A 124166-nucleotide genomic window follows, 5' to 3' on the forward strand; every position below is an offset into this window, starting at 1 on the left:
GGGCCATTAATAGTGGTTTGGAATCTTAATGGCTCCCATTAACTAGGACAATTGACTGTAGATGGCTCTGTTTTACTTGTAAGTCTTCCTGTATACGTGTGGGCTGGCAAGTGGGTAATGAAGTCTTACAGAGACGTGATCATGTCACCTGAACTGGAATCCATCTTTAACCTGGTGCTTTTCCATTGAGAAGGAGGGGTGGGAACCCAGAGGGACAAAGGATTCCCACCTTATGCAAAAGATATATAAGTGGGTGGAACAGAACAAATGGGGCAGCCTTCATGAGAAATCCCCTAGCTACCATCTGAGCTGGAACTAGGGCTGTACTAGGGAAAGGACTGTGCCCAGAGTAGGAAGGTGTCCAGTCTGTGAAAGAAACTTATTGAAACATCTCTGAGGGTGAGATTTTATCTGAATTCAGTTTTATTACTGTACTAGGCTTAGACTTGCGTGCTTTATTTTATTTTGCTCGGTAATTCACTTTGTTCTGTCTGTTACTACTTGGAACCACTTAAATCCTACTTTCTGTATTTAATAAAATCACTTTCTACTTATTAATTAACCCAGAGTATGTATTAATACCTGGGTGGGGTGGGGGTGGGGGGAGAACAGCTGTGCATATCTCTCTATTTGGTGTTATAGAGGGCAAACAATTTATGAGTTCATCCTGTATAAGCTCTATACAGGGTAAAATGGATTTATTTGGGGTTTGGACCCCACTGGGAATTGGGCATCTGAGTGTTAAAGACAGGAACACTACTTAAGCTGCTTTCAGTTAAGTCTGAAGCTTTGGGGCATGTGGTTCAGACCCTGGCTCTGTGTTGGAGCAAACTAGCATATCTGGCTCAACAAGACAGGGGGCTGGAGTCCCAAGCTGTCAGGGAAAGCAGGGGCAGAAGTAGTCGTGGCACATCAGTTGGCAGCCCCAAGGGGGTTTCTGTGATCCAACCCATCACAGTGGATTCTGAGACCATGGAGTTAAAATTGTCACTTGGGGTCTGAAATCACAGTTGCCAACTTTCACATAGTAAATAAGCACCCCAACTTTCACAATAAGCCAAAAATCAAGCTAATCCCATTTCAAAACAAGGTCAAAACAAGCCAATCCCTAAGAACCCCAACACTCTATGTGATTATATCCCCCCGACGTGCAGTCTGGGACTGTGGTGGGCCTGCTGTGCACCCCTGACTCTCTCCCCCCTTGCCCCTGCTTACTGGGAGCCAATCAAAAAAAAGAAGCAACAAGCTGCAAGCCAAACAACCTACAAGCCAAAAAGTAGCCAATAAGCAACTCACAAGCCAATTAAGCCAAAAACAAGCCCAATTTCTGTGTTGTTTTTTCCATGGGTTTGGCATGTCTGCCTGAAATGTCTCTCTTCGAAGTCAACTGCAAAACTCCAATCGTTTTCAGTGGGCACAGGGTTGAGTCTCAGAGGTGTGCTTAGTGCCAGTTTGTACACATCAGCAGATGACATTGGCATCTTACTCAAAACTGGGCGTAGGCAATGCCTTCCCTATGGGGATCTTCCCAATCCCTAGGCCACACTGAGGACATTTTTCATTAAAATTTAGCAGAAATGTTCCTTTATATGGCTTAATCCCAGGCTCCAGCCATAGGGTTTTAACTGCCATCTTTATGCTGATGATTCTCAGATCTACATCACCACTTCTTTTTTTCCTCTTTCCATTTCTCCTGTCTTCCTTAATCACGCTGCTTGTATGAAAAAGTTGGCGTGAAAGTGTAAACTAGTATACTATCATTTGAATAAAGAAAAGGAGTACTTGTGGCACCTTAGAGACTAACCAATTTATTTGAGCATAAACTTTCGTGAGCTAAAGCTCACTTCATCAGATGCATTCAGTGGAAAATACAGTGGGGAGATTTATATACATAGAGAACATGAAACAATGGGTGTTACCATACCCACTGTAACCAGAGCAATCACTTAAGGTGAGCTATTACCAGCAGGAGAGCAGTGGGGGGCGAGGAGGGGAACCTTTTGTAGTGATAATCAAGGTGGGCCATTTCCAGCAGTTGACAAGAACATCTGAGGAACAGTGGGTGCGGGGGGGGGGGGGAGGATAAACATGGGGAATTAGTTTTACTTTGTGTAATGACCCATCCACTCACAGATTGACAGAGCCAGAAGAGTACCCAGAAGTCACCTACGACAGGACAGGCCCAACAAAGAAAATAACAGAACGTCAATAGCCATCACCTTCAGCCCCCAACTAAAACCTCTCCAACGCATCATCATGGATCTACAACCTATCCTGAAGGACGACCCATCACTCTCACAGATCTTGGGAGACAGGCCAGTCCTTGCTTACAGACAGACCCCCAACCTGAAGCAAATACTTACCAGCAACCACACAATAGAACCACTAACCCAGGAACTTATCCTTGCAACAAAGCCCGTTGCCAACTGTGTCCACACATCTATTCAGGAGACACCATTATAGGCCTAATTACATTAGCCACACTATCAGAGGCTCGTTCACCTGCACATCTACCAATGTGATATATGCCATCATGTGCCAGCAATGCCCTTCTGCCATGTACATTGGTCAAACTGGACAGTCTCTACGTAAAAGAATAAATGGACACAAATCAGACGTCAAGAATTATAACATTCAAAAACCAGTTAGAGAACACTTCAATCTCCCTGGTCACTCGATTACAGACCTAAAAGTGGCAATACTTCAACAAAAAGACTTCAAAAATAGACTCCAACGAGAGACTGCTGAATTGGAATTAATTTGCAAACTGGATACAATTAACTTAGGCTTGAATAGAGACTGGGAGTGCATGGGTCATTACACAAAGTAAAACTATTTCCCCATGTTTATCCCCCCCCCACACACACACACACACTGTTCCTCAGACATTCTTGTCAACTGCTGGAAATGGCCCACCTTGATTATCACTACAAAAGGTTCCCCCCCTCCCGCCTCCCCCCGCCCCGCTCTCCTGCTGGTAATAGCTCACCTTAAGTGATCACTCTTGTCACAGTGTGTATGGTAACACCCATTGTTTCATGTTCTCTATGTATATAAATCTCCCCACTGTATTTTCCTCTGAATGCATCCGATGAAGTGAGCTGTAGCTCACAAAAGCTTATGCTCAAATAAATTGGTTAGTCTCTAAGGTGCCACAAGTCCGCCTTTTCTTTTTGCTAATACAGACTAACACCTCTGCTACTCTGAAACCTATCATTTGAATAGTTTTGCTGTTGAGTTATTTAAATCAGACATACTCTGGGAATTTGAGTCACATTACTCAATGTAATGTGTTTTTATTCAGACATTTTGAACTCTTTTCACATTTCTAAGAACTACCCTGTTTTGTAATCTTTCACTAGCAGTCAGCCTTCAGTTCAAAGGTTGGAAGAGATTAAAAGAAAAAAAACCCACCCCCATAAAACTCCAATCAGGTTGCACACGAGCTGTAAAAAAAAGTATTCTCCTGTTTCTAGGAGTGAGTATCAGTCTTGTTTATTCAAGTGGAAGGCAGGAGTGTGGGCTTGTATCTTGGAGCAGCAGAAATAGAGCAGAGAAGGTAAACATTATTTTATTATATATTACTAAAACATCTCCATCAGTAAATCTGTGAATGAATTAAATATCTTATGAGCTTCAGCAGTGAACTGTATGCAGTGGAAATATTTTCCAACGCTGTTCTTTGGCAATAAGCTGAGTGGCATGGGAATCTGATCTTTAAATGCTTTTTTGGGTGTGGTTATCCAACAACGAAGTCACAACACCAGTGTGTGTTAAAGAGTTGACTGGTGAAAGTAAATGTAATCTAAGCCATCGTTTGTTTTACAGTATGTGCATGAAGATGGAACTTTCAACTGGCAATAGATAGTTCCTGCTGTGTCAGCAGAGATGGATGGAAAAGTTAAGGGAGAAACAGGTTTGTGTAGGCGTACAACTGTTGCACCTGGCTGGCCTGATGCCATTCTACACATCAGTGCTGGAATTTGAGATTTGTAGAAAGGTTATAACTCCTGTACTCCTGCATATGAGTGACCACCCTAGACCAGCCCTTTTGCAGTGTCCATCAAGCTGAAAACTTCTGTAGAGCTTGTAGTGCAGCCTGAAGGGTAAAAGGAAGCGTTATTAAACCTTAACGTTATTATTGGGCTGTATAATTATGAACTTTTCTTTGTTATAACTGGTTCACATGGAATAAATAAGGTCCCTAAAAGAGGAAGGGGATTACTTTCAAACAACTGGTTTATAACATCAAAAAAGGTCATTTTGTTTCCATGTAAAGGCTGTAACTAACTGTTTTAATAGATAAGTGAGTGTATGTTACTAATCATTGAACCTTTAAGCAGTGAAAGTACATGTTGGGATGGCTGCCATGTGTTTTAAATCGGCAACCATGTCGTATATGTGTCAGCCATCCTTAACGCTATAATGCTTGCAGTCAGGAGCACAGTACATAACAATATTCAAATGCTCCATGGCAGAAAGAGGAAAAAGAAAACCCTCAGGAGCTGAGTATCTTAAACAAAAGGCTGAGAAGGAAAAGGACCAAGCAAAACAGCAGGGATCCTTCCTGAAATATCTTCTCTTTAATCCAAATACAAATGGAAGCAATTCACAGCATCCAGATGAAGGAATTTTACTTGGAGAGGAGGTTAGCTCACATCCACGTGGAAGCAGTTTGGAACAACAAGATGAAGGTACATTACTTCGAGATGAGGGAAGCTCACATCCACAAAAAAGCAGTTTGGAAACTCAAGCTGATGGAAACTTACTTCTAGATGAAGACAGCTCACAGCATCAGACTGATATGGAAGTTGAGAATATTTATTCACCTTCAGAGACACATGCAGAAATTGAAGTAAATGAAGTAGAAGGAAGAAAGGATGAGGAAGTTACAAACAAGTTACAGTATGGGGACCCAGTTTCATGGCCCAGATGTGATGAGAGTGTGTGACAAATTTTCATGGAACATGGACCCGAACAAGTTCACAAATTTCCCTCCCCTAAGGATGGAAATAAAAGAAAATTCTCTGCTCAGCATTACAAGAGGAAACTCATTAATGGGGAAGAAATTCATCGATACTGGTTACAATGTTCAGTGTTGAAGGACTCTGTGTTTTGCTTTTGCTGCAGGCTGTTTAGAAATCAAGCAATTGGTACATCACCTACTGAATATGGTTCGAAAAACTGGAAAAACATATCTTCAATTCTCTCTTCACATGAAAGAAGTACAGAACATCTGGAATGTTTTCAAAATTGGAAAGAACTTGAATTACGATTGAAAAAAAGAAAAACTATCGATGAAGAAAATGTATATGTGATCAAGGAAAAAGAAGAATATTGGCAACAAATATTAGAGCGTCTGATTGCTTTAGTGAGAGTTCTCAGTGTGCAAAATTTAGCATTCCGCGGCCACAGTAGAAATGAAAAATTTTACACTCCAGGTAACGGAAACTTTTTAAAATTTGTTGAATACCTAGCTTTCTTTGATCCGGTCATGAAGGAGCATCTACGTAAAATAACTGATCATGAAACACAGGTTCATTACTTAGGAAAAAATATGCAGAATGAACTGATTCAAATCCTAGCAAATGCCATTAAAAAGAAAATTGTAGAAGCTGCTCACTCGGCAAAATACTTTTCAATAATACTGGACTGTACACCAGACGTGAGTCATGTTGAACAAATGACGATGATCATTCGTTTTGTGGATATGGAAAAGTCTGCAGATGCAGATAATGTTGAAGTGCTCATAAAGGAACAGTTTTTGGGTTTTGTACCACTGAAGGAGATGACTGGATGACTGAAACTATTCTACAAGAGCTTGAAACCATGTCATTATCTATTGAAAACTTACGTGGCCAACACTATGATAATGGGAGTAATATGAAGGGTAAAGACAACGGTGTGCAAAGGAGAATGATGGAAATCAATCCTAGGGCCTTTTTCGTGCCTTGCAGTGTGCACTCTCTGAATTTGGTTGTCATTGATGCTGCTAGATGATGTTTGGAGGCAGGCAGTTTCTTTGACCTGGTGCAACGTGGTTATGTGTTTTTCTCAGGCTCAACACGCCATTGGGAGATTCTGACTTGCCATGTAGATTCTCTGACTCTGAAACCACTTAGTCAGACAAGATGGGAGAGTCGCACTGATGCTGTGAAGGCCCTTTGCTATGAACTTGGAAACATTTATGATACCCTAATTGAAATTTCTGATTATATTACCTTTACTGGATCATCTGGCAATATGGCACATTCAGACGCAGAAGCTCTTCCAAATGGCCTTTCCGAGTTCAAATTTATGACTGCACTCATTTTGTGGTGTAACATCATTTTGAGATTAATCTCACTAGTAAGCAGCTTCAGAAAAAGAACTTGAACATACATTTTGCTATTCAAAAACTGCAGCAAACTAAAAATATTCTGGAGGAATTCAGAAGTGATGAAGGATTTGAAAGAACACTGGTAGATTCTCTCGAGCTTGCTGAAGAAATAGACTTTCTGACAGAATTTGAACCAGAGCCAGTTCACATTCGGCAAAAGAAACAGCAGCTTTTGTATGAAGGAGGAGACACACTCATTCAGAACCCAAAACAGAGGTTCAAAGTGAATTTCTACTTTGCAGTCCTTGATGCTGCTATTCACTTGGTCAATGGAAGATTTCAACGGATACAGCAGCTAGAGTCAGCATTTGGCTTTCTATATAATATCCACAGCTTGCAAAAGAAAACAGCAAAACAGATAAGAGAATTTTGTATAAAACTGGAGTCGGCATTGACTCATGAAAATTCAAAAGACATCGATGCCACAGATTTGTGTAGTGAGCGTCAGGCTTTTTCAAGACGACTTAAGAAACATTCCACTCCTGAAGAAGTACTGAAGTTTGTTTGTGCAAATAAACTCTCAGACAGTTTTCCAAACATTTTTATAGCTTATGCATTCTTTTAACTTTGCCAGTTTCCGGAGCTAGTGGGGAATGTAGCTTTTCAAAGTTAAAATTGATAAAAACATATTTGTGTTCAACAATGGTGCAAGAGAGACTTGTTGGACTTGCCACAATGTCAATAGAGCATGAAATAGCTGGAAAACTGGATCTAAAAGAACTAGTGACTGAATTTTCAAAACTTAAAGCAAGAAAAGTCATGTTTTAAGAGCACAGAGTGTTTTTTATTTGGAGTGTTTTGTAAATACAGGTTAATGTTCATTGCAGAGTTTTCTTATTTCTTTCTATATTGGATGTGGTGGTAATGGTAGTTAAAACAGGATAGTGTAATGGATGATTTTGGATTTGTAATAATAAAAATTATAATTAACATTTTAATACATTTTTATTTGAAATCGGACTGAAATATCATCTAGCTGTCATGTAAAAATCTATTCTGAAAATTTCATGTCTCTGTTTTATCCGATCTCAGAAACATTGGATGGACAGATGGATGGACTCAGAAACTGAATAAGTAAGCCTCTGTTTACAACAAAAAAACAGAGTAAAAAAGGGGCAAAATGTTTCCCAGTATACCAAAAATGTCAGCCTAGATCTGTCCTTGGCGTTTGAGGGTAGGGGCGCTGATTGCATGGTTCACCTCGGGCGCCAGTTTCTGGTAGCTAGTCTAGGGCCACCCCTGGATACAATAAAAGCTTTGTTATTGACATGTTAGGGGAATGGGGGGTCCCGGTAAGCCAAATTCTGCTAAACTAAGAGGGAGGGAGCTTGGGTGTAGGAGGGGGCTCAGGGCTGGAGGTTGAGGTGCAGGAGGAAGTGTTCTCCTTCCCTGAAACTTTCATCCTCCTCAACAGCACAGAGGCTGTCAGACAAGGGTTGGGACCATTCTACTATGTCACGGAAAGTCTCATCTGTGTATCGCTCTGTCTCCCTTAGTTTCTCCAGCTCAGCCACCCGGTCTCCAGAGTCCATACATGGTCTCTGAGGTCCAGGAGTTCCTTGCACTGAATGCACACATACGCCACCTGCCCATAGGGGATGTAATCATATGTGCTGCATTGGGTGCAATAAATTGGGCAGCCCCCACTCTGTTGCTGGGTTTCTGCCTGCATTCTCTTTTTATTCCTGCAGCTTGTTCCTTTGTTGTTGTTTTGTTTTTATTGGGGGTATGTGTGTGTGTGTTTTGGCTTAAGCTTAAGGAAGTTTAAGGAATGTTACATGTATGTAGCCCCCCCCAACGCTCCCCTTCACAACAACTCCCTTGCAAAACTCCCCTGTTTGCTAGCTCCTCTGGTCGCTTAGGAGCAGGCTTTTTAAAGCGCTGCTCTTCCTGAGTAGCCCCGCCCACAGTGCTGTCCAAGCCTTTCCCCCAGTTGGGCTTTACTCTTAATTAACCCTGGCCCTCCCTCTCACAGATGACACCAGGTAACTTAATGGACTTCTCAGACCCTCGTCAACTCTATCAGGGCTGGTGTGGGGTGCCACCCCATCACAGTCAAACAGGAGATGCCTTGTTTTCTCATTGGATGATGAGAAGAGACACAACTCATCTCATGGTTGGACATTTCAACTCATTGCCAGAAGTACAGGCAGAGGTGAAAGTAAGCCTGTATGGTCCAGTACGGCATACCAGCAAGAGCCCGTACACAGCGGACTGTACCAGCAGGGGGAAGCTTCCCCAGGCCAGCAATTTAAAAGGGCCCTGGGCTTCTGGCAGCGGCCGGTGCCCCTGACTCTTTAAATCACTGCCAGAGACCCACTGTCTGAGCCCTAGGGTAGCAGCGACAATTTAAAGGGTACAGGGATTTAAAGGCCCCGCCCCTTCTGTCTGAGACCCTGCCCATTCTGGTTGAGCACCCCTCTGCCCCCTTCCCCCTCCCCAGCCATGCATACCAGTAAGTCCCTTAAGTTACTTTCACCCCTGAGTACAGGTCACTTTTGGATTGGGCTGCATCACCTTTGCCAAGAAGAAGAACCGGGTCACTCCATCCAACAGCAAATGTATAAAACACCCAGCGTTGTTCAGCTTGTTGCTCCTTCAAGTTGAAACAGCTGGATGAGAGAGACTGTGAGCAGGACTGTCATCTCCTGGCCAATGACTGCACCTCCTGCTTGGTCACAACTAAAGGCATGTCAACACTACAAACTGATGTCGATATGCAGCCACCATAGTAACTATTGTGGTTTTTTGTCCCCACTATACTCCTTCTCTCTGTGGGGCACGTCCTTACCAGGAGTGTTCGTAGTCATTTAAGAGGGGCAGTGTGGAGGTCTGAGAGCACAAGGCTCTTAGCTCCAGAGGGAGCTCCCTGCTGGGAACCCATCTGCCACCACAGTTCAGATCCCCACTCCCAGGCCAGCTGCTTCTCGGGCTCCCAGCTCCCTGCTCTGAGCCCAGCGGCTGCCTAGACTCCTTGCTCCTCGCTGGCTGCCATCTGGGGAACAGGGAGCCAGGAGCACAGGGAGCAGGGAACTGAGAGCCCAGACAGTAGCTGGGCTCCCAGTGTGGAGTCAGGAGCCTGGGTGGCAGCCTGCTTGGAAGCTGAGAGCCGGGAGCCCAGGTGGCAGCCTGGCTCAGTGTGGGGAGCAGGGAACCCGGGCAGCGGCCTGGTTCAGAGCGGGGAGCCCAGGCGACAGCTGGGCTCCTGCTGAAGCCCCACACCTGCCGTGGAGTGATAGCCTAAGTTGTGAGCTGGGCTTTGGATTTACAGCAAGGAGCCTACCAGCCTTTCTTGTCAAAGCTGTCAAATTGACAAGAATGACAGCCAACAGCGGATGTAAGGAACACAGTGCTACACAGACTCTGCATCACCCTAACGACACCAACATAAGGCCTACGCCTCTCCTGGAGGTGAAGTTATGAGGTCAGTGTAGTAGAGCACTTACGCTGGTGGGAGCAAGGCTGTCGTCTGTACACTGACAGAATTAGTTTGCCATACGCTCATAGGCGCCAATTCCGTGGGTGCTCCAGGCCTGGAGTATCCATGGAAAAAAATATAGCAGGTGCTCAGCACCCACCAGCAGCCCCCGATCAGCTCCTCCCCATCTCCCCAACCCTCCCGCCTGCTGTGGATCAGCTGTTCAGTGGTGTGCAGCAGGTACTGGGGGAGGAGTAGAGGTGGTACGGGGGTGGAGGAAGAGGCCGGGTGAGGGTTTGGAAGAAAGGGTGGAGTGGGGGTCGAGCACCCCCTGGGAACTCAGGATGTCAGGCCTCTGCATAAGCAGCCTTACATGGAGCCTAACTCTGTCGTGTAGGCCAGGCCTAAGTCATGTCACTGACCTTGCATGTGCAATTACTCTTATTGAGCCTTGTATGCTGTCTAATGACACTAACAAGGGCTTTTTCCCCACACCACACACACCTCTTTGTTAGTTGTATACCACAAAAAAGGCATCTTTTATTGGAAAGCCTGAAAGAGAGAGACCTGGGTATCAATTCACTTATTCTGATAAACTACATGGAGATTTCTGTTCCAACTCAAATACTGTAAGAGACATATGAGGTGAAATCCTCTAGAAGGTCATTTTACTCCAATTTCTTTGTCTCTCTGCTCTCTGTTGGAAGGACGTAGCCAATGTGCTCCACTGGCACGTATGTGGCATGATGTCACTGACTGATAGGTTTGGGATCTTATAAAATATAGTGGCCAAAAATAAAATTATCAAAGAAAACTCTTGAGAGGAAAGAAATTTCCTCTCCCTCCCTCCTATTTTGCTGAACTTATGTTACTAGAAAAGAAGGGACGGGGAGAAACATATTAAACAGGGAAATATGAGAGAGAGAATCAGAAATAATAAGATGGTATGAACAAAATTCCAGACACAAACTTAACTGAAATGCAGCCTCGTTCCTCTGGTTGTGCACAAGGACTAAGTCGTCGCTCATAGAAAGCACTGGACGACGTGGTGAGCTCCTTGAGTAGCTCTGACTTTAAGTGCCCATTGACATGGATTCTGTGACGTCAGATAATTCGTGAAGCAATATTGGTGCCTAACAATACCAGACACTTTGTACAAGTAAAGAACCCAACAACAACATATAACACAGCATTTTTACCTGCCAAAGATATTCTGTTCTCATGCCAGTCCCTAAAAGTGCCATTTCTATGCTGTCATTCACTTTGCTGTTTTTCTTAATGTACATTTTGTTATCAAAAAGGGATCTGTTTTGTTTATGTTGTCCTGAAAGTTTTGTCCTGAAGGATAGATAACATCAAATAAAAAGGATATAAAATTAAATTTTCTAACCTGCAGATTCTTGACATATGGGTGAAACGGAGTTAACAATGGAGCCATCAGAAGAATTTTTGTTCCAACATAAAGGAATTTATTTCCAACCACACCTTGTTAGACCTGAATACATAGATTCACTGGAGGATTTTGAAATCAGAGACAGTGATGTATTTGTAGTTACTTATCCAAAATCAGGTAAGACTGATTGCTTGATTCCCTTTAGGAAAATCATATCTGATTTTTGTCTGAAACCTTTATTGACCCTCCTCGCCCCCTTCCAACAAGTTTATTGACCACCATTATGACCTATTTTTGGTGGTAGCAGTTTAAAATCTATTAACTGCCAATAGTTTATTGGAGACATTATCTCAGTTTCATCCCTATGTTTAAGCAATGGCAGAAGGTTAAAGCTTTAGAGGTAATCTGCAAAGTATATTTGAACTGGGCAAATATTGCCCAAAGCTATGCCCAAATACGTATTATAATAAACTGCATCTATTTCTTTCTGTAGTCGACCACTATTTTTATTCTCCTTTGTGTAAACCTTTATGTCAGCAATATTTTGGAAACAGTAAGTTCATGGAAAGGGAAGGTGGTGTGAGTGCTCAGACTAATGAATTTAGACACAAATACAAAACCTCAGACTCCCCTGAGACAGCCATCTTCTAAACACCCTCCCTCCCCAGATTGATCCCAGGCCTGTCACAGAGTATTCAAGCTGAACTACCAACTACCTGTACTCAGGTGATCAGCATTTTTGTTCTCAGACTTCGCAGTGATATATTTTCTTCAAACAAGAATAGCACCTCTTGCTGCCTATGAGGTTTGAGAATTACTTGCAGCTGAAGAGTTATAATATAGCAGAACCAACTCCTCTGTGAGGAGCTTAGAGAGAAGGACTCTATACCCCATTGGATACTAAACATTGTAACACAGCTTTTGGCATGTCCAGTTCTGGTCACTAAAGTACCCTGGGCCCTTCTTACTAGAGAATTCCCTGTATTGCTGAGAGGTCATGTAACATGCACAGACAGGACAGACCGTGTGAGCCTTCTGCATGAGCCCTGAAGTAGCACCGGTGCTCTTCCACTGCGGGAGTGGAATAGGGGTACGTAAAAACTCTCAGAACAACAGTATACAGGGTGCTTTGGATAGGGCCAGTGAATCCACTGGTTATTACTGGAATGGACAGTCATGCCGCAGCACTGAGGCTACATCAGAGGGAGAAAAACTGTGTGTCGTAATCACCGTTTCCATGGGGAACCTGAATAGCCTAGGTAAAAATATTTGAAGATTTAGTTATTGACCAGCACATAGATACATACAGGATTTTTTATACTAAAATGTACAAAAATATAATGCTGTTTGGATTCCCACCCCTGCTGCATTAATGGATTCCCTTGAAGACACATTTTTGTACTTCATTTATAAAGTAGAATGAGACACAGTTTTGACGAGATTGTGATTATGGCAGATTATTACGTGACATTACAAATCAAATTAGCATCAAAGCTGTTTCAAAGAAGGCTATTTTCTTTCCCAGGGACTGTGTGGACTCAGAATATTTTGAGCTTGATTTATCATGAAGGCCATCGAGATGGAACAGAAAATATGGAAATAGTAGACAGAGTCCCATGGCTGGAGTATAACATACATAATATTGATTATGTCCATCGTCCATCACCTCGTCTCTTTGTTACTCACCTGCCTTACTATTTAGTTCCAAGAGATCTGAGGAACAGGAGAGGAAAAGTAGGTGATGCTGTTTTTATAATTTAATTAACATTATCGAGGAAAACTTGTAGCTTTCACCAGTAAATCAGTCTAAATCCTCTGGGCCAGACTGTCTGCCCTCCCCAAAATCACCCTTCCAAAAGCAAATTTCCCCTGCATGGAGATGGGGCTCACTTCCTCCAAAGCCCCATTCCATGTCCTTAGACCCAGCCAAAGGGGGAAAAACAAGTTCAATCAAGACCTCAGGACTTCAGTGTCCAGTTTCAGTGGAGATCCCATTTTTCATGGAACTGCTGTGCTTGACCTCTGGGCCAAGAAACGGAGCTACTTCTTCCTCATCATGACAGCTCACCCTAAAAGGGGCATTATTGATGGGTTAGGATCATTACAGTCTGCATGTTATATTGTAAATTACAGTGGTTTTGTTGTGATGTATGTAGCTATATAACTGTAAGCTCTTATGTTATCAATGTAATTGTAGAGGAAGTGTGAGAACTGCCTTGTGGGAGTGATGCCAATCTCTTACATTGCTACCTGGATCTCCCATGAAAGATGGCATGTGCCGTGCACCCACTTCCCCATGACACTCCCTTCACAGTCACCCTTGCAGCTTCCTTCTCTCTGTTGCAGTAACACCTATATTAAGATGAGCAGATGCATGGTGCAGAGCTTGCACCGCATGAGCTCCATCAGTGCAACCTCTCAATCCATAGGAACCTTCCTCCTGATTGGCTTTTTAGCTCAGCCCCATCTCCCATGCAGAAAGACTCCTTAAAGTTACAGGGACGGTAAAAGTAAATGGAACAACAGCATCTCCTAAGCTTCACAGAGCACAATTTAAACTACAGACATCTGGAAATCTTGTATTGCTTATGTGTATTTTACAGGGCTCATGTAGGTTTTCACAATTTTAAGACCATGTTGATGGTACAGGGAGTATTTCTCTTCATGGCTTCTGGCTGGCTGTTCTTACTGTGCACCACCATATGGCTCAGCTGTCTGTGTGGTTTTCCAGAAATTCTCAGCTCCAAGTTGTTGAAGAAATTGGTTGTGCTGTTCAGCAGTGCATTTTAGCATTACTTATTAAACATTGTATCCATTACAATTCTCTAAAAATATCTCCAGCTGCAATTTTTTTTGAAAGAGCAGTAAATTCATGCTTACTAGGATTCTAGTCAGAGGATATGTTTTTCAGTGAAATACTTTACCAATATACCAACACAATACACACAAATAGATATCGGTTGCTGACTTAATAGTGTTTGTATTAAAAAGGAACTCAAAATCAAATGAATTTATTCAAGTTTACATTCTTTTCAGATAGTACACTGCAACTGCACTACCTGTTAATTTTTGTGCTGCTTATTGTCACATTTCCCATGATTTTTAAATGGTTTTGCTCCTCTCTTGCTGTGTGAAAGACCCATATAAATAACTGGACATAACTTGAAGACCTGATTCTAAGTACACTTACTCATGTGCTTAACCTTACAACAGTGAGTAATCCCCTTGAGGTCAATGGTATTATCATATGTAGACAGTTATGCATGTGTATGACGGTCTTTGCAATTAAGGAAGCGCAATAACGCCACTGAATGTACAGGAAATGCTGGCAAAGACACAAAAAGAATCCCATTCATTTAAATCAGGATAAAATACTTACTGAAGTACTTATTCTAGCCCTTTTCAGATATAATGATTTTAATGTTACTTGCAGCAATAGCAATTTTATAAAACCACCAATTTGTAGGTTAATGGTGTCCCTTTAATCTACCTGAGACTGTCACTCTTTTTACCTTGCAGGTTATTTATGTAGCCAGAAACCCTAAGGACGTTGTGGTTTCCTATTTTCATTTTTCCAGCCTTTCAGTCCTACTTCAGACAATACCAGATTTTAATAATTTTCTGGAGAGGTTTTTAGCTGGGAAAGGTAAGGTTTCATTTACTGCTAAAAGGCCAAACCGTGCTCACTGACCACAGCCTGAGTAACCTATGTGAGTGGTTTCAGAGTAACAGCCGTGTTAGTCTGTATCCACAAAAAGAAAAGGAGTACTTGTGGCACCTTAGAGACTAACAAATTTATTTGAGCATAAGCTTTCGTGAGCTACAGCTCACTTATGCTCAGATAAATTTGTTAGTCTCTAAGGTGCCACAAGTCCTCCTTTTCTTCTATCTGAGTGCGTAAATTACTTAGACGGTGGAGCTGGTCAAAATCCTGGCCCCCACCTCACAACCTGGGGTCTAAGGTTGCTATAAATGCAGTATCATTCACAGCTCACAATAGAGATTTTGAGCAAAGGTAGTCCAGGGGGGCTGCATAGGCACATGCACTGCACCAGTAAAGTACAAGTAGCCTCATGTATCTCAACTGGATGGTCACTCTGAAACCTATGAAGATTTCAACACATTTCAACTCCACTTAGGCGCTCAGATAACACACGGGAGGAGATGAGGATGAGCGCTATACAGAGAACACACAGAAGTAGTTTTCCACAATTAATTTTCTGGTTTAGTAGTTTTCCACAATTATTATGCCTATTCCGCAATCCCAAACCACTATTTCTACCTTCCAAAGAGCCAAAAGACTCAGCTGTAACCTATCTAGCTCCTGGCATCTCTCTTAATATCTCTGACAATGCAACATTCTCACTAAGGCAGCTTATGGTACACTGAAAATTTCAGTACATAGTAAAATATATTCTACACATTCTTCTATTATGGGAATTAGTGTGACTATCTGATCTGCATAGGAGCTTTTGGGCCTGAATCCAGCCTCTTCTGCCCTAAGCTTTGAATCCACTGCCTCTTTTGTCCTGTTTAGAATCACACTACAGAGGATTTTCCCTACAACAGAGAGTAGTGTGACTCCTCTCCAGTTATTGCCATCAGTGAGATCACCCTTTTAGGTACTCTGCCAACGATTCCATGTTTTCACTTGCCAGGAGGGGTCTCTTCTCCCCAGAACTTGCAACAGTTCTGTCAGTTTTATTAGGGTAGTGGGGTCCAGTTCTTTTAGATTTTCAGCTGTGATTTGATCATCTCCTGCCATTTTGTTGTTTTCAGCTCCTTAATTGCAGCCTGTATTCCTGACATCTCTGTTGCATCAGTGTTAATGCCAAGTAGTTTAGGTTCACATGTTTCATCAGTATCTGGGGCTGAGGCTGTTGACGACTTGTCTGACATGCTCTACCCATGTGTCTTTCTGTTACACCTCAGTTGTAAGCCTTTTTTCATCTTGGCTTTTTATTGGCCCATTTCCTGTTTTGAAATGTCCACACTTCTCACTGCTTTGTCTGCTGTCTTGTACTTTCCCTTTGCTTCTTCTAATATTTCATTTGTCTTAGCATTCAGGAGATTTCCTTTCAGTGCTTTTCTTTCCTTGTTGAGATGCGAGGTCTCTTGGCTTATTCAGTCCTTGCTCTGTGTGTGTGCTGACTGCTGGAGCTTGAATCACGTTGTCTCAGAGCACTGTGCATTTTTCTTCAGGTCCAATCTCTATCTCACCTTCCTCTGCCTCTCTTAGCACCCCAAATCTGTTCCATAGTTCACGCTGGAATTTCTCAGAGCACATTTTTGTTTTCAGTTTTAGATTATTGATTTCTTTGCCGCTTTCTTTTAACATTGGTCTTTCTCAGTTTTAATTTCAGTTTGGCAATGCAAAGGTTTTGGTTGCTGTTGTCATCTGTGGCTTGATGTGCCCTTGCATCTTGGACAGATGACCTGAATCTCCAACTCATGCAGATGCAATTGTTTTCTTTTTTTGTTTTGCCATCTGTCAAATTCCATGGTTCCTTGTGTATGTCTCTAGAAGGGAACAGGGTCCTTGCAGGAACTAAGTCAGACACCAAGCACAATTCAGTGAATTCCAGGTATCCTTCATCATTGATATCATTGACTTTCAAAAGGTATTTGACAGCCAGCATGGCGTGCATTGCGGAATATTCTTCAGTCCTGCGAAATTCCCTCTAAATCCATCAACACCATACCGGCCATGTACAGAGATGCAAGGTTGCTCTATCAGAGTGAACAACCTGACAAGAGAGTGGTTCATTGTGGACCACATGTTATTTTTGCTCTTGTTTGGCATTGCCATAGAAAGGATAATGAAGAAGTGTGTTAGTAACAGAAAAACTGATACCCAGATGGCAAAAGCTTAGAAGACCTAGACTGAGACACTACTGAGGAATACCCTGGAAAAGCTACAAACAAAGAAAGACAACCTGGCAAAACCTGCAGGTCAATCAGGGCTCAGAATCAGTTGAATCCTTGAAACTCAGATGTCAAGCGGCAATTTCATATTAGAAGGCAAAAACATCAAGAAAGTGGAACAATCCATCAGCCTGGGCAGTACCATTCTAGTCAACAGGAACATCAAGAATAATGTGACAATAAGGTTAAGAAAATATCCACCTCATTCACTAATCTCCACAACACACGGACATCAAAGATATACGGTAACAACGCAAAACTGAGAATTTTCAACTCACTAACCTCTTTGTGGAAACGTATGGCATTGATAGCTAAAGATCTACTAAAATGTTCAACAGAAAATCAGATGTCTTTGAAAATAGGTGCCTACAAAGATTCTGGACGTTGGATGGAGAGACGTCATCACCAAGAAATATAACCAAGAAATCACCGGCCAGCAGCTTATTTCCACTAGAATTAGAAGGAAGGACTGGACTATATGGGGCATGCACTTCAGATGCCAACACACAGAGTCGCACATGAAGTCGTCAAGAGGAAACAAGGGTGGGAAATGAGGGTGCCCAGGAGACCTTAAAAAGAACCCTTCACAGGAAGATGAGAATGGTTGATCATAACACCATCGAGTGGATGGAAGTAGTATCAAATGACAGAGAGGAATGGAAGAGATTAGTTTCACCCTGGGCATCAACACTGACATGATTATTTTGCCTCTGTATTTGGTACTGGTGTGACCACTGCTGGAATACCATGTCCAGTTCTGATGCCCACAACTGAAGAAGGAAGCAGATAAATTGGAGAGGGCTCAGAGAAGAGCCATGAGAATGATTAAGGGATTAGAAAATGTGCCTTCTAGCAAAAGATTCAAAGAGCTCAATCTGTTCATTTTAACAAAGAGAAGTTTAAGGGATGACTTGATTAGAGTCTGCAAGTACTTACATGGGGAACAATCTAGCAGAGAAAGGTATAATAAAATTCAATGGCTGGCTGTTGAAGCTAGACAAATTTCAACTGGAAATAAGGCATAAATGTTTAACAGTGAGAGTAATTAACCACTGTAACAATTACCAAGGTTCATGGTAGATTCTTGATCAATGACAATTTTTAAATCAAGATTGGATGTTATTCTAAAAGATATGTTTAGGAGTTATTTGGGGGAAGTTTAATGGCCCGCGTTATACAGAAAGTCAGACTAGATGCCACAATGATCCCTTCTGGCCAGAGAATATATTAATCTAAGAATCTATCAATTTAATTCTAGGTTTGTGATCACTAAACCATTAAAAGTAATGGAAAATACCATCTATGGGTAAATAATCCAGGACAAAAAAGGGCAAATATGTTGTGCTGGGTGCAAGTACCATGCTATGGTGCCAGTGGATTCTAGAGGTAACAGTGCAATGTGTATTCGTTATCATGTAATGGTCTGTCTGTTTGTGGAAAAGACAAAACTTGGCCTCAGATCCCTAGATGAGAAGCTGGACTTGGCCTGTCCTTTATCTCATGTTTAAGATGAAAGATAATCCAGAATAAGGCTGTGAATAAAAACAGGAACTGGAATAACATCTCTGTGAGCCCAAATATCCCCCCAACAGCAGAGGGAAGAGAAGCTGAAAAACGGAAGTCTGCTCCATCGATTCTGCAGCCATGCTTGGGGGATTATTAGGATTCAAAAATGTCAATAATTGAACGGTTTTTCTGTTTGAGATCATTAACGTTTATTTCTATAATTTTTCTTCTTCATAAGTATTGGCTGGCTCCTGGTTCAATCACATCAGAGGCTGGTACACCCACAAGGATGACTTCAATATTCTCTTCCTCACCTATGAGGAGATGAAGAAGGTGAGACCAGTCAATCACTTTGTATCTGAAAGGTTTCAGAGTGGTAGCCATGTTAGTCTGTATCAGCAAAAAGAACGAGGAGTAGTTGTGGCACCTTAGAGACTAACAAATCGATTTGGGCATAAGCTTTCATGGGCTAAAACCCACTTCATGAGATGCATGCAATGGAAAATACAGAAGGAAGATATATATAGAGAGAGAACATGAAAAAATGGGGTAGGGTATCTTCCTACTGTATTTTCCATTCTATGCATCTGATGAAGTGGGTTTTAGCCCACAAAAGCTTATGCCCAAATACATTTGTTAGTCTCTAAGGTGCCACAACTACTCCTCGTTCTTTTTATATCTGAAAGAAACAGAAAATAAAATGCCTCCATTTTTCAGTGATATTTTGCCACCTTTACCCTTTTTGAGCTGTACTTTACCCTGTGAAGAGTCTCGTTGATTTCACAGAGTAAGGTACATTGGTCTCATTGATTTCAATGTGAGTACTTGAAAAAGTACTTCTCAGTGTGAGTAAGGGTGGAAGAATCAGAACCATAGGGTGAGATGTTCAGAAGACCCAAAGTAAGTTAGCCACTTAACTCCCATTGACATTCAATAGCAGATAGGAGCCTAATTCACTTCGTCACAAGAGGTATCATTTGCTTCCCAGTGAAGAATATCTGCTGGATCTGAGTACACTTAGAAAAGATAATAATCTTGCTTTACTTCATTTCTTTTCCTGCATAGCAGGATGGCAGCTACACAACCCATCCCATGAGGCATCCTAAAGGGAAAGGAGAGGGTTTGTTACATTTTAGAACATCTCAAACTGCTTTTAGAACAAAAGATGTTTTGTTAAAATGGCCCTTTTTTTTTTTTGCAAAACTGAAAATCTTCTTGTAATTTTTTGTGAAAATGATATTTTTTGCAAGATCTATTCAAAACTAGGTTTTTAGTAAATACAATATTTTAAGAATTGGTTTGATATTTTCAATTAAGATATCGATGTGAAATCTTTGAAAAAGTACAGAAGTCCTCAAAGTTTCAATTTTTTTTAGAAACTAGTATTTTTGACTTTTCTACCAGCTCAGCTAGCTTTTGGCTCCTTAACAACTTCACCTAGATTAGCAGAAGTCAGGTTTGAGTGTCCATACATGGGTTTTTTCTGGTTGAACTAAATCCATTTTAAACTGATTTTAATCACACTTTCTAAACAAGGTCTGGAGTATCTGAGTGCACCTCTTAGCTAAATAGGTAGAGATGCAGCGGCATCCCCTCTGCTGACTTCAGCAGGAAGCATGTTAATAGGACCAGCAAGGCTGATTAACAAAGCGAGGAAAAACCCTTCCCATTAAGAGGTCCAACTCCTAATATATATATTCATAGATTCCAAAGCCAGAAGGGACCATTGTGATCATCTTATCTGACCTCCTGTATAACATAGACCACAGAACTTCCTCAAAATAATTTGTAGAGCAGATCTTTTAGAAAAATATCTAATCTTGATTTAAAAGTTGTCAGTGATGGAGAATCCACCATGACCCCCTGATATATAGTTTCAATGGTTAATTACCCTCACTATTAAAAATGTACACCTTATTTCCAGTCTGAATTTGTTTAGCTTCAACTTCCAGCCTTTGGATTGTGTTATATTTTTCTTTGCTAGACTGAAGAGCCCATTAATAAAGATTTGTTCCCCATGTAGGTAATTGTAGACTGTAATCAAGTCACCTCTTAACCTTCTCTTTGTTAAATTAAAGAAGTACATAAGAACGACCATACTGGGTCAGACCACAGGTCCATCTAGCCCAGCGCCCTGTTTTCTGACAGTGCCCCATGCCAGGTGCCGCAGAGGGAATGTGCAGAACAGGTAATCATCAAGTGATCCATTCCCTGTCACTCATTCCCAGCTTCTGGCAAACAGAGGCTAGGGACACCGTCCCTGCCCATCCTGGCTAATAGCCATTGATACACTGAGCTCTTTGAGTCTGTCACTGGAAGGCATGTTTTCTAAAGCTTTAATCATTCTTGTGACTACTCACTGAACCCTCTCCAGTTTATCAACAGCCTTCTTGAATTGTGGACTCCAGAACTGGACACAACAGGGGTCCTTCTGCTTCCAAAATAGGTTGCCATAGACAGACCAAAATACAGATAGCCAGAAAATTCTGACAACCTTTGTCTTACATGGTGCTAGCAGTTGTAATCACAGTCACAGAAATGAGTCTTTTCTCTCTTCATTAGGCCACGAGGATGTCTTGGCTAATGAAGAAGGAATTTGCAGTGGCTTAACTTGCTACTCACCTGCCAGTTTTTAATGCTGCTGTAGCCTCTTAGAGGGAATTAAAATCTTGCTTATGAAGTAGTGTAGTAAGACTGATGGTCCCAAATAAGAAGCCAACTTTATTCTTTAGTGCTATATCCCTATGCTCAGTTTCCCTTTCATTAAGTATCCCATTACCCTTTACTCTATCGTTTTATTGAGTTAGTTCTTTTATTTTCCTTATTTGGGAAACTGTTACTTTGAAATAATGTTCATTTCAGGATCTCAGAGGCACTGTGCTGAAAATCTGCAGATTCTTAGGAAAGCAGCTAAATGAAAAAGAGCTGGACACTGTTGTGGAAAATGCTACATTTGATAAAATGAAAACTGATCCCAGGGCAAACTATAATTCCATGGAAGGCAATCTCCTGGAACGAGGCAAAGGACACTTTCTTCGCAAAGGTAAGGCAGAAGCAGCCAAATCTAATAAATATTTAATTCTGCAGATCCTGGCATAGGATGTGTTGAAGCTCGCTGCCTCGGACTTCCAATCACAACTTTCTGTCCCCAGGAAACAATTGGCTTTGGGGCACTAGGACTGCTGAGTGAGGGTGCATCGCTGTGCGACAATGCATCAGGCACCATTTCTCACAGATCAAAAAAGAGAGCTGCACTCCTTTGCTCAATGCAGTGTCTTAAATGTTTGCTGAGCAAAGTAGTGCAAATGTCTTTTGATCTGTGAGAAAAAAGTATCCATATATTTTAAAAATGAAAATGTTCAATAAGCTCTTGTGGAGGGTAACATTCATTTTGTGCCACTTATAAAAGGGAAGGGTCATCTTCGAGAAATTAAAACATGAACATTAGAGAAAACTGAAAGCATTTCTGTCTAGTGCTTCTGGGAAACTTCACACATGGTGAGTATCGGAACTGATTTTGTCTCTACAGCTTCCAGGGGTTATTTAGAGTATGAAATTAGCCAAAGAAATAAAATCTATGGGACAATTCTTGTGGCTGAGAGGAGAGGGGTATTTTTCATGTTGTAGCCCTTATATAGGAGTGTCATGAATAGATGTCTGGGGTTTGTGGTCTTCTTATACTTCTGAATAGGAGGGGGACCCAACTAGATGGTAGTGGGCAGTGTGGTATGGAAAAAGGAGAGAACCACTGCAAACTCCTAAGTACAAGCATTGCCTGAAAAGGATGTTCAGAGAAGCTCATATTTCTCTTAATAGTAACTACTTCCTTTTCTTCTAAAATTTGCAGTGAAATAAATCAGTACAGGAAGATGATAACTGAGATGTATAAAACCACTGGTTCCTAAAACAAAATTAGTGACATTGTCTAGAAATACTGGGTCAAATTAGTTGCACTGCAGTCAAAGTTATTTGACCCACACCTTCAGGACTGGAAATGTTCCGCCAAAGCCCTAGAGAGCTACGTTCTGGGGAGATGAGAGAGGAAGGAACTGAGGAGAAAGGGAACTGCACCCAACTAGCAGCATTCACAGCCTCTTACGCGCACAAGCGATATTCAAATTATAATCAAATGTCCAAGTGGCAGCAGAGTATCTAACTACCAATGCCTCTTCTGTGTCTCCTGCTCTAGGGATCATTGGAGATTGGAAGAACACAATGACTGTGGCACAGAGCGAAAGGTTTGACAATGTTTTTAAGGAGAAAATGAAAGACCTGTCTTCCACGTTCACCTGGGATATTAATGACGACATATAAGCTGGTTTCCAGTTGGAAAGAGGTGAAAGTGCGCTAAAGAGAATGAAAATACGTTTTTGTCTCCAGTATTCATAAAAATCCATCATTCTGTGCGCATTAAAGATTTTAAACCCACAATTTTTTTTCCTTCTTACACGTATTTGCACATCACCCCATAGCACCCCAGTTCTAAGATATGAAAAGGTGTTACAGACTGTCATGTTCTGGGGTGCAATCCAGGTCAGTCATGGTTTATGTCCTCACATTACCTATAAACTTATAGGTGCCTTAACTGCTCTGAGGCTGTGGCTGACAGCCTGGACACCAACAGTCAGCAGACAAACATATAGTATCCTGAGTGTCTGCTCTGCAGCCTTCGTTAAGAGCTCTGACCCGAGCTGCCTGCCTACAACAGAACAGCGCCTCTCTAGTCTCAGTCACCCAATTACCTCATGCAGCGGTAACACAAACACACTCCCCGTCCTGAATTTTCCCCAAACTGCATGCTTTCCAATATCTTCCCCTTTCCTGGACCATTCAGAGAGATATTAAGATTCATTTGTTCCTTTCTAGATACACTACGTAGCAGCCTACCACATTAACTGGAGTTGATATTCACTTTAAATCAAACACAGCCAGGGGTGGGTTTGGATTAAAAGTAAAACAAGTTTATTAACCAAAGGAGTTTGGATTTTAAGTGAGTTCAAGTGCAAAGGATAGAGTTAGAAATGGTTAAAAGCAAAACGCTTTCTAGAGACTACGACTTAACAAAACAAGCTACAGCCTCTCTTCAGGATCAGATTCTTACAACACTACTTCCAGCAAGATGGCTGACCACCCTTCAGGTCAGGATCTCCCACAAAGTCCGGTGTATGTGGTTCCTTTGCTTTCTTACATGAAACATAACTTGGGGTTCTTTGCTCCTTTCCTTTATAGTCCAGTGTACCTTTAATATGAATTCTTTTGAAGGTTACCCTGCAACATTATTCGTAAAGTTTATTCAAACTATGAAGAAGGTAACATGGAGTCTCCTGGCAAAGGAAATTCCATGCTGATTTCTTCCCCTGCTGGTGTTTGCAAAATGCAAATTGATCTATTTCCTGCAATCTCCTGCTGCTGTAATGCTGTGTGGTTCTCTTCTCCCTTCTCCCCTTCTTGGCTTGATGGTCCTGTTTACCTTCTACGTAAATTGCATTCCCATTGTTTCTTAATGGACCTTCTGGGGGGCAGAACCACATTCCTTTCTCTAGGGTGGGGTAGCTTCAGCCCTGCACTGCCTGCACTGCCTGGCAGACACATATTGATAACATAATTTCCAATATGTTTGTTATTTTGAATTTATCCCCCCGTATCCACCTCACACAATAAATTCATTGATCAGTATATGTGATGGGGTGCACTCACTTTGGGCCCGGGGGGTCACACCCTCTCATCCTTGCTGGGCATGCTCCAGGTGGAAGCAATATGTAAAGGGGAGCAGCTCAGTTCAGTCACGGCTGGCTGACGAAGGAGAGTGGATACATGTTACAGGCTCCTGTCAGGAATCCAATTGAGCCCCAGACTATGGAGGCTGGGCATCCACAGAGGATGAGGGAGGTGGAAAGCCACTTGCTCTGGAGGAGCTGCAGGATCCAGAATCAATGGTAGATAGGAAGTGGCCCAGAGAACACATCTATTGAGAGAGGAACCTGAGCCCAAAACCAGCGCTACCAGTTCCCCAGGACCTGGTGGAGTAGGGCAGTCTGAGGTCCTCCTACCACTCCCTGTACCTACCACTAGGCCTCTCTGCCCTGAATACAAGGCCAGCTGCATAGACTCTGGCCACTAGGCATCACTGCCCTGAACACAAGAGCAGCTGCATAGACTCTGGCTGCTACGCTTCACGACCCTGAAGGCTAGGAGCCACATTGACTGAAAGGGGGTGTTTTCCCCCTTCTTTCTCCCCTCATGGCCTGAGACCCCATGACAGTGTATGTTATTAGCTTTTCATTGCTCTTACATGACACCTTCTAGCCACAGGTTATGACATTAGTGAGTTGGGGTCAGCTGGTCAGGCCAGTTGAAACTCACTACCACATACCAATGTGCCCTTTGCTGTCTTGCACTGGGATGCTGTTAGGGTCACACATGCAAAACACTTAACTACACACAATGCCCTCACCTGCACCCCCGCCACCTCTACCCCTGATATGTAGAATAAGTGTTAACAAAACCCTACTGGGATCATACTATCTCAGTGAAGTAGTATGTATTTTGGTAGGATTTATTTTAAGAGCTAAACAAAATTATGAGACTTCTATAGACACATATTTCTTTTTTTTAATTGCAGTTGTATGTCTAATCCACCATGCATGGAACTTGAAACATACCCATTACTGTCATCTGAGTAGCTGGTGAAAGCCTTTGTTGGTATGACTTGCATATTGCAGATTTCAGCAGCCTTATCAGAGAATGCTGCACTTGTTTTTAAACACATGCCATTGGTCTAAACTGTGAATTCTCAAAGTACCATCATGGAAAATCATAATGGCCCAAATTCATCCTTGATCTAACTTTGACTGCAATGAGTATTTCTAAATAATTTCACCAATTCTGTTTTAGGCACCCGTAGTACCAGCTCACTTCCTATCATCATGTAGTGATTTTTTTCCATCACAAATGTTCGCGGGAAAACTGGGAGTAGGAAGTAGTTACTGTTAAAGGTAGTGTGAACTTCTCTGAACATCTTTTTCAGGCAATGCTCTATTTGATACGAGAAAGTGGTTTTCCACCTTTCCCATTTCTACAGTTTGTCCAGGTCATTTTGAATTTTAATCCTATCCTCTAAAGCACTCGCAAAGCCTCCCAGCTTGGTAACATCTGCAAACTTCGTAAGTGTACTCTCTATGCCGTAATCTAAATCATTGATGAAAATATTGAACAGAACCAGACCCAGAACCGATCCCTGCGAGACCCCACTTGTTATGCCCTTCCTGCCTCACTGTGAACCACTGATAACTACTCTCTGGAAACGATTTTCCAACCAGTTATGCACCCACCTCATAGTAGCTCCATTTTCCATTTCTCCAAAATGATAATCAGACTTGAGAAATCACCAGACCTGCCCAACATTTGGGCAGTTCCATTGAGTTCAGTGGGACTAAGCTGATGTTGTAAAATACCCAAGGGCCAGCTCTCCTAGCTTCATTCAACAGCTGAGCCATTCCTAGAAAATGTAATTCTGAAAAAAGATCAAAATTCCATGTAGTTGTTGGAGGTTTAAAGTCTGGTGAATTTTATAAAATTTGGAAAAGAAGTAGTGCCAGTAGCATTGTCGAAAGGAGTGCTGTGGGCCAATATAAGAACATAAGCAGAAGGGAGATCAAACTTTCAACACTCTTTCTTATCTAGATTATACCCCACTGACCCCTCCAAGTACAGACCCTAATTCAGCAAAGCACAGGAAACGACTACATGGCTAACAGGACTGGCCTTCCTGCTATGCTAATTCAGAACAGGGAAAATAAAACAGCTCAGTGCCAAGGTATAGAGGGAGAAGAGGAGCGGACTCAGGACAGAGCCCTGTGGAATCCCCACAGACAGTCGGCAGGTTGATGAGGAGAATCTTCTGAATGACGCACCGAAGGAGGGACTGGAGAGGGAAGAGGACTGAGTCGCAAAAGCTAAGAGAGGACAAGATTTCGAGAAGAGCCTGGACAACAAACGGGTTGAGGAGGTTGTGCAGTTTGTACTATTTACTCTCAAAATGGAGCAAAATCTGCAATCTATTTTTTTTGTCCTTATGTGAGTGTAATTCAGCCCAGTGGGCAGGGCCAATACAAGGCCTGCTAAACTATTTAAGCCCTGAAGCAGGGGAGGTGCTCGCAGAGTGGCTAGGGAGGTGCCCTGTGGAGTGAATCTCTGACTCAGCCTTGCGTGGATGGCATGGAAGGCAGTTGTGGAGACAGGCCTGGGAAGGGATTAGGGTCTGTGATAAAGTGGGTTCAGTGGTCCTGTGCAAGTATTTCAGAGGGGCTGCTATATCAGTCCGTAGTCTAATACGGGGTTGCCTGATCTCATCTATACACTTACTCATTGTAAAGCCTGGTCACTTGGGCTTTCGGATGGTGACGAAAACATGTGGGGCTCTCTGTATGTGGGCTAGAAGGTAGGAGATAGTCCAGGGGAGTGGCAGGAAGGTTTGTGGTTGCCCAGGCCTTCACTGATGGAACTAGGCCCCTGGACTAGAACCCAGAGTGGAGGGCAGGCCTGGGGTCCCCTGCCAGCCACTGAGTGAGTGGCACGCTCTGGGCAGTGAACGTGCAGGCTGTCCGGTATTTTACTTATTAGAAGCACCCAGGATCTTTACAGGGGAGAAGGCAGCATGCCGCATTTATTGAGAATACAACAGTTAGCATATTCTTTTCAATCACACACACACACACACACCATGCACAGTCCCGCCAATTAATGTTTGTATAGTTACCAGTCCAGAGTCTGGATCAATCTAGTGGCCAGCCAGCTTGGTCGCAGAGGGGAGCAGGGCTCTGCCGGTCGCGATCTGATGCTCCTGGAGTGTGGCAAGATGAACCCAAAGTCCCATGGCCAAGCATCCTGTTTGTATAGTCTTTTTTCTCTGTTGAAGTCTATGGATTTTGCTGTGTTAGTTTGTGACTGGTTACTTCTTAATTGGTGTTATCTTCTGCTGTTAACATTCCAAAAGACATCTGAGATTGTCATCCTGTCCTAGTTGCTATTTAATCAATTGTCTTGTCTTTAAGGGTGCCAGCCCCCCCGCACCCTCCAAGGTTCTCCATCTGCCCTTTCTTCATTTTGGATGCACCTTGATGGTTCTCTGATGTCGTTAAGTCTCTTCACTCCTTCTTCCTTGACCATCTGGCTATAACAATGGCCTTCACACCGTATCTTTCCCTGATGCATACATTGCTCATTCACACACACAATCTTTTACAGAGACCTTCAAAGGTATACAGCAGTTTTCATGTTCAGCAAGAAAGGCTTTGTAAATTCAACCTTACCAAATCTTGTAATCAAAACAGTTCACCTTGTGGCTTGGGTAGGGACAGCTCAGTGGTTTGAGCATTAGCCTGTTAAACCCTAGCTTGTGAGTTCTATCCTTGAGGGAGCTATTTAGTGTTCTGGGGCAAAAATTGGGGATTGGTCCTGATTTGAGCAGGGAGTTGGACCCAATGAACTCCTGAGGTTCGTTCCAACCCTGAGATTCTATGAATATAGAGACTATAACATGAGCCTTTGGGGTGGGATGCAATACACCCTTTCCCAACTCCTTTAAAAAAATAAGTGGGAGGTGATTTAGGCCTGTGCCTCTAGCTTTGCATGCATTCGTTTTATCCAACAGCACATTCCAAACATCCCAATGAAACAAATACAATTCAAAACCAAAACAATTCGGGGGTATAACATTACAGATAGTATGTCAGTAGTTGTGGGAGACCATCCAGAAACTATGTCCTACCAATGGTAAGGTGTTATTTTTCTTTCTGCATTGGCAATTCTTAACATGTCTCCGTTTGCATGTATAATATGAGTGGTTCAGTTTCCCACATTGCCTTTTGTTTGTTCTAGGAACTGTTACTTCTTTACCTTTTAACAGGAGTTTGGTAACTTTCTGCCATTCAATGCCAAGTTTGATGGAGAACTCAGCTAAATCAGTGCTCACAGAAAGCTGAGACTTCTTTGGTTGTGGCAAATAGTAAATGTGATTATTGGTAAACACAGTACTTATATTACATTTACATTCCTTTACTGGTGGGTTGCTAACACTTTCATCCTCCCAAAACACTTCTTCCCAAGAATTAACACGTACACATTGCCCATTATACAGTACTTTGGTCTCATTATCCAATTTATCCCACATACACGATCCTAGTGAAATGTCTTTACTACAGGGCTCTACCCACCTTTGAGGAGTCCACTCCGGTACAACCTCTGGAGTTCAATAGCTTCCCTCCCTCCCCAGCCCACTGGCTCAATGTCCGGGGTTGTCAGGAGGATCCCATGTGCAATAGGGGGAGTGGGCTAACTTTTCATATCTTTGCTTCCAGAGCCTGTTGGTGTGCCATTTTAACAACAATTTCCCCAATTAAAAGGTCTGGCCTTACTGTGCTAGAAACATACTGTATCCATTCGTACTGGTAAGTATCAAACAGTGATCTTTTTCTGTGCTTTAGCAAGTGTATCAGAAATGTTTCCTGATATTACCCAAAACTTTTTGTGTTCCAAAGTGGACAAAGCAAGTATCTGCTTTTCAGTACATCCCATAGCTATAGCAGTATGGTTTTTCACTTCCCTTTTTTTCTGTATTAGGCTGTCCTGTAACTGGGACAGAGAGCTTAATTTATTCTTAATTACCTCCAGGTCTACAGTATTTATAATTTCTGCTCCAAAACCTCGTATGGTGTCTGCTACCTGAGGATGTTTCCCTGCAGTATTTAATACACAACAGTACTAACAACAAGACAAACAACACAAGACAAAACATAGAACACAAAACACAATTTCAATTGTGACAGTAGATTCATGGTATTCTGGGTTGCTCTTCAGCTGGTATCAGCTTTTCCTGTTTTTCTGAAAGACAAAAAGAACATGTTTCTACCCCTTTTCGGGTGGCAGATTATTGCTTAAAATATCCCTTTCTTTTACAAATACCCTTGCTGATTGCAGGCAAAACAGAGGAATTACCTGCATACTTTCCTGTGCTTATTCTATAGGCAGGCCAGGTTTCAATGGCTTCTACCTTTTAAGGGTTATGGGGAAATTATCCCACTGTTTAGTCATTAAATCCATGAGGTGGGGTCCTTCAGTTTTCCTTCTTATACAAAAAGAAAAGGAGTACTTGTGGCACCTTAGAGACTAACCAATTTATTTGAGCATAAGATTATGCTCAAATAAATTGGTTAGTCTCTAAGGTGCCACAAGTACTCCGTTTCTTTTTGCGAATACAGACTAACACAGCTGTTACTCTGAAACCTTCTTATACAGCAGACCAAGCTTATAATGTTTTTCCTGCTGTGTTAAGCTTTAAGTTTCTTTACAGGTAATAGCTGAGAAGCATCATTACCATATAACCTTAAAGGATTTTTATGTTTTGTTTTTCAAAAATCATACACACTATACATTGTTACAGGGGTACTTATTAACATCACATTTACTTCAATGTTTAATATTAACAATAACATAAGCATGAGATCTATTAAAGGTATCTTGTTATACCATGCCTTTTATTTAGACAATTTGTTTGCTGACCAGGTATGTCCTTTATCGGCAGCTCCTTTGTGCTGGCAGTTTTCTCCATTTTTTTTTAGTTCGGTAATTTGCAGCAACACAGACCCTTTCTGGCTTGCTTTTGGATCCAAAGCCATCAGCAGCTCAGAGACTTTGTCTTAAAAGGGACACAATCAACTTTTACCAGAGTTTTGATTACTTTTCACTATTAACTCCTGCTTTCAAAACATACAGAAATCTGAAAAAGAAAACACAACCTATGCTGGCTCCCTTTGGAGCCCTAATAGGATTTTAATTAAGTAGCGTGGTATGTTTGCATTTCTTTTACCCCTTCTACAATATACACTGCACATGTCCTGGGGAAAATGCACATACCTTCTGGCATGGGATGGCAGCACCTGAGACGCAAGAGGGGGGCTGCAGAGTGAGAGAGCGAGACGACAGCCTGGGGAAGTGCAAGGAAAGGGTGTTAGGCTGAAAGAGCTAATCCCCAGAGCAGCCAGGAGGAGGCACCACCTGCACTGAGGAGAGTCCCTGGGACACTGTGCCCCACCTCTTTAGAGTGTAAACACTTAAGAGTAGGGACTGATTCCTCGTATGTGTGTGTACAGTGCCTAGCACAATGGGGCTCTGAATCTTAACTGGGACTTCAAGGTGTCATGGGTTTAAAAATACTAATCTATGCACTTGAATTCAGTGTCAGTTCTTTCTGAAGCTCTGCCCGCAATGAATAATTTTCACTGGTACATCCTCCAGTTCCACTTCCAGAGCGACAAAGAAGAAATAATGAGCTCTAAAATATAAGCAGCAGTTCCTGGAGGAAATATAGGATGGGACAAATGGAGATGAAATGTGTGACCCTGTGGTTTGAATTGCTTCCCTAGGCTGAGCGCATTGCACACACCAGTGGGTCCTTGCATTCCTCCATTCCTTTCCATAAGCCACCCTCCTATCCCCCTCTATTTCTGGACCACTGCAAACCCTCATTCTTCTCTCCTCTCCAGACCAGGGGGCTGGGGCTCCCTGTCCCCCATTCTCCCCTCCCCTGCTACCAGGGTCCACCATTCTCCTTCCCTCTACCTAGGATTAGCACCTTTGAAATGCAAAAAAAATGGCACCTCCGTCCCCAAGACAAGCTCACTGCAACCCCAAATACAAGGCAATTCTGCAAAGCCCCTTCCCCCTTCAACAGCCAGTATAGGATCTAGAGAGATAACACATGTAGATAAGATTGATAATGTTGCATGGTCGGCCTCACTCTTGTATGACTCAAACCGTCTCAGATACACATGTGATGCACTTGCGTGTTGGTGGGCAGACAGCTGCTGTATTTTCAACAGTTTTGATCTGTTATCACTTAAACTATAGAAGTGAGAACACTGCAGCATCTTTAGCTGGACACAGAAACAGTTAACATTAGATATCCCAGTGTACTGTTATTTTGTCCATTGGAAATGGGTGTCCCTCTTTATCTTAGCTGCTACAGACATTCTGTTTCCAGCCTGCTGATTCATTTTCCTCCCTATTCCTGTCATCCAAGAAATAAGGCCTCATCCATCTCCAATGACTCATGTCAAGCCTGGCCTACAATGCTACACAGACATTACAAGACAGGAAGATAATTTAAAACACTGTAAATTCTTAATCCCCCAGTTGATGCTACTGCAGTAGTTGATTTATCTTGCCCTGAACACTTTCAAGTGTTACAAAAGAGAATTTGAGCCAAAGGTCATGCTCCAGTTGAGCCCTGAGATTATTTGGCAGTGCCATTTCCTCATTATATCCAAGGTAGCCTCTGGTTCTCTTCCACTGCCAAACCAGCTCTGGGGTTGCCAGCCTTTCGAAAAATAACTTGGCTTTTCCCATGGCCTTTTTGAAAAGTATGTGTGCACCTTTTGTGCACGCACACGACTCTAATGTTGTCCAAAGCAAACTCAGCCTGCGGAAGCAAACATCAGTTATTAGCCTGGCTTTGCTCCTCACTCCCCTTTGCTATGCACCCCCTTTTCTGACCTGCAAGCTGTGGAAATGAAGTGAATAACTAGGCTGACTCTGCTGCACCCACATCCTTGTAGACGCCTTTAATCCACCAGCAGCCCGCTAGCGCTGCACCTTTGATTTATTCTCTCCTTTCCATTATGTGGTAAGATCAGCTCCCTGCCAGCACCCACACGCCCACAAGTCATATGCCGTGTAGGAATCATTTGAAAGCATCTCACCATGTCAAGCTCAATCCAAGACTGGGAAAGAGTCCGTGGGAATGGAATTCCAGAACTGAGGAAAAAACATGTTAGCACTGTTGACACGGATACAACAATTTGAACAATAACTGCTTGTCCTTGTCATTACCCAGAGTGTGAAAATCAGGCCCCTGGTGACTGCTGAAAATTAAGTCCCTATGGTTTCTTGGCAATAAAATATATATATATAGAAAGAAAGAAAGAAAGAAAGAAAGAAAGAAAGAAAGAAAGAAAGAAAGAAAGAAAGAAAGAAAGAAAGAAAGATTATTCTGTGTGAAAGAAGTTAAGGGACTTAACTAAGGTATCCAAACTCGAGAAGAGTAGACAGAGAACTGCTCAGACCTTCCTTTATGCCCTGTCCCATGACATGGGAAGAAGAGGTCAGTTGGTAACATTGATGGCCAATCAATTCTGAAATAAAAAAAAGGAAATCCATGGAATCACAGTAGCAATACCACAGAGAAGGTTGCATGAAATATTCCATTCTATTTGTTACCCCTTTCCCAGCATTTGCAAATTCCTTTTGGCTTAAAATTTCTCAAACTATCTCCTGTCAGAAATGAGTGAGAAAGTGAAAGCTTCGAAGCACTATAATGTTGATTTTGATACTGTAGAAGAAGTTGTCACTGATGCTGTACTGAAATTTTTAAATGAAAATTGCCATTTTTGTATCTGAAGTTATGAATATTGGCTATGTATTTGTTTGATTCTAAGTAGCCTCAGTGAAGCATTTGGTCAGCTTCTTGAGAAAGAACTATTCTCAGTAAGTGCCCAATCAAGAAACACTTCACTGACAATGGACTTTGGGAGACGCCAGTCCACACCTGAGCTTTCCTGGACCCATTCAAACTAACATGTAAACAATGGCGTCAGACTGCAAAAAGCTGAATCGTTCATAGACATGTGACTTGCCAGGTGGCTGCAGACCATCCTGTTGCTGTGATTTTGCAGCAAGGAGAACAAAGGGATTTCAGCCCACAAGAGAGAGAATATAAAAGGCCCTGGAAATCCCTCCATTTTGTCTTCAGCTGGCTCCACCCTGAAGAGATGCCTGAAAGAAACTGGAAAAAAGGACAGTAACTATGGGGGTGTGAGCGGTTGCTGGACCCAGAGTAGACAGGAGTCTAGTCTGTGAAAGAAGCTTATTGGAACATCTCTGAGGGTGAGATTTACCTGCATTTAGTTTCCTACTGTATTAGGCTTACACTTGCGTCTAAGGGCGAGTCCCTCCATCATAAAATGCCAAGTACAGTTCTACTGTCCTTGATTCACAGAACCAGGATAACAACACTTTATTACTCCTGCCCCAATAACAAAGAGACAGGGGATCCCACAGCAGCCAAAGGCACCATTTGGGCAAGCAGTCCCATCACGCTAGGCAGGGTGGGTGTGACCCATGCAAAGGAGATCAGCCCCTGAAGTCCTTTTCCGCAGCTCACCATCAGATGTCAGGGTAGAGCTCATTCTGACGCTGCTTACGTCAAGGAAAAAAAACACACCCCCATAAGATTCCAATCAGATTGCACACCAGCTGTAAAGAAAGTATTCTTCTGTTTTTAGGAGTGAGTATCAGTCTTGTTTATTCAAGTGGAAGGCAGGAGTGTGGGCTTGTGTCTTGGAGCAGCAGAAATAGAGCAGAGAAGGTAAATATTATTTTATTATATATTACTAAAACATCTCCATCAGTAAATCTGTGAATGAATTAAATATCTTATGAGCTTCAGCAGTGAACTGTATGCAGTGGAAATATTTTCCAACGCTGTTCTTTGGCAATAAGCTGAGTGGCATGGGAATCTGATCCTCAAATGCTTTTTTTGGTGTGGTTATCCAACAAAGAAGTCACAACACCAGTGTGTGTTAAAGAGTTGACTGGTGAAAGTAAATGTAATCTAAGCCATCGTTTGTTTTACAGTATCAGCATGAAGATGGAGCTTTCAACTGGCAATAGATAGTTCCTGCTGTGTCAGCAGAGATGGATGGAAAAGTTAAGGGAGAAATGGGTTTGTGTAGGCGTACAACTGTTGCACTTGGCTGGCCTGATGCCATTCTATACATCAGTGCTGGAATATGAGATTTGTAGAAAGGTTATAACTCCTGTACTCTTGCATATGAGTGGCCATCCTAGACTAGCCCTTTTGCAGTGTCCATCAAGCTGAAAACTTCTGTAGAGTTTGTAGTGCAGCCTGAAGGGTAAAAGGAAGTTGAATTTTTTTTTAAATTGAAAAAAAGAATGTACGTAATAAAATTAGCAGGGGGGTTGATTGCATTCAGAAAGCAGGAATGGGGAGAATCTTCAAGGTGACTGCAACCCTGCTGGGTGAGAGCATCTCATTATTTGAGAGCATTTCTAATTTATGTCGCAGAATGAGGTTTGTGTTATCTTAGGACCCAACTATTTTATCACATGGTGCTCTTCCAGAGACACATCTACCTGTAAAAAGATATTATTCCTCAATATGATTTAAAACCTCCATTATGAAACATGGAGATTAGCAGATTCATTGGGCAAAACCAAAAACATAGTATTAAATTGAACATTTTATGGGGTCCCCAAGAGAAAGGATTCTCTGGGCACTGCGCATTGGTATGGCTCTGCCCCTAGTGTGCACTTAGGAAGCAAAATGATAAACTCCCCAAGACTGGTTCTTGCACGAGTAGATGAAGCTGGTCCCTCCCCAGATCTTCTTGCTGCTCACCTTTTGCTTTCTCAGCTTGACAGCTTTGGGCTGAGTTTAAAGAGATACAGTAACAGCTTTGTTATCTGGAGTGTTGAGGAAGTCGGGGGGGCCGGAAAGTCAAACATTCTGGTTCACGAAGAGGGAGGGAGTTTGGGTGCAGGAGGGGGCACAGCAGTGGGGGTTGAGGTGTGAGGGAGGGCTCTCCTTCCCTGAGAGTTTCATCCTCCTCAACAGCACAGAAGCTGTCAGACCAGGGGTGGGACCATTCTTCTGTATCCCGGAAAGTCTCATCTATGTACTTCTCAGGCCCTCATCAGCTCTATCAGGGCTGGTGTGGGGTACACACACCATCACAAAGTTGTAACGATGCTGGCTTTGGTGGGACCCAACTGAGAGTTCAATTAAGGACAAACTGCTTAAAGCAGGGCAGTTACAGCCCAAGCTGGGGTTCCTTTGCACACCAAGGAAAATCAAACCAGCCAAACAGAGACGACTTTGTTTTACCCCACTGGCTAACCATAAGTCACACAAACAATTCCCTTAGACACTCCAGTTTCCCAGTATCACCACCAGGGCCACTCGTTATGGGGACAAATGGTTATGAAAACCAATACTCCAGTCAAAGAAAAAGGTTCTCTCAATCCCAAAGGACCAAGCCCCAGACCCAGGTCAATATACAAGTTGCAATATATAAATTACACTGTTGCCAGTCCTTTAGAATCTAAAATCTAAAGGTTTATTCATAAAAGGAAAAAGATAGAAATGAGAGGACAGCTAGAATTGGTTAAATGGAAAGTATTACATACAGTAATGGCAAAGTTCTTGGTTCAGGCTTGCAGCAGTGGTGGAATAAACTGCAGGTTCAAATCAAGTCTCTGGAGTACATCCACAGCTGGGATGGGTCAATCAGTCCTTTGTTCAGAGTTTCAGGTTGTAGCAAAGTCCCTCCAGAGGCAAGAAGCATAGCACAAGTTTGAGATACAGATGGTATAGAGCCAATAATTATGACTTTAAATACAGAAATGAGACATGCATACCGATGGCATAATCATAACCAGCAAACCATAACCTTGTTTTAGACACTTTACTTGACCCCCCTTTATACAAGATTTGGTGCCATTACAGGTCCTTGGTAGCAAGATTCATCTATATGGTCCCAGTTCATATAATAATGTCACAAAAGTCATACAGGAGATGTCTTGTTTTCTCATTGGATGATGAGAAGGGACATGACTCATCTCCTGGTTGGACTCTTTGCCAGAACTACAGGCAGAGGTGAAAGTAAGCCGGTACTGTCCAGTACAGCGTACCGGCAAGAGCCAGTACACAGTTGACCTTACCGGTGGGCCGGATTAAGACCTTTAAAGGCCCTAAGCACTGAAAAGATTATGGTGCTCCCCCATATGTAATTCAAAATAAAAACAATACTATACCGTAAAATAAAATTTTATTTTTCAAAATGACACAAAACTTACATGTATGCTGAAATTAAAACAGCTTCTTTCTAGATTTTCTGATTGCAAAATCTGATCACAAAATTCTGGATAAGTTCATCGAAGCTGACTCAACGAACCATCTCTGTTTCCGTACACAATAGGGAAAGTGAATCAAGTCTGTCCTGACACATTGTTGTTCTCTGAGGGGTTTTTATTCTTTTCAGCTGAGAAAAAGAGCGGTCTGCGGAGCAGTTAGTAATCATCAATGTTAGAAAAATACATAGTGCGATCTCTACATTTGGAAATACACATTGTATTCCATCTTTCAGTATTGTGTCATGAAGATCAATGTGACTGAATTTCATTTTTCCTGTTTCATTAAACTTTGCACGCATATAACAGTGAAACTGCTGTACTTCTCCACAGAGATTCATGTTCAAGTCAACAGGGTCTGAGTCAACTAGCTGTTGGGAACCTTGTGAATATTGTTCGTCAGATAAGTACATTTCGTTTAGAAAAGAAAATCTACTTGATACTTCTTTGAACACTTCACCTCTCCTCTTCATATGAGCTTCAAGTGTATCAATTATAGCGTAGTAAGTAGATACATGAAATTTGTCTCTAGGATTCAATGCTGTTTCTGTTGCACTGCTATCATTTGCTTGTTTTTTTCCTGATTCCCTTGCGGGACTGGGCTTCTTTGTAATTAGTATCAGGCAAGATACCTTTTGATATGTCTTCAAATCTTTCAAAATCATTCCTCAAAGTGGTCTGCTGATGATTGACAGAGGTCTGCACATGTTTTCAAATCCAATTCTTTTTCTTGGAGAGCTTGACTTGTGTGGTCAAAGTGTTGTAAAATTTCATTCCACATGGTCAACATGAACACAAACTCTAGTTCTTGCATCTTGCTTGCAATGTTTTCTGCCTCTCGTATAGTTTCTCCCTTCTGTGATTGGTCTTCAGCTAGACTTTCTAACGCATTCACAATCTTTGAGTAGGACTCCAGAATTGCACTTGTTGCCACTGCATGTGCCTCCCAGCGAGTATTAGAAAGAGATTTCAACACACGATCATTGCCCAGATATGTTTTAAGGACTGCCCATTGGTGTGTTGAGGCGGAGAAAAATGTATAAAGTAACTGGACTGTTGAGAAAAAACTTACTGCCACCGGACAAGAATCAACAGCACTGCGGCCAACAAGATTGAGAGAGTGTGCAGCAGCTGGTATGAATATGGCATATTTGTTCTGTTCTAAAAGCTTCTTCTGCATTCCTTGATAACGCCCTGACGTGTTGGCCGTGTTGTCATAAGATTGACCTCTGCACTTTGAGAAATCTATTTTGCAAACTTGGCACAAATAATGCAGTACTTGATTTGCCATTTCTTCACCAGTGTGGCTTTTCAAATTGAGGAATGTTATAAATCGTTCAGCTGGTTTTCCATCTGTGGGAGACACATATCTTTGTACAATACTCAATTCATCAATGAAAGATCAGGCGTAGAGTCGACAGATAAACCGAAGTACCCAGCAGTATTTATTTCATCCACAATAGCTCAACGAACTTAATCACTCATGAGACCAATGAGTTCATCACATATTGTCTTGGATAAGTATGATGGGTTACCTTTGCCAGCCTTCCCATATTTTGAAATATGGCCTGCCAAAAATGGGTCAAACTCAGCCACAAGCTCCAACAATCCCAAGAAATTTCCATTCTGCAATGACCAAATGTGTCATTTGATCCCCGGAAAGGCAGACCACATTCAGCTAATGTTTGAATAACAGCTATAACACACTGCAAAACATGTTGCCAGTATTCACGCTCCCCTTTAATTTGTTCTTCCAATTTTTGTGTCAATCCAAAGCCCTGTCTTCGATTTAAATATGTCAACATTGAATCTCTGTGAGTAGTGCTATTTTCATGTTGTTCAATTAAAACAGTATTCCGCCAGTCACTAAATCCATCTGCAGCAAACCGGGATGTTGAAGTTTTATGTGCAAAAAGTTTGCAAACAAAACAGTACACAGACCCTGTTGATGGTAAATACATTAGCCATTCTCAAGTGTATTTCTCACCATTTGCTTTCATGCTGAAAAATATTTTTTGTGGACAATATCTTGTTTGTTTGTCATAGGTAAAACTCCCATGTGATTTCTCAAATGGCCCAGTGTGGTGTTGCCAGTCATTTGGTCCACGATCTACCCAGTAAGCTACATCATCAGTACTGAAATCAACCCACATATCAGGATCTTTTCTCCTATTATTTACAGCACGAGCAGTTCAGTCTCTGACACATCCACCCCTTCTAGAACAATGTCCGTTTTACCACCAGGAGTAGGATGATCAGTTACAGTCTTTGACACATCCACATGTTCTGGAATGGTGTTTGTTTCACCAATAGAGGAAGGGTCAGTCTCTGAAACACCTACAGGTTTTGGAACGATGTCTGTGCTATTGAGAGAAGATGTTGCTTCTGATGGATTCGCTTTGAAAAATGATGTCAGCTTTGGAAGATTTTGGAAAATTTCACTAGTTTTTGTTTTTTTCTTCCACTAGATTATGTTTCTGTGCTCCACTCGGCTGGTTACGTTTCATCCTGCCCCTTATCTCAGTTATCTGAACTTAAAAAAAAAAAGAAATTACACAACGTACACTATTTTTATGTATATATATATATAATATATATATATAAGAAAGAAAAAAGCGAATCAAGTACGTATAACTCAGAAGAATATATCAATAATAAACCATAAATTTATTACAATACATGACAGAATCTGATTTCCTCGCATTATTTTGATCTATGTTAGGAGGATGCCTCCCTGGTTTAGGTGGGGATAAGTAATAAAAAGAGAACAGAAAAACGGGGGAAGAGTGTGGAGTGGAGTGTAAGGAAGTCTAACAAAGTTCTGATTTTTCCCATGATGAATACTTTGATGCGTTTTCTGAAATATCAAACATCAAATTTTTTCCAAAAATAAAATCTCTTATTTTTGGTGCCCCCCGCTTTGCTAGTGCCCTAAGCACCTGCTTAGTCTGACAATTGGGTAATCCAGCCCTGGGCAGGGGGCAGCTTCCCCAGATCAGTAATTTATAAGGGTCCTGGGCTCCCGGCAGTGGCCAGAGCCCCTGGCCCTTTAAGTCGCTGCCAGAGCCCGGCTGTCAGAGCCCGGGATAGCGGCAGCAGCCAGGAGCCTGGGGCCTTTAAATCACCACTGGAGCCCTGCTGCTGGAGCCCTAGGGTAGCAGTGGCAATTTAAAGGGAATGGGAATTTATAGGCCACGCCCCTTCCATGTGAGACCCCATCCCCTCTGGTTGAGGCCCCCCTCCCCTGCTCAGGACCCCAGCCCTGTGTACCGGAAAGTCCCTTAAGTTACTTTCACCCCTGAGTGCAGGTCACTTTCGGATTGGGCTGCATCAGCTTTGCCAAGAAGAAGAACCAGGTCACCCCATCCAACAGCAAATGTATAAAACTCCCAGTGTTGTTCAACTTGCTGCTCCTTGAAGCTGAAACAGCTGGATGAGAGAGATTGTGAGCAGGACTGTCATCTCCTGGCCAGTGACTGCACCTTCTGCTTGGTAACAACTAAGGGCATGACCACGTGGCAAACTTACGTCGATATACCACCACTGCAGTAATTGCTGCACTTTTTTTATGTCCCCACTACCCTCCTTCTGTCTGTGGGGCACGTCCTTACCAGGAGAACTTGCTCTAAGTTAAGAGGGGGAGTGTGGAGGTCTGAGAGCATCGGACTCTCACCTCCAGAGGGAGCTCCCTGCTGGGAACCCGTCTGCCGCCAACGTTCCCGGATCCCCATTCCCAGGCCAGCTGCTTCCCGGGCTCCCAGCTCCCTGCTCCAAGCCCAACTGCTGCCTAGACTCCTTGCTCCTCGCTGGCTGCCATCTGGGGAACAGGGAGCCAGGAGCCCAGGGAGCAGAGCACCGAGGGCCCAGACAGCAGCTGGGCTCCCAGTGTGGAGTCAGGAGCCTGGGTGGCAGCCTGGCCATGAGCAGGGAGTTAGGAGCTCGGGTGGCAGCCTGGCTCAGTGTGGGGAGCAGGGAACCCGGGCAGCAGCCTGGTTCAGAGCAGGGAGCCCAGGCGACAGCTGGGCTCCTGATGAAGCCCCACACCTGCCGTGGGGTGACAGCCTAAGTTGTGAGCTGGGCTTTGGATTTAGAGCAAGGAGCCTACCAGCCTTTCTTGTCAAAGCTGTCAGATTGACAAGAATGACAGCCAACAGCGGATGTAAGGAACACAGTGCTACACAGACTCTGCATCGCCCTAACGACGCCAACATAAGGCCTACGCCTCTCATGGAGGTGGAGTTATGAGGTCAGTGTAGTAGGGCACTTACGCTGGTGGGAGCAAGGCTGTCGTCTGTACACTGACAGAAATAGTTAGACATAGAGCACCCATGGAAAAAAATATAGCCTCTGCATAAGCCGCCTTACGTGGAGCCTAACTCTGTCGTGTAGGCCAGGCCTAAGTCATGTCACTGACCTTGCATGTGCAATTACTCTTATTGAGCCTTGTATGCTGTCTAATGACACTAACAAGGGCTTTTTCCCCACACCACACACACCTCTTTGTTAGTTGTATACCACAAAAAAGACATCTTTTATTGGATAGCCTGAAAGAGAGAGACCTGAGCATCAATTCACTTATTCTGATAAACTACATGGAGATTTCTGTTCCAACTCAAATACTGTAAGAGACATATGAGGTGAAATCCTCTAGAAGGTCATTTTACTCCAATTTCTTTGTCTCTCTGCTCTCTGTTGGAAGGATGTAGCCAATGTGCTCCACTGGCATGTATGTGGCATGATGTCACTGACTGACAGGTTTGGGATCTTATAAAATATAGGGGCCAAAAATAAAATTATTAAAGAAAACTCTTGAGAGGAAAGAAATTTCCTCTCCCTCCCTCCAATTTTGCTGAACTTACGTTACTAGACAAGAAGGGACGGGGAGAAACATATTAAACAGGGAAATATGAGAGAGAGAATCAGAAATAATAAGATGGTGTGAACAAAATTCCAGACACAAACTTAACTGAAATGCAGCCTCGTTCCTCTGGTTGTGCACAAGGACTAAGTCGTCGCTCATAGAAAGCACTGGACGACGTGGTGAGCTCCTTGAGTAGCTCTGACTTTAAGTGCCCATTGACATGGATTCTGTGACGTCAGATAATTCGTGAAGCAATATTGGTGCCTAACAATACCAGACACATTGTACAAGTAAAGAACCCAACGACAACGTATTACACAGCATTTTTACCTGCCAAAGATATTCTGTTCTCATGCCAGTCCCTAAAAGTGCCATTTCTATGCTGTCATTCACTTTGCTGTTTTTCTTAATATACATTTTGCTATCAAAAGGGATCTGTTTTGTTTATGTTGTCCTGAAAGTTTTGTCCTGAAGGATAGATAACATCAAATAAAAAGGATATAAAATTAAATTTTCTAACCTGCAGATTCTTGACATATGAGTGAAACGGAGTTAACAATGGAGCCATCAGAAGAATTTTTGTTCCAACATAAAGGAATTTATTTCCATCCAAACTTTGCTACACCTGAATACATAGATTCACTGGAGGATTTTGAAATCAGGGACAGTGATGTATTTGTAGTTACTTATCCAAAATCAGGTAAGACTGATTGCTTGATTCCCTTTAGGAAAATCATATCTGATTTTTGTCTGAAACCTTTATTGACCTTCCCCGCCTCTTCCGCCAAGCTTATTGACCACCATTATGACCTATTTTTGGTGGTAGCAGTTTAGAATCTATTAACTGCCAATATTTTATTGGAGACATTATCTCAGTTGCATCCCTATGTTTAAGGCAATGGCAGAAGGTTAAAGCTTTAGAGGTAACCTGCAAAGTATATTTGAACTGGGCAAATATTGCCCAAAGCTATGCCCAAATATGTATTATAATAAACTGCATCTATTTCTTTCTGTAGTCGACCACTATTTTTATTCTCCTTTGTGTAAACCTTTATGTCAGCAATATTTTGGAAACAATAAGTTCATGGAAAGGGAAGGTGATGTGAGTGCTCAGACTAATGAATTTAGACACAAATACAAAACCTCAGACTCCCCTGAGACAGCCATCTCTCCTGGAAAAAAATAAAGCACAATCTTCTAAACACCCTCCCTCCCCAGATTGATCCCAGGCCTGTCATAGAGTATTCAACCTGAACTACCAACTACCTGTACTCAGGTGATCAGCATTTTTGTTCTCAGACTTCGCAGTGATATATTTTCTTCAAACAAGAATAGCACCTCTTGCTGCCTATGAGGTTTGAGAATTACTTGCAGCTGAAGAGTTATAATATAGCAGAACCAACTCCTCTGTGAGGAGCTTAGAGAGAAGGACTCTATACCCCATTGGATACTAAACATTGTAACACAGCTTTTGGCATGTCCAGTTCTGGTCACTAAAGTACCCTGGGCCCTTCTTACTAGAGAATTCCCTGTATTGCTGAGAGGTCATGTAACATGCACAGACAGGACAGACCGTGTGAGCCTTCTGCATGAGCCCTGAAGTAGCACCGGTGCTCTTCCACTGCGGGAGTGGAATAGGGGTACGTAAAAACTCTCAGAACAACAGTATACAGGGTGCTTTGGATAGGGCCAGTGAATCCACTGGTTATTACTGGAATGGACAGTCATGCCGCAGCACTGAGGCTACATCAGAGGGAGAAAAACTGTGTGTCGTAATCACCGTTTCCATGGGGAACCTGAATAGCCTAGGTAAAAATATTTGAAGATTTAGTTATTGACCAGCACATAGATAGATACAGGATTTATTATACTAAAATGTACAAAAATATAATGCTGTTTGGATTCCTACCCCTGCTGCATTAATGGATTCCCTTGAAGACACATTTTTGTACTTCATTTATAAAGTAGAATGAGACACAGTTTTGACGAGATTGTGATTATGGCAGATTATTACGTGACATTACAAATCAAATTAGCATCAAAGCTGTTTCAAAGAAGGCTATTTTCTTTCCCAGGGACTGTGTGGACTCAGAATATTTTGAGCTTGATTTATCATGAAGGCCATCGAGATGGAACAGAAAATATGGAAATAATAGACAGAGTCCCATGGCTGGAGTATAACATACATAATATCGATAATGTCCATCGTCCATCACCTCGTCTCTTTACTACTCACCTGCCTTACTATTTAGTTCCAAGAGATCTGAGGAACAGGAGAGGAAAAGTAGGTGACACTATTTTTATAATTTAATTAACATTATCGAGGAAAACTTGTAGCTTTCACCAATAAATCAGTCTAAATCCTCTGGGCCAGACTGTCTGCCCTCCCCACAATCGCCCTTCCAAAAGCAAATTTCCCCTGCATGGAGATGGGGCTCACTTCCTCCAAAGCCCCATTCCATGTCCTTAGACCCAGCCAAAGGGGGGAAAACAAGTTCAATCAAGACCTCAGGACTTCAGTGTCCAGTTTCAGTGGAGATCCCATTTTTCATGGGACTGCTGTGCTTGACCTCTGGGCCAAGAAACGGAGCTGCTTCTTCCTCATCATGACAGCTCACCCTAAAAGGGGCATTATTGATGGGTTAGGATCATTACAGTTTGCATGTTATATTGTAAATTACAGTGGTTTTGTTGTTGTGATGTATGTAGCTATGTAACTGTAAGCTCTTATGCTATCCATGTTTTATGTCTCCTGCATCTTTAAACGTCAGGAAACTTTTGCTAATGATGGGGGGGTGGACTGTGCCAGATGCAGCTCAAGAGGAAGGATCTCCCAGGGCCAGGGATTCACACTAAGCTCTCTCTCATGGAGATGGCTGCCCTGCCCTCCGTGTTGCTTTCCTTAATCTAAACGGAGAGTCATTCACACTGAAGGTGTGCAGTGCTGGCCTGCCGTAATTTGAGAGAAAGTGTGAGAACTGCCTTGTGGGAGTGATGCCAATCTCTTATATTGCTACCTGGATCTCCCATGAAAGGTGGCATGTGCCGTGCACCCACTTCCCCATGACACCCCCTTCTCAGTCACCCTTGCAGCTTCCTTCTCTCTGTTGCAGTAACACCTATAATAAGATGAGCAGATGCATGGTGCAGAGCTTGCACTGTATGACCTCCATCAGTGCAACCTCTCAATCCATAGGAACCTTCGTCCTGATTGGCTTTTTAGCTCAACCCCATTTCCCATGCAGAAAGACTCCTTAAAGTTACAGGGACGGTAAAAGTAAATGGAACAACAGCATCTCCTAAGCTGCACAGAGCACAATTTTAAATACAGACATCTGGAAATCTTGTATTGCTTATGTGTATTTTACAGGGCTCACGTAGGTTTTCACAATTTTAAGACCATGTTGATGGTACAGGGAGTATTTCTCTTCATGGCTTCTGGCTGGCTGTTCTTACTGTGCACCACCATATGGCTCAGCTGTCTGTGTGGTTTTCCAGAAATTCTCAGCTCCAAATTGTTGGAGAAATTGGTTGTGCTGTTCAGCAATGCATTTTAGCATTACTTATTAAACATTATATCCATTACAATTCTCTAAAAATATCTCCAGCTGCAATTTTTTTTGAAAGAGCAGTAAATTCATGCTTACTAGGATTCAAGTTTAAGGATATGTTTTTCACTGAAATACTTTAGTAATATACCAAACACAATACACACAAATAGATATCGGTTACTGATTTAGTAGTGTTTGTATTAAAAAGGAACTCAAAATCAAATGAATTTATTCTAGTTGACATTCCTTTCAGATAGTACACTGCAACTGCACTCCCTGTTAATTTTTGTTATGTTATTGTCACATTTCCCATGATTTTTAAATGGTTTTGCTCCTCTCTTGCTGTGTGAAAGACCCATATAAATAACTGGACATGACTTCAAGACCTGATTCTGAGTACACTTACTCATGTGCTTAACCTTACAACAGTGAGTAATCCCCTTGAGGTCAATGGTATTATCATATGTAGACAGTTATGTATGTGTATGACGGTCTTTACAATTAAGGAAGTGCAATAACGCCACTGAATGTACAGGAAATGCTGGCAAAGACACAAAAAATCCCATTCATTTAAAGCAGGATAAACTATTTACTAAAGTACTTATTCTAGCCCTTTTCAGATATAATGATTTTAATGTTACTTGCAGCAATAGCAATTTTATAAAACCACCGATTTGTAGGTTAATTGTGTCCCTTTAATCTACCTGAGACTGTCACTCTTTTTACCTTGCAGGTTATTTATGTAGCCAGAAATCCAAAGGACGTTGTGGTTTCCTATTTTCATTTTTCCAACTTTTCAGTCAAATTTGAGACAATACCAGATTTTAATATTTTTCTGGAGAGGTTTTTAGCTGGGAAAGGTAAGGTTTCAGTTACTGCTAAAAGGCTAAGTCCTGCTCGCCTGAGTAACCTATCTGTGGTTTCAGAGTATCAGCCATGTTAGTCTGTATCTGCAAAAAGAAAAGGAGGACTTGTGGCACCTTAGAGACTAACCAATTTATTTGAGCATAAGCTTTCATGAGCTACAGCTCACTTATGCTCAAATAAATTTGTTAGTCTCTAAGGTGCCACAAGTACTCCTTTTCTTCTATCTGAGTGGGTAAATTACTTAGACGGTGGAGCTGCTCAGAATCCTGGCCCCCACCTCACAACCTGGGGTCTAAGGTTGCTATAAATGCAGTATCATTCACAGCTCACAATAGAGATTTTGAGCAAAGGTAGTCCAGGGGGGCTGCATAGGCACATGCACTGCACCAATAAAGTACAAGTAGCCTCATGTATCTCAACTGGATGGTCACTCTGAAACCTATGAAGATTTCAACACATTTCAACTCCACTTATGTGCTCAGATAACACAGGTGAGGAGATGAGGATGAGCGCTATACAGAGAACACACAGAAGTAGTTTTCAACAATTAATTTTCTGGTTTAGCAGTTTTCCACAACTATTATGCCTATCCTGAAATCCCAAACCACTATTTCTACCTTCCAAAGAGCCAAAAGACTCAGCTTTAAATTATCTAGCTCCTTAGTTCTCTCTTAATATCTCTGACAATGCAACATTCTCACTAAGGCAGCTTATGGCACACTGAAAATTTCAGTACATAGTAAAATATATTCTATACATTCTTCTATTATGGGAATTAGTGTGACTATCTGATCTGCATAGGATCTTTTGGGCCTGAATCCAGCCTCTTCTGCCCTAAGCTTTGAATCCACTGTCTGTCTTGTCCTGTTTAGAATCACACTACAGATGATTTTCCCTACAACAGAGAGTAGTGTGACTCCTCTCCAGTTATTGTCGTCAGTGAGATCACCCTTTTTAGGTACTCTGCCAACGATTCCATGTTTTCGCTTGTCAGGAGGGGTCTCTTCTCCCCAGAACTTGCAACAGTTCTGTCAGTTTTATTAGGGTAGTGGGGTCCAGTTCTTTTCGCTTTTCTACTGTGATTTGACCATCTCCTGCCATTTTGTTGTTTTTCAGCCTCTTATTTGCAGCCTGTATTCCTGACATCTCTGTTGCATCAGTGTTAATGCCAAGTAGTTTAGGTTCACATGTTTCATCAATATCTGCGCTGAGTCTGTTGGTGACTTGTCACACATGCTCTGCCCACATGTCTTTCTGTTACCTTTCAGTGCTTTTCTTTCCTTGTTGAGATGTGAGGTCTCTTGGCTTATTCAGTCGTTGCTCTGTATGTGTACTGATACCAGGCTGTGACTGCTGCAGCTTGAATCATGTTGTCTCAGAGCACTGTGCATTTTTCTTCAGGTCCAATCTCTATCTCACATTCCTCTGCCTCTGTCAGCACCCCAAATCTGTTCCATAGTTCACGCTGGAATTTTTCAGAGCACACTTTTGTTTTCAGTTTTAGATTATTGATTTCTTTGCCACTCTCTGTTTAAAGTTGGTCTTTCTCAGTTTTCATTTCAGTTTGGCAATGTAAAGGTTTTGGTTGCTCCTGTAATCTGTGGCTTGATGTGCCCTTGCATCTTGGACAGATGACCTGAATCTCCAACTCAAGCAGATGCATTTGATTTCTTTTTTTGTTTTGCCATCTGTCAAATCCCATGGTTTTTTGTGTATGTCTCTAGAAGGGAACAGGCTGCTTGCAGGAACTAAGTCAGACATGTGACATCAAGGATAGGAAAAGCATCCACCTCATTCACTAAACTCCACAACACATGGACATCAAAGATATACAACACTAAAGGAAAACTGAGAATTTTCAACTCAAGAAATCACCGGCCAGCAGCTTATTTCCACTACAATTAGAAGGAAGGACTGGACTATATGGGGTATGCACTTCAGATGCCAACACACAGAGTCCCACATGAAGCTGTCAAGAGGAAATGAGGGTGGGGAATGAGGGTGCCCAAGAGACCTTAAAAAGAATCTTTCACAGGGAGATTAGAATAGTTGATCATAACACCATTGAGTGGATGGAAGTAGTATCAAATGACAGAGAGGAATGGAAGAGATTAGTTTCACCCTGGGCATCAACATTGACATGATTATTTTGCCCCTGTATTTGGTACTGGAGTGACCACTGCTGGAATACCATGTCCAGTTCTGATGCCCACAACTGAAGAAGGAAGCAGATAAATTGGAGAGGGCTCAGAGAAGAGCCATGAGAATGATTAAGGGATTAGTAAATGTGCCTTATAGCAAAAGATTCAAAGAGCTCAATCTGTTTATTTTAACAAAGAGAAGTTTAAGGGATGACTTGATTAGAGTCTGTAAGTACTTACATAGGGAACAATCTTGCAGAGAAAGGTATAATAAAATTCAATGGCTGGCTGTTGAAGCTAGACAAATTTAGACGGGAAATAAGGCATAAATGTTTAACTGTGAGAGTAATTAACCACTGTAACAATTTACCACGGCTCATGGTAGATTCTCAATCAATGACAATTTTTAAATCAAGATTGGATGTTATTCTAAAAGATATGTTTAGGAGTTATTTGGGGGAAGTTTAATGGCCTGCGTTATACAGGAAGTCAGACTAGATGACCACAATGGTCCCTTCTGGCCAGAGAATCTATTAATCTAAGAATCTATCAATTTAATTCTAGGTTTGTGATCACTAAACCATTAAAAGCAATGGAAAATATTATCTATGGGTAAATAATCCAGGACAAAAAAGTGCAAATATGTTGTGCTGGGTGCATGTACCATTCTGTGGTGCCAGTGGATTCTAGAGATAACAGTGCAATGTGTATTTGTTATTATGTAACGGTCTGTCTGTTTGTGGAAAAAACAAAACTTGTCCTCAGATCCCTAGATGAGAAGCTGGACTTGGCCTGTCCTTTATCTCATGTTTAAAATGAAAGATAATCTAGAATAAGGCTGTGAATAAAAACAGGAACTGGAGTATAATCTCTTTGAGCCCAAATATCCCCCCAACAGCAGAGGGAAGAGAAGATGAAAAACGGAAGTCTGCGCCATCGATTCTGCAGCCATGCTTGGGAGAGTATTAGGATGCAAAAATGTCAATAATTGAACAGTTTTTCTGTTTGAGATCATTAACATTTATTTCTATAACTTTTCTCCTTCATAAGTACTGCCTGGCTTCTGGTTGGATCATGTCAGAGGATGGTACACCCACAGTGATGACTTCAATATTCTCTTCCTCACCTATGAGGAGATGAAGAAGGTGAGACCAGTCAATCACTTTGTATCTGAAAGGTTTCAGAGTGGTAGCCATGTTAGTCTGTATCAGCAAAAAGAACAAGGAGTAGTTGTGGCACCTTAGAGACTAACAAATGTATTTGGGCATAAGCTGTCATGGGCTAAAACCCACTTCATCAGATGCATGCAATGGAAAATACAGAAGGAAGATATATATAGAGAGAGAACATGAAAAAATGGGGTAGGATATCTTCCTACTGTATTTTCCATTCCATGCATCTGATGAAGTGGGTTTTAGCCCACAAAAGCTTATGCCCAAATACATTTGTTAGTCTCTAAGGTGCCACAACTACTCCTCGTTCTTTTTATATCTGAAAGAAACAGAAAATAAAATGCCTCCATTTTTCAGTGTTATTTTGCCACCTTTACCCTTTTTGAGCTGTACTTTACTCTGTGAAGAGTCTCGTTGATTTCACAGAGTAAGTTACATTGGTCTCATTGATTTCAATATGAGTACTTGAAAAAGTACTTCTCAGTGTGAGTAAGGGCGGACAAATAAGAAACGTAGGGTGAGATGTTCAGAAGAACCAAAGTAAGTTAGCCGCTTAACTCCCATTGACATCCAAGAGCACATAGGAGCCTAATTCACTTCGTCACAAGAGGTACCATTTGCTTCCCAGTGAAGAATATCTGCTGGATCTGAGTACACTTAGAAAAGATAATAATCTTGCTTTACTTCATTTCTTTTCCTGCATAGCAGGATGGCAGCTACACAACCCATCCCATGAGGCATCCTAAAGGAAAGGAGAGGTTTTGTTACATTTTAGAACATCTCAAACTGCTTTTAGAACAAAAGATGTTTTGTCAAAATGGTCTTTTTTTTTTTTTTTTTGCAAAACTGAAGATCTTCTTGTAATTTTTTGTGAAGATGATATTTTATTGCAATATCTATTCAAAACTAGGGTTTTAGTAAATAAAATATTTTAAGAATTAGTTTGATGTTTTCAATTAAGATATCGATGTGAAATCTTTGAAAAGTACAGAACTCTTCAAAATTTCAATTTTGTTTAGAAACTAGTGTTTTTCACTTTTCTACCAGCTCAGCTAGCTTTTGGCTCCTTAACAACTTCACCTAGATTAGCAGAAGTCAGGTTTAAACTACTTTGAGTGTCCATACATGGTTTTTTTCTGGTTGAACTCAATCCATTTTAAACTGATTTTAATCACACTTTCTAAAAAAGGTCTGGAGTATCTGAGTGCACCTTTTAGCTAAATAGGTACTGATGCAGCAGCATCCCCTCTGCTGACATCAGCAGGAAGCATGTTGATAGTATCAGCAAGGCTGATTAACAAAGCGAGAAAAGACCCTTCCCATTAAGAGGTCCAACTCCTGATATATATATTCATAGATTCCAAGGCCAGAAGGGACCATTGTGATCATCTTATCTGACCTCCTGTATAACACAGACCGCAGAACTTCCCCAAAATAATTTGTAGAGCAGATCTTTTAGAAAAATATCTAATCTTGATTTAAAAGTTGTCAGTGATGGAGAATCCACCATGACCCCCTGATATATAGTTTCAATGGTTAATTACCCTCACTGTTACAAATGTACACCTTATTTCCAGTCTGATTTTGTTTAGCTTCAGCTTCCAGCCCTTGGATTGTGTTATATTTTTCTTTGCTAGACTGAAGAGCCCATTAATAAAGATTTGTTCCCCATGTAGGTAATTGTAGACTGTAATCAAGTCACCTCTTAACCTTCTCTTCATTAAATTAAACAAGTACATAAGAACAACCATACTGGGTCAGACCACAGGTCAATCTAGCCCAGCGTCCTGTCTTCTGACAGTGCCTCATGCCAGGTGCCGCAGAGGGAATGTACAGAACAGGTAATCATTAAGTGATCCATTCCCTGTTACTCATTACCAGCTTCTCGCAAACAGAGGCTAGGGACACCGTCCCTGCCCATCCTGGCTAATAGCCATTGATACACTGAGCTCTTTGAGTCTGTCACTGGAAGGCATGTTTTCTAAAGCTTTAAACATTCTTGTGACTACTCACTGAACCCTCTCCAGTTTATCAACAGCCTTCTTGAATTGTGGACTCCAGAACTGGACACAACAGGGGTCCTTCTGCTTCCAAAATAGGTTGCCATAGACAGACCAAAATACAGATAGCCAGAAAATTCTGACAACCTTTGTCTTACATGGTGCTAGCAGTTGTAATCACAGTCACAGAAATGAGCCTTTTCTCTCTTCATTACACCATGAGGATGGGTTGGCTAATGAAGAAGGAATTTGCAGTGGCTTAACTTGCTACTTGCCTGCCAGTTTTTAATGCTGCTGTAGCCTCTTAGAGGGGATTAAAATCTTGCTTATGAAGTAGTGTAGTAAGACTGATGATCCCAAATAAGAAGCCAACTTTATTCTTTAGTGCTATATCCCTATGCTCAGTTTCCCTTTCTTTAAGTATCCCATTACTCTTTACTCTATCATTTTATTGAGTTAGTTCTTTTATTTTCCTTATTTGGGAAACTATTACTTTGAAATAATATTCATTTCAGGATCTCAGAGGCACTGTGCTGAAAATCTGCAAATTCTTAGGAAAGCAGCTAAATGAAAAAGAGCTGGACACTGTTGTGGAAAATGCTACATTTGATAAAATGAAAACTGATCCCAGGGCAAACTATGAGTCCATGCTAGACGATCTCCTGGAACGAGGCAAAGGACATTTTCTTCGCAAAGGTAAGGCAGAAGCAGCCAAATCTAATAAATATTTAATTCTGCAGATCCTGGCATAGGACGTGTTGAAGCTTGCTGCCTAGGACTTCCAATCAGAACTTTCTGTCCCCAGGAAACAATTGGCTTTGGGGCACTAGGACTGCTGAGTGAGGGTGCATCGCTGTATGCATCAGGCACCATTTCTCACAGATTAAAAAAGAGAGCTGCACTCCTTTGCTTAATGCAGTGTCTTAAATGTTTGCTGAGCAAAGTAGTGCAGCTGTCTTTTGATCTGTGAGAAAACAGTGTCCATATATTTTAAAAATGAAAATGTTCAATAAGCTCTCGTGGAGGGTGACATTCATTTTGTGCCACTTGTAAAAGGGAAGGGTCATCTTCAAGAAATTAAAATGTGAACATTAGAGAAAACTGAAAGCATTTCTTTCTAGTGCTTCTGGGAAACTTCACACACGGTGAGTATCGGAACTGATTTTGTCTCTACAGCTTCCAGGGGTTGTCATAAATATAAAGGGAAGAGTAAACACCTTTAAAATCCCTCCTGGCCAGAGGAAAAATCCTCTCACCTTTAAAGGGTTAAGAAGCTAAAGGTAACCTCGCTGGCACCTGACCAAAATGGCCGATCAGGAGACAAGATACTTTCAAATGCTGGGAGGAGGGAGAAAAACAAAGGGTCTGTGTCTGTCTGTATGATGCTTTTGCCGGGGACAGAACAGGAATGGAGTCTTAGAACTTAGTAAGTAATCTAGCTAGATATGCTTTAGATTATGATTTCTTTAAATGGCTGAGAAATTAAGTTGTGCTGAATAGAATTAATATTCCTGTCTCTGTGTCTTTTTGTAACTTAAGGTTTTGCCTAGAGGGATTCTCTATGTTTTGAATCTAATTACCCTGTAAAGTATTTACCATCCTGATTTTACAGAGGTGATTCTTTTTACTGTTTCTTCTATTAAAATGTTTCTGTTGTGTCAAGGTTCCTTCCCCACTCTGAACTCTAGGGTACAGATGTGGGACCTGCATGAAAACCTCCTAAGCTTACTTTTACCAGCTTAGGTTAAAACTTCCCCAAGGTACAAACTATTTTACCCTTGGACTTCCACTGCCAGCACCAAACATTTATCTGGGTTTATTGGAAAAACGTTGTTTGGAAATGTCTTTCCCCACAAAATCCTCCCAACCCTTGCACCCCACTTCCTGGGGAAAGTTTGGTAATTTGCATAGGTGACCACAGACCCAAACCCTTGGATCTCAGAACAATGAAAAAAGCATTCAGTTCTTGAAAAGAAACATTTTAATAGAAGAAACAGTAAAAAGAATCACCTTTGTAAAATAAGGATGGTAAATACCTTACAGGGTAATTAGATTCAAAACATAGAGAATCCCTCTAGGCAAAACCTTAAGTTACAAAAAGACACACAGACAGGAATATTCATTCTATTCAGCACAACTTAATTTCTCAGCCATTTAAAGAAATCATAATCTAACGCATATCTAGCTAGATTACTTACTAAGTTCTAAGACTCCATTCCTGTTCTGTCCCTGGCAAAAGCATCATACAGACAGACACAGACCCTTTGTTTTTCTCCCTCCTCCCGGCTCTTGAAAGTATCTTGTCTCCTCATTGGTCATTTTGGTCAGGTGCCAGCGAGGTTACCTTTAGCTTCTTAACCCTTTAAAGGTGAGAGGATTTTTCCTCTGGCCAGGAGGGATTTTAAAGGTGTTTACCCTTCCCTTTATATTTATTACAGGGGTTATTTAGAGTATGAAATTAGCCAAAGAAATAAAATCTGTGGGACAATTCTTGTGGCTGAGAGGAGCCGGGTATTTTTCATGTTGTAGCCCTTTTATGGGAGAGTTGTGAATAGATGCCTGGGGTTTGTGGTCTTCTGATACTGCTGATCAGGGCCAGATTAACCTTTTGTGGGCCCAGAGCCAAACATATTTGCGGGCCCCCATGTAGTCATTGTTATGGGCCCCTTCCGCATGTGGGTCTGCTGTGGCGGTACCATTGGCACCATGGTATACCTGGTACTGAATCTCAGAGACATTTTTCATTTTGAACATGCACCTCTGCAAGACTATGTGTATTGCCATACACAGCTTTCTCAGACCCCAGTTTTTCTCACTGAGCTGTACCCATCAGAGCCGGCTCCAGGCACCAGCTTTCCAAGCAGGTGCTTAGGGCGGCATTTAGAATGGGGCGGCAGTCAGTGTCCCGTGGCGGCAATTCAGCGATAGCTCCGCTGCTGTTGTGGCGGTGGCAATTCAGCGGCGACTGCTTGGGGCGGCAAAATTGGTAGAGCTGCCCCTGGTACCCAGGTGGGTTTACCAGTGTCCACAGTGAGCAGAACTTTCACAGTGAACACGGAAGCTCCCCATAGATTTATCTCCTTCTCATTCAGACATTCTATAGCCATGTCTCCAGTACCACCCTATTTCACCAGTCACTCTATGTGGTCCTGGCCTCAGCTCAATAAATTTCCACAGCCAGCAGATGCCTGATCAGTTCTGACAAATCCCTTGCCCAGCACCCTTCCTGCCATTTGAGCAAGCCACTTGCAAGCACCATTTCCCCAACCCTGGCTCAGTGAGCACCTAGCCCCTAGGTACCTGAAGTCACCAGCCTTCTTTCTCCCTCTTCTCCCATCTACATGCTATTCCACTATGTGGTCACCACCACCTCTCCCCATGCTTGTTTCCCTTCTATCTTGGACTTGCTCTCCAGCCAGCAGGTCCTATTCTCCTCCTGCAAGCCCGACCTGCTTCCTCTTTCCCTGCTCCTCTTGACATTTCTTTCCTACTGCTGACCTCTGCTCCTTGAGGTTAACTCCAGTTGTCTGCTCCTAGCTTAATGGCCCCCTATAGTCAGAGAGCCACCTGTAGCTTCTCTGGCTCCAGCCATGGGACCAATTGCCAGAGGCCAGCCTTAGACAGCTGCACCTACTAGCTGTGGGAGGAGTGGCAATTCCAAGGCTGAGCATGCTTGAACCTTGCAACAGCAGCACTAAGTACTCTGTCTCAATCCTGAGCACTGGCCCTAGGCAGCTGCAGACTCTGCAATAAAGAGAATGAAAATACATTTGTCTCCGGTATTCATGAAAATCCATCATTCTGTGCACATTAAAGATTTTAAACCTGCAAATTTTTTTCCTTCTTACACGTATTCGCACATCACCGTAGTACCCCAGTTCTAAGATATGAAAAGGTGTTACAGACTGTCATGTTCTGGGGTGCAAACCAGGCCAGTCAGGAGTTGTGTCCCCACATGACCTATAAACCTGGGTGCCTTAATTGCCCTGAGGCTGTGGTTGACAGCCTGGATACCAATAGCCAGCAGACAAACATGCAGTATCCTGAGTGTCTGCTCTGCAGCCCTGGTTCAGTGCTCTGACCCTAGCTGCCTGCCTACAACACAACAGCCCCACTCTAGTCTCAGTCACCCAATTACCTCATGCAGAGGTAACACAAACACACTCCCAGTCCTGAATTTTCCCCAAACTGCATGCTTTCCAATAGTTAGCCCTTTCCTGGACCATTCAGAGAGATATTAAGGTTCATTTGTTCCTTTAAAGATATACTACCCAGCAGCTGACCACATTAACTGGAGTTGATATTCACTTTAAATCAAACACAGTCATGGGCTGATTTGGATTAAAAGTAAAGCAAGTTTATTAACCAAAGGAGTTTGGATTTTAAGTAAGTTCAAGTTCAAAGGAGAGAATTAGAAATGGTTATAAGCAAATAAAAATGAAAAACACTTTCTAGAGACTAAGACTTAAGAAAACAAGCTGCAGCCTCTCTTCGGGATAAGATTCTTACAACACTACCTTCCAGCAAGATGACTGACCACACTTCAGGTCAGGATCTCCCACAAAGTCCAGTGTGCTTGGTTCCTTTGCCTTCTTACATGAAACATAACTTTGGGTTCTTTGCTCCTTTCTTTATAAACCAGTGTACCTTTAATATGAATTGTTTTGAAGGTTACCCCTCAACGTAAGTTATACAGTTTATTCAAACTATGAGGAAGGTAATATAGAGTCTCCTGATGAAGGAAATTCCATGCTGATTTCTTCCCCTGCTGGTGTTTGCAAAATGATCTATTGCCTGCAATCTTCTGCTGCTGTAATGCTGTGTGGTTATCTTCTCCCTTTGTTGGCTTGATGGTCTTGTTTACCTTCTGTGTAAATTGCATTCCCATTGTCTCTTAATGGACCTTCTGGGGGGAAGAACCGCATTCCTTTCTCTAGGGTGGGGTAGCTTCAGCCCTGCACTGCCTGGCAGACCCATTTTGGTAACATAATTTCCAAAGTGTTTGTAATTTTGAATTTGTCCTCTCTATCCACATCACACAATTATATTATTGATCAGTATATCTGATGGGGTGTACCAATGCCGCACTGGCCCACCAACGGTTAATTATTCACTTTGGGCCCGGGCATGCTTGTCCTTGCTGGGCATGCTCCAAGTGAAAGCAATATATAAAAGGGAGCAGCTCAGTTCAGTCATGGCTGGCTGAGAGAGGAGAGTGGATGCATGTTACAGGGTCCTGTCAGGAGTCCAATCGAGCCCTGGACTATGGAGTCTGGGCACCTGCAGAGGATGAGGGAGATGGAAAGCCACTTGCTCTGGAAGAGCTGCAGGATCCAGAATCAATGGTAGATAGGAAGCAGCCCAGAGAACACGTCTCTTGAGAGAGAAACCTGAAGCCAGAACCAGCGCTACTGGTTCCCTGGGGCCTGGATCAGGACTTGGTGGAGTAGGGCAGGCCCAGGTCCCCCTACCCCTCCCTGTGCCTACTCCTAGGCCTCTCTGCCCTGACTCTGGCTGCTAGGCCTCGCTTCGCTGAATGAGAGGAGCCACATTGACTAAAAGGGGGTGTTTTCCCCCTTCTTTCTCCCCTGATGGCCTGATGCCCCGCACAGTATGTTGTTAGCTTTTCATTGCTATCTTACATGATACCTTCTAGACACAGGTTATGAAATTAGTGAGTTGGGGTATTGTAACAGAGTGCCAACTCACCAGTGCAGCACCTCCTGCTGGTCATCCAGAAATTAGCTCAATTCCAGCCTCGGAGCGCCTCCTGCTGGCCAGTGTCTCCCTGCCAGTACCTGCTTCCTGTGAATCCCACCACTTGTAGCATTTCAGGCTCCGCGTCCCTCCTGGACCCCAGTGCCCCTTATCTTGGGGTGCTGCCCCACAGTAGTGCCCCCACACTCTCAGTCTCTACTCCCGGGGAACCCCGACTGCCTATACCCTATGCCTCAGTGGATACTGCCATTCATCATCTAGCCCAGGGATCGGCAACCTTTGCACATGGCCCGTCAGGGAAAGCCGCTGGTGGGCTGGGATGGTTTGTTTACCTGCAGTGTCTGCAGGTTCAGCCGACCGCAACTCCCACTGGCCGCAGTTCACCGCTCCAGGCCAATGGGGGCTGCAGGAAGCAGCGGCCAGCACATCCCTCGGCCCACACTGCTTCCCGCAGCCCCCATTGGCCTGCAACGGCAAACCGGGGCCAGTGGGAGCTGCATTGCTGCACACCTCGGGCAATTCCTTCAACAAGGAGGGCAATTCCTCGGGCAATTCCTCCAACATTTGGAGCTGAGAATTTCTGGGAAACCACACAGACGGTTAAGCCATGCAATGGTGCACACTCAGAACAGCCAGCAACAAGGCATGAAAAGAAAAACTTCCCTACACTAATGTTTCTCAACAACCAGTCTGTGGCAGCCTCCTTGCCAGTCCCTGAGATTTCTCTGACACAGAATATTAAAAATGTACCTGTAAAGTGCTTTTTTTTGTACTTGCATTTTACATCACTGTATTAATTATTTCAGAAATTTTGAAGAGTTCTGTATTTTTCAAAGATTTGAACTAGATATCTACTGAAAACATCAAAATAGTTATTAAAACATTTTATTTGCTGAAAACCTAGTTTTCAATTAATGAAAAACATCAATAGAAATTGCAATCAAATGTCATTTTTCACAAAAAGTTACAAAATGACCTTCAGTTTTATAAAAAATGTCATTTTGATTAAAAAAAATCTTTAATTCTAAAAGCAGTTTATGACGCTCTAATATGTAGCTAAAATTCTCCTTTCCCTTTAAGATGCCTCGTGGGATGGCTTGTGTAGCTGCCAAATGGCTGTGCAGAAAAGGAAATGAAATAAAGCAAGATTATTATCTTTTCTCTCTGTGCTCAGATCCAGCAGATATTCTTCACTAGGAAGCAAATGACACCTGTTGTGACTAAGTGAATTACGCTCCTATGTGCTATTGAATCTCAATGGGAGTTAAAAGAAAAGGAGTACTTGTGGCACCTTAGAGACTAACAAATTTATTTGAGCATAAGCTTTCGTGAGCTACAGCTCACTTCATCGGATGCATTCAGTGGAAAATACAGTGGGGAAATTTATATACACAGAGAACATGAAACAATGGGTGTTACCATACACACTGTAAGGAGAGTGATCACTTAAGGTGAGCTATTACCAGCAGGAGAGCGGGGCTGGGGGGGGAACCTTTTGTAGTGATAATCAAGGTGGGCCATTTCCAGCAGTTGACAAGAACGTCTGAGGAACAGTGAGGGGGCCGGGGGGTGGAATAAACATGGGGAAATAGTTTTCCTTTGTGTAATGACACATCCACTCCCAGTCTCTATTCAAGCCCAAGTTAATTGTATCCAGTTTTCAAATTAATTCCAATTCAGCAGTCTCTCGTTGGAGTCTGTTTCTGAAGTTTTTTTGTTGAAGAATTGCAACTTTTAGGTCTGTAATCGAGTGACCAAAGAGATTGAAGTGTTCTCCAACTGGTTTTTGAATGTTATAATTCTTGACATCTGATTTGTGTCCATTTATTCTTTTACATAGAGACTGTCCAGTTTGACCAATGCACATGGCAGAGGGGCATTGCTGGCACATGATGGTATATATCACATTCGTAGACGTGCAGGTGAACGAGCCTCTGATAGCGTGGCTGATGTGATTAGGCCCTATGATGGTGTCCCCTGAATAGATATCTGGGCACAGTTGGCAACGGGCTTTGTTGCAAGGATAAGTTCCTGGGTTAGTGGTTCTGTTGTGTGGTGTGTGGTTGCTGGTGAGTATTTGCTTCTGGTTGGGGGTCTGTCTGTAAGCAAGGACTGGCCTGTCTCCCAAGATCTGTGAGAGTGATGGGTCGTCCTTCAGGATAGGTTGTAGATCCTTGATGATGCATTGGAGAGGTTTTAGTTGGGGGCTGAAGGTGATGGCTAGTGGCGTTCTGTTATTTTCTTTGTTGGGCCTGTCCTGTAGTAGGTGACTTCTGAGTACTCTTCTGGCTCTGTCAATCTGTTTCTTCACTTCAGCAGGTGGGTATTGTAGTTGTAAGAATGCTTGATAGAGGTGTTTGTCTGAGGGGTTGGAGCAAATGCGGTTGTATCGTAGAGCTTGGCTGTAGACAATGGATCGTGTGGTGTGGTCTGGATGAAAGTTGGAGGCATGTAGGTAGGAATAGCAGTCAGTAGGTTTCCGGTATAGGGTGGTGTTTATGTGACCATCGCTTATTAGCACCATAGTGTCCAGGAAGTGGATCTCTTGTATGGACTGGACCAGGCTGAGGTTGATGGTGGGATGGAAATTGTTGAAATCATGGTGGAATTCCTCAAGGGCTTCTTTTCCATGGGTCCAGATGATGGAGATGTCATCAATGTAGCGCAAGTAGAGTAGGGGCACTAGGGGACGAGAGCTGAGGAAGCGTTGTTCTAAGTCAGCCATAAAAATGTTGGCCTACTGTGGGGCCATGCAGGTACCCATAGCAGTGCCGCTGATTTGAAGGTATACATTGTCCCCAAATGTGAAATAGTTATGGGTGAGGACAAAGTCACAAAGTTCAGCCACCAGGTTTGCCGTGACATTATCGGGGATACTGTTCCTGATGGCTTGTAGTCCATCTTTGTGTGGAATGTTGGTGTAGAGGGCTTCTACATCCATAGTGGCCAGGATGATGTTTTCAGGAAGATCACCAATGGATTGTAGTTTCCTCAGGAAGTCAGTGGTGTCTCGAAGATAGCTGGGAGTGCTGGTAGCGAAGGGCCTGAGGAGGGAGTCTATATAGCCAGACAATCCTGCTGTCAGGGTGCCAATACCTGAGATGATGGGGCATCCAGGATTTCCAGGTTTATGGATCTTCGGTAGCAGATAGAATACCCCAGGTCGGGGTTCCAGGGGTGTGTCTGTGCGGATTTGTTCTTGTGCTTTTTCAGGGAGTTTCTTGAGCAAATGCTGTAGTTTCTTTTGGTAACCCTCAGTGGGATCAGAGGGTAATGGCTTGTACAAAGTGGTGTTGGAGAGCTGCCTAGCAGCCTCTTGTTCATATTCCGACCTATTCATGATGACGACAGCACCTCCTTTGTCAGCCTTTTTGATTATGATGTCAGAGTTGTTTCTGAGGCTGTGGATGGCATTGTGTTCTGCACAGCTGAGGTTATGGGCAAGTGATGCTGCTTTTCCACAACTTCAGCCCGTGCACGTCGGCGGAAGCACTCTATGTAGAAGTCTAGTCTGTTGTTTCGACCTTCAGGAGGAGTCCACCCAGAATCCTTCTTTTTGTAGTCTTGGTAGGAAGATCTCTGTGGGTTAGTATGTTGTTCAGAGGTGTGTTGGAAATATTCCTTGAGTCAGAGACGTCGAAAATAGGATTCTAGGTCACCACAGAACTGTATCATGTTCGTGGGGGTTGAGGGGCAGAAGGAGAGGCCCCGAGATAGGACAGATTCTTCTGCTGAGCTAAGAGTATAGTTGGATAGATTAACAATATTGCTGGGTGGGTTAAAGGAACCACTGTTGTGGCCCCTTGTGGCATGTAGTAGTTTAGAAAGTTTAGTGTCCTTTTTCTTTTGTAGAGAAGCAAAGTGTGTGTTGTAAATGGCTTGTCTAGTTTTTGTAAAGTCCAGCCACAAGGAAGTTTGTGTGGAAAGTTGTTTTTTATGAGAGTATCCAGTTTTGAGAGCTCATTCTTAATCTTTCCCTGTTTGCTGTAGAGGATGTTGATCAGGTGGTTCCGCAGTTTCTTTGAGTGTGTGTGGCACAAGCTGTCAGCATAGTCCGTGTGGTATGTAGTTAAGTTAAGTGGCTAGCCTACTTTGGTGCTTTGGAACATCTCACCCTATGGTTCTGATTCTTCCACCCTTACTCACACTGAGAAGTACTTTTTCAAGTACTCATATTGAAATCAATGAGACCAATCTACCTTACTCTGTGAAATCAACGAGACTCCTCACAGAGTAAAGTACAGCTCAATGTGAGTAAGGGCGGCAAAATCAGACTGAAAAATGGCGGCATTTTAGTTACCTTTTATTTTAGAAATAAAGTGACTGACTAGCCTCACCTTAATCTCCACATAGGTAAGGAAGAGAACTTTGAAGTCATCCCTGTGGGTGTACCAGCCTCTGACGTGATCCAACCATTAGTTAGCAAAAACTTGTGAGGAAGAAAATTTATAGAAATAAATGTTAATGATCTCAGACAGAAAAAATGTTCAGTTATTGACATTTTTGCATCCTAATACTCTCATAAGGATGGCTTCAGAACCAATGGAGCAGACTTCCTTTTTTTCAGCTTCTCTTCCCTCTGCTGTTGGGGAAGCTCACATAGATTTTATTCCAGTTCCTGTTTTTATTCAGTGTTTATCAGTGACCTGTTCGTGGACTGGTGCCAGTCCATGGCAGCCTCCTTGCCAGTCCCTGAGATTTCCCTGACACAGAATATTAATATTTAAAATATAAAGTTTTGTTTGTACTTGCATTTTACATCACTGTATTCTTTCAAGTCTTTCTGAACATTAAAAAGTAATAAGTAAATAAACTGTCTGGGTTGACATCAGTTGCCATGGTGCTGATATGCAAAGCACGTTCACGTGCATTTGTTGGAAGGAAGTCAACAGAAAGCAGTGAGCAAAATGTAAGTTCTACTACAACTTTTACTTAGCTAAACCACACAATGTCATTGTCAAAGCAGTTACCTCTGGACTGATTTTTCAGAACTAAACAATGTCCTTGGTGTAATGATTAAAATTATGAATTTTGTGAAAGCAAATGGAGTCAACTCTCATCTCTTTGCTACAATGTGTGAAGAAGTGGAGTCTAAACGCCATCACTTACTCTTACACACTGAAGTGTGGTGGTTATTGTTAGAGAGCTTATTCCTTCACTCTCCCACTTCCCTGGTCCTTCTCACATGAACAGAGAGCAACAATACCCGAAGTCCGAAGGTGCAAACAATTCGATGTTTATTGGGGTGAACTTCCAGCAAGCTTAAATCCAAGTTCCTTTTTCCTTATTTTCGAATCCCAGCTTACTTCCTGTTTGCCCCTAATTTATATAGTAATATTCTTAGCTATACCTTAACCAATCATTCTACTGAAATTTAACTAACCAATCCTAACATATTGTAACATGATTAGCTAACCAATTATATCGCACGACCTTAAATAGTTTACACCCAGCAAAATTAATTATACAGCAGACAGAAACAATCAAAGAACCAGACAGAGACCATGCCGATAAACAATAGCAAAGTGAGAACTATGATGACAAAACAATACAGAAGTGAGGATATCACAACTACATCGATAAAGACATAAGGGTTTCCCAGCTGTGTCTATTGATAAGTGAATTCTTACCAGACAGAAAACTATCAACATAAATTTCCTTTTACATCTTCTAGGCTCTTCCCTTTCTCTGGAGGTGATAGATCAGATCACCTTTCTAACAGCCCCAGATTGACTAGTTTGGAATGTGAGGATGTGACCATTCGCTTCCCAGCTTATGGCTGCCTCTGCTGCTTAGCCAAAGGCTTTGGCCTAAGAACAGGGCATCAGACTGTCACAGTGAGAGAAAGCCCTTACACAGATTCTTTCTTGTATACCTCTGTTACTAGCTAAATAATAAACATATACCTACATTCTTAGAGTATAGGCCTTTACAGACAGGCCTGAATATCTATATCCTAACAGTTATCCCGTGGCAAAGTATTAAACTGAATGTATGAACTGTGACATGAATCTTTCTGTTTCAAAACAAGCCCCTCTGGCAGCATGCATTCAGGATTTTAAATGGCTTACCAAACTTGCATATTTGGAAGATATATTTGATAACTTCAGTCAGCTTAATCTCTCTATGCAGGGAAGTATGTTGAGCGTCTTTGTATTGGCTGACAAGATCATGCCTTTAAAAAAAAGCTTCAAGTCTGAAAAGAGACAGTTGGACGTGACTGTTGTGACATGTTTCTATCTTTTGCATTTCTGGCTATTGATGACAGTAAAGATGTGGATCTGCCTCTCCTACATGAAATAATTGCATCCCTTCTCCAATCAACTCTCCAAAAATTCAATGACTATTTCCTATCAAACTCTGATCCATGGAAAGGAAAGCAGTGATCCAGTCTCCTCTCTAGAAATTGAGATCTCTCTGTCACCATCACTGGAGGACAAGTATCTGGAACTGTCAAGTGATGAGGGTCCAAAATTACATTTTCATGAAATGACTCCACCTGTTTTCTGGATCAACGTCAGCTGTGAATACCCACAACTCAGTGAACTAGTACAGGGAGACTTTGGCAAACCAGTAAAGTGCCTGAAACCATTACAGATTATTGCTAAAAGCAGCCAAGTCAGCAGGCTGTAAATGGCCGTTCAGCACTCTCAGTTTGACCAAGGCACGAGGGGAGGGAGTTTTGGGTGTCACAGAAAGGGCAGCTTTCCCCCCACGTCCTTCCTGATAAGAATTATGTTGAAGTTGCTGATACATGCATTTTGAAGACAGGATGTTCCCCAGGAATGTCTATTGGGGCCTCAAGGCTGCAAAGGTTGAATTAGGCCAGGTGGGTTGAATTAGGCCAGGTGGGCCCAATCAACCAATCAAGCAGTGAGCAGCAGAGAGATTTAGATTGCAAAGGAGCCACTAATTGGAAGCAGGCTCAGCTGGATAGGAACAGGAGGCACCTGTATAAAGCCCAGAAACTGAGGGCAGAAAAGGGGCTGCAGGAAAGTGGGCTGCAGTCAGGCCCTCCTTAGGACTTCACAGAATATCAGGGTTGGAAAGGACCTCAGGAGGTCATCTAGTCCAATCCCCTGCTCAAAGCAGGACCAATTCCCAACTAAATCATCCCAGCCAGGGCTCTGTCAAGCCTGACCTTAAAAATATCTAAGGAAGGAGATTCCACCACCTCCCTAGGTAACGCATTCCAGTGTTTCACCACCCTCCTAGTGAAAATTTTTTTTCTAATATCCAACCTAAACCTCCCCCACTGCAACTTGAGACCATTACTCCTTGTTCTGTCATCTGCTACCACTGAGAACAGTTTAGATCCATCCTCTTCGGAACCCCCTTTCAGGTAGTTGAAAGCAACTATCAAATCCCCCCTCATTCTTCTCTTCCGCAGACTAAACAATCTCAGTTCCCTCAGCCTCTCCTCATGAGTCATGTGTTCCAGTCCCCTAATAATTTTTGTTGCCCTCCGCTGGACTCATTCCAATTTTTCCACATCCTTCTTGTAGTGTGGGGCCCAAAACTGGACACAGTACTCCAGATGAGGCCTCACCATTGTCGAATAGAGGGAAACGATCACGTCCCTCGATCTGCTGGCAATGCCCCTACATATACATCCCAAAATGCCATTGGCCTTCTTGGCAACAAGGGCACACTGTTGACTCATATCCAGCTTCTCATCCACTGTAACCCCTAAGTCCTTTTCTGCTGAACTGCTGCCGAGCCATTTGGTCCCTAGTCTGTAGTGGTGCATGGGTTTCTTCCGTCCTAAGTGCAGGACTCTGCACTTGTCCTTGTTGAACCTCATCAGATTTCTTTTGGCCCAATCCTCCAATTTGTCTAGGGCCCTCTGTATCCTATCCCTGCCCTCCAGCGTATCTACCTCTCCTCCCAGTTTAGTGTCATCTGCAAACTTGCTGAGGGTTCAATCCACACCATCCTCCAGATCATTTATGAAGATATTGAACAAAACCGGCCCCAGGACCGACCCTTGGGGCACTCCACTTGATACCGGCTGCCAACTAGACATGGAGCCATTGATCACTACCGTTGAGCCCGACAATCTAGCCAACTTTCTATCCACCTTATAGGCCATTCATCCAGCCCATACTTCTTTAACTTGCTGGCAAGAATACTGTGGGAGACCGTGTCAAAAGCTTTGCTAACGTCAAGGAACAACACGTCCACTGCTTTCCCCTCATCCACAGAGCCAGTTATCTCATCATAGAAGGCAATTAGATTAGTCAGGCATGACTTGCCCTTGGTGAATGCATGCTGACTGTTCCTGAGCACTTTCCTCTCCTCTAAGTGCTTCAGAATTGATTCCTTGAGGACCTGCTCCATGATTTTTCCAGGGACTGAGGTGAGGCTCACTGGCCTGTAGTTTCCAGGATCCTCCTTCTTCCCTTTTTTAAAGAGGGCATTACATTAGCCTTTTTCCAGTCATCCGGGACTTCCCCCGACCGCCATGAGTTTTTAAAGATAATGGACAATGGCTCTGCAATCACATCCGCCAGCTCCTTTAGCACTCTCGGATGCAGCGCATCCGGCCCCATGGACTTGTGCTCGTCCAGCTTTTCTAAATAGTCCCGAACCACTTCTTTCTCCATAGAGGGCTGGTCACCTCCTCCCTATGCTGTGCTGCCCAGTGCAGTAGTCTGGGAGCTGACCTTGTTCGTGAAGATAGAGGCAAAAAAAGCATTGAGTACATTAGCTTTTTCCACATCCTCTGTCACTAGGTTGCCTCCCTCATTCAGTAAGGGGCCCATACTTTCCTTGACTTTCTTCTTGTTGCTAACATACCTGAAGAAACCCTTCTTGTTACTCTTAACATCTCTTGCTAGCTGCAACTTCAGGTGTGATTTGGCCTTCCTGATTTCACTCCTGCATCCCCAAGCAGTATTTTTATACTCTTCCCTGGTCATTTGTCCAATCTTCCACTTCTTGTAAGCCGATGAAGTGAGCTGTAGCTCACGAAAGCTCATGCTCAAATAAATTGGTTAGTCTCTAAGGTGCCACAAGTACTCCTTTTTTTCTTTTTTGTGTTCAAGATCAGCAAGGATTTCACTGTTAAGCCAAGCTGGTCGCCTGCCATATTTACTATTCTTTCTACACATCGGGATGGTTTGTCCCTGTAACCTCAGTAAGGATTTTTTAAAATACAGCCAGCTCTCCTGGACTCCTTTCCCCCTCATGTTATTCTCCCAGGGGATCCTGCCCATCAGTTCCCTGACGTAGACAAAGTCTGCTTGTCTGTAGTCCAGGGTCCGTATTCTGCTGCTCTCCTTTCCTCCCTGTGTCAGGATCCTGAACTTGACCATCTCATGGTCACTGCCTCCCAGGTTCCCATCCACTTTTGCTTCCCCTACTAATTCTTCCCCGTTTGTGAGCAGCAGGTCAAGAAGAGCTCTGCCCCTAGTTGGTTCCTCCAGCACTTGCACCAGGAAATTGTCCCCTACATTTTCCAAAAACTTCCTGGATTGTCTGTACACCGCTGTATTGCTCTCCCAGCAGATATCAGGGTGATTGAAGTCTCCCATGAGAACCAGGGCCTGCGATCTAGTAACTTCTGTGAGCTGCCGGAAGAAAGATTTATGGGGCCCTAGACAGTATTATTGAACTGGTGCCCCTATGCCCAACCGCAGCCCAGGGGGGAAGGACAAGGCAGCAAAGGATACCAAGCCACCCGGTCTGCCTCGTGGCAGCAGAGTCTCAGTTCCCCGCAGAAACCCCCGTACTCTCTCCCTCACGCAGAATGCGTGGTGTCGGTGCATTCAGCTCTGTGAATACGGCCTCTGCCTAAGGAGGCTGCAGTGCGTGCTGGGTGTGCGGGAGCCGACCCGCTCTTACAGGCTGTCATGGGCAGTGGGTGAAGCTGCTGCTTGGGGAGGCTTGCTCCCCAGCCCACCTGTGGCCCATACTCCACCCCTGCTCTGCCCCAAGCCCCGCCCTCTCCCCACTGTCTCCCTCCTCTCTTCTCTCCCCCTCCCTGCACACCCCCTTCCAGCTGAATCCCTGAACCCACATGAAGTAAATGACATTTGAAAAACCACTCTTCTGCAATTTCTTTCTAAAGAAAATGGAATATGTTTTCCACTGCATGCCAGAAGATGAAGACTGGACATGCAGAAGGTACCTAATTAAAAGCACTAAACTTGGGAATAAAAAATGTCGTTCACGGGTTTTTTGATTTATCCTACAGTTTGTCAGAGATTTATTTGCAAAAACTTTGTAGTAAGGGCAAGTCAGCTGTCCTGCTGAATACAACATTAAATATTATGGAATACATGATGCAACTCTTCTCTGTTTTACATTTTCTTAATCTGTATTTCTAAAATGATTTTATATTCTAAAAAAAGGAGGACTTGTGGCACGTTAGAGACTAAAAAATTTATTTGAGCATAAGCTTTTGTGAGTTACAGCTCACTTCGGATGTCTGCAGAGATGCAGAATACTCTCCCCCCGCCATCTTTCCTTTCAATTCCTTTACTTCTTGTTATTGTTGGTTTGTTTGTTCTCACCTTATTTTTGTAAAAAAAAAATTAATGTAAATAAAATATGCAGATCATCATTATTAATAAGTTGCATATTTTTTGTATCAGCAAGACAAAATTCAGTTTCACTATTGAATATTTCAGGAAAAGTATCAGATTAGAATATATTGCAAAAGAAGGACTTTCTGAGCAGGAATTGTTGCAATTCTTCTATACTCACATTCTACCTGCCCCTTTGAATAGCATAAGTAATTTAGTAATATCACATCTGACAAGGTCCATAGTAACCCATGATCTACACTAGTTCTAATAGACTAGAAGTGTATATGGAGAAAAAATCTGAGAACTCCCATTTCTCTTGAAACTCAGATCAAAGTTGCCAAGCTGGGAAATGAAAGATTGAGCAACAAGAAGATGGGGGATGGGGGGAAAGGTGTGACCAACTTCGTCCACTGGTGCAAGAGCCAGACTTGGGGAGTTTATCCTTTTGCTTCCCATTGTGGCCTAGTGCACTTTAGGGACAGAAACATACCAATATGCAATCTCTAGAGAACCCTTCCTCCTTGAGACCTCAGAAAATGTTGCCCTTGAGCTTACAGTTTTGGTTTTGTCAAATGAATCTGCTGATCTGCCTGCTAAGTAATGGAGCTTTTAAATCACACTTAGAAAAGATTGTTTTGTTTTTAGAAATAGATGTGTCCCTAGGATAGCACCATATGATAAAATACTTGAGTCACATGACAAACCAAACCTAGCACTTAGGCCGTTAAACAAAACAATGATATGCTCTCACCCAGCAGGGCTGCACTCACCTTGAAGATTCTCTCCTTCTTACTTTGTTATAGCAATCAGCCTCCTTGCCAATTTTATTATTTTTTCAACTTTTAAAAGATTTACACAACTTCCTTTTACCCTTCAGGTTGCACTGCAAGATCTATAGAAGATTTCAATTTGAGGGACACTGCAAAAGGGCTGCTCGAAAATAGTAACCCATATGTAGAAGGAGAAGAGTTATAAAACCTTCCTGGAAATCTCAAATTCTAGCACTGTTATATAGATGGGCATGCAGGCCAACTAGATGCAGTAGCTGCACTTGTATAAACATCTATTTCTCCATGAACCCTGCTGCAACAGCAGGAACTATACAAAAAGTGCTGATACATACAAGCAGACAGTAGAGGAGAGAAATGCCAGTGTGGCTCAGACTGACCAAAGCTGAGGGCTGACTCAATTACAAATTAAAAGCTCCATCATGCTGCTGATACTGTAAACACCATGATGGCTTAAATTACATTCATTTCATTAGTCAACTCCTTAACAACACTTTGCTGAATGGTCACAAAAAAAATTACAGTAAGTTCAGGAACAGATTCCATGTCCCTCAGCTAATTACCAGAGGGCAGTGATGGAAAAATAGTTCCACGACATCCAATCCACTTCACTCAATCATATAAAATACTCCAGTCACTCACAAATTTACCACCAAAGACTTCAGTAGCATTATCTTACAGTATAATATTTACCTTCTCTTCTCTGTTTATCCTCGCTGCCACCTGAATAAACAAGGTTGATATTCAGTCCTAAAAACTAGCAAATATTTATACTACTTCCAGATCAGCTGGTGCACAACCTGACTGGAGTTTCATGATCTCATTAGCCTTTCTTCTTTTAATCAGTTCTGACCCTTGAACTGAGGGGTGACTCCTAGTAAAAGATTACAAAATACAGTAATTGTTACAAATGTGAAGACTTCAAATTGTCTGTGTGAAAAAACAGTAATGAATTTGCCTCCAATTCCATGTATATGTCTGAATTAAAGATCTCAGTAGCCAACATTATTTAAATGACAGTAGTTTTCACTTTCATTCCAACTTTTCTTACCAGCAACACCTCAAACGGGCAACAGCAGAAATGGACAGGAGTACAAAAAAACTGTTTTAATTCTTGATGAACCTAAGTTAAAAATGATCTAACTACAATGTTGTAAAATTTGTTCACTTACTTTCAGGTAGTTTATTAAAGAGAAAAAAATTGGCAGATATACCATATTGTGTTTGTATTAACATATAAAGTTTTTGCTAAAAGATTGAGTGACGTTAATTTTTATTAAATTTAATTATTAATTGCACAATTTATATAGAGCCACGCAGACTCTGGGTGTAATAACCCACCTGCCTGTTTTATCACCAGCATTTGAACCTAAGACCTTCTACACTAAAAACAGGAGCCTTGTCCACTGGTGCTAATGGAGTACCTCAGCTAGCTAGTAATAATAAGCCCTTAGCCATTAATGGACCAATCACTTCAGTGGGCTGCAATACACATTTTGCCAGTTTATTACATGATGTGACATGCACATAGCACATCTCTCCAACTTCCAGTGTAAATCATGCAGTCTTCAAATAATTCTCCAAACTCGATTTGTTCTTTCATTGCTTCCACAACAACAACAAAAAAGTGAGTAAGATAAGAATTGTCTGCTATTTGGTCATTTTGCTACAGACATGGCAACCTTTAAAATGATTTTTGTGAGCAAGTATTGCAGACCTACACAAAAACAGAGAACAAAACTGCAATGCTTTTAATTATCAAGGCAATACCCCAATATTCCCGTAGATTGACTCATTTCAGCTGTATGTCCTAAACAATCCAATATTAGGTTTGGAACGATTAGATTTTTATAGGTTTAATGTCAGTAAGCATCAATTTCACTGTGCACACACAAACTGATGAAAATATTTTCATCGACAATTGAAATTTACAGATAGGCAGAGAAAAATGCTGCTTAAGAATTTATTAGAATTTGATTTAAGGATGTTTGCTTTGTATAGTTTGATGTTAGGTTGACAAACTGTATTTTAACAGTTATAAAGCTTTAAGTTTTTTAATCTCAATGTCTACTGTCAGTATACAATTGTCTGGCCTTGCCCCATGATTTCCCACAACTGAATATTTAAATTTATAGAAAAAAATGAAAAATAAACACTGGTATTTTCCATCAAAATGATCAAAAAATAAAGTTCTGCCAATCCTAAATGTTGTTTACTGGAAGACTGGTGTATCCTTCTGTGGACAGGTTTCACATAAACAGGTTGGTAAGATTTTATTTTTGTGAGTTGCTCTGCTTCAGTAGAACTCTGCACCTCCACAGAAGCCACTGGGCTGGAAGATTTTTCAGGATTGGGTCCCATAAATGACATACATCAGACAGTATGCATTTTTTAAAATCACAATTGCACCTTCCTATATTTGTGCAGTTTAGTAGATGCTTTTTGTCTTCTATTGTTAACTGTGTTAACAATCAAAATTATGGATTTTTAAAAAAATTAAAATATATTTTTGAGACTTTTGTTGGCAGGTACCATTCCATTAAAAAGCAAAAAGGTTTGTCTCATAGGAAGCATGAGGAGCAGTCAGATGTCAAAGTCTGTGAATTACCCCCCCGTCCTACACAGCTTCTCAGTTAGAAAAAGAATTTATTTGGCTTTGTCTGTGTAATTTATTTATAATTCATCAGTAAGGTACAACTGTCCTCATATCAGAATGCTGTCAGATGGGCAGGCAGTCTGGTCAGCTAATTTAAGCATGGGGCTGGGAGCCAAGAACTCCAGTGGTGTAATCCTATCTCTGCTATCTGCAGTTGTGCGTTTGTTTAACATATTTGATTGCCTCTGCATTACCTTTGTGAATAAAATGTTCTTTGCCTTTCTCCAGGAAGTCATGGGGCAAACCACATGGTTGGCTTTGATATCAGCTATCTCAGTCTAAGAGCTCTGTGTAAGCTCAAAAGCTTGTCTCTCTCACCAACAGAAGCTGGTGAAATAAATGATGTCACCTTACCCACCTTGTCTCTCTAATACAGAATGCTGTATGTCTGCTCTATAGGACACCTCTCACTATCGTATTTGTTGTGAAAATAGTTGAAAAGTATGAGTATTGTGATAGTCCCAGTGAAAAGACAGGAATTTGCTAGCAGAAGATACAACAGAGGAATCCAGCAAAGATTCAGGAATCAACATGAATATATAGTCCTGTAGGAGTTACTAGCTTGTATTAGCAATAGCTTGATCCCTTTCAGATAAATAGATATGGTTGCAGATAGATGTTTTTTAAAAAGTTTAAAGAATGGACAAGGGCAGAGATCTTCAAACGTATTTAGGTACTAACTCCCCATGGGAGTTGGGGGCCTGTCAAGGGGTCCACTCACCACTAGTGGCGCCTCCTCCTGGGCAATCAGCTCTTTCCAGGTCGAAGGCCCTCTTCTGCTGCTTGCCATGCACTCTATTGCCTCTCTTTCACGGTGTGGCGCTCAGGGTGCTCCTTCTTTGTGTTGTGGCTCTCCAGCCAGGTCACTGTGCGTGTTACACTCTGATACCTCAGAAGGGGAACTATCCTCACAAATGGACTCATGCAATCTTTCCGTTCATTGCCCAGACAGTGTCACTTCCTCAGCAGCTGGTTGGGAAACCGGGAAGACTGCCTGAGCCCATTTGTCAGGAGAGAACTTTAGACCCCCTTCTGGAGTACCACACATATAGTGACCTTGCCAGAGGCCAAGTCATGAAGAAGGAGTACCCTGAGTTCCAAACAGTGAGTGAGAGCGAGAGAAGCAACAGAGTGTGCGGCAATTAGCAGAAGAGGACTTCACACCTGGAAAGAACAGATTCCCTAGACTGGACAGGAGGAGGTGTCCCTTCCCGTGAGTGGACTCTGTGCCATCGATGGAGAACATGGACACGCAGTCACTCCAATACAAGGGGAATGTGGAGATCATAACAGAAAAAGGGAAAGACAATAGAGCCACAGTATGCTTTTTGTGCAGAGAGCACTTATACCCTCCCATTCTGGACTCTTTAGCAGAAAGGGGGTGACAAACAACAGGGATGGAGCCAGGGCCTGCTGCAGTAGGTGCTGGAGAACCAGCAAAGACAGTGGGAGGCACATTGGTACATTCAGAATTATCTGGCCCAGCTGGCCGATCAGCAACTGGCTCTAGTTAAGTTCCTGGGGGAAAAAGCTAGCAGAGGCCCGAGACAGCAACACAGAAAGGGAGGTACCAGGGCCAGAATCCTGGTGTTGCCGGCACCCAGTGCCAGAGGCGAGCAACAGCAGGAGTTCGTTGCCCGGTGTGCATCACCCAATAATCACAACAGGGTGGAGAAGCAGAAAAGTTTATCTGCAGCTGCAAACAAGGTACAGGGAGAATAGAATCTCAAATCCTGCACACAAAGCAGGAAGTTACACAGGCTTTTATACATCCTTTCTTCAGCATACTTATCCAATAGCAAGCTGCCCTAAGGATCCATATAGCCAGCCAATCCAGTTACCAGCTAGTTCCCTTGTTCTCTGAACCAGCTGTTAAATCATACATAAAGCTGCTTTATTCATCATTGTTCTTCCATATCTGCCCTGTTTGGCCTTGTTTAGTTTCAGGCAGTCTGACTCTGCAACATATTGTTGCAGATCCTCAGCATAACTGCTGTGTGTGCCTCCAGGCAGGGGTGCCAAGGACACTTGGGCCCAGTACGCATAACTGCTGCGAGTGCCTCCAGGCAGGGGGAGGAGCCAAGGACACTTGGGCCTAGTGCGAGGGGGCTTCATCGACACTCGTGGTCTTCCATCCCCTCGAGTTACCTAGTGGCCATGCCCAGTGTCCCCAACACTGGCCAAAGCAGTGTTATGCCTGTGGGAGACAAGGACACCGCAAAAGAGAGTGCCCTGACTAGGAGGGGGGAGAGAAGCCTTACTTAGAAAACATCCGAAAATTGGTTTTTGGCCCTATGCTATTTAACATTTTGATCAATGTCCTGGAAGAAATCATAAAATCATCACTGATAAAGGTTGCAAATGACACAAAGGCTGATTAAAAAATTAAGAGGACAGATCACTGATACATAATGATTTGGTAAGGTGGACTCAAACATATGTAAGGGGACTGTTGCCCCCTCACTAACATTCAGTGGGGGTATTTTAGTTGCTAGCTCCCAGTACTAAAATGGGGGAAGGGTCGAAGAGGAATCAGGACCCTGAGACTGACAACCCCCAGGAACAATGAGGAGAGGCCAATGCTCTAGGTCAGCCTGAATGACAGGGCGGGCAGGCTAATCAGGGAGTCAGGAGGCCAGGGAGGTCCTGTCCTCCCTGTGAGCTGGAATTGCCTGGGTCAGACAGGGTGGGGCCGAGCTAAGGAGGAAGCAGGGGCCTGAGTTTAGCTGCGGAGCAGAGCTGTGCCAGAAACAGAGAGAGCAGCCCCTGTTGTGGGAGCAGAGCTGCAGCCCCAAAGCCAGAGGCACAGCTCAGAGAGAGCAGACTTGCCCTGGGAGCAGAGCTGCAGCAACCAGAGCCAGAGGGGCTAGAAAAGCAGCTCAGGAAGCAGGTCAGTGCTGGGAGCAAAGTCACAGAAGCAGCCTGCAGAGCAGACCTGTCCTGGGAGCAGAGCTGTAGCATCCAGAGCCAGAGGGGCCAGAGAAGCAGCCCAGGGAGCTGGAGGCAGAGCAGCAGCAGCAGTGCTGAGACAGAGTGGTGGAGCTGGGGCTGGAGCAGTCCAGAGCTGGGTGTGGTGAGCAGTAACCCCGACAGGGCGAGGGTGACGCTGGGAAGAAGGGTCCTACCACTTAGATCCTGAGAGCGTGTGGCCACCACCAGAGCAAGTGTCCAACCCACAGCATCCCTGCATTATAGCCAGGGCCTGAGAAGAAGGCCTGGGACTTACAAGGAACAGACTGTGAACTGACCTGACATTCCAGAGACACTGTTTGTGATGTTCCCTGCCACAGACCGGGGTGATGTGTTTCCTTTAACCTTTCCCATTTTCCCTTATTCTTTTTAAAATTAATTGTTGATTAAATAACTTGCATTTGCTTTAACTTGTATGTAATGGTCAGTGGGTCAGAGAAGTGCTCAGGGCAGAGAGAGTACCCCGGAGTGGGACACCCTAGTCCATATCCTAGGTGACCACAGCAGGGTTGGGGGTCGAGCCCACCAGGAATCCTGGGCCCAGCCTTGTTGGGGTTACGAGGACTCTGCCAGACAGGAGAGTGGATGTCTGGAGTGGAGGACAGGAGTCCTCAAGGGCAGGGAGGCCACTGGGTAAAGGAAGTGGGAGCGAGGACTCAGATCCTTTCACTAGCCCACTTCACCAGGGTAGTGCAGAAGCCAGGAAAGTTCCCCACAATAGCAGGACTGTTCCCCCGCTTACACATACAATGCCTTTTAATATGGCCAATGGTAAAGTTATGAATCTAGGAACAAAGAATGTAGGCCATACTTACAGCCTGGGATACTCTATCCTGTGAAGCAGTGACTCTGAGAAAGGTTTGGTGGTCATGATGGAGAATAAGGTGAATGTGAGTTCCCATGGGCCCTGCAGTAGGACTGGGGCTCTTCCATTTCATGGATGGAGCAGGGGCCCTTGGAGACTCTTGCAGCAAAAGTATACAGGGTGGTTTGGGTAACACCAGTGGATCTACCATTACATGGTTCCACTGATCATTCCCCTCAGGGACAGTCATGCGTCAGGCATGATGTTGTCTATTCGATTGTATTCTATTCTATACAGGTTCTTATACCATGCTTATCACTGTAGTATCTGAGTGTCTTCTAGTACTGCATAAGTGATGTGATTAACATCTGTCATATGTTGTTTGTTCTCTCATCTTCTCCCCAACGATAGGATTTGTTAGTAGCTTTGCTCTGCCGCCTAGGATTAGGTTCTTTCCCTGTTCCCCCAGGAATCTTCCACATCTCTCTATTGCCCAACACAGCTACTTCAACTGTGTGCCAGATTTGGCTCCAAGTGTGTAGTTGTATAAATTGCTCCATTATAGTCCACAATACTTTGTAGGAGCCATAGAAACAAAAGAGCCATTTCTAACACATTTTTAACAGGAGGTAGCTTCTGTTTCCATGGCCCATTTCATGATCAACACCGAAACACAGGAATGAATTTACACTGAATGGATATCCGATATTTGAAAATTTAGTTACTGACCATCACGTATATACAGTATTAAAATGTACAAAAATTAACAATTCCCTGCTGCACTTATGAACTCCCTAGAGTAAGACCGAGTATTATCTTTACCCTTCAATTGTTGCAAGTATTTGTACTTTCTTTAAAAATGAAACACAATATCTTCAAAACCACACCTGGTTTTAGTCAGATTATTGCTCTAATTTAAAAAAAATCATCAAATAAAGTTATTTTCTTTCCCAGGAACTGTGTGGATGCAGAATATTTTGAGCTTGATTTATTATGAAGGCCATCGGGATGGAACAGCAAAAACTGAAACAATTGACAGAGTTCCATGGCTAGAGTACAATTCCAATAAAATGGATTATGGCAGTCGTCCATCACCACGTCTCTTTTCCACTCACCTGCATTACTATTTAGCTCCAAGAGATCTGAGAAACAAAGGATGGTGATGCTAATTTTACAAAGTAATTAAAATTAACCAAGAAAATGCATTGCTTTCTCCAATAAATCAGTCCAAATCCTCAGGGCTGGGTTGTCTGCCTTTCTCCAACAACCCTTCCAAAAGCAACCTTCCTCAAGGGATAGGGGCTCACGTTCCTCCGAGGCCCCATTCCATCTCCCTAGACCCCAGCAATGTGTGTGTGTGGAGGGGGTGGGGGCAGGACAAACAAGTTCCAGTGTGACCTCAGGACTTCAGTGTCCAGATTCAATGAAGATCCCATTTTTCATGGAACCGCTGTGCTTGGCCCCTGGGCCAAGCTGCTTCCTCCACCCCATGACTGTTCACCCAAAAGTGGGAGTTATGATCATTGCAGTCTGCATGTTTTCAATGTATATTAGAGACAAGGTGAGTGAAGTAATAGCTTTTATTGGACCAGCTTCTGTTGGTGTGAGAGAGACACGCTTCTAAGCTTTATTACTTCATCCCACTGTCTCTCTAATATCCTGGGACCAACACAGCTCCAACAATACTGCATATTCCACACATATTGTAAGTTAGTGGTTTTGTGTTGTATGTAAGTATAAGCTGTTATGTTCTCCATACAGGGGATATTTCATATCTCCTGCAAGTTTATACATAAGAAGACTTCTTGCCGAAGATGGGGCAGTGGAATGTGCCATGTGCAGCTCAAGAGGTTGGGGTGGGGGGTGTGTGTGTGAGGAACTCCCACTAAGCTAACTCTCACGGAGATATTTGACCTCTCCTGCTTTTCCTTAATCTAAAGGAAGAGTCCCTCAGTGAAGGTTAATGGTGTCCCTTTAATGTTGCTGAGATTGTCAGTTTTTTTTATCTTGCAGGTTATTCATGTAGCCAGAAACCTTACGGATGTTGCGGTTTCCTATTTTCGTTTTAGCAAGCATGCATTCATATTTGAGACAGTACCAGATTTTCATATTTTTCTGGAGAGGTTTTTAGCTGGGAAAGGTAAGGTTTCATTTACTGCTAAAAAACCAAACACTGTTCACTGAGCACAGCCTGAATAAACTATCCATGTCAGTAAATTATACAGAATGTGGTGCTGGTCAGAAGTCTCCCCCTTAGATGGGCATGGGTCTTGGGAGGAAGGGCAGTTCTAAGGCTGGAGTGACTGCAGTAGGATCCACAGCTCACTAGAGAAATTCAGTGTGCAAAATCATTCCAGAGGAACTGTGCACCAATAAAGTGCACATTGCCTGATTTAATTTATCTCAATTAGGTATTCACTCTGAAACTTATTAATGAATATTTAAATACATTTTGACAATTAAGTGCTGAAATAACTGAGATGAGCAGATGCTAATAAGCACTCTCCAGAGAAAACAGAAGTAGTAAGATGCTGATCACTTTAGTAGAAATATCCGACTACTGTGCTTAGTCCACAGTCCCAAACTACCACCACACCCTCCCAAAAGCCAAAAAGACTCAGCTGTCACCTGTCCAGCTCCTGAATTCTCCCTTAATTATTTCTTACAATGCAATGTTCTCTCTAATGCAGCTAATATAGCCTCTCTATAAGTATGTCAGAGGGATAAATACCAGGGAGGGAGAGGAATTATTTAAGCCCAGTACCAATGTGGACACAAGAACTAATGGATATAAACTGGCCATCAGGAAGTTTAGACTTGAAATTAGACAAAGGTTTCTAACCATCAGAGGAGTGAAGTTCTGGAGCAGCCTTCCAAGGGGACCAGTGGGGGCAAAAGACATATCTGGCTTCAAGACTAAGCTTGATAAGTTTGTGGAGGGGATGATATGATGGGATAGCTTAATTTTTGGCAATAAATTGATCTTTGACTATTAGCGGTAAATATGCCCAATGGCCTGTGATGGGATGTTAGATGAGGTGGGATCTGAGTTACTATAGAGAATTCTTTCCTGGGTGTCTTGCTGGTGAGTGTTGCCCACAAGCTCAGGGTTTAGCTGATCACCATATTTGGGATCGGGAAGGAACTTTCCTCCAGGGCAGGTTGGCAGAGGCCCTGGGGGGTTTTCACCTTCCTCTGCAGCGTGGGACACATGTCACTTGCTGGAGGATTGTCTGCACCTTGAAGTCTTTAAACCATGATTTGAGGACTTCAGTAGCTCACACATAGGTTAGGAGTTTTACAGGGGTGGGTGGGTGAGATTCTGTGGCCTGTGTTGTGCAGAAGGTCAGCCTAGATGATCATAATGGTCCCTTCTGACCTTAAAGTCCATGACTCTATGACAATTTAAGTTGACAGTAAAATAACTTGTTTATTAATAAAACCAGGCATAGTGCACAGTTGTTCATATTTAATTCAATAAAAAAAAATCTTCCATTTTTTGCTGAAGTTGCTGCAGACTCTTCAGTTTGCCACATTGGAGAGCTGAAGAAACCATGAAGATCCTCACTTTGGACTTTAAGCCAGGTTGCCACAAAGGACACAGGATTTTGGATAATACAGTGGCATTTAGTTCTAGGCAGCTCACAAAACATATAATAGAAATTATTATCCAAAAGTAAACTATCCAGAGCAGGGATCGGCAACCTTTGGCACGTGGCCCACCAGGGCAAGCCCCATGGTGGGCCGGGCCAGTTTGTTTACCTGCTGCGTCCAGAGGTTCAGCCAATCACAGCTCCCACTGACCACAGTTGCCGCTCCAGGCCAATGAGGGCTGCAGGAAGCTGCATGGGGCCGAGGGATGTGCTGGCCACCACTTCCTGCATCCCCCATTGGCCTGGAGTGGTGAACCGTGGCCAGTGGAAGCTGTGATCGGCTGAACCTGAGGATACGGCAGGTAAACAAACTGGCCCGACCCACCAGGGGGCTAACCCTGGCGGGCCACGTGCCAAAGGTTGCTGATTCCTGATCCAAAGCATAAATATGTTGTACGGGGTAAAGTACCATTGTATGAGGCCAGTGAAGTCTAAAGGTAAAAGCACAACTTGTTGGCTATGTAACTGTCTGACTGTCTGTAAAACGCAAGTCAGGTGTCAGGTGTAAGCCACAAGGGGGGCTTGGGGGTCTAACTGCCATTTTAGGGGCCTAAACACAAAATGTAGATTCTCACAAGCCCCGTTCAGCTGCCATTAACTCTGTAGGTGCCTAAATTCCCTAGATGCCTAAGTTTTCCCTGGCAAAGTCCCCTAGGAGCCTCCATTGGGCATGTGCACAGATATCTCAGTCCTGACACATCTGAGCAACTTGGTTCTTTGCTCATGTGGCAGGATTCACAAAGTAGGCGGTCCCCTGTCTATCTTGCCCATGTAACTGTATCCAGTAGGTATGCTCAGAGGCCACCTTATAGACCATCTACCACGTCAGGACCCACATGACAACACAGCCAGTAGAGGTGGTGCCCCTTTTTACTCTATCACGCAGGAGTTAGAGCACTTAGAGGATGTGGGATACCCTGGCTGAAATTCCTGCTTTCACACATGTCCTAACCACTGGGTTATGGGGTCTTCTGGAGTGAGACAATTTCCTCAATCTTTCCTGTTGAAGTTTTCCCCTAGTGTTTAAAGGAGGGACTTGAACAGTCATTCTCAGCCGTTCTTCTGACAGTAGGGTGCTAAAGTGTTGATGATTGAATTATTTTGCTCTCAGAGATCATTAACATTCAATTATTTTTCCCCCTTGTAAGTACTTGCTAGCTCCTGGTTTGATCACATCAGAGGCTGGTATGCCTACAGAGTTGATTACAATATTCTCTTTCTTACTTATGAGGAGATGAAGGTGAGGCCTGTTGATATCATTATATCTAAACACTGAAGTGGCACAAACTTTGTATCTCTGGGCCAGGGCTGCCTTGCATCCCTTCCTTGTCCCCTACTCACAAGTGTCCCATTCTCCTATCCCCTTTGTCAGGGACGACCCCCACCCCACTCCCTCAGTTATGCCAGAGGCTCCGTGTGTCTCACCTCCATTCCTACCCACCCATGCGCAAGCGCTGTGTGCCCCCCACTCCCACCTCTGCCACATTCCAAGTGAATCTGTATATCCCTCTCTGTCCCCATACTATGGTTCCCTGAGCATCTTAGTGATGTTGACGTAACATCTAAGGGTAGCCCAGGCCTAACGCCTCACTGCATTCATTCAGTAAACCAATCAGATTCTGCCACCCTTGCTCACAATGTGACTCCTCACAAAATGCATTGGTTTCATGGATTTCACTGACATTCCTTGAAAAAAATACTTCTCCGTGTCAGGGCAGCAGAATCAGGACCACAGGGTGAGATTTTCCAAAGCCCGCAGCAGGAAAATGGGAGGTTTCTGAGCTGGCTTTCAATAGGAGTTAGGTGTCTAACTCACATAGTCACTTTTGAAAATTCCACCCATAGTCTCTTGGGCTGCACATGGTCTGCACTTAACATATAGTGAAATATACGCTATATTATATAATAGTAAAATAAGGAACATCTGCTAACATAAAGAATAGAGATATTTGGGAAAAGAGTCACAGCTATGAGAGAGACTCTTTGCTCAGAAAATTGTCAGCCTTTATCACATATAATGTTAGCAATAGTATTCTCACACACAGAAATGAGCTTGTTCTCTCTTGGTAGGCCATGAGGAAGGGTTACGTAAAGAAGAGACTTATAAGGACTCATCTTGCTACTCACCTGTCAGGATTTGATATTGCTGTAGCCAGGGACAGTGAATAAAAATCTTGTCTACAGAACAGTGTAATAAGAGGAGCATCTTTCATTCCATGTTCAGTTTCCCACCCTTATTGAAATATCCCATTAGCCTCTATTCTCTCATTTATTTATTTGGCTCTTTTGCTTTTCTCATTTTGGGAATTGTTAAATTGAAATAGTGCTCATTTTAGGATCTCAGAAGTGCTGTGCTGAAAATTTGCGACCTCTTGGAAAAACGGCTGACTGAAAAGGAGTTGGATGTTGTGGTGGAGAAGGCTGTATTCAGTAACATGAAATCTGATCCCAGGTCCAACTACGAGGACAAGACATGTATCTTGGAGAAAGGCAGAGATAATTTTCTTTGCAGAGGTAAGGCGGAAGCAGCCACTTGTTATAAACATTTAATCCTGCAGATCCTGGCACAAGATGTGTTGAAGCTAACTGCCTAAGACTTCCAATGACTAACAAAACTTTCCATCCCTAGATAACAATTGGCTTTGTGGCATTAAAGTTTGTGAGTGGGGCATTGTTTCCCAAAGGTGAAAAAAAAGCTGCATTATTTTGCTTGGTACAACACCATAAGTGTTTGTTTGCAGAGCAGATCTGGGCCAACAAATAGTAAAAAGTTTTAATGAGGAAAAAATGTCAACATTTCAAAAAGTGAAAAATTCACATCATACCATCTATAAAAGTTGAGATCCTCCTCCCAGGCCCTCAAAAAAACCCTTAAAATCTGTGAACACTAGGAGAAAATGAAAGTCTAGTGCTTCTGTGCAGCTTCATAAATGATGAGACATATCAGTTCAGATGCACTACAGCTTTCAGGGATAATGCAGAGCATGAAATAATCCAACTAATAAAATCTAAGAAACGATTCTCATGCCTGAGAGGAGGAGTTGGGTTTTTATCATGTTGTATCCTTTATCTTGGAGGGTCTCAACTTGGGATTGTGAATGGATGTTACAGACTTGTGATGACTCTTGTGATGACTGTTCTTCTGATATTGCTAAATAGGAGGTGATCTTACCTAGAAGGGAGTAGGGTCCTGGAATGGAAGTGGGTGTCATAGTATGAAAAAGTAGAAAACAACTGCCACAGTGCCTAAAAATAAGCTCTTAAAATAAGTCTTGCCTATATATATATATATATATGGAGAGAGAGAGAGAGAGATGAAAAGAAAGCTGCACTGTTTTGCTCAGTGCAACATTGTAGGTGTCCACAGAACAGAGCTGGGAAATACACAGTGACACGTTTTGAAAAAAAAAAAAAAATTATACAAGCTCTCTTGGATGGTAACAATCACTTTGTACCATTTATAAAAGTTAAGATTTCCCCCCTCAAAATTAAAATCTGTGATCAGTAGGAGAAAACTGAAAGCAATCCTGTCTAGTGCTTACTGTGCAATTTCACAAATGGTGAGACAGATCAGCTCAGGTGCCCTATTGCTTCCAGGGGTTATTTAGAGCATGAACCCAGCCAAATAAATAAAATCTAAGAAATTATTCTTGTTTCAGAGAGCAGGAGATGGGTGTTTAGCATGTCATATCCCTTATATCTTAGGTTCTCAGTCATGAGTAGATATCAGGGGTTAGCATCCACCCTGCTCTTCCAATATTGCTGAACAGGAGAGGGGGTTCCCAATACATGGGAGTGGGGCCCTGGAATGGAAATGGGAAAGGTGGAAAACCACCATCTTGTATCAAATACAGCATTGCCTGAAAAGGATATTCAGAGAAGTTCATACTACTTTTAATAGTAACTACTTCCTACTCCCAGTTTTCCCTCTAACATTTGTGATGGAAGAAAATCACTACACGATATTAGGAACTGAGCTGGTACTACTGGTGCCTTAAACAGAATTGGTGAAGTTATTTAGAAATACTCATTGCAGTCAACGTTAGATCAAGGATGAATTTGGGCCATTATGATTTTCCATGATGGTACTTGAGAATTCACAGTTTAGACCAATGGCATGTGTTTAAAAGTGCAGCATTCTCTGTTAAGGCTGCTGAAATCTGTAATATCCAAGTCATACCAACAAAGGCTTTCCCCAATGACCCGGAGGGTCAGTAATGGGTAAGTTTCAGTTCCATGCATGGTGGATTAGACATACAACTCCAATTAAAAAAAAAGAAATATGTGTCTATAGAAGTCTTATAACTTTGTTTAGCTCTCAAAATAAATCCTACCAAAATACGTCCTACTTCACTGAGATACTACGATTCCAGCAGGGTTTAGTCAACACTTATTCTACATATCAGGGGTAGAGGTGGCGGGGGTGCAGGGGAGGGCATTGTGTGTAGTTAAGTGTTTTGCATGTGTGACCCTAACAGCAATCCAGTGCAAGACAGCAAAGGGCACATTGGTATCTGGTAGTGAGTTTCAACTGACCTGACCAGTTGAATGTACCCCAACTCACTAATGTCATAACCTGTGGCTAGAAGGTATCATGTAAGAGCAATGAAAAGCTAAGAACACGCTGGGGTATCAGGCCATCAGGGGAGAAAGAAGGGGGGAAAACCCCTTTCAGTCAATGTGCTTCCTCGCCTTCGGGATAGCGAAACCTAGCAGCCAGAGTCTATGGAGCTCCTCTTGTGTTCAGGGCAGTGATGCCTAGTGGCCAGAGTCTATGCAGCTGGCCTTGTATTCAGGGCAGAGAGGCCTAGTGTTAGGCACAGTGAGGGGTAGGGGGACCTCGGCCTGCCCTTCTCCACCAGGTCCTGATCCAGGGAACCAGTAGCTCTGGTTTCAGGTTCTTCTCTCAATAGACATGTTCTCTGGGCTGCTTCCTATCTAACACTGATTCCGGATCCTGCAGCTCCTCCAGAATAAGTGGCTTTCCATCTCCCCAATCCTCTGTGGGTGCCCAGCTTCCATAGTTTGGGGCTCGATTGGATTCCTGATAGGAGCCTGTAACATGCATCCACTCTCCTCCATCAGCCAGCCCTGACTGAACTGAGCTGCGTCCCTTTTTTGAACTGGCGGCTGTGATTGCAGAGCCATTGGCCATTATCTTTGAAAACTCGTGGCGAACGGGGGAAGTCCCGGATGACTGGAAAAAGGCTAATGTAGTGCCAATCTTTAAAAAAGGGAAGAAGGAGGATCCTGGAAACTACAGGCCAGTGAGCCTCACTTCAGTCCCCGGAAAAATCATGGAGCAGGTCCTCAAAGAATCAATCCTGAAGCACTTACATGAGAGGAAAGTGATCAGGAACAGTCAGCATGGATTCACCAAGGGAAGGTCATGCCTGACTAATCTAATCGCCTTCTATGATGAGATTACTGGTTCTGTGGATGAAGGGAAAGCAGTGGATGTATTGTATCTTGACTTTAGCAAAGCTTTTGACACGGTCTCCCACAGTATTCTTGTCAGCAAGTTAAAGAAGTATGGGCTGGATGAATGCACTATAAGGTGGGTAGAAAGTTGGCTAGATTGTCGGGCTCAACGGGTAGTGATCAATGGCTCCATGTCTAGTTGGCAGCCGGTGTCTAGTGGAGTGCCCCAGGGGTCGGTCCTGGGGCCGGTTTTGTTCAATATCTTCATAAATGATCTGGAGGATGGTGTGGATTGCACTCTCAGCAAATTTGCGGATGATACTAAACTGGGAGGAGTAGTAGATACGCTGGAGGGCAGGGATAGGATACAGAGGGACCTAGACAAATTGGAGGATTGGGCCAAAAGAAATCTGATGAGGTTCAATAAGGATAAGTGCAGGGTCCTGCACTTAGGATAGAAGAACCCAATGCACAGCTACAGACTAGGGACCGAATGGCTAGGCAGCAGTTCTGCGGAAAAGGACCTAGGGGTGACAGTGGACGAGAAGCTGGATATGAGTCAGCAGTGTGCCCTTGTTGCCAAGAAGGCCAATGGCATTTTGGGATGTATAAGTAGGGGCATAGCGAGCAGATCGAGGGACGTGATCGTCCCCCTCTGTTCGACATTGGTGAGGCCTCATCTGGAGTACTGTGTCCAGTTTTGGGCCCCACACTACAAGAAGGATATGGATAAATTGGAGAGAGTCCAGCGAAGGGCAACAAAAATGATTAGGGGTCTGGAACACATGACTTATGAGGAGAGGCTGAGGGAACTGGGATTGTTTAGTCTGCGGAAGAGAAGAATGAGGGGGGATTTGATAGCTGCTTTCAACTACCTGAGAGGTAGTTCCAGAGAGGATGGTTCTAGACTATTCTCAGTGGTGGAAGAGGACAGGACAAGGAGTAATGGTCTCAAGTTGCAGTGGGGGAGGTTTAGGTTGGATATTAGGAAAAACTTTTTCACTAGGAGGGTGGTGAAACACTGGAATGCGTTGCCTAGGGAGGTGGTGGAATCTCCTTCCTTAGAAGTTTTTAAGGTCAGGCTTGACAAAGCCTTGGCTGGGATGATTTAATTAGGGATGGGTCCTGCTTTTGAGCAGGGGGTTGGACTAGATGACCTCCTGAGGTCCCTTCCAACCCTGATATTCTATGATTCTATATATTGCTTCCACCTGGAGCATGCCCAGCAAGGACAAGCGGGCGTGGCCTCCCAGGCCCAAAGTGAGTAGTTAACCCTTGGTGGGCCAGTGCAGGGTTGGTGCACCCCATCACATATACTGATCAATGATATTATTGTGTGATGTGGATATGGGGGACAAATTAAAAATAAAAAACAGAAAATTACGTTACCAAAATGTGTCTACCAGGCAGTGCAGGGGTGAAGTTACCCCACCCTAGACAAAGGAATGTGGTTCTGCCACCATGAAGTTACATTAAGAGACAATGGGAAAGCAATTTACACAGAAGGTAAACAGGACCATCAAGCCAACAAGGGGAGAAGATAACCACAAAGCATTACAGTAGGAGGAGATTGCAGGAAAGAGATCAATTTGCATTTTGCAAATATCAGAAGGGAAGAAATCAGCATGGAATTTCTTTCATCAGGAAACTGAATGTTACCTTCTTCATAGTTGGAATAAACTTTACGACTTATGTTGAGGGGTAGCCTTCAAAAGAATTCATATGAAAGGTACTGGACTATACAAGAAAGGAGCGAAGAACCCCCAAGTTATGTTTCATGTAAGAAAGCAAAGGAACCAAACGCATTGGTCTTTGTGGGAGATCCTGACCTGAAGCGTGGTCAGCCATCTTGCTGGAAGGTAGTGTTGTAAGAATCTGATCCTGAAGAGAGGCTGTAGCTTGTTTTGTTAAGTCGTAGTCTCTAGAAAGCGTTTTGCTTATAACCTTTCTATCCTTTGTACTTGAACTCATTTAAAATCCAAACTCCTTTGGTTAATAAATTTGCTTTACTTTTAATCCAAACCAACCTATGCCTGTGTTTGATTTAAAGTGAATATCAACTCCAGTTAATGTGGTAGGCTGCTGGGTAGTGTATCTTTAAAGGAACAAATGGATCTTGATATCTCTCTGAATGGTCCAGGAAAGGGCTAGATATTGGAAAGCATGCAGTTTGGGGAAAATTCAGGACGGGGAGTGTGTCTGTGTTACCGCTGCATGAGGTAATTGGGTGACTGAGACTAGAGTGGGGCTGTTCTGTTGTAGGCAGGCAGCTGGAGTCAGAGTGCTGATCCAGGGCTTCAGAGCAGACACTCAGGATACTATATGTTTGTCTGCTGGCTGTTGGTGTCCAGGCTGTCAGCCACAGCCTCAGGGCAGTTAAGGCACCCAGGTTTATAGGTCATGTGAGGACATAAGCCGTGACTGGCCTGGATTGCACCCCAGAACATGACAGTCTGTAACACCTTTTCATATCTTAGCACTGGGGTGCTATGGTGATGTGCAAATACGTGTAAGAAGGAAAAAATTTTGCAGGTTTAAAATCTTTAATGTGCACAGAATGATGGATTTTTATGAACATTGGAGACAAAAACGTATTTTCATTTTCTTTAGAGCACTTTCATCTCTTTCCAGCTGGAAACCAGCCTATATGTCGTCATTAATATCCCAGGTGAACGTGGAAGACAGGTCTTTCATTTTCTCCCTAAAAACATTGTCAAACCTTTCGCTCTGTGCCACAGTCATTTTGTTCTTCCAGTCTCCAACGATCCCTAGAGCAGGAGACACAGAAGAGGCATTGGTGGCTAGATGTTCTGCTGCCACTTGGACATTTGATTATAATTTGAATATCCCTTGTGCGCATAAGAGGCTGTGAATGCTGCTAATTGGGTGCAGTTCCTTTTCTCCTCAGTTCTTTCCTCTCTCATCTCCCCAGAACATAGCTCTCTAGGGCTTTCGCGGTACATTTCCAGTCCTGAAGGTGTGGGTGAAATAACTTTGACTCCAGGGTAACTAATTTGACCCAGTATTTCTAGACAATGTCACTAATTTTGTTTTAGGAACCAGTGGTTTTATACATCTCAGTTATCATCTTCCTGTACTGATTTATTTCACTGTCAATTTTAGAAGAAAAGGAAGTAGTTACTATTAAGAGAAATATGAGCTTCTCTGAACATCCTTTTCAGGCAATACTGTACTTAAGAGTTTGCAGTGGTTCTCTCCCTTTTCCATACCACAGTGCCCATTACCATCTACCTGGGTCCCCCTTCTATTCAGCAGTATAAGACCACAAACCCCTGATATCTATTCACCACTCTCCCATATAAGGGTTACAACATGAAAAATACCCTCTCCTCTCAGCCACAAGAATTGTCATAAGAACATAAGAACGGCCATACTAGGTCAGACCAAATGTCCATCCAGCCCAGTATCCTGTCTACCAACAGTGGCCAATGCCAGGTGCCCCAGAGGGAGTGAACCTAACAGGTAATGATCAAGTGATCTCTCTCCTGCCATCCATCTGCACCCTCTAACAAACAGAGCCTGGGGACACCATTCCTTACCCATCCTGGCTAATAGCCATTAATGGACTTAACCTCCAGGAATTTATCCAGTTCTCTTTTAAACCCTGTTACAGTACTAGCCTTCACAACCTTCTCAGGCAAGGAGTTCCATAGGTTGACTGTGCAGTGTGTGAAGAAGAACTTCCTTTTATTTGTTTTAAACCTGCTACCCATTAATTTTATTTGGTGACCCCTAGTTCTTATGGGAACAAATAAATAACTTTTCCTTATTCACTTTATCCACACCACTCGTGATTTTATATACCTCTATCATATCCCCTCTTAGTCTCCTCTTTTCCAAGCTGAAAAGTCCTAGCCTCCTTAATCTCTCTTCATATGGGACCCGTTCCAAACCCCTAATCATTTTAGTTGCCCTTTTCTGAACCTTTTCTAATGCCAGTATATCTCTTTTGAGATGAGGGGATCACATCTGTACGCAGTATTCAAGATGTGGGTGTACTATGGATTTATATAATGGCAATAAGATATTCTCCATCTTATTCTCTATCCCTTTTTTAATGATTCCTAACATCCTGTTTGCTTTTTTGACTGCTGCAGCACACTGCATGGACATCTTTGGAGAACTGTCCACAATGACTCCAAGATCTTTCTCCTGATTAGTTGTAGGTAAATTAGTCCCTGTCATATTGTATGTATAGTTGGGGTTATTTTCTCCAATGTGCATTACTTTACATTTATCCACATTAAATTTCATTTGCCATTTTGTTGCCCAATCACTTAGTTTTCTGAGCTCTTTTTGAAGTTCTTCACAGTCTGCTTTGGTCTTAACTATCTTGAGCAGTTTAGTATCATCTGCAAACTTTGCCACCTCACTATTACTCCTTTCTCCAGATCATTTATGAATAGGTTGAATAGGTATTGGTCCTAGGACTGACCCTTGGGGAACACCACTAGTTACCCCTCTCCATTCTGAAAATTTACCATTTATTCCTACCCTTTGTTCCCTGTCTTTTAACCAGTTCTCAATCCATGAAAGGATCTTCCCTCTTATCCCATGGCAACTTAATTTACATAAGAGCCTTTGGTGAGGGACTTTGTCAAAGGCTTTCTGGAAACCTTTGTACACTATGTCCACTGGTTCCCCCTTGTCCACATGTTTGTTAACCCCCTCAAAGAACTCTAATAGATTAGTAAGACATGATCTCCCTTTACAGAAACCATGTTGACTTTTGCCCAACAATTTATGTTCTTCTATGTGTCTGACAATTTTATTCTTTACTGTTGTTTCAACTAATTTGCCCGGTACTGACATTAGACTTACCGGTCTGTAATTGCCAGGATCACCTCTAAACCCCTTCTTAAATATTGGTGTAACATTAGCTATCTTCCAGTCATTGGGTACAGTAGCTGATTTAAAGGACAGGTTACAAACCATAGTTAATAGTTCCACAATTTCACATTTGAGTTCTTTCAGAACTCTTGGTCCTGGTGACTTCTTACTGTTAAGTTTCTCAGTTAATTCCAAAACCTCCTCTAGTGTCACTTCAATCTGTGAGAATTCCTCAGATTTGTCGCATACAAAAGACGGCTCAGGTCTGGGACTCTTCCTAACATCCCCAGCGCGAAGACTGAAGCAAAGAATTCATTTAGTTTCTCCACGATGACTTTATCATCTTTAAGTGCTCCTTTTGTATCTCGATCATCCGGGGGCCCCACTGGTTGTTTAGCAGGCTTCCTGATGTACTTAAAAATATTTTATTACCTTTTGAGTTTTTGGCTAGCTGTTCTTCAAACTCCTTTTTGGCTTTTCTTATTACATTTTTACATTTAATTTGGCAGTGTTTATGCTCCATTCTATTTACCTCACTAGGATTTGACTTCCACTTTTTAAAAGATGCCTTTTTATTTCTCAGTGCTTCTTTTACATGGTTGTTAAGCCACGGTGGCTCGTTTTTTAGTTCTTTTACTGTGTTTTTTAATTTGGGGTATACATTGAAGTTGAACCTCTATTTTGGTATCTTTGAAAAGTGTCCATGCAGCTTGCAGGGATTTCACTCTAATCACTGAACCTTTTAATTTCTGTTTAACTAACCTCCTCATTTTTGCATAGTTCCCCTTTCTGAAATTAAATGCTACAGTGTTGGGCTGTTGGGGTGTTCTTCCCACCACAGGAATGTTAAATGTTATTATATTATGGTCACTATCTCCAGCCAGTCCTGTTATAGTTACCTCTTGGACCAGATCCTGCGCTCCACTCAGAACTAGATCGAGAGTTGCCTCTCCCCTTGTGGGTTCCTGTCCCAGCTGCTCCAAGAAGCAGTCATTTAAAGTATCAAGAAATTTTGTCTCTGCATTTGATCCTGAGGTGACATGTACCCAGTCAATATGGGGATAATTGAAATCCCCCACTATTATTGAGTTTTTTATTTTGATAGCCTCTCTAATCTCCCTTAGCATTTCATTGTCACTGTCACTGTCCTGGTCAGGAGGTTGATAGTAGATCACTACTGTTATATTCTTATTAGAGCATGGAATTACTATCCATAGAGATTCTATGGAACATGTAGATTCATTTAAGATTTTTATTTCATTTGATTCCACATTTTCTTTCACATATAGTGCCACTCCCCCATACCCTGCATGACCTGTTCTGTCCTTCTGATATATTTTGTACCCTGGAATGATTGTGTCCCATTGATTGTCCTCACTCCACCAGGTTTCTGTGATGCCTATTATGTCAATATCCTCCTTTAACATGAGGCACTCTAGTTCACCCATCTTATTATTTAGACTTCTAGCATGTGTGTTACAAGCACTTTAAAAACTTGTCACTGTTTATTTGTCTGCCCTTTTCTGATGTGTCAGATTCTTTATGTGAATGTTTCTCGTCTGATCTGGCCCATACTTTGTCCTCTTTCATCCCCTGCTCCTGACTAAAACCTAGAGAATCTAGATTCATAGATACTAAGGTCAGAAGGGACCATTATGATCATCTAGTCTGACCTCCTGCACAACGCAGGCCACCCACCCACTCCTGCGAAAAACCTCACCAATGTCTGAGCTATTGAAGTCCTCAAATCATGGTTTAAAGACTTCAAGGAGCAGAGAGTCCTCCAGCAAGTGACCCGTGCCCCATGCTACAAAGGAAGGCGAAAAACCTCCACGGCCTCTTCCAATCTGCCTTGGAGGAAAATTCCTTCCCGACCCCATATATAGTGATCAGCTAAACCATGAGCATATGGGCAAGATTCACCAGCCAGATACTACAGAAAATTCTTTCCTGGGTAACTCAGATCCCACCCCATCTAACATAATCTCTATCAATAGACTCTCCGCTAAGGAAGTCTCTGTCCGATCCATGTGCGCCTCTGCAGCAATCGGCTTTCCCCCATCTCTTAGTTTAAAAACTGCTCTGCAACCTTTTCAGTGTTAAGTGCCAGCAATCTGGATCCACTTTGGTTTAGGTGGAGCCCATCCTTCCTGTATAGGCTCCCCCATCCCAAAGTTTCCCCAGTTCCTAATAAATCTAACCCCCCCCCCCACACACACACACACACACCATCATCTCATCCATGCATTGAGACTCTGAAGCTCTGCCTGCCTGGCCCTGAGCGTGAAACTGGTAGCATTTCTGAGAACGCCACAATAGAGGTCCTGGATTTCAGTCTCTTTCCTAGCAGCCTAAATTTGGCCTCCAGGACGTCTCTCCTACCCTTCCCTATGTCATTGGTACCTACATGTACCACGACTACCGGCTCCTTCCCAGCACTACACATAAGTCTATCCAGATGCCTTGAGAGATCCCCAACCTTCGCACCAGGCAGGCAAGTCACCATACGGTTCTCCCGGTCATCACAAACCCAGCTATCTATGTTTCTAATGATCAAATGTCCCATTACTAACACCTGCCTTTTCCTAATGACTGGAGTTCCCTCCCCCAGAGAGGTAACCTCAGTGCGAGAGGATACCCCAACATCATCTGGAAGGAGGGTCCCAACTATGGGAAGGTTTCCCTCTGTTCCCACTGACTGCTCTCCTTCTCTGGGCCTTTCATCCTCCTTAACAGTGCAGGGGCTGTCTGACCAGAGGTGGGACAAATCTACAGTGTCCCGGAAGCCTCACCAACAAACCTCTCTGCCTCCCTTAGCTCCTCCAGTTCCGCCACCCTGGCCTCCAAACAGGGCTACCTCTAGGCACCAGCAAAACAAGCAGGTGCTTGAGGCGGCACATATCTAGGGGCAGCGTTCCAGCGCCGGCCATGCCGCCCCTAGAAATGTGCCCCTGCCGTCCCAGCTCGCTTCCGCCTCCGCCTGCTCCCCTGAGTGCTCCGCCACCGCTCCGCTCCTCCCCACTCCCTTCCAGGCTTGCTGCACGCAAAACAGCTGTTTTGCGTGGCAAGCCTGGGAGGGAGGGAGGAGAAGCCAAGCGGTGGCATGCTCGGGGGAGGCGGCTGTGGTGGAGCGGAGGTGAGCTGGGGAGGGGAGTGGAGCGGTTCCTCTACACCCCCCCCCCCACTACTTCCTGCACTCTTCCCCACCTTCACTCATCTCTGCTCCGCCTGCTTCCCTGAATACACTGCCTCTCCCTCGCCTGAGAGGGAGGGGGGAGAAGTGGAGCGGTGGCATGTTCAGGGGAGCAGGTGGAGCGGAAGTGAGCTAGGGCGGGGGGTTGCGGGGAGGGGAGCCACAGAAAGCAATGGGGGGGGTGAGAAATGCGGCACACCTGGGGGAGGAGGCGGGGCTGGGGATTTGGGAAAGGGGTTGGGAAGGGGCAGAGTTGGGGCTGGGCTGGGGGCAGGGGGGAACGAAAAAAAAGCAGGGGAGGGCCAAAATTTTTTTTGCTTGGGGTGGCAAAAATCCTAGAGCCAGCCCTGCTTCCAAAGCCTGTACATGGTCTCTGAGGGCCAGGAGCTCCTTGCACCGAATGCACACATACGCCACCCACCCATAGGGCAGGTAATCATACATGCTACACCGAGTGCAATAAACAGGATAGCCCCCCACTCTGCTCCTGGGCTTCTGCCTGCATTTTCTCATACAGTTACCTAGGTTAATGACAGGGTTTTGTTTAAATCAAGAAATGTATATTATAGTTTAGTGTAAAGGTTTTAAAGAATGGCAAGTGTACCTTGCCCCCTTCCCACTCCCCTTCCAAACTACCTCTCGAAACTCCTTGTTAGCGGCCCCTGTTTGCAAAGGGGCCCTTAGATTTTATTTCTTTGGCTAATTTCATACTCTAAATAACCCCTGAAAGCTGTAGAGACAAAATCAGTTCCGATGCTCACCATGTGTGAAGTTTCCCAGAAACACTAGACAGAAATGCTTTCAGTGTTCTCGAATGTTCACGTTTTAATTTCTTGAAGATGACCCTTCCCTTTTACAAGTGGCACAAAATGAATGTTACCCTCCACAAGAGCTTATTGAACATTTTCATTTTTAAAATATATTGACAAACTTTTCTCACAGATCAAAAGACAGCTGCACTACTTTGCTCAGCAAACATTTAAGACATTGCATTGAGCAAAGGAGTGCAGCTCTCTTTTAATCTGTGAGAAATGGTGCCTGATGCATTGTCACACAGCGATACACCCTCACTCAGCAGTCTTAGTTTCCTGAAGCCAAGTGTTTCCTGGGGACAGAAAGTTATGATTGGAAGTCTCGGCAGCGAGCTTCAATACGTCCTGTGCCAGGATCTGCAGGATTAAATTAGATTTGGTTGCTTCTGCCTTACCTTTGCGAAGAAAATGTCCTTTGCCTCGTTCCAGGAGTTGCCTAGCATGGACTCATAGTTTGCCCTGGGATCAGTTTTCATTTTATCAAATGTAGCATTTTCCACAACAGTGTCCAGCTCTTTTTCATTTAGCTGCTTTCCTAAGAATTTTCACATTTTCAGTAGGAAGATATATATATATATATATACACACACACACACACACACACAGAGAACATGAAAAAATGTTCTCTGTATATATATATATATATATATGTTCCTACTGTATTTTCCAGTGCATGCATCTGATGAAGTGGGTTTTAGCCCAGGAAAGCTTATGCCCAAATACATTTGTTAGTCTCAGAAGTGCCACAACTGCTCCTCTCTCTTTTTGGTGATACAGACTAACACAGCTACCACTCTGAAACCTTTCAGATCTAAAGTGATTGACTGGTCTCACCTTCTTCATCTCCTCATAGGTGAGGAAGAGAATATTGAAGTCATTCCTGTGGGTGTACCAGCCTCTGATGTGATCGAACCAGGAGACAGCCAATATTTATGGAGGAGAAAAATTATAGAAATAAACGTTAATGATCTCAAACAGAAAAACCGTTCAATTATTGACATTTTTGAATCCTAATAATCTCCCAAGCACGGCTGCAGAATCGATGGAGCAGACTTCCGTTTTTCAGCTTCTCTTCCCTCTGCTGTTGGGGGGATATTTGGGCTCACAGAGATGTTATTCCAGTTCCTGTTTTTATTCATAGCCTTATTCTGGATTATCTTTCACCTTAAACATGAGATAAAGGACACGCCAAGTCCAGCTTCTCATCTAGGGATCTGAGGACAAGTTTTGGTTTTTTTCCACAAACAGCCAGACTGTTACATGATAACGAATACACATTGCACTGTTACCTCTAGAATCCACTGGTACCATAGAATGGTACTTGCACCCAGCACAACATATTTGCACTTTTTTGTCCTGGATTATTTACCCATAGATAATATTTTCCATTGCTTTTGATGGATTAGTGATCACAAACCTAGAATTAGATTGATAGATTCCTAGATTAATAGATTCTCTGGCCAGAAGGGACCATTGTGGTCATCTAGTCTGACTTCCTGTATAACGCAGGGCATTAAACTACCCCCAATAACTCATAAACATATCTTTTGGAATAACAATCTTGATTAAAAAATTGTCATTGATCGAGAATCTACCATGAGCCGTGGCAAATTGTTACAGTGGTTAATTACTCTCACAGTTAAACATTTATGACTTATTTCCCATCTAAATTTGTCTAGCTTCAACAGCCAGCCATTGAATTATATTATACCTTTCTCTGCTAGATTGTTCCTGATGTAGGTACTTGCAGACTCTAATCATCCCTTAAATTTTGCTTTGTTAAACTAAACAGATTGAGCTCCTTGAGTCTATTGCTATAAGGCACATTTTCTAATCCTTTAATCATTCTCATGGCTCTTCTCTGAGCCCTCTCCAGTTTATCTGCATCCTTCTTCAATTGTGCGCACCAGAACTGGACATGGTATTCCAGCAGTGGTCACACCAGTACCAAATACAGGGGCAAAATAATCATGTCAATGTTGATGCCCAGGGTGAAACTAATCTCTTCCATTCCTCTCTGTCATTTGATACTACTTCCATCCACTCAGTGGTGTTATGATCAACTATTGTGACCTCCCTGTGAAGGGTTCTTTTCAGGGTCTCTTGGGCTCTCTCATTTCCTAACCCAGTTGGTTTCCACTTGACAGCTTCATGTGGAACTCTGTGTGTTGGCATGTGAAGTGCAGGTCCCATATCTGTCCAATACTTCCTCCTAATTCTGCTGGAAATAAGCTGCTGGCTGGTGATTCCTTGGATATATTTATTGGATGGAGAGAGGTCATCACCAATGTCCAGAATCTTTGTAGGCACCTATTTTCGAAGGCGTCTGATTTTCTGTTTAACATTTTTTGTAGATCTTTAGCTATCAAAGCCATATGTTAGCACAGAGACGTTTGAGTTGAAAATTCTCAGTTTTGCTTTGGTACTGTATATCTTTGATGTCCATGTGCTGTTGAGTTTAGTGAACAAGGCGGATGCTTTTCCTAACCTTTATGTCACATTATTCTTGATGTTCCTGTTGGCTAGAATAGCACTCCCCAGATGAATTATTCCACTTTCTTGATGTTTTTGCCTTCTAATATGACATTACCGCTTGATGTCTGAGTTTCAAGGATGTAAGTAACTGATTCTGAGCCATGTTTGACCTGCAGATTTTGCCAGGTTGTCTTTCTTTCTTTGTAGCTTTTCCAGGGAATTGCTCAGTAGTGTCTCAGTCCCGGTCTTCTAGGCTTTTACCATCTGGGTTCCAGTTTTTGTGTTACTAACACACTTCTTCATTATCCTGTCTATGCCAATGCCAAACGAGCAAAAATAAAATGTGTCCCTGTTTCACATAAGTGTCCACAGTGAACCACTCTCTTGTCAGGTTATTCACTCTGATAGAGCAACCTTGCATCTCTATACATGGCCAGTATGCTGTTGATGGGTTTAGCTTGAATTTCACAAAACTGAAGAATATTCCGCAATGCACGCCCATGCAGGCTGTCAAATACCTTTTCAAAGTCAATTATATCAATGATGAAGGAAACCTGGAATTCACTGAATTGTGCTTGGTGTCTGACTTAGTTCCTGCAAGCATCCTGTTCCCTTCTAGAGACATACACAAAGAACCATGGGATTTGACAGATGGCAAAACAAGAAAAGAAATCAATTGCATCTGAATCAGTTCAAGATTCAGGTCATCTGTCCAAGATGCAAGGGCAGATCATGCCATAGATGACAGGAGCAACCAAAATCTTTGCATTGCCAAACTGAAATTAAAACTGACAAAGACCAACTTTAAACAGAACGCAGATTAATTCTTCTAGTTAAAGAAATTAATAATCTAAAACTGAAAACAAAAGTGTGCTCTGAGAAATTCCAGCGTGAACTATGGAACAGATTTGGGGTGCTGACAGAGGCAGAGGAAGGTGAGATAGAGGTTGGACCTGAAGAAAAATGCAGAGTGCTCTGAGACAACGCGATTCAAGCTGCAGCAGTCACAGCCTGGTATCAGCACACACACAGAGCAAGGACTGAATAAGCCAAGAGACCTAGCATCTCAACAAGGAAAGAAAAGCACTGAAAGGAAAACTCCTGAATGCTAAGACAAATGAAATATTAGAAGAAGCAAAGGGAAAGTACAAGAAAACAGACAAAGCAGTGAGAAGTGGGGACATTTCAAAACAGGAAATGGGCCAATAAAAAGCCAAGATGAAAAAAGGCTTACAACTGAGGTGTAACAGAAAGACACATGGGCAGAGCATGTCAGACAAGTCGTCAACAGCCTCAGCCCCAGATATTGATGAAACATGTGAACCTAAACTACTTCGCATTAAGACTGATGCAACAGAGATGTCAGCAATACAGGCTACAATTAAGAAGCTGAAAAACAAAAAATGGCAGGAGATGATCAAATCACAGTAGAAAAGCGAAAAGAACTGGACCCTACTACCCTAATAAAACTGACAGAACTGTTGCAAGTTCTGGGGAGAAGAGACCCCTCCTGGCAAGTGAAAACATGGAATCGTTGGCAGAGTAACTAAAAAGGGTGATCTCACTGACGGCAATAACTGGAGAGGAGTCACACTACTCTCTGTTGTAGGGAAAATCATCTGTAGTGTGATTCTAAACAGGACAAAAGAGGCAGTGGATTCAAAGCTTGGGGCAGAAGAGGCTGGATTCAGGCCCAAAAGCTCCTATGCAGATCAGATAGTCACACTAATTCCCATAATAGAATAATGTGTAGAATATATTTTACTATGTACTGAAATTTTCAGTGTGCCATAAGCTGCCTTAGTGAGAATGTTGCATTGTCAGAGATATTAAGAGAGAACTAAGGAGCTAGATAGGTTACAGCTGAGACTTTTGGCTCTTTGGAAGGTAAAAGTAGTGGTTTGGGATTGCGGGATAGGCATAATAATTGTGGAAAACTACTAAACCAGAAAATAATTGTCAAAAACTACTTCTCTGTGTTCTCTGTATAGCGCTCATCCTCATCTCCTCCCATGTGTTATCTGAGTGCCTAAGTGGAGTTGAAGTGTGTTGAAATCTTCATTGTTAGGTTTCAGAATGAACACCCAGTTGAGATACACGAGGCAACTTGCACTTTATTGGTGCAGTGCATGTGCCTATGCAGCCCCCCGGACTACCTTTGCTCAAAATCTCTATTGTGAGCTGTGAATGATACTGCATTTATTGCAACCTTAGACCCCAGGTTGTGAGGTGCGGGCCAGGATTTTGACCAGCTCCACCATCTAAGTAATTTACCCACTCAGATAGTTTACTCAGGCTGTGGTCAGTGATCAGGGCTTAGCCTTTTAGCAGTAACTGAAACCTTACCTTTCCCAGCTAAAAACCTCTCCAGAAAAATATTAAAATCTGGTATTGTCTCAAGTTTGAGCTGGAAAAATGAAAATAGGAAACCTCAACGTCATTTGGGTTTCTGGCTACATAAATAACGTGCAAAGTAAAAAGTGTGACAGTCTCAGGTATATTAAAGGGTCACAATTAACCTACAAATCAGTGGTTTTATAAAATTGCTATTGCTGCAAGTAACATTAAAATCATTATATCTGAAAAGGGCTAGAATAAGTACTTTAGTAAATAGTTTATCCTGCTTTAAATGAATAGGATTCTTTTTGTGTCTTTGCCAGCATTTTCTGTACATTCAGTGGCATTATTGCGATTCCTTAATTCTAAAGACCTCCATGCACATGCATAACTGTCTACATATGATAATACCATTGAACTCAAGGAGATTACTCAGTATTGTAAGGTTAAGCACATGAGTAAATGTACTTAGAATCAGATCTTCAAGTTATTTCCAGTCATTTATATGGGTCTTTCACACAGCAAGAGAGGAGCAAAACCATTTAAAAATCATGGGAAATGTGACAATAAACAGCACAAAAATTAACAGGGAGTGCAATTGCAGGTGCTGAAAAGAATTTATCTGAAAAGAATTTAAACTTGAATAAATTGATATGATTTTGAGTTCCTTTGAAATACACTGTTAAGTCAGCAACAGATATTTATTTGTGTGCATTGTGTCTGGTATATTGGTGAAATATTTCAGTGAAAAACATATCCTTAAACTTGAATCCTAGTAAGCATGAATTTCTTGCTCTTTCAAAAAAGATTGCCGCTGGAGATATTTTTAGAGAATTGTAATGGATACAATGTTTAAAAAGTAATGCTAAAATGCACTGCTGAACAGCACAACCAATTTCTCCAACAATTTGGAGCTGAGAATTTCTGGAAAACCACACAGACAGCTGAGCCATATGGTGGTTCACAGTAAGAACAGCCAGCCAGAAGCCATGAAGAGAAAAACTCCCTGCACCATCAACATGGTCTTAAAATTGTGAAAACCTACATGAGCCCTTTAAAATACACATAAGCAATACAAGATTTCCAGATGTCTGTAGTTTAAATTGTGCTCTGTGCAGCTTAGGAGATGTTGTTGTTCCATTTACTTTTACCGTCCCTGTAACTTTAAGGAGTCTTTCTGCATGGGAAATGGGGCTGAGCTAAAAAGCCAATCAGGAGGAAGGTTCCTATGGATTGAGAAGTTGCACTGATGGAGGTCATGCGGTGCAAGCTCTGCACCATGCATCTGCTCATTTTATTATAGGTGTTACTGCAACAGAGAGATCAGGAAGCTGCAAGGGTGACTGTGAAGGGAGTGTCATGGGGAAGTGAGCACACGGCACATGCCACCTTTCATGGGAGATCCAGGTAGCAATATAAGAGATTGGCATCACTCCCACAAGGCAATTCTCACACTTTCTCTCAAATTACGGCAGGCCAGCACTGCACACCTTCAGGGTGAATGACTCTCCGTTTAGATTAAGGAAAGCAACACAGGAGGGCAGGGCAGCCATCTCCATGAGAGAGAGCTTAGTGTGAATCCCTGGCCCTGGGAGATCCTTCCTCTTGAGCTGCATCTGGCTCAGTCCACCCCCCCATCATTTGCAAAAGTTTCCTGACGTTTAAAGATGCAGGAGACATAAAACATGGATAGCATAAGAGCTTACAGTTACATAGCTACATACATCACAACAACAAAACCACTGTAATTTACAATATAACATGCAAACTGTAATGATCCTAACCCATCAATAATGCCCCTTTTAGGGTGAGCTGTCATGATGAGGATGAAGCAGCTCCGTTCTTGGCCCAGAGGCCAAGCACAGCAGTCCCATGAAAAATGGGATCTCCACTGAAACTGGACACTGAAGTGCTAAGGTCTTGATTGAGCTTGTTTTCCCCCCTTTGGCTGGGTTTAAGGACATGGAATGCGGCTTTGAAGGAAGTGAGCTCCATCCCCATGCAGGGGAGATTTGCTTTTGGAAGGGTGGTTGTGGGGAGGACAGACAGACAGGCTCAGAGGATTTATTGGTGAAAGCTACAAGTTTTCCTGGGTAATGTTAATTAAATTGTAAAAATAGTTTCACCTACTTTTGCTCTCTTGTTCCTCAGATCTCTTGGAACTAAATAGTAAAGCAAAGAGACAAGGTGATGGAGGATGGTCATAATGGATATTAGTTACATTATACTACAGCCATGGGACTCTGCATTTTGTTTCCATATTTTCTGTTCCATCTCGATGGCCTTCATGATAAATCAAGCACAAAATATTCTGAGTCCACACAGTCCCTGGGAAAGAAAATAGCCTTATTTGAAACATCTTTGATGCTAATTTTATTTGTAATATCATGTAATTATCTGCCATAATCACATAATCTCTTCAAAACTGTGTCTCATTCTACTTTATAAATGAAGTACAAAAGTTCGTCTTAAAGAGAATCCATTAATGCAGCAGGGATTGGAATCCAAACGGCATTATATTTTTGTACGTTTTAGTACAAAAAAAACTGTACAACAGACCCTCGCTAGAAAGTGTGTCTATAAAACACAAATTTGGATACAATGCGGTCACAGCCATGGATCCCAAATTTAAGTACAGTACAATTTTTTTGAGTATAGACGTGATAAATCAACCACTGAGCGCTCTCCTGTCGACTCTAGTACACCACCAGAACCAGGAGCGCAAGCATTTAACCAATTCTAGCTCTCATCTGTATCTTTTTCCTTTTATGAATAAACCTTTAGATTTTAGATTCTAAAGGATTGACAACAGTGTAATTAATGGGTAAGATCTAACCTGGGTCTGAGGCTTGGTCCTTTGGGATTGAGAGAACCTTTTTCTTTGACTGGGGTATTGGTTTTCATAACCATTTGTCCCCATAACGAGTGGCCCTAGTCATAGAATATCAGGGTTGGAAGGGACCTCAGGAGGTCGTCTAGTCCAACCCCCTGCTCAGAGCAGGACCAATCCCCAATTAAATCATCCCAGCCAGGGCTTTGTCAAGCCTGACCTTAAAAACTTCTAAGGAAGGAGATTCTACCACCTCCCTAGGTAACGCATTCCAGTGTTTCACCACCCTCCTAGTGAAAATTTTTTTCCTAATATCCAACCTAAACCTCCCCCACTGCAACTTGAGACCATTACTCCTTGTCCTGTCCTCTTCTACCACAGAGAACAGTCTAGAACCATCCTCTCTGGAACCACCTCTCAGGTAGTTGAAAGCAGCTATCAAATCTCCCCTCATTCTTCTCTTCTGCAGACTAAACAATCCCAGTTCCCTCAGCCTCTCCTCATAAGTCATGTGTTCCAGACCCCTAATCATTTTTGTTGCCCTTTGCTGGACTCTCTCCAATTTATCCACATCCTTCTTGTAGTGTGGGGCCCAAAACTGGACACAGTACTCCAGATGAGGCCTCACCAATGTCCAATAGAGGGGGACGATCATGTCCCTCGATCTGCTCGCTGTGCTCCTACTTATACATCCCAAAATGCCATTGGCCTTCTTGGCAACAAGGGCACACTGCTGACTCATATCCAGCTTCTCGTCCACTGTCACCCCTAAGTCCTTTTCCGCAGAACTGCTGCCTAGCCATTCGGTCCCTAGTCTGTAGCGGTGCATTGGGTTCTTCCGTCCTAAGTGCAGGACCCTGCACTTATCCTTGTTGAACCTCATCGGATTTCTTTTGGCCCAATCCTCCAATTTGTCTAGGTCCCTCTGTATCCTATCCCTGCCCTCCAGCATATCTACCACTCCTCCTAGTTTAGTATCATCCGCAAATTTGCTGAGGGTGCAATCCACACCATCCTCCAGATCACTTATGAAGATATTGAACAAAACCGTGGTGGTGATACTGGGAAACTGGAGTGTCTTAGGGAATTGTTTTTGTGACTTTTGGTTAGCCAGTGGGGTAAAAGCAAAGTCTTCTCTGTTTGGTTTGGTTTTCCTTGGTGTGCAAAGGAACCCCAGCTTGGGCTGTAACTGCCCTGCTTTAAGCAGTTTGTCCTAAATTGACACTCTCAGTTGGGTCCCACCAAACCCAGGGTCATTACAACTTTGTGATGGGGTGTGCACTCCACACCAGCCCTCATAGAATTGATGAGGGCTTGAGAAGTCAATTAGGTTACCTGGTGTCATCTGTGAGAGGGAGGGCCAGGATTAATTAAGAGTAAAGCCCAACTGGGGGAAAGGCTGGGACAGCCCTGGGAGTGGGGTTACTCAGGAAGACCAGGGCTTTAAAAAGCCCTCTCCTAAGTGACCAGAGGAGCTAGCAACCAGGGGAGTTTTGCAAGGGAGTTGTGAAGGGGAGCTGTTGGGGGGAGGGGGGACTACATACATGTACCATTTCTTAAACTTCTTTAAAGGTAAGGCAAAAAACACACACACACCCCAGTTAAAAGCAAAACAACGACAAAGGAACAAGCTGCAGGAGTAAAAAGACAGAGAAGTACATAGATGAGACTTTCCGGGACACAGAAGAATGGCTCCACCCCTGGTCCGACAGCCTCTGTGCTATTGAGGAGGATGAAACTCTCAGGGAAGGAGACCCCTCCCTCAGACCTCAGCCCCCACCCCTCTGCCCCCTCCTGCACCCAAACTACCTCCCTCTTCGTGAACCAGAATGTTTGACTTTCCGGCACCCCCCAACTCCCCCAACACTCCAGATCACAAAGCTGTTACTGTATCTCTTTAAACTCAGCCCAAAGCTGTCAAGCTGAGAAAGCAAAAGTTGAGCAGCAAGAAGATCTGGGGAGCGACCAGCTTCATCTACTTATGCAAGAACCAGTCTTGGGGAGTTTATCGTTTTGCTTCCCAAGTGCACACTAGGGGCAGAGCCATACCAATGCGCAGTGTCCAGAGAATCCTCTCTCGGGGACCCCATAAAATGTTGAATTTGATACTTTGGTTTGGTTTTCTCAATAAATCTGCTAATCTCCATGTTCAGTAATGGAGCTTTTAAATCATATTGAGGAATAATATTTTTTTTTACAGGTAGATGTGTCTATGGAAGAGCACCATGTGATAAAATAGTTGAGTCCTAAGATAAACCTCATTCTGCGACATAAATTAGAAATGTTCTTAAATAATGATATGCTCTCACCCAGCAGGGCTGCAGTCACCTTGAAAATTCTCCCCCTTCCTGCTTTCTGAATGCAATCAGCCCCCCTGCTAATTTTATTACTTGCATTCTTTTTTTCAATTTTTAAAAAAATTCAACTTCCTTTTACCCTTCAGGCTGCACTACAAGCTCTACAAAAGTTTTCAGCTTGATGGACACTGCAAAAGGGCTGGTCTAGGGTGGTCACTCATATGCAGGAGTACAGGAGTTATAACTTTTCTACAAATCTCATATTCCAGCACTGATGTGTAGAATGGCATCAGGCCAGCCAGGTGCAACAGTTGAACTCCTACACAAACCAGTTTCTCCCTTCACTTTTCCACCCACCTCTGCTGACACAGCAGGAACTATCTATTGCCAGTTGAAAGCTCCATCTTCATGCTGATACTGTAAAACAAACAATGGCTTAGATTACATTTACTTTCGCCAGTCAACTCTTTAACACACACTGGTGTTGTGACTTCGTTGTTGGATAACCACACCAAAAAAAGCATTTGAGGATCAGATGCCCATGCCACTCAGCTTATTGCCAAAGAACAGCAATGGAAAAGTTCACCGCTGAAGCTCATAAGATATTTAATTCATTCACAGATTTACTGATGGAGATGTTTTAGTAATATATAATAAAATAATATTTACCTTCTCTGCTCTGTTTCTGCTACTCCAAGACACAAGCCCACACTCCTGCCTTCCACTTGAATAAACAAGAGTGACACTCACTCCTAGAAACAGGAGAATACTTTCTTTACAGCTGGTGTGCAACCTGATTGTAGTTCTATGGGGGTGGGTTTTTTTCCCCTTGATGTAAGCAGCGTCAGAATGAGCTCTACCCTGACAAATGATGGTGAGCTGTGGAAAAGGACTTCAGGGGCTGATCTTATTTGCATGGGCACGCCCACCCTGCCTAGCATGATGGGACTGCTTGCCCAAATGGTCACTTTGACTGCTGTTGGATCCCCAGTCTCTTTGTTATTGGGGCAGGAGTAATAAAGTGTTGTTATCCTGGTTCTGTGAATCAAGGACAGTAGAACTGTACTTGGCATTTTATGACGGAGGGACTTGCCCTCAGACGCAAGGGTAAGCCTAATACAGTAGGAAACTAAATGCAGGTAAATCTCACCCTCAGAGATGTTCCAATAAGCTTCTTTCACAGACTAGACTCCTGTCTACTCTGGGTCCAGCAATCGCTCACACCCCCATAGTTACTGTCCTTTTTTCCAGTTTCTCTCAGGCATCTCTTCAGGGTGGAGCCAGCTGAAGACAAAATGGAGGGATTTCCAGGGCCTTTTATATTCTCTCTCTTGTGGGCGGAAACCCCTTTGTTCTCCTTGCTACAAAATCACAGCAACACGATGGGTCTGCAACCACCTGGGCAATTCACATGTCTATGAACGATTCAGCTTTTTGCAGTCCGACGCTATTGTTTACATGTTAGTTTGAATGGGTCCAGGAAAGCTCAGGTGTGGACTGGCATCTCCCAAAGTCCATTGTCAGTGAAGTGTTTCTTGATTGGGCACTTATTGATAATAGTCCTTTCTCAAGAAGCTGACCGAACGCTTCATTGAGGCTACTTAGAATCAAACAAATACATAGCCAATATTCATAACTTCAAATACAAAAATGATACAGACAGACAGCATAATCGTAACCAGCAAACTACAGCCTTTCCATTGATATGCCACTTGGCCTTCTCCGTACAAGAACTGGTGCAACCATAGGACCCTGGTTGCAACAGTTATCTCTACGGTCACAGTTTATGTCATGTCACACCTCTTATTCAGGATTTGTACAACAATAGCTTACGTGGCACCCATTGTTGTGAGATCTTAAAAGAATGAATATGAGACCTTCAAAATCCCAATAATAGACACTAAACAACATGCTGCTCTGTTGCCAGCCTGCCTATGACTATCATGGCCACATCTAGGCTGTTGCAGGCAATTTTCATTTAAAAATTTCAGTACGGCATCAGTGACTACGTCTTCTACAGCATCAAAATCAACATTATAGTGCTTCGAAGCTTTCACTTTCTCACTCATTTCTCAAACTATCTCCTGTCAGAAATTTTAAGCCAAAAGGAATTTGCAAATGCTGGGAAAGGGGTAACAAATAGAATGGAATATTTCATGCAACCTTCTCTGTGGTATTGCTACTGTGATTCCATGGATTTCCTTTTATTTTTTCTGAATTTATTGGCCATTAATGTTACCAACTGACCTCTTCTTACCACGTCATGGGACAGGGCATATAGGAAGTTCTGAGCAGTTCTCTGTCTACTCTTCTCGAGTTTGGATACCTTAGTTAAGTTCCTTAACTTATTTCACACAGAATAATCCTTATTTCTTTCTTTATATATAAATATTTTATTGCCAAGAAAACAAGGGACTTAATTTTCAGCAGTCACCAGGGGCCTGATTTTCACACTCTGGGTAATGACAAGGACAAGCAGTTATTGTTCAAATTGTTGTATCCGTGTCAACAGTGCTAACATGTTTTTTCCTCAGTTCTGGAATTCCATTCCCACGGACTCTTTCCCAGTCTTGGATTGAGCTTGACATGGTGAGATGCTTTCAAATGATTCCTACACGGCATATGACTCGTGGGTGTGTGGGTTCTGGCAGGGAGCTGATCTTACCACATAATGGAAAGGAGAGAATAAATCAAAGGTGCAACACTAGCAGGCTGCTGGTGGATTAAAGGCGTCTACAAGGATGTGGGTGCAGCAGAGTCAGCCTAGTTATTCACTTCATTTCCACAGCTTGCAGGTCGAAAAAGGGGATGCATAGTAAAGGGGAGTGAGGAGCAAAGCCAGACTAATAACTGATGTTTGCTTCTGCAGTCTGCATTTGCTTTGGACAATGTTAGAGTCGTGTGTGTGCACAAAAGGTGCAAAAGTCTCAGAGCCTGGGTAAACAGAATTGGGCTCATGGGTTTGGGCTGTGAGGCTAAAAATAGCAGTGTAGACATTCCTGCTCAGGCTGGAGCCTGGTTTCTGAGACTGTCTCCACAGGGTTTCAGAGCCCAAACAGGAACGTCTACACTGCTATTGACCTGGGCTCCGAGATTTGGTGTCATGGGTTTTTCTTTGCAGTGTAGATATATGCTAGACGTTTCTGTGTGCTGTACAGAGTTCTAGATAGGGTGTAGTCCCTGATAAACAACAGGGAAAACTGGAACTAAACCTTTGTGGAAATCTGTTTGTTTGTCTGTAGTTGTAGAAGTTTCCTTTGATATCTCTTGTTTAAGAAGAACTGTGATTGTTCCTATCACGCCTTAGTGTCAGACATAAACCTGAGAGAGAACAAGGCTTTATCTACACTTGCTAGCGTAGCTATACCTGAGTTTGTTGCCCCAGCGTTTTTCAACTTTAAGAGGCCACAGAATGGCAAAATGGATACAACAGTCTGCCATCAAATTCAAAGAGGTGGAAGGTGCCACCCTGGTGAGCTCTCATTTATGCCACAGAAGATGAACACAATTTCAAAGCTTGTGTGTTTGAGAAGTGAGCACAAAATGAATGACTTTGAGATAGTCCTTAAGAAGTTTAATGATTACTTTGTGCCTGAACAAAGTATTATCCATGATGGAGCTTGTTTTCACCCACACAGTCAAAAGCTTAGAAAATAAGCCAAAGCATTTGTTAGAAATGTGCTCCTTCTAATGGAACAGAGACTTTGCATCCAGTAAAAACAAGCACATTTGGAACAGAAAATTAACCGACATTTTTTAAAAGGATTTTAGAGAAGAAGCAGCCATCAAAATTTGATCTGGCCTTCCAGAATGCATTTGAGATGGCATGCTCTTAAAAAAGATTAAAAGCCCAGTAGCTACTCAAGAGTCTACTAAAAAGGCTTATTGATATTCTTAACTTAGGAAGGAGAACAGACAAAATAAACTTACACAACCCCTTTGTGCAGACGGCACTCAGAAGCAGTACCATGAACATGGAACTATTGTGACTCACACATACAGGAATGACTATCCAGCATTGAATGCACAGGGCAGAAAATGCCACAATGTCAGTCATTTTTCAGAAGAGTGCAGAACAAAATGGGTAACAGAGGTAAAACCTGTGTATGCTCATTAGGAACTGCCAGAAAGCAACAATTCCATCTTACAAAAAGTGTCAAGGTTTTGAAATGTTGTTTCCGTTCCAATGAGGAAAGGAAATGAATATTCAATATTTTTCATTAAAAGTGTCTGAGAGAGAGAGAGACCCCAGCATAACCAATAGCCCACCTGGTACTTTGGGCATACACATGGGATGTGGAAAACACAGGCCTGCAAACCTGAGTTTCCCATTTGCTAAGTGATTGCCCTAACCACCAGAGCAAAAAAAATTTCAACTGGCTCTAATGACAATACAGAGCCTTTCTTCCTAGGGTAAGTCAGTTGTTAGGACACTGAAGTATGGTTATCAAATTTGTTAATTATGACACACTAGTTGGGTGGGAAGGAATTAATGGGTGGAGGGCATCCAAGTTCACAAGCTAATAAAATTTGGCCAAATTCACTGGCTTAATTTAGAGTTTTGCTTGGACTTTTCAGACTGTATTTGAGAATTGTGTGAAGAAAAGGAGGGACACAGGTCAACCCAAGCTGGCCCAAATCTTCCGAAAGGTTCACTTTCATAGTGAAACCTAAGAGCAGGTGTGTCCTGTTTACAGGTTTAATTATGAAAGCTTTGCCTAGCTTTAATTAATTTATTTTATATCACATGAGACTTGTTAATATTGTGAAAGACCAGGCTCCTTTCCATTGATGCCAGCACTTCACATCTCAATGTAATTCTATGGTGTGACTAGATATGATCTGCTTGGACACGTTTATGGTTCCATACATTAGCTGTAGGGATATTGACAAGTCTCACCTTAATCATTTCTTCATAGGAAAGGAAGAGAATATTGAAGTCATCCCAGTGTGTGTACCGCCCTCTGACTTAGTCAAACCATAGGCTTCCCATAACTCTCAGAGAAACAAACCCAGAAACAGATGTTAATAAATAATCTGACCACTGCCTATTCCATGCGCTATTAGTGAGATGTTTGGGTTTATAAACTGGATTGGCTGGAAGTTGTGAACTAATTGGCTGATTTCAGCTAATGTAATTACCTTTCCAAATTTAATTGCACTCATGCTGGGATTATAAAACCTTTCCCCCAATCAAATCACAAAATGCTACATCCATGCCTGCTGTAAATATTCATGGAAAAATGAAAATATAAAATATGTTGTATGTATTCAAAAATGCTTTGCCATTCATCTTTCACACCCTCCTTATTTCCTACCTTGTCTCTTCCCCCATTCTGTTTTTCCATCCTCACTTTCTTTTCCCTCTTTTCCCCTTTCTGAAGCAGGATTTCAAACAATATCTCCACTTCACTCCACTTCAGCCATGGCCACCACAGAAAATTAACCAGGTCCATAAAAGGGAAGCTAGTGCTACTGCTTCTGACTATGCTCCTCTCAGGGCTACAAAGAATAACTGACTCACTCAAACATTGCTTGTTCCTTGAAGATGCCTCCTGACCAACACCGGAGGGAAGCAGGGCTGGTGGCAGAGGCTATCATTTCACAGCCCTGATCACAGGCACCAGTGATGATCTGTTCAGAGGTTGGAGATAGGCAGCATGGTGATTGTTTGAAGATGGGGGTGGGGGAAAGAAGTCGAGGGGAGAGGAGGGTATTCTAAAGATGGGCAAGAAGGAGAGAAAAAGGAGGAGGAATTGGAAAATTTAAGATTACAAAAGGATTTCAAATGTATTCTGATATTTTGTTGGTTTTTATATATCTTTTTCGAATTTCTCTGAGATATATGCCAAGTATATTTTCGATGGGTTGTTTTTTAACCATTTAATAAATGAAATAACACACTCCAGTCTACACCCAATGTGCACCAGTTGGCTACACTGGGCCACACAAGGCACATCAAAAGTGTAAGTATGTAAACTGCTGAATGTGCACCCTGGAAAACTTTAAGGCTTCTTTAAACAAGCATTTAATTCCATTTTCTGTGTTATTGGTTTATAAAATTACATGAGCTTTTTTTAAAAAGAAATCCTCATCCCCAGTGTAATTCTCTCTCTGCTTGGTTAAGCAGAAATGAAACCTTACTCTTCCCAGATAAAAACCTCTCCATGAAATGCTCCCGGTCTGGTGATTTCTCAAGTCTCATTATCATTTTGGAGAAATGGAAAATGCAGCTATAAGGTGGGTGTATAACTGGTTGGAAAATAGTTCCCAGAGAGTATTTACCAGTGGTTCGCAGTCATGCAGGAAGGGCACAATGAGTGGGGTGCCGCAGGGATTGTTTCTGGGTCTATTTCTGTTCAATATCTTCATCAATGATTTAGGTAATGGCATAGAAAGTACACTTTTAAAGTTTGCAGATGATACCAAGCTGGGAGGGGTTGCGAGTGCTTTGGAGGATAGGATTAAAATTCAAAATGATCTGGACAAACTGGAGAAATGGTCTGAAGTAAATAGGATGAAATTCAATAAGGACAAATGCAAAAGTACTCCAATTAAGTAGAAACAATCAGTTGCACACATACAAAATGGGAAATGACTTTCCAAGGAAGGAGTGACTGTGGAAAGGGATCTGGGGGTCATAGTGGACCACAAGCTAAATATGAGTCAACAGTGTAACGCTGTTGCAGGAAAAGTAAACATCATTCTGGGATGTATTAGCAGGAGTATTGAAAGCAAGACACGAGAAATAATTCTTCTGCTCTACTCCATGCTGATTAGGCCTCAACTGGAGTGTCGTGTCCAGTTCTGGGCACCACATTTCAGGAAAGATGTGGACAAGTTGGAGAAAGTCCAGAGAAGAGCAACAAAAATTATTAACGGGCCAGAAACCATGACCTATGAGGGAAGATTGAAAAAATGGGGTTTGTTTAGTCTGGAGAAGAAAAGACTGAGGGGGGACATGATAACAGATTCCAAGTACATAAAAGGCTGTTACAAGGAGGAGGGAGAAAAATTGTTCTTCTTAACCTCTGAGGATAGGACAAGAAGCAATGGGCTTAAATTGCAGCAAGGGTGATTTAGGTTGGACATTAGGAAAAACTTCCTAACTTTCAGAGTGGTTAAGCACTGGAATAAGTTGCCTAAGGAGGTGGTGGTTTTAAGAGCAGGTTGGACAAACACCTGTCAGGGATGGTCTAGATCAGTGGTTCTCAAAGCTGATCCGCCGCTTGTTCAGGGAAAGCCCCTGGCAGGCTGGAGTGGTTTGTTTACCTGCCACGTCTGCAGGTTCGGCTGATCGCAGCTCCCACTGCCACGGTTCACCGCTCCAGGCCAATGGGGGCTGCGGGAAGTGGCACGGGCCAAGGGACGTGAGCTGGACCAACAACAAGAGCTGGACCAGCCGCAGCTCCGGCTCCTGAAGCGCCAACCCCAACAACCTCTGGTGGAGGAGGCGGAGGAAGGGCTCAATCACCAGAGCAAACAGCTGGCCCGAGAGGGGGCACCCCTGCCGTACTCCCCGCCTGAAGCTGACCGGCTCGTTCAGGGTCCAGTTGAGCCTGACTGACACTTCGCATTGGCGTACAGCACCTGGAGAAAGCCCACAAACTGGGGCCGGAAGCCGAACTCCCGCAGGGTGCCCAGGAGATACCCGTGGTCCACCCTGTCGAACACCTTCTCCTGGTCCAGGGACAGGAGGGCAAACGACAGACCATCCCTACGCCCCAGCTTCAAGAGGTCTTGGACCAAATACAAGTTGTCAAAAATGGTCCGGCCCAGGACGGTGTAGGTCTGGTTGGGATGGACCACGTCTGCAAGCACGGACCCCAGCCACAGTGAGATGGCCTTTGCTACGACCTTGTAGTCCGTGCTGAGGAGCAAGATGGGACACCAATTCCGTAAGTCGCAGAGGTCCCCCTTCTTCGGCAATGAGGCGAGCACAGCTCACCTGCATGAGAGAGGGAGGACCCCGCTTTGCAAGGACTCAGCCCAGACGATGACAAGGTCCGGGCCAAGGACGTCCCAGAACATGCTGTAGAACTCCACGGTCAGCCCGTCCATGCCCGGAGATTTATTAGTGGGCATGCGACGGAGGGCTTCCGAGCGCTCGGCCAGAGAGAGAGGTAGCTCCAGTCGGTCTTGGTCGCCCATGCTGACCGTCAGGAGTTTGGTCCAGAGCACCCTGCTGGCATTGGCATCGGTCAGATCCGGGGAGAAAAGGTTAGCGTAGTGGTGATCACCAAGTGGTGATCCGAGAACAGGGCTGGATGGATGCCGGAGGCATAGGCTCATGCCAGATGGAAACCTGAGATATAAATACAGTCCAACCGGGAGTGGCGTGACCGATCCCCCTCCACCCGGACATATGTAAAGGTAACATCATCATCCGGGTGGTGGTCACACCAGATGTCCACCAGGGAGTGATGATCCACGATCTCCCTGAGGACACCCGCAGCTTCCTGGGATATCTCGACTCCTGAGCAGTCCCGCTCCTCGAGGGTGGTGTTGAAGTCCCCGCCCAGGACCCGGCACTCGTGAGGATCCAGGGTGCCAAGGAAGGCCGATGCCTGCCGATAGAAATGCACTTGTTCTGGGCCCGCATTCGGGGCATAGACGTTGACCAGGTTTAATCTCAGCCCCTCTATGCAGGCCCGGACGTGCAACAGGCGACCCAGCACAACCTCGGCTACCCCCAGCACCTCGGGCCGTAGCTTGGGGGAGAACAGGGTGGCCACCCCAGCCGAACGGGCACCGAGGTGGGTAAAGTAAACCTTGTCCCCCCCACTCCAGCCACCAGCTCTCCCCTCCCCTAAAAGGCCCTTCATGGCCCGGAGGACGCGATGGAAGTCCCCCCAGCGCTGGAGGGCGAGCTGCACCTTGCCCTTTGAACCACGAGTGTCCAGCAGGAAATGGTGCAGCTCTTCCCTCAGCGCAGAGGGGGACGCGGCAGCCAACCCACCGCCGCCCTCCGGTAAGGCCCCTAAAAGATCTTCGCGGCCTGCAGAGACGGGCAAACATGGAGCGGAACCCCGGCGCAATTGCGCCTGGCAGCCCGTCCCCATTCTCGGCACAGGAGGGGGCGGCAGAGGGAATAGTGCAGCCCCCATGATGTTAGGGAGAGGGAACATGAAAACCGCCCCCTGAGAATCGTCCGTAGACAGAGGAAACGAGACAACCTTGGGGTCGGCAATAACATGGGCGGTGGCGGGGAAGGGGGCGAGTGACTCATTGGGGACGGAAATAGGATCAGGAGGCGGGGCGGGGACTGGGCCAGGGGCGAGGACAGAAGAAGGGGCAGGAGCAGGGACAAGGGCCAACATCGGGACCGGGGCAGAAAAGGGGCTGGGAGCAGGGGTAGGAACAGGAGCGGGGACACTGATGGATTCATGGTCCCCGGCAACCGGGCTATCAGGGTGTGGCTCTTCTTGGCCAGGAGCAGGGGACAACGGGATTGGGGTCAGAGAGGGGCCTGCGCTGACGTCGGGCACGGGAGCTGTGAGGAACACGTCACCCGCAACCACGGCGTCAGGCACTATGGAAACTTCCATGAGGCCCCCCTCCGGAGGGGGGGCCAACCACTCCATCTGGGCACTGGAGGGCATGCCCACAGGCTCAGGGCCTGACCGCTCGGCATCGGCCGTCACCTCTAGGGGCTCAGTGGCCTCAGATGAGGTGCCATCTGTGGCTGGACAAATAGGGAGAGCCAGGGCGCCCCCAGGACCAGAGCGGGGGCTACAGTTGGGAGTGAGGGGTGGGGAGAAGGAGGAGGGGGTGGTGGAACTGAGCCACCACCCAGATCGAGGCCTGCTGACCGGGGGTTGTCCTCCCCCTGGGTGACTGGAGTCAGACCCAGGGCCTCGATCTCAAATATGGATGTAAAGCTAGTCCCCACAGCCCCAGAGTCCTCCCCATCAGGAGCCAGGGCAGTAATCGCTCCAGTATCAACAATAGCAGGGGGCGCAGATGGCAAAGGGGCTGGGGGAACTCCTACAGAGGCCTCCTCGGGAGGGGACTCAACAAGACGGGCGGTGACACCTCCGTCTGCGGCCACGGCTGCCATAGCCGGCATCCCCTGCTGAGCTCCATTCGGAGGCGTAGCAGAAGATGTAACAACATCAGCCCCCCGCAGTATTTTTCGGGGGGCCTCTTCTCCCTCCTCTTTGGAGGGGAGGGATCGAGCCCGCGATTTACGGGTGCCGCACTTCCCCCGGACGAGCACCCAGCCCTCTGAAGTGGAAGTGGAGGGCCGGTCAGCGGGGGGGGGGCCAGGGGTCAAGGGCGATCGTTTTGGGGCTCAGGGCGGCAAGGGCGGGACAACGGAAGGAAGGGAAACCTCCCCCTGGGGCGAGCCCTCTGCCTCAGCCGACAGAGGTCTTGCCCCCACGGGAGGAGGGGCAGCGGCAGCCGGGCTGCCAGGGTCGCCGGTGGTGACAGGGCCGGTGCCCTCCCGGGTCTCAGGGGTCCTGGATGCTCCTCCAGGCCGGGCCAGGGGGCAGTCCCTCCAGACGTGCCCCGTCGCCCGGCAGAGGAAGCACTGGGCCTCCCCTGTCAAATAGTGGACCTGGTATTGGGCCCCCTGATAGGACACCAAGAAGGACCCCTCGAGCGCCACCCCGCCACTTGTCGCTGGCGGCACTTGAATCTGCACCTGCTGGCTGAAGGACAGAACGTGGCGGAGGGCGGGATCCTTGCAGCCCAGTGGGAGAGGGTTGATGATGGAGATGGGTTCCCCAGGGTGGAGAGAGCAGGCAGCAGGGCAACATTGGGCAGGAAGGGCGGGACGGAGGTCAATACCACCCGTACACCCAAGTCCTCCAGGGCTTCTAGGGCAATGAACACACCCCCCACCGCCATGCCCTTCTCTACCACCTCCTGAGCGGCAGCCTCCGACGCAAGGAAGGACACAACCTTACCATACATCTTGGAGGCCGCCACGATGGCCGTGGGCCCTACCACCCTCACCAACGCCCGCACGTACGTTTCAACCAGGAGGCAGCGGACGCCATGCCTCCTGGTCAGCGAGGGGAAGGGGCCCCGGCCACCAGAAATGGTAACGGTGGCGGCAGTCAGAGCAGATGGCGTGGCGGCATGCGGGGGGGCAGCGGCCACCTGGGCGTACTCTCTGGGGGCAAGAGATGGAGCACCCCCAGAGCTGGTGGAGGGAACAGCTGGGGAGGAAGGGGCCGCGGCAGATGTTGGGGCTGTGGCAGGGAGGGCAGCCCTGCCAACGGGAGGTTTTTTGTTTTCCGGGCGGGGCTTTTGCCCTTTTTATTCCCCTGGCCCTTTTTGCCAATGGAAGGGGCAGCCATGGCAGCAGCGGAGTCTAGGCTAGTAGTGTCTGAGAGGGTAGCTGCTGGGGTGGGCAAGGGTGGTGGCAGGGGATGAACAATGGGAGCAGTGGGGGCAGGAGCAGGGGCGGGGTGGGGCCAGGGACAGAGGCAGGGTCCTCCTCCATGGTGGAAAAAAGCAGGAGGAGGCCCTCAATTAAGGGTGGGACAATGGACAACTACTCCTCCCCACTAGATAGCAGGGAGGGGAGGAGGGTCCAACAGACAGGGTATTGGGAGTAGGAAAGGTGGGACAGGGCCAACCACTCCCCCCTGCTAGACTGTATGCAGGAGGGAGAGTACCAGCGTGGGCAGGGGGGGAACTGTAGCGGGAGGAGACACCGGGGGAAGGGAGGAAGCAACCACTCCTCCCCGCTAGACTGCAGGCAGGGGAGGAGGGCACTAACCACAGGAGGACACGGGGACAACAAAGGAGAGGGGGACAATCACAGTTCCTCCGCCTGCACTCGGAAGGGGAAGGACTACAGTTGCATCAGGGGAGGTCCAGTGATCAGGATAGACAACTTAAAAGGGGGGAATAGGGCACAAGCTGTGAAAAGGGACATTGGCACACCAAACTGCTGGTTGGGTGGGGCGGGGGGGGGGGGGTCAAGGGAAACAGCAAACAACTGAGGGCGGGCAAGTAGAGCACAAAGGCAGGGGGGAACCAAACTCCAGGGACGGGCAGAGTGACAAACTTGGAAGGGTTAGAGCGGGGCAGACATACTAACAGACCCAGGAACCTAGGATGGGGCCAGGGTGGGACAGGCAAACAACCAAGGAAAATTCTTCCAGGGAGCTATGGAAGGAAAAAAACTGAGCTGGGGGGTAATGGGGAGGCCCCCCACCCAAATGCAACTGAAGGAGGGGGGCCAAGTCCAAACAAAAGAAGGGGGGGAGTGCACCCACGAGCACTTGTGGGGCTCACTCCAGTCCTTGCTCGCTGCTGGAAACAGTCCCGGATGGTGGTGGGCGAGGAAGCAAACAGCCCCATGGAGGGGCGAGCAGCAGGTGTTGATGGTCAGCTGGGTTGGTGGAGGGGGCGGTGGCAAAAAGGGGTGTTGGTGTAGGAAGATATGGTGGGGGGGGAACAGGGCTGGGGGAGGGCTCCACGCCTCTCCCCCAGCCCCCCACAGCAGCAAAAGGTACCACCACCCCAGGAGCACAGCTGTTAAAGTCAGTCCAATAACCAACCCCCTCCACAATTCCTCGCAGCGGTCTTCCTCCTCCTCAATGAGGCAGCAAGCTCAGGAGTAGCAGCAGCAAACGGGCGGCAGCCAGCCAGATAAGGACCCAGGCAAAAGGGGTGACAACAGCGGTGGTGGCGGCGGCAGGGTCCTCGCTTCTCCTCCCTCCAGAGGGATGGGAATAGGGGGGCAGGCTGGCAAGGGCCCCCTTCCCCACAGCAGCAACAGCAGTGGCTCCAGACGGGGTCTTAGCCAGCAGTAGTCTTCCAGGGAGGGAGGCAGAGAGCTCCAGCCAGCAGCAACAGCCCGGGGTGGGGGAGGGAGGGAGGGCGCTCCAAGCAGCAGTAGCAGCAGCCCAGGAAGGGAGAGAGCTCCAGCCAGCAGGGCAGCCCAAGCACTCTGACCTCTCCTTCCTGTAGTGGGGTAGTCACCCCACTCCAGCCCTGAAGGGGTTAAAACAGCCCTGAGAGAGGGCTGCCCTGGGGAGCCAATAGTAAAAACAGCCCTGGAGAGGGCTGTGGCTGGGAAAAGGAGTGAAAGCACCTGAGTGGCTGACCACAGGTGTGGCCAGCTCAGTTAGGGCTCAGCTGGCCCTGATAAGAGGGCTGGGGGCCAGGAGCTGAAGAAGTCTTACTCTATCCCTGGAGTGGGAAGGGCTAGCTGCCTGGGAGCAAGGTACCTGAAGTGGAGCAGTGCTGGGGAAGGGCAAAGGGAGCTCTAGCCTGGTAAACCCCCAGGCTACAGGCCTTGTCTAATGCCAAAAGGTACTGGGGCTGCAGAGGGGCAGCCTGAGGATAGGCAAAGGCAGCAGGTCCTAGCCCCTGGCCAATGATGAGTGGTATTACAGACTGCAGTCTGCCCCAGGGAGCAGGGGCTAGATGATGACTGGCAGGAGCCACTGAGGCAAGGTGGGTTTAGAGGGTTGGGGATTCCCCTGGGAGGGGAAACCCAGAGAATAGGGGTACTGCTGGTGCAGAACCCCAAGGAAAAGTGCTCTGGGGTCCGGGAGGGACACGGGGCCAGTGGCAGGTAAGACACCAGCTTGCAGAGGGTGCTCTGAAAGCTGGAAAGAGCTAATTCCCGAGATGACCAGCGGAAGGTGCTGCGCCAGTGAGTCGTCGCTTTACTACAGGTCCTTTAGAATATGTGCTAACTATTTACACTAAACAATCTACTCCACTGTGTATTTATTTAGCTGTGACTTTCTGAGTACCTTTCCCAGACCTGAAGAGCTCCTAATAGTTTGAAAGCTTTTTTGTCTCTTTCACCAACACAAGTTGGTCCAATAACAGATATTACCTCACCTGACTCAGGTGTATTACATGAAATTCAAACATCTTTAAACCTATAAGAGAAATTTGTTTCTGGTACATTTTTGTAATACTTATTTTCTTTTAATTTAAAAATTCTTCGGTCAAAAATTCATTTCCAGATTTACCTCTTAAGATGCAAGAAGAATTATCTGAGAGAAACACTGATCATATGCTATCAATACTGTTGAACTGCTGTTAAATTCTGGCTGCTTGTAGAGAAGAACATTTGGATGACAGATAGTGACATCTGAAACCTATGTCCCTATTTGTTGCTGTTTTGGAAGTATGGACTTGAGTAACATTAGCTCTTTGCTTGTGATTAGGGCTCAAATTGAATGGTATGCTGCTGTACAATGCACTAGTTTCTCTCTCATGCTATCTTGTTCTTCAGAGACTCCGCTTTCATTTTTAAGAGTAAATCTCTAGTTACAATTGCAAAAATATGAACAGGGATGTCTGTGTGAATCTGCTGAGAGCCCTGAACATTAGTTCCAAGATGTATGAGCTGCCCCATTCATCTCAGTGAGGTGTTAATTCAGATTCCCAAGTAGTGATCATTTAAATGTCAGTATTCACTATTTCATTATTCATATAAGAAAGGAAAGGGAGGCTCACAGATCTTCACAATATACTGTGACAACTCATTTGGTGTCACACATTATGTACACGGCATTTATGAGACACCACCACTTATTTTACCTTTTAATGAAAAAGCCCAAAGCAGGGGGCCTTGCAGAGCCTATGGAGCTATTCAAGCTTCACCAAGGGGGCGCAAAGTGCAAGGATCCTAGTGTAGCTCAGAGTATGATTGTTTCAAATCAGGCTGACCTGGTATGCCAAGGAGACTCCTATTTCCAACCAAAAATCTCCAGTCTCCCAATTTAATGTTATCTCCCACATAAAAACTGCATTACCCAGAATCATATGCACCAGGCATGCATGCACATCAGTCTCGCCCGCTCTCTCTCCCTCTGAGTCAGAGAGACTGATGCACACATGTGGCTGATGTACAAGATTTTTATTTTGGCTAATGTAGTTGACCTCTGCTCTGCTTCTGCTTCACTCAGTAGGACTACAGGAGGGGAAGGGTTGGCCAGGCTGAGCGGCCTATGGCAGGGGACTAGGGGGCGTTAGATTTGAAGTGCAGGGCTGCCATGGGCAGGGGAGGTGGGGAGGGTAGCGCAGATCTCAGCAGTGTGAATGGGAGCAGACACTGGGGGTGGATCAGTATGTCAAGGAGGGGGTTATGCCTCATTGTCCCTCAAGCCTTGGCTGCAGAAGGAGCCAGAACCCCAGAACTTGGTGCAGAAGGAGAGTTTGGGGATTGGGCTGGGGAGCTTATGCCCCATTCTCCCTGGGTGTAGTTGGAGAGGGATTGGGGAGGGGATAACATCCTGTCCTTTCCCAGGATTCGGCACAGGCGGAAGCGGGCAGGCCCACCAGGTTCTGTTTTGCTGCAAATGCCCTGCTGAGCCCGTACATCTCATCTCTGCTTTCCTGGGTGTAACTGTGGCTCTGCCTCCCTGAACGCTGCCTACACAGAGCTTATTATAGCCCTACGGGTGGGCACCCACACTGGGGGGAGCAGGGGCTGCAACTCTGTTTGCCTCAGTATATATTCTATGGAATAAAAGCACTGGTGGGGGGGAGGGGGCAAGGCTGAATGGAAGTATTAGTGGGCTAGTAGTGAGGCAGTGTGATCAGCAGTGAGGGTGTTGGGGGTGGGGCACAGGATGTCTCTGAGGTTAATTTGAAATTGTTGGTCAGTATGTTTTGAACATCTGCACAAAGTACTGAGCGTAGCATCTGATTTTGATGAGTCATATGGGTGGAGCTTGGAAGAGTGCCACTAATTTTTTCTCCAAATTCAACCTCCGCTTATGACACTACTAAAAAAACAATGGGAGAGAAGGGGTGAAAAGGGGCATTGAGAGGTGTTTGTCAACCACTGAAACTGACCAAGGAGATCTGTTCCACCAGATAGGTTCCAGTCACCCAGTGATGTTAAGCATAGCTTCTTAAGTCCCTGTCCACATGGAGAACCTTGCAGAATTGAGGTCTGCATTTGTAAATGCCTTAAACCTTGCAAGTGTTTTTGGAGTATGCATATCCTGTGGCATGTGTAAGAGCCAAACAAATCAATAATAATTTGAGAATCAATTGTACATATTTGAAAAGGGAATCCACCTCCAGGACATTCTTCTAATTAGAAACCGGTCTAAACAAATTGGAAATAGATAGGACAAACACTATCTGAGACAGTATCCAGCATTTCCTCAGAGAAACCGACTCAAGGGAGAGGCCTATGGTCTGGAAAGAAATAAGCATGACACTCTATGTTAGGAAGTTCTGAATTTTGATCTTGGCACTTCCACAGACTTGCACTGATGCCTTGGGCAAGACATTTCACCTCACTGCATGTCAGTTGGAGATGAGAAAAACTAGTCCTCCAAATGGGTGAAAGCTTGCTTGAGAAACCACATGACCAGTAACCAGTTAAGGGACTTGGCTGTCATGCCTATTGGAAAAAAAACTTGTCCAAGTCTCTTGATCTGAAGAGAGTTGTGGACAGATTTGCTGCAACCACAGGCATCTCCAGCTTCAATTAGGTAAATAAATTGCTACAGTCATTATTTATCCCCATTCTATAAAATATGGTAGGAAAATCCTTGCTCCCCCAGTAATGGTCTTCACCACCCCTTTGCTCCCCCGAAACAAATTGTTCTAGCATCGCCCCTGAGATGCACATTCACTGCTTCTCTCCAGCGAGTACCCCTTGAAAACAGGCAAGAGTGATAATAGTGTGCACCACAAACAGGTAAACATTGGGTTTTTGCTCCTGATTATAAACTATGCTGTACAATAGGAGTTTACTACCAGCAGCACGTTGACCTTTGAGCTGGATGCTGTACAGGCAGAGAGAGGTTCAAGTCATTCTTGGAAATCTGTTTTGAAACAAACAGTTATCAGTTTGATCTAGATTATCTGTGTATATACAATTGAAACAGCTCCTAGTACTCCCTCCCTCTGAACTACCATCCAGCTCAAACCTTGCAGTTTCTTTTCCAAGTATAAGGTGCAATTTTTTTGACCTTGCCTGAAAAAAAATAGAACATACAGCACTTTGTAAAAAAATTAAAGTGAGAAATATTGAGTTCGCCCTACAGGAGATAGTGGTTCCGCAGTGTCGGGCATGTGGGAGAGGAGTGGATTTATCGTTTCCAAAACAAACTTAAAGCTGTACAGAACCATCTCTCAAACTGCACAGCAGAACATTCTGAAGCCCTGTGGGAGAAAAGAGAGAGAGTCAGCAAAGATAAAATTGGAAATAAGGCACAACATTTTACCAATAAAGATAATCAACCACTAGAACAGATTAGTAAAGTATATGGTAAATTCTTCATCTCTTGCAGTCTTTAAATCCAGCTTGGATGCATTTCTAAAAGATATGCTTCTAGTTCAACCAAGAAATTACTAGTCAAGGTGCAAGAATCCCAGAATGAAATTTCTGGCCCATTTTGTGCAGGTGATCACACTAGAATATTATATTGGTCCCTTCTGCCCTGAAAATCTGTGAAAACAATTAAAAGGATGTTGGTTCTCATTTTCAATCCTACCAGTTATCTGTTGTATTAATTTGGACTGCATGAGCTCAAAGAGTCAAAGGTGTCAGCGTGACCCAGTCACTGTCCAATTGCTTGAAGAAAGTTTGGGTTTGGTATACAGAGACCTCAGCCTGCTTAGTACCATGGCAAATACATAAGAAAAAATCTTTTTAACCTTTTATTAAAGATATAGAAAAAGAAGGAAAAGCAGTTAAAGCCTTTGAAATTAGAAGTATTAATAAGGCTTTCATTCTAACAACATGTTTTGTTCCATTTCCCTTTAGATAGTCTTTAGAAGGGGGGAAAATGCCTTGTTTGACAGTCTTTTAGATGGTAATAACTGTCCAGCTGGGAGGAAAAGAGAAAAACTTAGTTGAGCTGGGCTGGAGCTGTAATTGTTGCTGTTAAAGTCTGATCCTGTTTCCTAGAAAAAAAACACAAAGACAAGCCCACACAAAAGGGGAGAGAAAAGAACAGCAAAGATAGAAAAAAGACAGATGGAGACAGAGGAAGAGTGGGAGGGGGGACTGACACAGTTTCACATCCCAGGGAGCATTTGCGACTTAGACAGAGCAGGTAGAGGTGGAGATAGCGATGTCATCTGGATTCCACTCTCTCTGGCCCTGTCTGGTCAGGACGTCTCTCAGGGTTAGGGTGATGAAGTCCCAATAGTGATGCTGTGGATCCTGGGTTTGAGGAGATGGTGGGGGTGGTATCTAGCATGATTAGGCTCACTTTTTTTCCTGTTCACCCATCTCCCAGACAGCAGTTATGATCAGACAGCTTCTTCTGCTAATTTTCCCCTCAAAGTCTTTTCTTTGTAAGAAAGGGAGTGGTGGGTAGAATAGCCCATCTCATTATTTTGTTCACCAGTTCGGCCTAATTTCCAATACTGTAATTTTGGTCCACTGATTTCCAGTCCCACACTCTTCTGTACCAGGCATGATCTTAATGCAGTCCTTGAGTTATTATCAGTAGGCCTTTTGGTTTGGACTAATTCAGTCTGTCTCCCTTTTGCATCTTTTCCCATCAACATTTGTTGTTATAACTTATTGTGTCCTTTGATAAACTTTCACTCACTGTTTACAGTTGAGCTCATAATTTGGGTAAATAGTAGGTCCAATTATCTCAACATATCCAAAGAGAGCAATAAAAGAAATAAACAGAGGTGTTTTTGTCCTTGTTAACCCGATCCTTGGTAATTAAAGAGTCAATCCTGAACAATGAACCAGAAGAAGGTTAGAGGGAGAGTCAAATGAATTTGGAAAGAGGGAATATTGGGCTTTAAAGCAAAACCAGAAAAAGCAGAGAGAGAAAATAAGGTTAAATCACAGGGGGGGAAAGTCATAAATGTTAAAGTTACAAATGAGATCCATTGGTTGAAAGCTTAAGCTACACAAATTCAGACTAGAAATAATATGCATATTTTTAATAGTAAGGGTGATTAATCACAGGAACAATTCACTTAGGGAGTGGGCGTTCTCCATCACTTGCAGTCTCTAAATCAGTACTGGATCTCTTTCTAGAACAACAGTACCATAAAACAAAGCAATTCCCCTAAGCAAAGCAGGCTGTTGGCCCCCAAAGCCTTTCCCCTTTTCTCTGTAAGCCCTGGCAAGAGAACACCCCTTTCTTCAAACCTCTGCTGTAATAGATAGGCAGCCCTTAACCCTTTCCTGGCTATTTCACCATAAGATACACCCTCCTATCAAAAGTGGGGCCCAGAACATTATCTCTGTCCATCCAATAAGCCTTCCCCTTTCCAAGAGAAGAAATCTGCATTCACACAAGTCACCGTGGGTGTGTAGCATACCATGAAATCATAGGGCTACAGAGCCAGATACCTGCACATCACCTTGGGGTTCATCTCTTCCAAAGAGCCCAAATAAAAGAGCTTAAAACTAGTTCAATCCAAAGGAAGTAGGAAATGTATTTTATTACCCAGCAATCTGGGGACAAGATATCAGTAAACACCCCTTGGTGATATCTAGGGTGGTTATATGTGTAGCCTTTCCTAGTCTGTCCAATAATTTGTCTATCTAACCCCATTAGCAGTAAAACACTCCTTTTATCTTGATTAGTAATAGACAATAATAGAATCATACAAATGCAGGGATGGAAGGGACTGTGAGAGGTCACCTAGTCCAGTTCCCTGCACTGAGGCAGGACCAAGTATACCTAGACCATCCCTGACAGGTGTTTGTCTAAAAACCTCCAGTGATGGGAATTCCACAACCTCCAGTGCTTAACTATCCTTATAGTGAGAAAGTTTTTCCTAATATCTAACCTAAATCCCCCTAATTGTAACAGGGTCCCCGGGGTACAACAGGGACTGTGGGATTGCTGAGCCATCTGTCCCACCAATCTAAACTTCCTCTCACACGGTAAGCTGTTAGCAAGCTACAAATCTCTCCAGGCACTGCGCTTACACAGACATCCATTGGCAGGGGCACATCCAATGAATGCTTCTCCCAGCCACTCATGAACCAGCAAAAGAGAGGCTCCAGGCAGTTCACCCCAGCTCCCCAGCCTTGCACCCCAGAATTGTACCATCTTGCCCTGGTCAGAAGTCTGACCAGTGTAAGTTCATTACCCAGTCTGCCCCTCCCTCAATGTGGAGAGGAAACACACTAGCTTTTGTAAACTGAGATGAGATTTCCCAAGCACTCAAGCAAAACCCTTTGTTTAGGTAAAATATAAAACAGATTTATTAACTACAAAAAGATAGATTTTAAGTGATTATAAGTAGTAAGCATAGAGATCAAATTCGGTTACCTAAGAAATTAAATAAATTCGCAATCTGAGTTCTATAAACTAAATCTGAATCAAGCAGTGTCTCACCCTGGTAGATGATAGAAACAAGTCACAGATCTTCAATACACAGGCTGGAATTCTCGGCCAGCCCAGGGCTACCCTCCCCAGTTCAATGTTTTTGTCCTCTAGATCAGGGATTGGCAACCTTTGGCACGCGGCCAGCCAGGTTAAGCCCCCTGGCGGGCCAGACTGGTTTGTTTACCTGCCGCATCTGCAGATTTGGCTGATCGCGGCTCCCACTGGCCGCAGTTTGCCGCTCCAGGCCAATGGGATCTGCGGGAAGTGGCAGCCAGCACATCCCTCGCCCCGCGCTGCTTCCTGCAGCCCCCATTGGCCAATGGGAGCCGTGATCGGCCAAACCTATGGACACAACAGGTAAACAAACTGGCCCGGCCCACCAGGGGGCTTAACTTGGCGTGCAACGTGCCAAAAGTTGCCAATCCCTGCTCTAGATGTTTCTTCCAGGTGTTGAGTTGTGGAGGGAGTGAAGCCAAGTGATGATGTCACTTCCCCTCTTTATAGTTTCTTTCAGCTTTCTGTAAAGATCTTTTGTTATGACATGGGTCAAGCAGTCTCCATTGTCTACATGCCCTCTCTGAGAAGCATCCATTGTATACAGTTCCTGGGATAGTGGATTCTCTTTAATTGGCCATCAGCATGTCCGGCTACTCCATTGTTGTACCTGAAAGGCTGGTTGTGGGTGTTCCCAACCACACAACATATTTCAGTAATGCACACATAGCAAAACATCATAACTCCCCACACATTGATAACACACACAATCCAACAGCATATTAATGTTAAATAGATCAAGGCTTTTAAAATGATATCTCCCAAGGCATACTTTGTACAAAACATATCATAATTATATGACACTGGTGAATATGGGAGTTCCAGGATACTGCTTTGAAGTACAGAGTGCCATCCCCTAGTTGCAGATTGTTCCTCTTACTTCTTGTCCTACCTTCAGTGGACATGAAGAACAACTGGCCACTGTCCTCTTTATAACAGCCATTAACATAGTTGAAGACGTATCAGGTCCCCCATAGTTTTCTTTTCTCAAGACTAAACATGCCTGTTTTTTTTTAAACTTTTCCTCATTTGTCTGGTTTTCTACACCTTTTATCCTTTTTGTAGCTTTCCGTTGGATCCTCTCCAATTTGTTCACATCTTTCTTAAAATGTGGCACCCAGAACTGGGCACAGCACTTTATATAAGTCCTCATCAGTGATGTGTAGAGCAGGACAATTACCTCCCATGTCTTACATACATCCCAGAATGTTAGCCTTTTTCACAACTGCATCACATTGTTGACTCATATTCAATTTGTGATCCACTATAATCACCAGATCCTTTTTAGCAGAATTACCACCTCACCAGTTGT

General features: G+C 43.8%; 3 protein-coding genes and 1 pseudogene across 5 annotated transcripts; 3 read left to right on the top strand and 1 right to left on the bottom strand.

The window, feature by feature from the left end:
* Nucleotides 1–3429: 3429 nt before the first annotated feature.
* On the top strand, nucleotides 3430–23052 carry LOC144262768 (amine sulfotransferase-like). Of its 3 annotated transcripts, XM_077812985.1 has the most exons (9): nucleotides 3430–3559; nucleotides 3829–3916; nucleotides 7412–7453; nucleotides 11194–11367; nucleotides 12716–12924; nucleotides 14710–14836; nucleotides 18860–18954; nucleotides 21484–21664; nucleotides 22811–23052. In XM_077812985.1, exons 4-9 carry the CDS (start codon nucleotides 11205–11207, stop codon nucleotides 22933–22935), a joined length of 900 nt encoding a protein of 299 aa, XP_077669111.1. In that variant the 5' UTR covers nucleotides 3430–3559; nucleotides 3829–3916; nucleotides 7412–7453; nucleotides 11194–11204; the 3' UTR covers nucleotides 22936–23052. The 3 variants fall into 3 exon arrangements, with proteins under 3 accessions (XP_077669111.1, XP_077669110.1, XP_077669109.1); XM_077812984.1 differs by lacking the exons at nucleotides 7412–7453; nucleotides 22811–23052 and having other exon boundaries at nucleotides 21484–22808; XM_077812983.1 differs by lacking the exons at nucleotides 3829–3916; nucleotides 7412–7453; nucleotides 22811–23052 and having other exon boundaries at nucleotides 3454–3559; nucleotides 21484–22808.
* A 10909-nt stretch (nucleotides 23053–33961) lies between these two features.
* Nucleotides 33962–68423, top strand: LOC144262377 (amine sulfotransferase-like). Its single transcript, XM_077812137.1, has 7 exons — nucleotides 33962–34042; nucleotides 41994–42167; nucleotides 43543–43751; nucleotides 45752–45878; nucleotides 49077–49171; nucleotides 51714–51894; nucleotides 68326–68423. Exons 2-7 carry the CDS (start codon nucleotides 42005–42007, stop codon nucleotides 68421–68423), a joined length of 873 nt encoding a protein of 290 aa, XP_077668263.1. The 5' UTR covers nucleotides 33962–34042; nucleotides 41994–42004.
* Nucleotides 68424–74734: 6311 nt separating this feature from the next.
* Nucleotides 74735–80914, top strand: LOC144262378 (amine sulfotransferase-like). The gene is given in 5 exon segments (XM_077812138.1): nucleotides 74735–74752; nucleotides 75606–75845; nucleotides 76681–76807; nucleotides 79469–79560; nucleotides 80657–80914. Coding segments are annotated over 5 exon segments (735 nt in total).
* Nucleotides 80915–86384: 5470 nt separating this feature from the next.
* Nucleotides 86385–99813, bottom strand: LOC144262379 (amine sulfotransferase-like; annotated as a pseudogene).
* Nucleotides 99814–124166: the final 24353 nt, after the last annotated feature.

The sequence above is a fragment of the Eretmochelys imbricata genome, chromosome 3 (assembly GCF_965152235.1).
Source record: "Eretmochelys imbricata isolate rEreImb1 chromosome 3, rEreImb1.hap1, whole genome shotgun sequence".
Taxonomy (NCBI): Eukaryota; Metazoa; Chordata; order Testudines; family Cheloniidae; genus Eretmochelys; species Eretmochelys imbricata.

Bases quoted from the DNA above. Each gene is read 5' to 3' on its own strand.
- LOC144262768 (XM_077812985.1), top strand. From the start codon at position 11,205: ATGGGTGAAACGGAGTTAACAATGGAGCCATCAGAAGAATTTTTGTTC. The intron at 11,368-12,715 runs GTAAGACTGATT...TTTCTTTCCCAG, and splicing joins AGTTACTTATCCAAAATCAG to GGACTGTGTGGACTCAGAAT. The intron at 21,665-22,810 runs GTAAGGCAGAAG...CTCCTGCTCTAG, and splicing joins AGGACACTTTCTTCGCAAAG to GGATCATTGGAGATTGGAAG.
- LOC144262377 (XM_077812137.1), top strand. From the start codon at position 42,005: ATGAGTGAAACGGAGTTAACAATGGAGCCATCAGAAGAATTTTTGTTC. The intron at 49,172-51,713 runs GTGAGACCAGTC...TATTCATTTCAG, and splicing joins CCTATGAGGAGATGAAGAAG to GATCTCAGAGGCACTGTGCT. The intron at 51,895-68,325 runs GTAAGGCAGAAG...TTTACCCTTCAG, and splicing joins AGGACATTTTCTTCGCAAAG to GTTGCACTGCAAGATCTATA.